This window comes from Phocoena phocoena, chromosome 6 (genome assembly GCF_963924675.1).
Source record: "Phocoena phocoena chromosome 6, mPhoPho1.1, whole genome shotgun sequence".
Classification (NCBI taxonomy): domain Eukaryota; kingdom Metazoa; phylum Chordata; class Mammalia; order Artiodactyla; family Phocoenidae; genus Phocoena; species Phocoena phocoena.
This window is the reverse complement of record NC_089224.1, coordinates 31,501,172-31,645,350: the sequence shown is the minus strand read 5'-3', so window position 1 is coordinate 31,645,350 and position 144,179 is coordinate 31,501,172. Positions and strand designations below refer to the sequence as shown.

At 37.3% G+C, this 144,179-nt stretch overlaps 1 protein-coding gene across 1 annotated transcript; it reads left to right on the top strand.

Moving 5' to 3' along the window:
• Nucleotides 1–55,232: 55,232 nt before the first annotated feature.
• Nucleotides 55,233–142,709, top strand: NAA35 (N-alpha-acetyltransferase 35, NatC auxiliary subunit). The gene is made up of 23 exons (XM_065878767.1): nt 55,233–55,687; nt 56,052–56,180; nt 61,540–61,573; nt 67,130–67,244; nt 68,309–68,383; nt 70,678–70,845; nt 87,765–87,831; nt 87,913–87,956; nt 89,162–89,212; nt 89,876–89,959; nt 90,784–90,898; nt 109,077–109,255; nt 114,944–115,003; nt 118,314–118,420; nt 127,694–127,760; nt 129,139–129,237; nt 129,842–130,020; nt 133,415–133,551; nt 135,318–135,385; nt 137,547–137,687; nt 138,286–138,408; nt 141,398–141,478; nt 142,319–142,709. The coding sequence occupies exons 2-23, from the start codon at nt 56,057–56,059 to the stop codon at nt 142,376–142,378; spliced, it is 2,178 nt and encodes a 725-aa protein (XP_065734839.1). The 5' UTR covers nt 55,233–55,687; nt 56,052–56,056; the 3' UTR covers nt 142,379–142,709.
• Nucleotides 142,710–144,179: the final 1,470 nt, after the last annotated feature.

The following is a 144,179-nucleotide window of genomic DNA, read 5'->3' as shown; positions in this document are numbered from 1 at the left end:
AGGAATACACTTAATGACACATAAACATATTCATGATACATTGTTTTGTAAGTTAGCAGATTACATGCAACATGATTCCATTTTTATAAAAACATATGTCTTTATATGTATAAAAACAAGACTGGAACATTAAAGTTTTAACAACAGTTATCACTTGATAATGGAATTATAGATCATTTAAAATTTATTCTTTTTATTTCTCAATGGTTGTTAAACTTTCTGCAATAAAAATATGATATTTTGGGCTTCCCTGGTGGTGCAGTGTTTGAGAGTCCACCTGCCGATGCAGGGGACACGGGTTCGTTCCCCGGTCCGGGAAGATCCCACATGCCATGGAGCGGCTAGGCCCGTGAACCATGGCCGTTGAGCCTGCACGTCCGGAGCCTGTGCTCCGCAACGGGAGAGGCCACAACAGTGAGAGGCCCGCGTACCGCAAAACAAAACAAAACAAACAAACAGATATGAGATTTTAACAAAAAGGTTACATTATTTAAGTTATCATAACTAATATTGAAAGTTGTTGAGCAAATTAGAAGTTATAGTATATGTAGGCTTCCCTGGTGGTGCAGTGGTTAAGAATCCACCTGTCAATGCAGGGGACATGGCTTCGAGCCCTGGTCGGGTGAGATCCCACATGCGGCAGAGCAACTAAGCCCGTGCACCACAACTACTGAGCCCACGTGCCTGGAACTCGTGCTCCACAACAAGAGAAGCCACCGCAATGAGAAGTTTGCGCACTGCAACAAAGAGTAAGCCCTGCTCGCCGCAACTAGAGAAAGCCCGCATGCAGCAATGAAGACCCAATGCAGCCAAAAATAAATTTTTTAAAAAAACGTATAGTATATGTAAAAGCAGGTTGTAAATCATAAGGTCCCTACAAAGGTTAATTATTGTTTTCCTGGCTTTAAAGTAGCCACGGAACATGGGCACCAATAGACTGCATGAGCCTGAAACCAAAGGCAACCATTGGGAAGTCTCATTTATACATTACTCTCTTCTATCACAATCGACTTTGTGGACAACACCTTTTAAAACAAGAGTTAATGCAAATATGAAAGATTTGGATTTTTTTTAACTACAAAGAGAAGTCATGCAGAATTATCTTCAGCTTCAAAATAAGAAATAATTTTTTATGAATTACTGAAGAAACATTATTTCCTATTTTTAGATATGTGTAATTTGGGCATACCTTTATACTCTTAGGGCTAGACCGGACTTTGATTCCTCTCATCACAATGAGGTGGAAATTCCAGGACAATAATCAATCAAATTTTTTGTTCTCTATCTGTATCAGTCCCCAGGTTTAAGATCCAGATCTTGGAGAGAGCACAGCAGTGACTCACAGAGATGATGGTAAAGTCTCTGTGGTACTGTGCTGGCAGAACTTGCTGGAAATCTGTCCTTCGGAACTTACTAGAACTCCATCATCTAGGATGCTGGGGAAAGCTATTCGTGGGGAGGCATCCCACCGAGACACTCCACTATGAAACTGCCTGAAGGGGTGCTAGCTGCTGGCTACTGGGTGCCATGCATTGGAGAAGTCACCGATTGGGACTTAATGTTGGTCTTCACTGTTTGCAGGTTAGGCACTCAGAAGTAGCGTCAGCTAAGTCAGCCTTAGTAAGCATGAGCCACGTTGCTGAGCCCATGCATAGCCTCTATCCCAAGCACTGCAGCCACTTTGCTCAGGGGTCCACTGAGCAAACACTGCAGTGGCTGGGAAAAGTGACTGACAGCTCAGAGAGCATCATTTTGTCCATCTGGTAATTAACCTTCCCTGCAGTAGATGCCCTTAGGTGGGCTTCCATGTGGAGCACAAATATTTTCACGGTTTGTGCCCATTCAGAGAGGTCCATCCACATAACCTCCTTTGCAAACTTCCTTGTCACCAATCTCTCAATCCCATTTCTTCCAAGTCCCTAACTCACCAGCCCAACAATTGGCAACTGCCCAAGAAGCAGCGTAGATCCATACCTATTGATCAAAATTCTGCCCATTGGAAGGATTTTCCTTCACTGTTGTCCTTCAGGGTCACCCCTGTGTGAGCTGTAATGCTGCAGCCGTCTACTTTTGTATGGTGCCAGCATATTTACAGACCCATCAGTAAACCAAGTTTGATTTTTTTCTTCCTCAGACAGCTGGTCATATATACAGTGTCCCCCCAAATATCTAGGCATTATCTGTAGTGCTTTCAGTCTTCCTTCTAGGTGGGAATCTTTGATTTGCCAAAGGACTCTAGACCTGTGATTCCTCCCTGAGAAACCGAGACTTAATGAGCTTTAATTCTGGGACACTGGTTAAAATACTTTTACAACTTCCTTTTGCATTCTTTAAAATTCAAAGTGACAGGCTTATGCCTTAACTATTTATAAACAAATGCGTGTCAAAAAAGTAAGAAAACAGGATTCATAAATAAGAGGGATTTTAACCAAAGGATTAGTGGATATTGCTCAAAGAGACTTGAAAATATCAAACAGGGAAAGACTCAGTGGCTCTGGCCTGCATTGCTTATGAATGATGGTCACGATATGCTAGTATATTGTTCTATGAGAAATGAAAAATTGCTACTTGGCTAGAGCCAGCCATTTCAGGCTCCATTTGGGGATTTTTCCAAGAATCTTGCACAACACAGAACAGCATAGAAGGAATGCTTTATTTTTCTGGAAATTCATTTCTCTTGATCCCTGTAGAAGGCAGAATCATGCCCCCTCCCCAAAGATACCCACATCCTAATCCCCAGAACCTGAATATATTACTTTACATGGCAAAGAGACTCTTCTCTTTTTAAAATCTCCTTGATTTTATTAAATCAAGGACCTTAAAATAGGAAGATTATTCTGGATTATCTGGATTATTCTGAATTATCTGGGCCCAATCTAATCACATGAGACCTTAAAAGCAGAGAGTCTTTCCTGGCTGTGGTCAGAGGAAGATGTGACTATAGAGGACAGATCAGACAGGTGCAACATTGCTGGCTTTGAAGGTAGAGAGAGGAGGCCATAAGCCAAGAAATGTAGTGGCCTCCAGAAGCTGGAAAAGGAAAGGAAAGGGAATCTCCCCAGACTCTAGAAAGGAATGCACCCCGTCAAAATTTTAATTTTAGCCCAGTAAGACCTCTATTGGACTTCTAATCTATAGAACTGTAATATAATTCATGTGTGTTATTCTAAGTCACTGTGATTATGGTAATTTGTTACAGCAGCAATAGAAAATTAATACCACCTCCATGTTGATTATCCATAAGTAATGGGAACTATTCTGTCTACTTCTTAAACACACATAACCTACTCAATTCTAAATGTGATTATGCTGGGGTTTTTTTCTTTTGAACTTTCCAGACAGAAAATGTAGATATGTTTCTTACTTCTGTATTGGAGGAAGACTCATTATTATGCAATTATCATCTTACCAACCCCCAACCTTCACCCCCAAAGTCAGGATAGTTCATTCTCTAAATGAAGGTATTCTTACAGTAACCTGCATACATCGGGACTTAATTCATGTTTGCTGATGATTATGACAATAGTAATGACCATAGATGAGAAGCTTTCTCTAGCCATAAAGGAAAATAATGCATAAAAACAAAACAACAACGAAAGACTTCTTAAGAATATTTTAATAGAAGGAAAATGTTTGAGCTCTATTTCCATATATAAACCAAACATCTTCTCTTTAAATTAGCTGTTACACTTTATACATATGCTTGCATAGGCTCAGGGTGTCTCTGAAAAACAAACAAGGAACTGATAACAGTGGTTGCCTCTGGGGAGAGCTGGTAGACTGTGGCAGAGATACTTACGTTTATTGAACACCATATTATGCTTTTAGATTATACTGTAGGCATGTAGTATCTAGTAAAATACCTACTTGATTTTTTTTTAATTTGAAGCTTTTACATTACCTTTTACTTAGAATTTTATATAGAGAAAAGGCCTTTCGTGTAGAGATCAACCTGTACCCAGGTATTACAGATACAGAAACTGTGATGAGAACCAGTCAAATGTCATTACATTGCAAACTCAAACTTTAGAACCTCCTCTTAAAAAAAAAAGTCATGTGGAAGAAAAAAAGAGTCATGTGTATGTGGATGAACATGTGTGTTTGTATAAATGGCTAGACTATACGCCAGAAGTAATAGTGACTGTCTTTGGGTGGTGGATAAAGTGATTTCCATTTTCTTCTTTTTGCTTTTCTAGTTTTCTAAAAATTTTTTTTTTTTTTTTTGCAGTACGCGGGCCTCATCACTGTTGTGGCCTCTCCCGTTGCGGAGCACAGGCTCTGGACACGCAGGCTCAGCAGCCACGGCTCACGGGCCCAGCCGCCCTGCGGCATGTGGGATCTTCCCGGACCAGGGCACGAACCCGCGTTCCCTGCATCGGCAGGCGGACTCTCAACCACTGCGCCACCAGGGAAGCCCTAATTTTCTAAAAATTTTAAGGGACATCAGGTCACTTTTGTAATTAAAAGAAGAACCATTTTAATAGAAACGTCCCATGACTTGAGCTCAGCTCACCTGACTGACTACATTTTCCAGTTTCCTTGTAGCAAAGAGAAAGTTTCCCAGTTGCTCCACGTAAGAGAGAGCTATCAGAGAGGAAAGTGTACTGACCACCCTGATCGAAATCTCAGAAGGGCAGTTCCTCACTGATGGGTCTAGTCTTCAACATGGGAAGTCAAGATATTTGAATTTTCGGTCGGTGCATCGCAACTTTATCAGTTAATAGGAAGCTGATTGAAGTTAACTAAACTCACAAGTGGCCAAATTATACCCAGAAAAATAAACTGTTAACTTTAATAAGGGATGTGCTTTTCTGGCAAACAAAATCTCTGGCCTACTATTTTTGAAAGTTTTTTTTTAGCAGTGGTATGCTTTCTCCAAGCAACTGTTTTGTTTTGGGTTGTGTGTGTGTGTGTGTGTGTGTGTGTGTGACCAATATGTAAAACAGAGAAAATGAAGCTGCTCCCGTTGAAGACAGAGGAAAGGGCTGCTCAGCCTGGTGTGATCTTCTCCTCTTTCCCCAGATGTCCTCCAGAACAGTTCCTTAGAAGCCCCAGGGCTTCAAGGAATACCATCTGACACCAATTCATCTACTGGTACCAAATAAATAAGCAGAAGGTTGCTTAGTTGAGCACAGACCTGAAGGAAGGAGACTTGGAGGAATACTCCATCTAGGTTCTGGGAAATGTCTGGTGAGTTTTCCCAGTTCCACACAACACATGCCTCTCTGAGAGATGGGAATGTACATTTTCCTGACAGATAGGCTCTCTTTGCTTCTAGCAGTGCTGGACAGTGGTGGACTGGTAAACCAACTCTCTGAAAACTAAAAAAAACTAGCAAACAAAAATCCATGGTCTATAGCAACTGCCAATTACTATGGTATAAACATTCCCACTGTGGTTGATTTCAAGGGACCAACAGAATTTACCTGAATATTTAACAATCAATTCTGTAAAACCCGTACTGCCAACTCCAGTGGAGCACTGCTATATGTGTGCTCCATGCAAAACACAGTTTAGTAGGCTATAGCTTTCTTTGCTAATATTCCTTGTCTTGATGATTTATGTAGGTCAGCTATATAAAATTTAGAGGTTTCCTGAATCTCTAATAGTCACACATCTACAAACCATCTCTGGATTGTTTCTGCCAAAGGTAAATCTACTTGTCATGTGTTCATTCTTTCTGGTTTTATTCAGAGGGCAACCAAATTCTGAAAGTTTCACTGTTTATTGGCAGCAGTGATTCTGACAAACTGTAGCCACCTCTTTGGCCTGGTGATGATTTCATACCTTACAGGCCTTTTCCTCCCTTATGAATCATGCTTCTGTTTATTCCTGGAAGTGAAATGGACAAGTTTTAATAAATGCTGTGTTCATACAGCCACATAATAATTGGACCTGAACAAATAATTGAGTTAGTCTCTCTTACTAGTTATTATCCATATGTTCTGGTTTCTTACTGAGGGCCTGCATGACCAGTTCTGCTTTCCAGGATAAGGTCGCTCCTGATTTAGTTTCCTGCAGATTACCATCTTGCACAGAACCATAAACGCTGTAAATATTTCTATTCACCTCCTAGGCAATGTTAGCTAGTGTCGACTGAAAAAAAAAAAAGCACAACCTAAAAATTGAGAGTTATGTTTTATTCGACAGACATTCGACTTAAACCTGGGAGACAGGACTCTCAGATCTCTCTGATGGACTGCTCTGAAGAGGCAAGGGGGGATGCCAGGATGTATAGGAGCTTTTGTAACAAAGACCAGGTAGTGGGAACATCAAAAGATTACTGTTAATTAAAGAAAACCAGATATCTCAAGTTAAGGACTTTAGTGCTTTTCTATGTACAGGAAGATGCAAGGGTCTGGGCTCAATGAAATCATTCCTTTGATATGCACCTCAGCTATCTGAGGTCAGTGTTCTGCTTTTCTCCATCCTGAATCACCTCAGGGTGCACAGTTGGGGGTGACTGCAGTGGCTCAGGGCTTGGCAGTGGGCAGCCGGTTTGTCTCCATCCTGAGTTCCCACAGAGCTCACAGTCAGGGGGGCTGTAATGCGATGGCTTGACGGCTGCAACATCCTTTGTTTACTGATATGGCAGGGAACATTTGTCATTCACACTAACCTGGCTGATGTGAAATAAAGAAAACTTAAAATAAATGCCTACCCCAAATATTTCCGACTACAGGTTCATCAAGTTCCCTGAAATTCTCAGTCTGGGAGTCACTCCTTTGAGGCAAATTCTAATTCTCCAAAGGAACTTAGAGCTATGAAATATTTAATTTAGGAAGGAGATGCCTTAGCAGTTAGAAATATAATTTTTAGATATTTATGAGTTTAATGAAAAGAACATAGGCCACGAAAGACAGATTACCATGAAGGAATGGGAGAAAGGTTCAGAGCTTGGAAGAATGCTATGTGTGGGCTCTGGGCAGAGCAAAACACAGCGAGCTTTGAAAGTGAGTAGAAGTCCACAGTGATGGGAGGTGAATTACTCGAAGACGGACTATAATTCTGTGACTTTTCTTGTCCTCTCTTGCTGGCTTTGATTCCAGCACATACATGATTCTGGAAAACAAAATGCAGTATTCCCTTTCCTAATGGAAGTACCTTCAGTTTCCTTGGCATTGCATCTGAAATTGAAAAGTGGATAAGAACACTATGAAGATGTACCAGCCGGTACAGAGCTCTTCCCTCTATGAATTAGCAGCAATCATGAGTATTAGTTAACAGAGTATGCCTGGAAGGCCCCCAGAGTGTAATGGGATCAGGTATCACTAATGACTACAGGAAGATGAAAGCAGACAGTAGCTAAAGGAGGAATTTGAGCTGAGGCAGGCAGCCTGAAGCAACTGGAAAGCCAAGTCATTACATGTGCAAAATCAATCCTTCTGTTCAGTTTTTGGGAGACTCCCCTATTGCCAAGAAGGGTTTAATTCAATTAGCGAAGAGCTGTGGGGAAAAGGCTTGTGCAACCTTGAGCCTGGCTGGATATCTTTAGCTCTAAAGCAAAGTTATTTTGGGAGATCATCATAATTCGCTTGCTTCAGCACTAAACGCATCCAGGATACGCTCCCTGAAACTCAAAGCAATGCTCTGTCTCACATCCTGTGTTTCTGCATGTAGCTTTCCTTGAACTTTACTACTGCTCCCTACACCCATCTCTCCCCGGCTTCCCACCGTAAGCTCCCTTCTCCCTAAATTGGATAAGAGCATTGTGAAGGGACCTTAAGTTGCGGAAGAGGAGCCATCTCTAAATGGAGCTATGAGGAGAAACTCCAATTCACTGTGTGCCCTTGGGTAAGCCATGCCACCTCTCTGGGCCTTGGTTCCCTCTTTTCTAAAACTGAAGTTCTGGAAAGCACACGAACTGCAGGGCTGGACTAAACAATCTCTAAGGTATTATTCCAAACAAGTGTGCCAGCTAACATAAATGTGGCCGGAACAGCTTACGGGCAAGCTGACAGTCATCTGCTTGCCCCTGTCTAGCCACACTAGCATGCAGAGGTATTGAACCCCTTGGCCTTTAGGACAGCTGGAGCCCCTGAGTCTGCCACTTACAGATGCAAACCTCCCAATCCGTTTTGGTATGCAGTATATATATAGATTTCTATGGAAAACACTAGAAAACATTAAGATCCCTTTCAGAGCTAACATTCTGTGAATCTGTAAATGTGGCATTTGCATTTCCCAGAGGGAGAGCTTCCAAAACCCTCAGGAAATATGCCTGGGAGGCCATGAAAAAGATCAGATGAGGGTTTTCTTTGGAGTGTCTCAAAAAGACAGGAAAGATGCTCACAGCAAAGGTAGAGAATTTGCCGGTAGTTGTAAGAAGAGTTGGCCTTTGGAGACACATTAATATTTTTGCACCTGAATAATAAACAATAATAATTAAAAGGCGGTCCTTCATACAGATCTGGTATAAGGTATATGCTCGGTAAAAGATGAATGAATATGTGACCTTTACTAAGAAGCCACAAGGTACAGTACTAGGATTATACCTGTAATCCCATAGCTCCCTTGGTCAGTCTCAAGCTTGCCAGATACGTATATCTGTTGCCTCTACTAGACTCTGAGGGCCCCTTAAGCAAGGACAATTTGTCTTACAGCACTTAGCAAAGTACTTTGGATATGGTATATACTCAATGCAAATTTGCTGAGTTTAATTTAATTTAGAGATACCAGCTTCAAGAAATTCCTGCTTTCAAAATATTTGCAGTACATGGGGGAAACAAAGCTAATCAACTTTAATAATTATACACATTACAAAATTAATTATGCTTATTAATATGGAAATAATTCTAAGAATGCTTCTTAATATAAAACAGTAGAAACAATTCAGTTTTACCTTCATTAAATGCGTGTTCATTTTTATCTTTCATTGCTCTCCCCTGTGGCCTAAAATTCACCTGTTTTTCCTATTTGATGGGGTAGTTCTACTCTCCTTTTCAAAACCACAGTTTTCCCCTTGCTCTCTGCATGGGTAGCTCTGTCCAGCCTTTGGGTCTCCGCTGGGTTTCACTTTGATATCTCCTGGGCAGAGACTGAGATTAGGACTTAGGAAGGGATTCCTTAGAGAGAGAGTGGAGAAGAATGAGACAAGGAAGGAGGAAAATCCAATAAAGGACCCACTTATTGACTGGGTACGGTTATGGACTACTGGGGCTCCCTCCCCCTAGGAGCCCTCTGCTACATCATGTAGAATGTGCGTCAGAATTGTTCTCTAAAATGGTTGGAGTCTGGGGCCTTTATCCACCAACTTCTCTCCGTTTTTGGTTAACGGTTGCCCCTGGTGAATACTTCCAGTTTACCCTGCACCTGGCAGAGCAAGCTCCCAAAGAAATTCTGCCAAGAAAGCCCTGAGGCAGAATTAGTAGTGGGATGCTGTCCACAAGCAGGAGAACTGACCCCTACAGGTGCAGTGCAAATCGAATGCAGGTTAACACCCATGAGGCTTTGCTCATTAGGCTGCCACTAAAGCATTTTGCCTAACAATATTGATCAGCTTTAGTTTAATTATCAGGATATATCATTGTTTATCTTTGTTCATGAGCATCTAATGTTTGGGGAGCTTCTTTCTTCTGGAAACAGTACTGCAGTTTTCCTCTAGGAAAGCCACTTCTCTATTGACAGCTATTAGGCTTCAAAAGTAGAGTCCACTCCTCGTTCTAATAATGGCCAGGAAGCAGTGTGCTCCGCAGTCTAGTGGATGTGTCTCTTGCTTCAATAGTGTTTGGACAGAACAGACCCAGAGACGCCCCTTCTTCCAGCCCCCATCCACCCTCCAACCTATTTATCACTTGCAACCTTTGGACCAACCACTTAGCTCTCCTCGGTCTTGGGGACCAGCCAACATCATTTTCTGAGCTTAGCTCCTTAACGCCAATCAACCATGAGCTCGCAGATTTGTCAAAATTATTCCACGGAGATAGAGGCTGTCATCAACCTCCCGGTCTACGTGCATCTGCGGGCCTCCTACACCTACTGTTACCCGAAAAACTGGGTTTGCCTCTTGGTGGGTGTCGAGTTAAAAGATACAACTGTGGAAGAACGTCACCCGCCGTATCAGTAAACAAAGGATGTTGCAGCCATCAATCCCTCAGTCACTGCAGCTGCCCCGACTGTGAATCTGATTCAGTATGGAGGCCCTAGACGGTTAAGGAATGATTTCAAAGAGCCCAGACTCTTGCATCTTCCCATACATAAAAAAGCACTAAAGTAACCCAAGATGTCTGTTTTTTTTTTTAGACTCTTGCATCTTCCCATACATAAAAAAGCACTAAAGTAACCCAAGATGTCTGTTTTTTTTTTTTTTAATTAACAGTAATCTTTTGATGTTCCAACTACCTGGGTTTTGTTGCAAAAACTCTTTTGTATCCTGGTTCCTCCCTTACCTCTTTGGAGCAGTCCCACAGAGCTATCTGGGAGGCTGTCTTCCGGTCTTAAGTCCTCAGAAAGTCTGCTGAAATTCTCAACTTTTAGATTGTGCCATTTTTTTCAGTTGACACAACCAAACCAAAGATCAAGAAAAGGAAGGATTTATTACTTGCAGCAAGTAAGGAGGACACTGGGGATCTTTCCCAGAGCAGTGTCTCCCTAAACAGTAAAATTGAGGAAGCTAAGGGTACATGCATTTTCATGAAGGGACTTGGGTGGTCAAAAGACTCCAAGCTTTAGTTGATGGAAGTCACAGAGGTCCAGAAAAGGTTAACATCATCCTCCCTTAGGTTCCAGTTGATCTGGTGGTTGAGAGCTTCAGGTTAATCTTTACCATTGAAAGAGAACTGGGAGTTTTTACAACTGGTATATTATCTTTGCTATTGTTACTTCTCTTACTTGACAATAGTCGTTTGTTTCTGCATTCTTTTCCTCTCTTAAGATCATTAATTACTGAAATCTGTTCAAGGGCTAGCATTGTGGCCAGGCTTAGATCACAAAATGGCTTAGGCCAGAAATGGCTTATTTATGTCAAGAAAGCCATGATTGGTTCTTTCTCTGGGGACCCCCTACCCTATCTGCTTATACTAACTCTCTCTGGGCTTCTATTTTGACCTTGGCTACGATGTGTCTCTGCAGGTCGTGGGCCACTTTTCCCACAAATTGGTGGAGGAGAATCCCAAGGGTGCTGAGTGCCTCTTGAAGATGCAACACCAGCAGTGGCCTCACCCTCTTCCAGGACCTGCAGAAGCCATCCCAAGATGAGTGGGGTAAAACCCAGGCAGCTACGGAAGCCACCGTGCTCATGGAGAAAAACCTGACCCAGGCCCTTTTGGATCTACATGTGTTGGGTTCTGCCTGAGTAGACCCCCATCTCTGTGACTTCTTGGAGAGCCACTTCCTACAGGAGCAGGTGAAACTCATCAAGAAGATGGCAACTACCTGACTAACCTCCACAGGCTGGGGGCCCCGAGTCTGGGCTGGACGTGTATCTCTTCGAAAGTTTCACCCTCAAGCATGACTAGGAACCTCTGGAGCCCAGCAGCCTTTGAGGAGCCCCTCTGGTGTCAGGGCTTCTGCCTGAAGCCTCTCTCTCTCTGCAGCCACTAGGCTGCTTTTGAACCACCCTGGAGCCCTAACCCAAGCCCTGGACCAAATGGAAATAATAAAGCTTTTTGCAGCAAATAATAATAATAATAATAATAGTGGCTAGGAGGCTCCTGCTGAGCCAATCAGAGCATCATGTTCCCAATCAGCCAATGAGAAGCAATGAAATATATTCTAGGACTCCCAGTTGTAACACATTTGCTGCACTGAGGGGAGAACTAGTTTAAGGACTGAGCCCACACACAAAAAGCAGAACCAGGGGTGTAAGAGAAACAGCTTTTGGTGACATTGCTTGAGGTCCTAGATAAAACTTCATAGGTAGTGTCAACTGAAAAAATACACAATCTAAAATTTGAGAATTATGTTTTATTCCGTGGACAAAACTGAAGACTTAGGCCCAGGACACAGCATCTCATAGAGACTCTGAGAGACTTCTCCGAAGAGGTAAAGGAGGAGCCAGGATACACAGGAGTTTTTGCAACAAAGACCAGCTAGTCAGAACATCAAAACTTTACTGTTGGGGGACTTCCCTGGTGGTGCAGTGTTTAAGACTTCGCCTGCCAATGCAGGGGGTTCAGGTTTGATCCCTGGTCGGGGAGCTAAGATCCCACATGCCTCACAGCCAAAAAACCAAAACATTAAAAAAAAAAACAAAACCAGAAGCAATATCAAATTCAATAAAGACTTTAAAAATGGTCCACATCAAAATAAATAAATAAATAAAAGATTACTGTTAATTAAAGAAAACCAGACATCTCAAGTTAAGGAATTTCGCGCTTTTCTATGTATGGGGAGATGCAAGAGTCTGGGCTCACTGAAATCATTCCTTTGACATGGACCTCAGTGATCTGGCACCGGTATCCTGTGCTTTCTTTTCCTTTTCCTTTTTCCTTTTTTTTTTTTTTTACTAATGGCCTACTTGAGTTGGTTGGGGTTTTTTTAAATTTTTATTTTATATTGGAGCATAGTTGATTAACAATATTGTGTTATTTCAGGTGTACAGGTAAGAGATTCAGTTATACACGTATCTATTGTTTTTCAAACTCCCTGTGGTTTCTCATCCTGAGTCTCCTCAGGGTGCGCTGTCGGGTGGGGTGGGGGGATGGTGGCAGCGGCTGACTGCTAGATGCCATTCCATTCATATCCTGAGTTCCCTCAGGGCTCACCGTTGGGGCAGCTGTAATGTAATGGCTTGATAGCTGCAACATCCTCTGTTCACTGACACCGCAGGTGATATTTTTTTTTAATTCGCAGTAGCAAGCCCAATTTCTGGATTTTTTTTTTTTAATGAGCCAATAAATTCCCCTTTTTGCATGAGTCAGTTTGGGTTCAGCTTTTCTATCATTTGCAACTTAAAGGATCTTGTATTGTCTAACTCCCCCAGTAGACTGTATGTTCCATGCGGGCGGAGACCTTATCTGTCTCGGTCACCACTGTATAAGCTGATATTGGCACAGTGCCTGGCACATAGTAAGTGCTCAAAAATTATTTGTTGACTTAAATAATTTATTCAGCTCCAACTCTGAGTAGTGTAAATTACACTACCGAAGAAAATTCTAGTGTTGAAAATAGTATGTAACTAAGGTAAGCTGTATTCATTCAGGTACTGGCAGGAAATTAGGTCCAGATATTTTAACTGAGGAGACTTTAATGAAGGGATTATTTAAAGAGTCCCTTCGTGAAAGGACCACGCAAGAGAAATTGGGGGCATCTAGAGCTTGCAACAGTGGGAATCCATTACCATGCCTAGGGCTGAAGGGGATAAGGGAAGGAAATACTGTCATTAAAGCTTAGGGAGAGCAGAACTAGGGAGGAAGGGCTGTGGTACAAGAGCTAGAACTGTGGAGGAAAGTTGCCACTGTCAAAACAACAGTGCCCCAGGAGGGAAGAAATGGTGGAATTAATACCCTGACCTCTACTTCCTCCTTGCAACCCTGGCAAAACCTAACCAGAAGTCAGTCTATAAAGGAGCCTGGGTGACACGATCCCTAGAGGTAGCCTCCAGGAACATGGAGAAAGGCAAGAGAATTGATCTGTATGGTCAAATGGAGAACAACTAGGACAAATATAAGAGAAGATTCTCTTGAGAGAATAAAGAAAATAGACCACAGAAAAGAGGAAGTCAAATATAACAGAAACCTTCAAATCAAGTGTCAGTACTACTGCACTTCCTTCTTATGTTTTTTTCTCCTTGTAATAGGTATATATCCCTCTTCATTTTTCCCAGTTGACACTTATTACTGCCCTCATCTTCCTAATGTTGTCTTTATGTATGAGTATTTTTTATTGAAGTGTAATTGACATACAATATCATATCAGTTTCAAGTGTACATCATAGTGATTTGATACTTACATACATTTTGAAATGGTCAAATCGATGTCTAATTACCATCTGAGACCATACAAACTTAATACAGTGTTATTGAATATATTCCCTGTGCTGTACATTGCGTCTCTGTGATTTAATATTTTTATAACTCAAAGTTTGTACCTCTTAATCCTTTTCACCTGTTTTGGCTGCCCCCCAACACCCTCCCATCTGGCAACCACTGAGCCAGATGTTTGTTCTCTATGAGTCTGGTTTTGTATTGTTTGTTTTGTTTTTTGGATTCCACATATATGTGAAATCATATGGTAATTGTCTTTCTCTATCTGACTTATTTCACTTAGCATCATAAACTCCAGGTCCATCCGTGTTCTTGCAAATGGCAAGGTTTCTTTTCTTATGGCTGAATAACATTCTATTGTATATATACACCAATATCTTCTTTATCTTTTCATCTATCAACAGACAATTAGGTTTCTATATCTTGGCTATTGTAAATAATACTGCAAAGATATGTGCATAGGGTTGTATATATCTTTTCAAGTTAGTGTTTTCCTTTCTTTATTCTTGTTTCACCATTCAACTCATTCCATGAGGCTGGTATAATTTTGATACAAAACCAGGAAGGGAAAATACGAGAAAGGCAAATAACAGGCCAGTTTCACACATGAATACAGGTGCAGAGTATTCCTTAACAGAATATTAACAAAATAAATCGATCAATTTTAAAAAATAACAGTTTTACTCTAAAAGAAAAAAAAAATGAAAATAGACAAATGAGATTACAATAAAATTTTAAAATTCTTCATCAAAGAAAACTATGGTTTATTTGAATTTTATTTATTATTTTATACAGCAGGCCCTTATTAGTCATCCATTTTATACACATCAGTGTATACATGTCAATCCCAATCGCCCAATTCATCCCACCACCACCACCACCACCACCCTGCCGCTTTCCCCCCTTGGTGTCCATACGTTTGTTCTCTATATCTATGTCTCTATTTCTGCCCTGCAAACTGGTTCATCTGTACCATTTTTCTAGATTCCACATATATGCGTTAATATATGATATTTGTTTTTCTCTTTCTGACTTACTTCACTCTGTATGACAGTCTCTAGATCCCTCCACGTCTCAAAAAATGACCCAATTTCGTTCCTTTTTATGGCTGAGTAGTATTCCATTGAATATATGTACCACATCTTCTTTATCCATTCATCTGTCGATGGGCATTTAGGTTGCTTCCATGACCTGGCTATTGTAAATAGTGCTGCAATGAACATTGGGGTGCATGTGTCTTTTTGAATTATGGTTTTCTCTGGGTATATGCCCAGTAGTGGGATTGCTGGGTCATATGGTAGTTCTATTTGTAGTTTTTTAAGGAGCCTCCATACTGTTCTCCACAGTGGCTGTACCAATTCACATTCCCACCAAGAGTGCAAGAGGGTTCCCTTTTCTCCACACCCTCTCCAGCATTTTCTGTTTGTAGATTTTCTGATGAAAGGTCTCAGAACAATAGTACAGTCGTCCCTCAGTATCCCTGAGGGACTGGATTGGTTCCAGGAGCCCCCATGGATGCCAAAATCCACAGATACTTATATCCCTTATATAAAATGACGTAGTGCAATGAATACAGTTTGTCCTCCATAACCGCAGGGTTTGCATCTGCAGATTCAACTAACTGCAGTTGAAGCCACGAATGCAAAACCTGTAGATACTAAGGGCCAACTGGACTAATGTTACCTCTGTCACAGGTTGGGTTTTCTGGAAGCAGATACTGAGATGGAGTTTAGGATACAACATGAGAAAGGAAGGGGGAGGAAACAGAATTGGTCAGAAGCCAGATCAATGTGACATGATGTGATCAAGTCCCTCCAAACCTTGGCTAATCCACAGGAAATACGGGATGGATAATGCCCATCACATATGTCTCATACTGGACTGAACTTGCCAGAACTTTATATTCCTGTCCTGCTTGGTCACCAGATGTGGACTGCACCAGGAAGGGCATGCACCAGGCAGGGCGGCTCTGAACTTGAGGTTAACCCCGAAGGAGTTGATAGCCCAAGGCTGGCCACTGACCATATTCCCTGCTCTCAAGGGGAATCTGGGCAGCACTTCTGCATGTCTACAACAACCTCCAACAATATGACTATTGAAAACAGTTTAGGATTATGTTAATAGTTCTTTTTGTCCCTAGGGTATATACTTTAGGTATGTGCAATCAAATTACTGTATTTTAAAGACATTTGGATTAATGTCTCTGTCTGTAGTTAATACTAATAACTGGATCTCTTTTTTAGTTTATTTGTTTCTATTTTAATTTTTACACTTAATTTTATATTATGATTGTGTGGAAACATTTACATTGTTCCAAAATCAAATATATGAACAAAATGTATTTGAAAAAATCTAACTTTTTTCTCTGACCTCAGCTCACAGGTAAACTATTTTTTTAATTTAATGATTTGTCCTGCCATTTCATTGTTACTTCTAAATCACTTCACTAAGCAATTTTAAATAAATCATTTCATTGGGTAATTAGAGTAATTTTGTTAATTACATTTGCCTTGAACTTCAGTTTACAGAAGTCTTCTTTGATCCATGATTGCATGTGTAAAGGGCTTCCAGAAGACAATGTACCATTAAGTCTCTTTATGGACCTACTCTCTAGTGCGATGTGCTCCTAAAAGACACACATTCTCCTCTCCTGAAAATTATAAAGACTTAGGCAATTTGTACTTTTTGGATCCAAGTCATCACATAGAGGTATGCATGCCAGCATATCAGAATGAGCCCTCTGAAAAATGATGTACCGTAGGTTAACAAACCTTTTTTCCAAGTGTTATTTGACTCAGGCCCCTCTCTTGGTTCCATCCAACAGCTATATCAAATGAATAACAAATTGTAATTCACTTCCACAATGCAGCACATACAATTTGGAAGGTGGTCGCTAGGTACAGTGGAGATACAACCAAAAAGACAAGGAAGGCCCAGTGCCTGACTCCAGAAGCTAGGAATCAAGTGGATTTTTTTAAAATTTAACTTTATTTATGTTTGGCTGCGTTAGGTCTTTGTTGCTGCGCCCCAGCTTTCTCTAGTTGCGGCAAGTGGGGGCTACTCTTGGCTGCGGTGTGTGGCTTCTCTTGTTGTGGAGCACGGGCTCTAGGCACGTGGGCTCAGCAGTTGTGGCTCGCGTGCTTTAGAGCACAGGCTCAGTACTTGTGGTGCACAGGCTTAGTCACTCCGCAGCATGTGGGATCTTCCCGGACCAGGGCTTGAACACGTGTCCCCTGCCTTGGCAAGCAGATTCTTAACCACTGCGCCACCAGGGAAGTCCCTCAAGTGGATTTTAAAAAGCAATTCCAACAACCTCCCAGAATTTTTGTTCATTGAAAGCAGTCCTGCTTCACATAGAATTTATTTTCTAGGAAGCTTCATCAAATGTAAGACTTTGAACCAGAGTTTGGGAATATTTTTAAATGCCACTACTTCTTTATTTTTCTCCAGATTGATTGTGGAAAAACCACTTTGTGACTTTAGGATCATGCCCATGGTTCTGTAAAAGCATACGTATGGGTTTTCAACATTTCTGTGCAGGGTATTAGCAATAAGGTAACACAGTGGCTCCCTCCAACTCAGAATGTTCCCACTGTGAACTTAGGAAAAAACAAACTAACCATGCTATCGAAAAGACTTACATAACATTTCCACATAGCAGCAGCTGTTTTCTCTCTGTGGTTTTAGACCACAGTCTCCAGAGAAACTTCTCTAAAACAAAGCTGAGGAACTTCCCTGGTGGTGCAGTGGTTAAAAATCCGCCTGCCAATGCAGGGGACACAGGTTCGAGCCCTGGTCCAGGAAGATCCCACATGCCGCGGAGCAACTAAGCCTGTGCGCCACAACTACTGAGCCTGCGCTCTAGAGCCCGTGCTCTGCAACGAGAGGCCACCTCAGTGAGAAGCACGCGCACCGCCACGAAGAGTAGCCCCCGCTCGCCACAACTAGAGAAAGCCTGAGCAGCAACGAAGACCCAGTGCAGCCAAAAATAAATAAACTAATAAATTCATTAATTTTTTTTAAAAAAATCTCAGTTAAAACAAAGTTGGTTGAAACAGTTTCATGAAGGATGTAGTTAAAAAGTGAACTCACTAAATAATTTTTTACTTCATGTCTTATTCCCCAAACCTCATAATTAGGACAGAAACCAAAGAAAAGGCAAAATAATTTTTTCTTATTTTCCATGTTGTCAACCCTTCAGAAAGTTAAGGGTGCAAAGGTGTGTCATTGCGAGATTTAGGGTCTGTAGATAGGAAGGTATTGTTTTGGTGTTTTTAAAAAGGTCAATGTGAATATACAATTGAAATTATCAATCTAGATTGCATGATTTTATAAACATTCACTTTTAGTGAATACTAACCTTGTACTAGACCAGGAATCAACAAGCTATGGCCTGTAGGCTAAGTCCAGATCACTGTCTGGATTTAGAATCTTAAAAAATACTATCCTCATTACTATTTCAGTTTCTCCATAATCTGTTCAGTTCTTTTTCTTCTGTGGCAGTTTAAAGAGCTTAAGTTTCTGGCTAGCTGACTTTGATGTGTAGAAGTAGACATGCACGGGGTCTGGAGTGAGCTTCAGATCCTGCCTAAGAATGGCTATATATTTTGAAATGATTGGGGAAAAGAATCAAGGGAAGAGTAACATTTTGTGGCACATGAAAACTATATATGAAATTTAAATCTCAGCATCCATAAATAAAGTTTAATTGGAACTTTACCACACCCATTCATTTACATATTGCCTAAGTCTGCTTATATGCTGCAACAGCAGAGTTAAGTTACTGCAGCAGAGACGCTATAGGTCTCAAAGCTTAAGATGTTTTCTACCTGGATCTTTACAGAAAGCTTAACCAAGCCCTGTACCAGGCAGAATAAGGGTGAAGGATACACTGATGTGTCATAAAAGAGAAGATCCCTTGCCTCATGGACTTTACCACCAAGATACTATCTTACTATCTCATTTAAACCTCACAACAATTCTAGGGGAAAAGGTACAATATTATTATTACCTCCATGAAATTACGAGACATGTTGTTATTATGCCCACAAGGCAACTAAAGTGAAACTCATCACATCTTCAAAGATCACTGAGGGAGGTGGGATCTGCACCTCACTCCAGAACCCACCTACAGGTATAATACTTCTGCTCATTGGGGTGGGCTGCTTAGGAAGCTCAGCTCTTTACACTGTAAAACAGAAACAAAACAAATCTGACTCTGAAGATAGTAAAATAGCTCTGGCGATATTATTATTATCAACAGGCTTTATTTTGGGACAGTTTTAGATTTACAGAAAAAATTGAGCATATAGTATGAAGAGTACCAATATATTACCCCTGACCTCTGCACACACGACTTCTATTTAGTGACATTTTACATTGGTGTGGTACATTTGTGACAATTAGTGAGCCAATATTGATGCATTATTATTAACGTAAGCCCATATTCTATTCAGATTTCTTTAGTTTTTCCCTAACGTTCATTTTCTGTTCCAGGATCTCATCTAAGACACTACGTCTAATTGTCATGCCTCCTTAGGCGCCTCCTGGCTGTGACAGCTTCTCAGACTTTCCTTGTTTTCGAAGACCTCAACGTTTTGAGGAGTACTGGTGAAGTGTTTTGTAGAACGTCCCTCAATTTGAATTTGCCTGATGTTTTTATCATGATAACGAGGGTTCTGGGTTCTGGGAAGAAAACTACAGAGGGGAAGTGTCATTTTCATCACATCATCTCAGCAGTATGGATGATCATCGTGAGTTGTAATCATTGGTGCTGGCCTCACCACCTAGTCGAAGCAGTATTTGTCAGGTTTCTCCAGCGTAGAACAACCCTCTTTTTCCCCTTTTCCATACTGCTACTGCACTCTTTGGAAAGAAGTCACTCTGCACAGCCCGCACTTACGGGATGAGTCGTCACATTCTCCTCCTTTAGGGTGTAGTATCTACACAAATTATTTGGAATTTTTCTTCATAGGAGATTTGTCCCTGCTTATTAATTTACTCGATCGTTTATTTATATCAATATGAACTCATGGATAGTTATTTTATACTTTGGGTTATAATTCAATATTACTTTATTTTCTTGCTCAAATTTTTCCAGCTTTGGCCATCGAGAACTCTTTCAGTTGTCTCCTTTGCCACTTTTAAATACTCCCATAAATGTCTTGTTGTTGTTGTTTTCAAGAACCTCCTTACTTTCTGGTGCTACAATATGTCCCAGGCTTTTATATATCCTAACCCAGTCCTAGAATCAGCCATGGTTCCAAAGAGCCCGTTAATTCTACTGGATAAGGGTATTGGAAACCGAAGTTTGGGCGATGAATATACTTGTTGCTACCAGGTGTTGTTTGCTTAGGCCCTCTCAGCTGACAGAGACAAGAAATATTATATGTGTGTAAATACTAATCTGTGTGTGGTAGGCCAAAAATGCTCCCCCTTCCCATAAAAAGATATTTGCCTTAAATCCCTTGAACCTGTGAATGTACATTATTTGGGGAAATGATCTTTGCAATTGTGATTAAGGGTCTTGTGATGTGGAGATAATCCTGGATTATCTGCGTGGGCCCTAAATGTCATCACGTGTATCCTTATGTAAGAGACACAGAGAGGAGAGACATACAAAGAGGAGGAGGCGATGTGATCATGGAGGTGAGATTGGACTGATGCAGCCACAAGCCAAGGAACACGGGAAGCCACCAGAAGCTGGAAGAGGCAAGGAACAGACTCTCCCCTAGAGCCTCCAGAAAGAGGGCAGCCCTGCTGACACGTTGATTTTAGACTTCTGGAGCCCAGAATTTTGCTTGCTTTAAGCAACCCGGTTGTGGTCATTGTTACACAGCCACAGCAGACTAAAACACCTATGTATATACATAGGTGTATATTTCTATCACCTGCATCTACATTAAGCTAAACATGAGTTCTTACTGATGTCTCCAACTCTAATCCATTACATGGGTCATTCTAGCCTCCTACCCCTGCTGATTTGTAAATTCCCACTTCAATGGTAAGAAACCTGGCTCCCTCATCTGTCATCAACTCATTAAACTGTTCAAGTCCAGTATACACGTAGAACAGTATCACAATTCTGATTCTCCCAAAGGGAACAGCTTTATCAACCAGAATACGGTACCATGTGCAGTTCCTCTTGTCCTTCATCTTACAGACTGCATTCATTTCCAAAGTTCTTTAAGTCAGCAACTTTCCCCCCAATTCCTTCAGTGAGGTTGTTTCATACATTTGTAATACAGTTAGATTCTCTTGAACCTGCATTAGTCTGCATTTTTTCATGATATACCCTGACCTCCCAAATTAAAAAAAAAAAGTGCATATATCACAGTTCATTCTTGGTGTTGCAAGGTTCTGTAGGTTTTGATAAATACACGATGTCATGTATGCACCATTACAGTATTATGAGAATAGTTTCATTGCTCTAAAAATCCCCTCCCTCCCCAAACCCCTGGAAACCACTGATTTTTTTTACTGCTATCTCTATAGTTTTGCCTTTTCCAGGATGTCATATAGTTGGAATCCTACAGTATATAATCTTTTCAAATTGGCTTCTTTCACTTAGCAATATGCATTTAAGATTCCTCCATGTCTTGTTGTGGCTAAGTAATTCATATCTTTTTGTTGCCAAATAATATTTTATCGTATGGATGTAGCATAGTTGTTTTTGTGTGCTCATAGGTCTTCAACACAAGTAGGTAAATATCTACTAGTGTCATTGCAGGATCATATAGTAAGATTATATTTAGTTTGAGGATATTATTTTTATGGATATTCTTATTCTAGAAAAGAAAAGCACTTCATTGATAGCCTTACTCTTTTAAGTAAGAGAATTCAGGTGCTGTTTTAGCATCTGATTGTCTTCTCTATGCCTTCTTATTCTCCATGTCATTTTACTGCATAAGCAATAAAAGCTTGCCCATTTGCAAGACCCAATTTGAAATAAGAAAAACTCTGAATAAGGTATTTCAAATAGTTTCATTACTTTCACATATGTAGAGTTATGAAATTAATGGTCAAGTTTGTACTGACTAATACAGTTCTCATTGACTAATAAAGGAATTGCTTTTCACTAATAGATATGAATTATCAAACATAGTACAATATGTGTAATTTGAAAACTGTATGAAAGCAATATTCTTACTAATATATGCCTAACATTCTTTGCATTAGGATAACAAGTTTGCCTCTATTTCTCTCCCCGACCACTGATGGGTTAAAATATGGCCTACAGCCTGCTCCCATTATTTCCCTTATGCATAATTAATGTTATATATCTCCTCCTAATTTCCTTGAAGTGGGGACTATAATCTTTTCAATCCTAATTCTTAGTCCAATCTGACATATTGGTTACTCAATAAATGTTCATTAGGAGGATGGATGGACGATCTTGATGTTAGAAAGAACTTTATGAGTAAGGGCATCTTTCAGATAAATAATCATCATCCCAAACCTTTCCTGGACTATCATGTATTCTAAATCAGTAGAGTCTGAATCAATAAAGAAACTTGAAGAATTTGTGACTCTACACTCAGCACCTTCTACATTTTACTTCTACTCAGTATTTATTGTCTGTTATGAACTCAGCAATGTATAGTCAAACACAACCTGTACAGCATACCCCCCAACCACAAGAAAGCCACTGCACCTGTGGTAATTGACTACCTGAACATCAGATGCCTGGGCTAATGGGATTCCACAAAGATCACGCTAGCCAGAAAGACTCTTGGAAAATGGAGGAATTTTCCAAAAGCCGGAGAAATGTGAGATCAGTAGAAAGAGAGGATGTAGAAGATCCTTAAAGGCCTTGCCACTAGGGCAAGGGAAAACCATGAGAGAAGAGGAAAGTTAGGCCAGAGCTCAGATGGAGATCAGCTTTCATCTCAACTGAGGTTGACCACAATGGGGGGGCTCAACCATCTGAGGAGGCAGGCTGGTTGGCTGCCTACAGAACATTCAGCAGCTGACTCTGACAACGCACATAATAGGAAGGGAGAGACAAACACTGTATTTCAGGATTTCTCAAATTTTAATGTGCATACAAATCACCTGAGAATCTTGTTAAACTGCTGATTCTGATTTAGGGACTACTGATAAAATCTTGATTCTGATTCAGAAGATCTGGGGTTGGGGCCAAGAGTCTGCATTTCCCACAGAAAGAAAAGTCCATGGACTATACCTTGACAAGCTGTGTTTGACTGAATTGCAATGGAAATTCATAAGAACTCTCTACATTTGTCTGAGTTTATCTGGAAGTGTCTAGATTAAATTTTCTGAAATCAGGCAGAAAGGGGGGGCTTGAGATAAAAGTTCAGTTTTGGGGGAAAAAACGTTCCATTTTTATACACCAGATTTTATGACTTGAGAAATCCACACTCACTTTTACTCTTTACTGTCCGATTCAAATACGCCCTCCTCCCCAAAGTCTTTCCACATATTTCCATGGCTGGGATTAACTATTCTTGAAAACTCATCTCTCATATGTTAGGGACTGAATGTTTGTGTCCCCCCCCAAATCAATATGTTGAAATCTAACCCCCAATGTGATGGTATTTGGAGGTAATTAAGTTATGAGGGTGAGGCCCACATGAATGGGATTAGTGTCCTTATAAGAAGAGGCCAGAGAACGCAGCTTGCCCCTTTTTCAGCCATGTAAGGATACAATGAGAAGTCAGCCATCTGCAACCCAGAAGAGGATCCTCACCAGAACTTGACCAAGCTGGCACCATAATCTGGGGCTTCCAACCTCAAGTACTATGAGAAACAAATTTCTATTGTTGAAACATCATCGAATTGATGGTATTTTGTTATAGCAGCCCAAGCTGACTAAGACATCATGTTTCTTGTAAAACTCATTTTAGTATATATTCCACACATTTCATGCATCAGTGTTAGGGAGGAAGAATTTTCCTCTACCCCTCTAGGTTCTTCTGGCTGGTCTAAGAATTAAATTGACATGAGACAGATTAATACAATCAAACAATCATTTAATAACATATATACAAGGGAGGGACCCAGGGAAACTGAAGTAACTCTTCCAACCGGCTGAAACCCTCACTTTAAATACCATCTTCAGCTAAAAACAAAAGAGGATGTTGCAGGTAGTGGTTTGGGACTTCAAGGGGAGGAAGGCAATTCATGTGGAAATGAAAAAGCAAATGTTTGGTAAACAAATGTTTGCTGGGCAATGCAGAGACAATGGGACACAGAAAGGAATTTTAACAAACAGACTCTGTGTGCTAGGTTCCTCCTTGTCTACACACCTAATTCACACTGTAGTTATATCTATGGTGATACCACCCTTCTGGTCCCGTATTTACATTCTTCTAGGCAGTTAAGGGGAAGGTCAAAGGTTCTTTTGGACCTTGACTGTTTTCAGTTTGAAATGATTAATTGTTATTAATATTAATTAATGACAATTAATTATTATTAATTGTTGTAGGGCAACAACAAATTTTGTTCCCCTGCAACAGTTATTTAGTATAATGCCAGAGATGGGGTTATCTCCTCTCTTTTTCCCCAAGCAAAGTGATTCACAGAAAATTAGTTGGTGATTGCTCCTTGAATTGAAAATATTGGTTTAAAATATACTAGCGATAGAATGAGAATAGTATCTCAAAAATTAAGTACTGTATCATGAAATCAAGCATTAATCAAAAAACATTTGAAAAGACAAAAATGAAAACAGTGACTGTTGGCTGGAAATTTCTCTAAGCAACAAAAGAAAATGTTCTCACAGTTTGGGGAAAAAGGATGATTCATCTGAAATAAGTCCATAGTTGTTTAGGGAATAAGTATTTAACCTTTAAGACAGCTAAAAGACTTTATTTTCAGTAAATCTAAAATTATCTTGTAAAGACTGTAAAGCTAACGACAGTTATCACATGCAAACTTAAAAATATATATATTATCCAAGTTAGTTTATACCTTACAGAAAGCTGTCAAGCTTCAGTTTTCTTTCAGCAATCGTATTTCAAAAAATTAGGTATAGTAGAATTGTTCCATACATGAAAGTTAAGTTCTAATATACAAGACCAAAACTGAGGTTAATCCAAATTCCTCTTTAAAATCCTTTAAGACATCAGTAAGATATATTATATGTATATAGTTGTAATCAATTTTCTTATTTTGTCAAGTACATGTAGTTGAATTCATATAATTTAGATTCACACAGTAAGCTAGATCTCCACTGTATAGCATTGGGAAAATAAGAATGTTAAAAATGTATCTCATTAATATCTATTTATAATCTGTTCTGTTTTTGTTTAGAACAGCAAAGAGCTGTTAGTCATTTGGCAAGTAAATCTAGCATGGACAACAAAGAAGAAAAGCTCTTCTTGGTTAGAAAAAAATATTCCTCCATTCCCTGACATTAAGATTATGTGCATTGGGGCATGAATTAGGTAGGCCTCAAAGGATCTGAGCAATAAATTGTATACAAATTCATGTGCTCACATAGGATGGGAAGACATGAGCTATGAAATGATCATTGAAAATCTAGAACCTGTTTTGTTGACCATGAAATCCTGCTATAATGATCACAGTCCTTATAAAAAAGATAAAATATTCATTTAAATGGTTTACTAGCCTTACCAAAGTCAAGAGTGAAATTTAACTCTGCTTTTAGGATTTCCTGCTGTCCACCAGGGAGCTTTTCTGAAATTGTTACTGAACAGCTGCACCTACTAGACCATAATCTAATAGCTGGAGAGAGCCATCCATGGTTAGCCCTGACGGTTAGTAAAACCAGTTTGTTTAGTTTTTTTCCCCTGGACTTTTATTTTTTTTGATCTATTTTCTAATTCTTGTGACAATATCAGTGTCTTAATTGCAGTAGAAATAGCAGTATCATCATAGCTGATAGAGCAAGTCCTTCCTACCTATTCTTCTAGTGCCTTTGCGATATTGGGATCTTTTATTTCTATGTAAATTTTTTAAAATTTAAAAATGTTAATACCATTTTAAGGGTTATTTTCCATTAACAGTTATTACAAAATATTGGCTCTATTCCCTATGTTGTACAATACATCCTTGAGCCTATCTTACATCTAATAGTTTGTACCTCCCACTCTTCCACCCCCTATATTGTCCCCCCCAACCACTAATTTGTTCTCTATATCTGTGAGTCTGCTTCTGTTTTGTTTTATTCGCTAGCTTGTTGTATTTTTTAGGTTCCACATATAAGTAATATCATACACTATTTGTCTTTAACCAGTTTCAACTCACTTTCAAGTGCACGCAGGAGTATGACTGACAAAGTGTAGTCAAAGCGATACCTCTGAGAACTGGAAGGTGTTGAAATGAGAAACTTGGTGAGAAGGAGCGACCTCTGGGGCTCCGGATCCACGGGTCTCCTCATTCACAAAGCCCCCTAGAAGCAATCCCAGGGGGCCCCAAGGCCTTGGCCGCTCAGACAAGAAAGGCTTCCCGGGCTCATATCGAAACCTTGGTCGTTTGTTCTCCGGGCCCTGGAGCCCTGCTGGCAGAAGGGGAGCGACTGGGAGTCTCCACAGCCCCGCCGCCCTCCCGCAGCATGAAAACCCTGCAGACACAGCGGCTAGAAGTACTGAGCGTCTACCAGTACGTGCTCACTTTCCTTTTCATGGGCCCTTTCTTTCCGCTTCTCCTCCTCTTCCTCCTCTTCACGCCGCTCTGGTGTTTCTCTGTTCTCTACTTGGTATGGTTATTCCTGGACCGGGACACACCCCACCAAGGTGGAAGGCGTTCCGAGTGGATATGGAACCGGACTGTTTGAAAACACCTAAGGGATTATTATCCCATTAGGCTGGTGAAAACAGTACAGGTGGCCCCCGACCCGAACTACGGGCTGGTCTCTCACCACGTGGGATCAAGATCATCGGAACCTTTTGTAACTTCTCCACTGAGAGCACCGGCTTCTCCCGGCAGTTCCATGGGCTTCGGCCCTCGACAACCGCCCTCTTCTAGCTCCCAGTCTATCGAGACTGCGCTCAGTGTCTGTAACCAGATAGTGGAAGTAGGAAAAGGGGACAGAAGGCATACATACACTTGTTTCTGTAGAGTTAATTCCACTCCTAAGCCACCAGCTAAATTCAGTCACGTAATCACATCTAGCCCGAGGCAGGCTGGGAAATGTAGTCCAACCGTGCTATTTAGGAGGGGAAATGCGTTCTCTCTGAATACCTAGTAGTTCCATCACGTCAGACAACCACGCACAGTTACAGTGATTTGGGAGACTATTTTCTAGGTTTGAGAATTATTCAGATTAGGATTTAGGTGAGCCTTTTACTTTGTAAGATTTGAGTCTGGGACTGTGAGTTTGCTTCCACTGCTGGAACTAGGATGCATACCATGGAGAGACACGCAGACAGACGCAAAACCGGAGCTAACAAGATTGCCATTCTTTGGTAAGAGGGACTGCTGCCACCTGGAGGATGAACACCAGAGTGAAAATCCAATTCCTGGGAAGCTCAGACAGCTGTGTGAATGCATGCTCTTACGTTTTAAAATTTCAGGTGAAATGGTGCATAGGCACAAAGCCTTTTCCTTCCTAAACTCTACCCAAGCAACCAGGATTAAAACGGAAATATAATAATGAGCCAAGTCAAACTGTGAGGGAAGAGCTTTGAGTGCCAGCTCCAAGGCTTTGCTGTGGGGCTTTGAAATCTTCACATTAGGACCTGGCTCTCCCACTATCTAATTGGTCAAATTCATCTTCTTTTTTTAAATGCATAATGAAATAGAGAGCAATAAGTTCCATTATAAACTGCTCATTTAAGAATTCCCTGAGTCAGAGACCTGTACCAGGCAAGGATCCAGCTCTGATGTGCAGCTGTTGTATGCTGGTTTGGCATGTACCTGAATGTTCAGGCATCTGCCATTTACATGGTCAAACATTTTTAATATCACCCTTGCTAAGATCCCCACTCAAGGATCATTCTCCCAGACTTAGGGGAAGAGACTCCTGGCCTCAAAGGAAGGCCTCCTTAAAGTCAGAGTTTGATAGGATGCCTCTGCTATGTAAATGATTTTCCCCACCTTGGTAAGGAATCTGTTCCTCCAGGGGTGGAAGGGCTTTGTCACACTTTTGGTAAAGGAAATTTGTTTCCCTTGAAAGCTATCTTTGAATAAGATAGGACGGCCCACCTTAACAGAGAATTAGCAAGTAAAGTTGTATAGTCTCAAATTCAGTGGAGCTCTTATTTTGATTGGTTCTAGACACTACCAAGTACACACTAAATCTAAAATAAGAGGTGTCAAAGACTCCCAGAAAACAAAAGTAAATAAAACAAATGAAGCCAAAATATGTATGCTTTATATGAGCGTAAGTTTGAGAAAAACTTTTCAGGATGATAGAAATAAAAGTGTGGACTTCATGAAACAACCAAGCAATAAATTATATGCTATAACCTGCCCAAATACTTTGTAATAGATTAAAGAGATGGGTCTTTAGAGACCTAAATTTTATAATTGTTTTATACTTGGAGTATATTCCTTTTCTTTTCCAAGTGAAAATCAATTACCCAGTTGAGTTATGAAACCTTTGCTTAAAGGTAAATATTATCTTTACCAAATAAAAATGTAACTTTGGTTTATTAAAGTATTCCTCAGTACCCCTGCTACAGAGTTATAAGATTAGGACCAAAGAGATACAAATTGGCACCCTTGGCATTGGACAATCAGTAGCTGTAAAAATTCTTTAAAGAACTTTTCCTTGTACTAGGATCCTGTACTATAATTTACAGGGTTTTAATACTAGACCATAAAATTAGTTTGAAGAATTTTGTTTTAAGCATTAGTGAAATTTACTTATATCTTCTAATACTGAAAAGCTCCTAAACAAATTTATTTTTATGAATTTGAGTAAAAGGATGGATAGACATCTTCACCCTGACTTTTATCACAGTGCAAAAATGAAATGCAAACATGACATTGTAGTTTATGCAAAGTTTGAAATTGTTTTTGGCAAAAGGCTAATTAACTGTAACTTCCTAAATTTGTTACATTTATTCTTTACACCATTATTTAAAAGTACTATATAAAAGAAAACATGGATTCAATTAAACCGAATTTTAAAAACCATTGTTATACAATTGGCTCTGGTAAATTTCCAACACTGCTGAATTATGTGGACCTACAGAGATTTTCCATTTACACTATCCGGGTGATGTTTTAAGGTGTTTTATTTTTCTGATATGTTCTTAATATTAGCAGTGATTAAATGATTTAATGTCAACTTAGATTATAGGTTCTAACTGGCTTTGAGATCTTGGAATAACAGTAAATTGAAGTAAATAGTGAGGATTCTTAGGTTGCCAGGAAATTTTCTGAAGGTAACATTTTAAGGGACAGAGAAGATAAATTATGTCTGTCGTGTGTGTTTTAATGAACTTTTTTAGATAACTGTAGATTCACATGCAGCTGTAGGAAAAAATAGAGGTCTCATGCACTCTTTACCCTAATGGAAACATCTTGCAAATATCAATGCAATATCTCAATTGGGATATTGACATTGAGGTAGTCAAGATACAGAACAGTTCCAGCACCGTGTTGCACTTTGACAGTCACAGCCACTTCCCTCCAGCCCTCACCCCATTCTCAACCCTGGGCAACCACTACTCTGTCCTCCCTTCCTATAATTTTGTCATTTCAAAAATGTTATATAGGGCTTCCCTGGTGGCTTAGTGGTTGGGAGTCTGCCTGCCAAAGCAGGGGACACGGGTTCAAGCCCTGATCTAGGAAGATCCCACATGCCTTTGAGCAACTGAGCCTGTGCACCGCAGCTGCTGAGCCTGTGCTCTAAGCCCACGCGCCATGACTACTGAAGCCCGTGCGCGTGCCTAGAGCCCTTGCTCTGCTGCAGGAGAGGCCACCGCAATGAGAGACCTGTGCACTGCAACGAAGAGTGGTCCCTGCTCACCACAACTAGGGAAAGCCCACACGCAGCAACGAAGACCCAACGCAGCCAAAAATAAAAAATAAATAAATAAAATAAATTTAAAATTTTATATAAATGGAGTCATATGGTATGTAACTATTTTGGCTTATTTCCATTCAACACAATTCTCTGGAGGTTCGTCCACATTGTTGCATGTATCAATAGTTCATTTCTTTTTATTGCTGAGTTGTATTCTGCAGTACAGATGTTTCACAGTTTGTTTATTCACCTCTTGAAGGACAACTGGATTGTTTCCAGTTTGCAACTATTATGGATAAACTACTATAAATATTTATGTACAGGATTATGTGCGACACATAGGTTTTCATATCTCTGGAATAAATGCCCAGAAGTGCACATACTAAATTGAAGGTTAGTTGCTAAATTGAAGGCTAGTTGCATTTTAAGAAACTTCCAGTTTCCCAGAGTGACTGTACCATTTTACTTTCCCACCAGCCATGTCGGGTAATCTAGTTTCTCTGCATCTCCAACAGCATTTTTTATTTTAGCCATTCTGTTTAGGTGTGTGGTGATTTCTCATTGTGGTTTTTATTTTCATTTCCCTAGTGGGTAATGATGTTGAACACTTTTCAAGTACTTGTTTACCATCTGTATATGTTCTTCAGTGAAATGTCTCTATATGTCTTTTGCCCATGTTTTTATTGTATTGTTTGCTTTTTGTACTGTTGAATATGGAGAGTTCTTTATACATTCGAAATAGTATTTTTTTGTCAGATTTGTGGCTTGCAATTGTTTTCTCCTAATGTTTTTGCATCCTTTTATCAGGGTCTCTCACAGAACAAAAGTTTTTAATTTTGATGGCGCACAATTTATCAATTTTTCCTTTTTTGGATCAAGTCTGAGAACTCCTTGCCTGGTCCTAAATCCCCAAAATTTTCTGCTATGCTTTTTTTCTAAAAGCTTTATAATTCTATATTTAAGTCTGTAATCCACTTAAATTCACTTTTATACAAGGTGTGAGTCTGAAGTTGAGGTTCTTTTTTTTTTTTTTTTTTGCGGTATGCGGGCTTCTCACTGCTGTGGCTTCTCCCGTTGCGGAGCACAGGCTCCGGACGCGCAAGCTCAGCGGCCATGGCTCACTTGCGCAGCCGCTCCGCGGCATGTGGGATCTTCCCGGACCGGGGCACGAACCCATGTCCTCTATCGGAAGGTGGACTCTCAACCACTGCGCCACCAGGGAAGCCCAAGGTTCATTTGTTTTTGCCTGTGGGTGTCTAATTGCTCCAGCATCATTTGTCGAAGAAGCTATCATTCCTCCATTGAATTGCTCTTGTACTTTTGTCAAAAGTCAGTTGACATATCTGTGTGACTCTATTTTTAGTTTCTCTGTTCTGTTCCATTCATCCATGTGTCTGTCCCTTCTCAATATCACACCATTTTTATTACTGTAGCTATATAATGTCTCGAAAACAAGTAGACTGAATCCTCCCATTTTACTCTTCTTTTTCAAAATTGTTTTAGCTAGTCTAGTTTCTTTGCTTTTTCATATACATTTTAGTATAATTTGTCTATATCCACCAAAAAAATTTGTGAGGTTTGGATAGAAATTATGTTAAACCTGTATATCAGTTTGGGAATAATTGACACATTTACTACGTGGACTCTTCCAATCCATGAACACAATATGTCTCTCAATTTGTTTAGATCCTCTTTGATTTCTCTTATCAGCACTGTGTAGTTTCCAGCATATGAGTTCTGTACATTTTTGCTGAATTTACACCTAAACATTTCCCTTTTTTGAGCAATTGTAAATGGTATCATATTTTTAATTTTGGTGTCTAGATGTTCACTGCTAGTATATAAAAATACAATTGATTTTTGTACATTTATCTTGTAATCTGAACTTGCCAAACTTACTTATTAGCTCTAGGAGTATTTTGATCAACTTTCTAAGGAGATGATCATGTCATCTGCATTAAGACAGTCTTATTTTTTTCTTTCCAAACTATGTAACTTTTATTTCCTTTTATTGCCTTAATTGCATTGGACTTACTACTTAGAAATTCCAGTACTATGCTGAATAAGAGTGATGAAAACAGACATTCTTGCCTTATTTCCCAGTCTTAGGGGAGAAAGTATTCCTTTTGATATCTGCAGGGTTTATAGTGATAGTCTCTGCTTCCTTCTTAATATTGGTAATTTATCAACTTTGTTGATCTTTTCAAAGAACCAGCTCTTCGTTTCTTTTATTTTCTTGTTTTTCTATTTTAAAATTTCATTGATTTCTGCCCTTATCTTTATTATTCCATTCCTTGTGCTTTCTTTGATTTGTTTTACTCTACTTCTTCTATATTCTTGAGGAGGGGGCTTAGGTTATTGATTTGAGACTTCCTCTTTTCTAACGTATGCATTTAGTGCTATACATTTCCCTCTCACAGCTTTAGCTATGTTTCACAAATTTGGATATTGTCATTTTCATTCAGTTCACTGCATTTTAAAATTGCTTTTGAAAACTCCTCTTTGACTCATAGACTATTTAGAAATGTGTTTAGTTTCCAAGTGTTTGGAGATTTTCCTGTTATCTATCTGGTATTCATCTCTAACTTGATTCCACTCTGGTCAGGGAATACACTCTGTGTGGATTTTTTGTATGATTCCAACTCTTTTAAATTTGTTGATTTATGTTCCATGGACACTTGAAAAGAGGAATATATGTATTCTGCTGTTGTTTGGTGGAGTATTCTGTAAATGTTATTTAAATCCTGCTGGTTGATATGTCTTGGTGTGGACTTCTGTAGGTTTATCCTGTTTGGGGTTCACTCAGATCTTGAATCTGTAGGTTGATATGTCTTGTCAAATTTGGGAAGTTTTCAGCCCTTTTTTCTTTCAGTACTTTTTCAGCCCCATCTTCTTTCTCCCCTCCCTCCAGGACTCCAATGACACAAATGTTAGATCTTTTGTCATAGTCTCACAAGTCCCTGAGATGCTGCCAACTTTGTTTCAGCCTATTTTCTCTCTGTTGTTCAGATTGAGTAACTTCTATTTTTCTATCTCCCAGTTCACTCATTCTCTCCTCTGTCCCCTCCACTCTGCTGTTCAGCACCTGTACCAAGCTTTTTACTTGGTTACTGTGTTTTCCAGTTCCAACATTTTCTTTTAGTTCTTTATATCTTTATTTGCTGAGATTTTCAATATCTTTGCTGAAGCTTTCAATCTTTTCATTTGTTTCAAATGTGTGCATAATTGCTTATTGAAGCATTTTTATCATGGCTGCTTTAAAATCTTTGTCAGATAATTCTAACATCTCTGTCACATCGTGTTGGCATGTATTGATTGTCCTTTTTCATTCAGTTGAGATCTTGGTTCTTAGTATAATAAGTCATTTTTTGAAAACGGAATGTTCTCCTATTATGCATTAAAACTCTGGATGTAAATTAACCCCTCTGTTTTGGGAGGCTTTCTTTGCCACCACTTCAGCAGGAGAAGGGGAAGATGCTGTCTTATTACTGCTGGGTAGAAGTAGATGTCCAGATTCCCCAGTTGGCCTCCATTGACACCTGAGGCGGGGCTACCTCAGTACTACTGGGCAGGTGGGAGTTACCTCTCCTCACATGATCTCCACTGACAGTCTCCCCAGTGAGGAGGGGGAAGGGTGCCTTGTTACTGCCGGATGTGAGTAGAAGTCCAGACTCCTTCTGTGGTCTCCACAGGAGTTTGGTTGCTGGAATGAAATTTCCAGCTCCCTACTCAGCTTTCTCTGCTACCACCCCTGCAGGGGGTTTAGGACCCTAGTCTAGGCTTTCTCCTCAGATTTTACTGGTGTGGGTGAGGGTGAGGCCACAGTATTTTTCTATGGTATTTGGCTGGAATAGAGCGGTTATTGTCTAAAAGTTTTCTGCTTTGCCTAGCTGCCCTTTCCCTTATCCTTTGGCTAGAAAGAGCAGCCTCTGGTTGGGGCTATTTTTGTTTGTGCACATTGATGTTTCCAAGTTGCTGACTTCTTTAGCTCCAAGTCTGAGATATATGAGGCCAAAAGGAAACCCAAAGAACTTACTGCCATGTTGTTCCTTGGACCCTGTGGCTCCTAGCTGGTCTGCCTTCTTCTCTCCACATATCAGAGTCTTCTTATGTTTATTTTATGTATAATTTTCAGCGTTTTTATTCGTACTTAGTGAGAGGGATCAAGAAAAGTATGCCTACTCCATCATCCCAGAAACACAAGCCTCTAGTCTGTGTTTTTCTCTTTTTAACTATGTATTTTTGGACAGATATAAATTTATTTCTTCTTCATAACACTTAAATTATGATGGTACAATCATTGCATTTTAATCATTATCTTATATATGCTTGGAAAGATCTATTATATTTTTTGAAAACTAAAGTTTTAAAGCTTTTAACTGTCATTTAAACATTGCTTGATATGACTATATACATGTTATTTATAAATACATATCAGGACACATAAAAATTAATGAATAAACTCAAACGTAATGCAGAAGAGACGACTGGGAGTTCAGAGGATTGCATCACTGAGTTTGCAGTCTGTTTCAACATGATTTAGTGAAAAATTCATTTTGCCTTTTGTGCAATCTTCCCAGGTGGCAGAACTTACTGTTAGACCCATATGTATAATCTCACTTTTCAAAAATCTGTTAATATTTGTACTGACTCTAGTTATGCTACTGGGTCCTTTGCCTTCATGTCCATATACAGTTGCCAAAAATAAAGCAAAGAAACAAAACCAAAAAAACCTCTAAAGATTCCTTACTTTTGGACAAGATAAAAATTCCTAATAGCATGTCACATTCTGCTGTGGTTGTTATAAAATGTTGTTACTCTCATCAATAATCCAGTCACAGCTCTAGCCATTCTTTGTCCTTAAACATGTTAGCTATTCTCCAAAATCAGAAAACCGACAGACTGTCCTTGCACCCAGATTGTCTTTGGTGCACACCGATGGCCACTTGGTAACACAAAGGTGTACTCCCTTCCTTGCTCAGAATCCAAGAGGGAAATGCTAGAAATAATTAGGTAAGATTGGTAGGCTCCCATCCCCAGTTTTTGTTTCTGTTTTTTGTAATTGCTCTACAGTATTGTCAAAGCTGTCCCACTTGTCCATGAACTGGGACCAGATGTCACAAAAATTTCTGAGGTAGCCTGATTTACTGCTAAACATTTTTTGGTCAGAAACTGATTAGTATTCATTTTCATTAGTCCTTACTGGGAAACTATTTTTTTTTTTTTTGCGGTACGCGGGCCTCTCACTGTTGTGGCCTCTCCCGTTGCGGAGCACAGGCTCCAGATGTGCAGGCCTAGCGGCCATGGCTCACGGGCCCAGCCGCTCCGCGGCATGTGGGATCTTCCCGGACCAGGGCACGAACCCGTGTCCCCTGCATCGGCAGGCGGACTCTCAACCACTATGCCACCAAGGAAGCCCATGGGGAACTTTTACACAATGCCAAGACTGAACAAGTTTATTAATCCTCTCTTTTGTATTGACAAAGATTGGAACAAAGATCATTACTGGAATTAAAAGTGTGTTTCAGTAATCCAGTACCTTGATACTTGATCAATACTAAGCAGCATTCTACCTGGACTTTAAGTTGCAATTTTAAGATGAACAGGGTTCTCTGTCAAGAAAAGAGTAAAATTGACCTTCACTAAAAATGATGGGCCCAAACTGGTAACTGTGACTGTTTGCATGATTTGGTAGCCTAAGAATGCAATAATAATACATTTTTTGATTGTCATATCAGTGTACAAAAAAATGTAAGCCTCTCTAATTTCTGTACCTGTTGTTACACATCATTCATCACTGTGTGAAGGATCACTGAGATGTTTTGTCTTTCACCTGGGATGATATAGATGTGATGACTGAGCAGATGAAGGCAAACACGTAGCTGAATATTGAGCTGGGTATGGCAGAGTTCTAACTTTGCAGACTGGCACTTCTCTGTTTTATCCCACTGAGAATATACTGGGTTCCTATATTGTTGCAAAATTGTTGCACAGACCCTAGACTGTGCTAAAAATATGACCCTTGCATATTTCCACATTGTTCCTGCCATAAAACTTGCAGTTTCCCCACTTGTTTGTTTTTGCTTTTGTTGCCTGTGCTTTGGGTGTCAATTCCAAAAAATCATTGCCAAGATCAATGTCAAGTAGCTTTTCCCCTGTGGTTTCTTCTAGGAGTTTTATGGTTTTCATTTTACATTTAAGTCTTTAATTCATTTTGAGTTGACTTTTGTGTATGGATAATGGTTCAGTTTGATTCTTTTGCATGTTGATATCCAGTTTTCCCAACACCATTTATTACAGACTCTCCTTTCCCATTTAATATTCTTGGGACCTTTGTTGAAAATTAGTTAACCATATATGTGTAAGTTTATTTCAGGTTCTCTATTCTGTTGGTCAATGTGTCTCTTTTGATGGCAGTATCACCTTTGTAATACAGTTTAAAGTCAGGGAGCATGATGCTTCCAGCTTTGTTCTTCTTGCTCAAGATTGCTTTAGCTATTTGGGGTCTTTTATGGTTCCATAGAAATTTTAGGATTGTTTTTTCTATTTCTGTGAAAAATGCCATTGGGATTTTGATAGGAATTTCAACTTAAAGAAAAAAAATTACAACTCATAAAGGTACCTATTTTGTATGTGGAACCTATGCTTTCCCATACTTGCCATGCATTTGGTCCATTTCTTGCCTTACAGGTTTAAGTTTGCACAGTACCATCCCAGTTTATGCCTAATATTTCGGTATAATTATTAATAGCACCCCTTTTACTCTCAGAAGCATCCCAGTTTGGATGAGAAATTATATGTTCACCTTATACATACATGTTGTAATACCTCCAACATGAATTATCTCCCAACTCTCCATATTGAAAAGGTTCACAGCTTCCATGACATAAATAAAGCACTACAGTTTGATAGAATAAAATAGTACAATTTATACCATATGGAGTTTTACACTTTATTCAAAGATTGAGGACTAAGCTGGCCTTTTTGGAACAGGGCAGCAATCCTTGGCTACATCTAAAATCTGCTCACTACTGCTATGGTGTCCTCTGGAATTTCATGACTCCAGATTTCACCTTTGTCAACAAAGGATGAGTATGTGCTGTTATTTGGCAAGAAATATGAAGTCAATATTCTTGTTAATTAGAATTTGTTTAGGATTATCATGTCCTCACATAGAAAAAAAGAAGCTGCTACATTGCAACAGTCTGAGAGTTGGGACCTAGTTACATAGACAGGTTGACTTTTGGGGAAATTTAAGGGTAAAAATTGAATATTAGCAATATTGTGAACTATGGTAAGCCTGTATATAGTGATAATAGTGAGAAAATGTTGCATATATTGTAGTCTTGAAAGAATGCATCAAAAGCTTTCTTTTAAGGATTGAAAAGCGCCCATTTTGTATTTAAGAGAAAGCAAATCTGAAGCTCAAATGTTAAGAGATCTCATGCAGATTTAAATCTGATTAAAAAAGAACAAAACTGGGCTTCCCTGGTGGCGCAGTGGTTGAGAGTCCGCCTGCCGATGCAGAGGACACGGGTTCGTGCCCCGATCCTGAAAGATCCCACATGCCGCGGAGTGGCTGGGCCCGTGAGCCATGGCCGCTGAGCCTGCGCTCCGCGATGGCAGAGGCCACAACAGTGAGAGGCCCGCGTACCGAAAAAAAAAAAAAAAAAAAAAAAAACAAAACTGAGAGACTGGCAAATAAAAATGCCATAAGCTCCTTATTTCGTTGTTTTGTAGGTAATATCTTATTCATCCTTTCTCTATATCTGGAAGTAAACTCAAAAAATAGGCTTTTTAAAAACATGCTAATTAATTTAAATCCTCATAATTAACTAAAAGTCTATTTAAAAAATAAAAGTGATGTACCATCTCCTCTGCAGCTATAAAGAGAGAGAGAATTTTATTTTGCATCATAAGTCAAATTCAAAGGATCTTATTTAATAAGATGTTAAGTTGAAACTTTCACAAAAATACCCATCTTGTTCTCCTTGTGAAATATGGAGACTTGTGTGAATTTGCATTAACATTATTTAGGTTTTGTCCTCTATGAATGTAAAGTCTTCCAGGAAATATTATTTGACCAGAGTCCTTTTGAAAAACCCACTAGAAATTATTGTCATATCCTTTGAAAATAACCTCCAAAATATTCTATATTTTAAATTATTCTTCATACTTGATAAATTGTAGCTCTGAGTGTCATGTTGACTTGAAGATGCAATGTGGCCACTTTTTTAGGAACATCTCTGTATTCCTAAAGTATAAAAATACTTGTCAGATTTCTTTATCAATGCACAAAAAGATCATTGCCAGCTTGATTCTGTTGGCACATAATTGAGAATCTGTTTTTCAATTAATTTAGCATGAGACTGGTGATTTTGAGAGACTTTTCATTGGTAACCTACATGCATTTTATTCAATAAAGTTTTATTTAGATTTTTGTGTTATTTTTAAAATACCATTTTAGAGAATAAACTAAATAGTATAAGGCAATAGCTCCAAAACACCAATCTGTATACCTCTGTTTCCAGATAATCAAATTTTCACTGATTCTTGATGAAAGGAGAAAAATAACACAAATTACTGAACTTTACATAATACTGATTTATGCAATGTAAAGGATCTTCCTTTATGAGATTATGTCCTTACTGATTTTTTGTATCAGAATTCTTTCATCTATGAAATAAGGATGATGGTTAACATTAATTTTTATTATTTTTTAATGTACTTGGTAAAATAAAATTTTCCAATTTTATGTTTATTATTAAGATAGAATTTTTATGTTCTGAGAAATTAAGAAGTTCAAGTCCTCTGTTATCATCAAAAGTCACACATTACTACCAATTTACTGTTCATAAAGTGTTTAAAATAACATACATACAGCAAAAATACCTGCACCAAGTTAAATTTACTAATCAGAAATACTGATTTTAGTCCAGAAGTGAAGATGCTCAGTGTACCTGTAGGCTAGGCTTCTCTTCTACTTGACTAATACTGCCATTGATGATCATAAAAGCTGGACAAAATATAGAAAACATCTGCTTGAAAGCACCAGAAAGATAACGTAGTAAAGAATTGCTGGGCCAAAGAATTGCTTCCAAGAGAAGACAGGAATCTTGACAGTTGGAATCATTTCCTTCTGGGACATTTGTCACTTGAAAGTCTGACTAGTGCTTTTGAAAGCTTTCATGTAAAAGAGGGACAAAGATTTTCACCAAGGGAAAAGTCTGATTAAATCCCCCACTTTGGGCCAATACCGTAAAAGATGGTACCATAAGAGTAATGGTGAATCAAAAGCATAACACCCCTTACTCAGAGTAGCTCCCAGTTATTTAGGTGGCCCATAAAAATCTTAGTGTCTGAAACTGGATTAAGTAATCCAAGATGGCAGTGGTCATACGCACCTGCTCAAAACAAATGAAAATCTTTTCTGGGGAAAGATAACATCCTAGGGCTCATTCAAATAAAATGTTCAGCACATACTCATAGAGAACCAGGCACATAAAGAGACAAGGCAACATGAATGAAGACCAGTAATAATCATAAGCAACGAAACTAGATCCATAGGGATTCTGGATATTGGAACTAACCATGCTTACTATATGTAAGTAATCAAAACATAAGATGGAAAATTCAGCCCCCAAAACCCCACAAAACCCTGAAAACTGTACCAAAATGACATAGAAGACTTTTTGAAAGAAGTATCCAGAAATTTTAGAACTGAAAAAGTATAGTAACTGAAATTAAGAATTCAATGGGTGGGTTTAACATCCAATTTGACATAGCTGAATAGAGAATTACTACAAGATAAGACAGAAGAAAAAGAAAATAACCAGAGTGAAGCATAGAGAGAAAAATAGATAAAAATTACGGAAGAGAGAATAAGAAACCCAGAGGAGATGGTGAAAAAACAAATCTAACGTGCATTCCACTGGAGTTCCAGAAGAAAAGGAAAGAGGATGGGTCAGAAGAAGGGAATATAGTTGAGAATTTTCCAAGCCGATTGAAGACATTGTTATTACCCAGATAGCCTAGGAAATCAGAGTGTGAAGCAAATGCTTATTTGTTTTAACACTTTATTGGAGAGTGTTATCCCACAGGAGCAGGAAGGAGGTAAAAGTGGTGTGAGACAAAGAAGGAAATAGTACAAATATTAAGGACTGTGTTTTTACCAACGTGGCCATAAACTCACAACAAGCTTATTATTTAGTCTCACAGGGCATCTTCAGAGAGGGTACATGAGCAACTATTATTACAACAGTCTGGTTGGGAGGAAGAAGGAAGAGAAGGTTATCCACCAGTTCTCCTCTTGCATTGGGTAGAGTCCACCACAGGGGTGATAACTCATAAACTTCAGGATTGTGTGTGTATGAGTGCCCAGTGGGTACAATGTTATCTCTCACCTCAGCCACACTGGGAAAGCCCCAGGGCAGGATATGAAAGTGCATGGTGCATGCATGATGTGAGACAACTGCAGATTGCGCCCAAGTGTGACAAGGGATGGGAGTAGCCACTACAGACGGCAGGGGTGGGGGTGGAACTGGGGGCTTTGACCTGAATCTGTGACAGAAAGGCTAGCGCATGGATCCAGGGTGACACACAAAGTAACTCTTGTACAGATATCAGTCCAATCAATTCAAGAAGTCCTACAAACCTGAAGCAGGATAAGAAAAACATTGGAGTAAAACTACCAAAACCCAGGAAAAAGAGAAAATCTTAAAAGAAGCCAGAGGGAAAAAAAGGCAGATCATCTTAAAAATGAACAACTAAAATGATAGTTTACTTCTCAGTAGAAATAATGGAAGTCAGATGACAATGAAATGGCCTCTTCCACTGGCTGAAAGAAAATAACTGCCACAAGCCAGAAACTGCATGTTGTAATCTCTACGACAGCCGCAAAAGAAGAGTAAAATGTGTCTAACTTCCTAGCAAATAGAGAATAAAAGTAAAATTTTTTTAAAAAGCAATCAATCCAGAAGAGGTAAGAATGGAGAGAAAATAAAACATAGAGCAGATAGAAGAAATATAAATCATGTGGTAATTACACAAATATATAATCACAAAATCAAATATATCGATAATTACAATAAATGTAAAGCGATTAAAAGCTCCAATTAAAGCACAAAGAATGACAGGCTAACTTAAAAAATAAACCCCAAGGAAGAGAGTTTAGAGTTCATCTCCTCCCAAGTTATCTATAAAGTATCTATCCATCTATCTATCTATCTATCTATCTATCTATCTATCTATCTACCTAGCTATCTATACATACATACAACCACTTGGCTATGGTTTGAACTTGTAAACTATAGGAATCTCACTATATCACTATGTCCTGATGCAGATAATTTTTTCTAATTCAGCTCCTTTGCCTCCAAACGTTAGAGCCCTTTCATTAATGAGCCAAAAAATTCATTCTAGTTTTACTTTATGGAATTCCATGACAGTCCTTCAAATATATAAATATTGGCTACCTATTTTTTCCTTTTACATATCCCAAATTCTTTTCAACAGCTTTTACATGATCTTCACCATCTTTTTATACTGTTTATGAAAACAGCCTCCTCTATGTTTGGCTCGCTGATTCAGCTTGCTGAGTTATTTTTGGATTCTGCTTGAGTTGCCCATCATATTGGCACTTTCTTTAGTTTCATGTCATTGGGAAATGATACGAAGCCCTGCTTTCTGTGTTTTCATCTTATTCAATGAGAAAAATATTGAATAGAACATATCTGATGACAGTGCTTTAAAGCAGGGATTGGAGAGCTTTCTTTAAGTTGACGTTCATCCATTAATCAGCATTCTGAAAGTCTCAGCATTTAAATATTAATATCAAATATGAATCAATAATAGCAATAACAAATGTAAATCAACAAGCAGCTCACTTTTCTCCAATTTTTCTACAAAGTCAGCACAAAAGGCTCTGTTAGACATCTTGCTGAAATTCAGATACCCTAGGTCTACTTACCAGACTAGAGCTAACAATTTCAGTTGTGATGGTAAATCTCATTACCATTTGTTTATGGAGACAGATAGGCAACTATAAAATGCAACCTGCAGGTTTAGATTATTTTGGTACAATAATCCGGCCCCTCATGCATCTAGAAGCACTGAAACTGCTGGATATTACTTTTCTAAGAAGAAGCCACATTGGAATGTACTGGATCTTTGAACCCCTGGAGAAATTCAACTGGTCTCAAAGCATGAATAATCAATAAGTAAAACCAGTCATAGCTTTCAGAGACCCCAGGGACCACTGCAAAGGAAGTCAAGCTAGACTAAGGTCTCCTACAGTCCAGAAATTACAAAGAGGTTTATCTGAGGCTCAGAGGGCACTGGTCTCAGAATCTAGGTGAAGATGCTCCATGGAGCATTTGATTTATGTGGTACCAGAACTCTGAGGTCCTTCTTAGTGAATTGGAACCATGGCAATGGACTCTTTTCCTAGGGGACCTGTATGCATTAGAATGCTTTATGCTGTGTGTAACAAAACCCTGACTCAAACTGGCTTCAACAATAGAGAAATTCAGGGACTTCCCTGGTAGCACAGTGGTTAAGAATCTACCTGCCAATGCAGTGGACACTGGTTCGAGCCCGGGTCAGAGAAGATCCCACATGCCGCGGAGCAAATAAGCCTGTGTGCCACAACTACTGAGCCTGTGCTCTAGAGTCCATGCTTCACAACAAAGAGAAGACACCGCAATGAGAAACCCGCGCACCGCAACAAAGAGTAGCCCCTGCTCGCTGCAACTAGAGAGAAAGACTGTGCACAGCAACGAAGACCCAACACAGCCAAAAATAAATAAATTAATTTTTTAAAAAAAACCAGTGAAGACATTCATTATTCCAACTGTTAACAGCAACCCAAGAAACTTTTCATCACTCCACTTTGGAAGAGAAATAGAACTACTGCAACTGACTTCCAACTATTTATCTGAGATTGAATGGAGGTGGATGAATCAACCAGTGCCCACGACGGTGGTTTTTGAACCCTGAATGTAGAATAGAACTCCTAGTTCTAACCCAGGGTTTCTTTCCTAACTTTTAAGATAGAGCAATAAAATTGAAGTTAAGGGTGTAAACTGGCTGGCCTGAGAACATCTAATAGGCTGTAACTTTACCCCCACCTACCTACCTATGTACAGTCCTATGGAGACTCTCCAACACGGCGCTGACATAGTTCTTAAATTCTAAACAGAGGCCTGGGGTGAGGTGTCGTGGGAGAGCACGAGTTCCAAAGATATGATGCTTGAGAAGAAACCTATTTTTTCTTTTGGAAGCTTGTGGCAGAAAATCTACCAGAGGGGAAAGACACCTAGCCTAATTTTCATCAACCTAGCCTAATTTTAACAAATAATAAAACATAAGCTGATGGATGATTCTGTATTTCACTGGCTATTCAATAATGGACTTAGTGAAAAGAAACTGGAACTAATGAATAAGCTAAGAAATGGGCATTGACTTCATTAGTATATGCTAACCTTACCTTTGATCAAGAATATATGAGCTAGCTAGCTATATAATATGGGCAACAATACTTTTCTTTTTTCTTTTTTTGGCCATGCCATGTGGCTTGTGGGATTTGGGATTTTAGTTCCGTGACCAGGAATTGAATCCGGGCCCTTGGCGGTGAGAGCATGGAGTCCTAACCACTGGAATTCCCAGCAATATTTTTCTTAATTTATTTCTTACTTATTGAGGTGTTTTGAAAAACAGGGAAGTATTTTTGACAACCCAATTTATTACATGTACTAAAATTTACAATGTATACTAAAAAGAGAAACTATTAGATGAATTACTGAAAATGAAACATTGATTTTACCATAGAATGATTTCAGTGTTCTTGGACATGTACGTTTGTCTCAGTCATGGGGATTGCTCTTTCAAAGAAAAGAGGATTGAAAGGAAGAGAATTTCATTTCTAGAGGAAAATGAGTGAGTAACTTCTGTTGATTAAGAATAAAAATTGCCTGAAATTGAAGCAACTCTCATTCAAGCCACATACTTTCTGTCTGGTCTCTCTACCTTTGGAGAGACTCAGCATATAAATTTCTAAGAAATAGACAGGGAGAATGTTGGATTTGCATACAAATGTTGGTGCTTTTGCCAAATGTAGCTATGCAATGTAGGAAAGCCATCTCAGGAACTGACAACACATATTTGGATAATGGCATCTTGGGATTAGAAAAGACCATGTATTTCTATCTGATGCCTGCACTGCATTCTACAAATAATTACAAGTTAATTATTTTTGGAATTTAATATTTTAAAGCAAATATTTCAATGAAACTTTGAGACTCACTCAACCTCCTATGTATAGATAATTAATTTAGCTGACTATCCTTTTGACACTTCATAATTTATTAATTTGCTCAACAAATTTGATATCTGCCAGACAGGCACTGCTCCAAGCACTGGGGACAGAGCAGAGAACAGAATGGGTACAATCCTTGTGCTTGGGGAGATTACATTCTTGCGGGGAGGCAGGATAAATAACTAAGCAAATGAAAACAGGGTAATTTCAAATAGTGATTAGGCAATGGGACAGGATGACAGGATAGAGAGTGATATAGGAAAGCAATACAAATTGGTCAGAGAAGGCCTTTGAGGAGGGGATCATTGAGCTGAGACAGAAATGATGCAAGGGAGGCAGCTATGTGCAAAAAATCTTCTTTCACATCAACTGTCCAGATCTTTTGTCTATCTTTAAACTGAATCATTTGTCTTTTTATTATTGAGTTGTAGTAGTTCTTTTTTTGTTTGTTTGTTTGTTTGTTTTGTTATTTTCGGTACGCGGGGCTCTCACTGCTGTGGCCTCTCTCGCTGCGAAGCAACAGGATCCGGACGCGCAGGCTCAGCAGCCATGGCTCACGGGTCCAGCCACCCCGCAGCACGTGGGATCTTCCCGGACCGGGGCACGAACCCACGTCCCCTGCATCGACAGGCGGACTCGCAACCACTGCGCCACCAGGGAAGCCCTGTAGTAGTTCTTTATATACTCTATATACAAGTCCCACATTGGATATATAACTTACAAAAATTTTCTTCCATTATTTGAGGTCTTTTTACTTTCTTCAAAGCTTCTACCACTGTTGTGGCACTCTCCTTCATTCTGGCTCACGGTTGTACTTAGTTGTTAACATGCAACTCTCTTCCTTGAAATCAGAAGCTAGTTGAGGGTCATGCCTTTATTTTGGCACACCCTCAGAAACCTAGATAATTCTTTGCCCACATTTGGGATTTGAGGACTAAATTCTAGGTCCTGTTATCTGAACTATTTCAAATAATATCACTAAAGCCAGAGATTGTTTTTCAAGCAAAGATGACCCAACTGCATTGTATCTGGATGAAATAAATAGATGAACACAGTTGATTCTATCCATTGACAATTATTCCCTTTAACAAGGAAAAATAACATTGCTATGTCAGTGAACACTTTATAAATAAGTCACGTTCCAAAAATTCATTTGTATGGCAGTTATTTGTAATGCTGAACATATTTTCACCTAGTACCAATTTGATAACAATGGTTTAGTTTATGATTCTGGTGCTCGAAGCCAATTAAATTTTTGAAGAAGCATAATGCCAAGAGTGCACTAAGTACATCATAGGCAAAAAACAAACAAACAACAACAACAAAAGAAAAAAACATAATCCTCATGATCTGGACTGGTCTAGGAATTGAAGATTATTCATCATGTTATTTCTATGGGAAAGTGTGTCATAGCATTGGTCAATAGCATAAATACAGGTCTCCTTTCTGTGTGAGTCTGTTATAGACCCAGTGACCTCTGATCAACAAGTCTGAAGTTAAAAGATCATTTGGAGCTATAAGGAGCATTTCTCACAAACTCCAGGGTAGACCAGTTATTCCTAAGGATGGGATATGTGAACCTGAGGTATTACCCAATTGCCCGTGCCAAGAAATAATAAACATGTGAGCTTTATAGACTATCAAAATGATGGCCATGAGAATTATGCAGTTACATGGACACATATTCACAAGTGCAAAAATGTAGGACCTAGTATGTTAAACAACACCTCTCTCTCCCCGCAGCCATTCACCCAAAAGGGAAAACAACGACAAATTCTGGCAGAAGAAAAAAATATAGAAACAAAGAGATAAAAATGCTAACAATAATTGTGTTTGACATGAATTAGTGTTTCCTGCTTTTCTTTCTTCTCAGTTACCTCTAATTTGCTAAACTTGCTTTATAATAAAACACCAGAATAATTTAGCTTCATAAATTATAACTTCTGTGAGAGCAGGGATCTTATTTGTCTTACATACAGAGATATCACCACTGCATATAAGAGAACATGGTACAAAAAAAAGACACTTAATGAGTATTTGTGTTACATAAAGTAATCAAAAAGTTACAGAACTGAAAAAATAAGAGTTTGTAATGCAGTGATGGTAAAAGAGGTAATTTTTCTTCTTTGTACTTTTCTCATATGGAGTAAAGAGAGACCAGCACCATGTGAAGATGCAAAGAATCATATAGGTCTGTGTTGTGGAGAAAGAGTCTACAACATGAATGCAATCTGCTCTTAGCAGAACAAAAAGGATGTGCAGAAGTGAAAACTGTATACAAAAATCCTAAGAAATAGACATGTCCTATCTTGCTCAGTCTACTTTAATTTCCAGGAAGGATGAGCAAATAAGGAAAGAAGAGGAGTGCTTGCAGACATTTTTAAATTGTATCTGTTTGGTTGTAATATATGTGTGTAGAACGGTGTCTCTCATACCTTAGATTCTTGAAGAACCTTGAATTTGTGATGCTCCTTTGAATCTTTTAGTACAACTCCAGGTATTCTACCACTCGTGTGTTGACATTATAATGATAACCCTAAATTTCATATATTGCCATTATCTAGCTCTTAAATGTCCCTAAGGACATTCCTAGTTCTTGAAGACCTCTAAGGAGAAAAAGAATAGAACAGTACTGCAAAATTGCCAATCTTAGTTTGTAACAGATCTTTTTTTTCCTACACCCTTACCAGTATATTTTATCTGGATTATTTTCAAATAATTTTGTAAAAATTTTGTAAGAAAGATTGCTAGAGTAGATTTCATTTTGCATTCTTTTTGGCTACTTTACCTTCCAGTTTTGAATGAATCATATTATTAACTTCTTGTTTTATATTCCTACTTAATATTACCAATGAATAGAAATCTCTTTTGTTTGTGCTAAAGTATACTTTAAAGATTATCTGGCACACAAAGATGGAAATATTGCTATTCTATAAATAACAACATTCTTCTCATGATTTTCTACATTTGGGTCACCCAAACATGTTTTTTTACCTTTGACAGAATTCTCCAAGGACTTCAGATGTCTAGGGACAGTGCAGGTTAAAGTACTATTTCATACTTCTTTTCTAAAAGGTAAACATGACCATTTATAGCTCTTAAAAAGTCATGTCTAGGGACTTCGCTGGTGGCGCAGTGCTTAAGAATCCACGTGCCACTGCAGGGGATACGGGTTCAAGCCCTGGTCCAGGAAGATCCCACATGCTGCAGAGCAACTAAGCCCAGGTGCCACAACTACTGAGCCTGTGTTCTAGAGCCCACGAGCCACAACTACTAAGCCCGAGCGCCGCAACTGCTGAAGCCCACGCGCCTAGAGCCCGTGCTCGGCAACAAAAGAAGCCACTGCAATGAGAAGTCCCTGCGCTGCAATGAGGAGTAGCCCCCGCTCGCCACAACTAGAGAAAGCCCGCACGGAGCAACGAAGACCCAATGCAGCCAAAAATAAATACATAAATAAATAATTTAAAAAAATAAATATATAAAAAAAGAAAAGTCATGTCTAAAGGATAGGGAGAAATTTATATGTCTCACGTAAGCATCTACATTTTTGGTTCAATTTAGTTTAGAATAAAGGTGGTTTTACATTTTATGTCAGGGCTGATAATCATAAGAGGCTTAATATAAATCTTCAAGCTTCTGAATGGCTGCATTTTAGGCAACTAAAAAGTACTTCTGCAAAGTGCTGAAACTGAAGCATGAGTGCCTTTATAGTTTTATAAACTCAAGTCACTGAAATGGTTTTTTTTTAATTAATTTATTTTATTTAATTTTGGCTGCATTGGGTCTTCTTTGCTGTGCACGGGCTTTCTGTAGTTGAGGCGAGCAGTGGCTAGTCTTTGTCACTGTGCACCGGCTTCTCCTTGCGGTGGCTTCTCTTGTTGTGGAGCACAGGCTGTAGGCGCACGGGTTCTAGGCGCGCGGGCTTCAGTAGTTGTGGCACACAGGCTCAGTAGTTGTGGTTCACGGGCTTAGTTGCTCGATGACATGTGGGATCTTCCCAGACCAGGGCTCGAAACCATGTCCCCTGCCTTTTCAGGCAGATTCTTAACCACTGCGCCACCGGGGAAGCCCTGAAATGGATTTTTGAACAGATGAGCGTATAAAATAAAGGTCCTTTTCCTCAAAGATGTTTAAAAATGGAATAAGCAGACATGAATCTGGGTGTGACAAAAGTGAAGTCCTGGAACTTTATTTTCAGTACTAGATAAATAACTTTCTAGACCATGTAGTCAAGTAGCACTAGAGAACTGAGATATCAGAGGAATGAGAAAAAGGATTACATTATGTAATTTTACAGTTCTCTAAACTTTGATTCTCACAACTCTGTAAGCAATGTAAAGTCATTGCTTTACGAATGAGGACACTGGAATTTAGCATGTTCAAGAAACTTGCTCCAGATCCCTTCCTCAGACTTCCTGTTAAATATGGAGGACTGGAAACAGGTATAAACCTCCACAAAATGAAGATGAAAAGGCGCACACTCACAAGGACAAAAGAAATGGATGAAGAAAAGACAATGCCTTTGATGATATGAAGCAGATGGATGAGGGCACTTACATAGTGGACCCAAGAGAGTTAGATCATGAGCCAGTGATGGGGAAACCCAAGAAACCACCCATTTTGTACCACAGAAACACCTAGAATTTCCAGGAACAGATGGAACCAGCTACCTCCCAAGGTGGAGGTTAGGATGAGGCTAAAAGAAGGGGAATATGTTTCAGAAGTACCAGGACCTGACATCACCTCCCTAATGGGGAGGCTGTGACAGCCCCTCCTCAATCCCTATGGAAGACTGGAAAAGGTAAAGGAATCTCTGGCAAAGGGGGTGCTTATGAAAAAGGGAGATTAAGTGAAAATATTATAATGGATATTGATTCTCCCTCCCTCATCTCCCAGTCTTCTTCCTCCACTCCAAATGGCTACTCAGCTAGTAGATTTTTGGAGCAAAACTGCTAAGTTGCACAGCTCTGGGGGAGCCTTACGTACACACAATTTATGTGAAAGACACCCCTGGTGTGCAGTGCCCAGGCTTGCACAGCCACACCTGAAGGCCCTGGATCAGAAGCACCTTTGAGAAACGAGACCAGCCTAAGACACAAGACACAAAGTTGATGCTGTCAAAGATTCACCAACTGAATGGCCCAGCCAGGTCTTCTCATAGTGAAGACAACGTTTGACAAGCCCTTCCTGGAAGCACAAACCCTGAGAGCTACTCTCTGAAACACCATGCTTCAATATGAACTTCTAGCCAACAATCACCAGACTGAAGAAATTTCTCATATGAAAGACAGAGACTGAAAAAATTAGAAAAAAATAAGGTATGGAGGGAGAAGAGAAAGTTATTATTTATGTTGTCAGAAGATAATGCATATGTGGAAGATAGTATTATAAGAAACATTTAGGGAACCGAAAGGACCTCTTGGAAAAGCATCTGACATTTTCTCATTATCAAATACAAAGAATGAAAATTAAAGGAACCAACTACTCATCTTATTTTTAAAATTTATTTTATTGAAGTACAGTTGCTATTGAAGTTCAATGTTGTGTTAGTTTCTGCTGTACAGCAAGGTGATTCAGTTATACATATACATATAATTTTTCATATTACTTTCCATTATGGTTTATCACAGGATATTGAACATAGTTCCCTGTGCTATATAGTAGGACCTTGTTTTTTATCCATTCCATATATAATAGTTTTCATCTGCTAATCCTACAATTCCAATCCATCCCTCCCCACCCCCCTCCCCCTTGGTAACCACAAGTCTGTTCTCTATGTCTGTGAGTCTGTTTCTGTTTTGTGGATAAGTTCTTTTGTGTCATATTTTAGATTCCATATATAAGTGATATCATATGATATTTGTCTTCGACTTGCTTAGTATGATAATCTCTAGGTCCATCTATGTTGTTACAAATGGCATTATTTCATTCTTTTTTTATGGCTGAGTAATAGTCCATTGTGTGTATATACCACATCTCCTTTATCCATTCATCTGTCGATGGATATTTAGGTTGCTTCCATGTCTTGGCTATTGTAAATAGTGCTGCTATGAAACTTATCTTATGAAACTAGAAGAGGACTACCAACAGAGCCTGAGATGGCATTAATGAGGAAAAATAAGAAATTAATTAGTTAGAAAACATACAAAAAGGACAAAACTTTAAAAGCTGGTTTTTGGGGGAAAAACCTACAAACAGAAAAATTATATGAGTTAAACTTCTTACTAACCTGAAAAGGAAAAAAAATGTTCAAGATCAGAAAATCACAAAGGAGAAATAACACAGATATGAGTAAGATTTAAAAGAATCCTATGAGGGGAAAAAATACTTGTGTGTCTGAATGTTCCACAATACTTTTTATTAATGTGAAAGAAATAGCTCATTTGGAAGTTAAATAGAATACAAAGCAATATGTACAATGAGAATCCACTTTTAATAAATAAAACAAAATAAAAGCATATATATGCCTGAAAAATGAATGAACAGTATAAACAAAGGTCATCTTTCAGTCTCGGATTATGGGCGATTTTTATATGCTAGCTTACATGCATGAGTAATTTTTTATATTGGTTTTATAACAAGAAAAATACCCAATGGTTATGGTAGTAAAATTTTAAAAAACATTAAAGAATTTAGGTCACTGAACAGTAACTCTTTAGTGTAACATTTAAGGGAAGACAATTTTAAATTTCCCAATTTACTTTGCAGTTTCCACACCAACATGTTTTATTTTGTAGCAACATACTTGTTGCAATGTTTCATGTTACTCATATTGCTAGGACTATGGTAATACAGAAGAATAAAAACCATTTTGTCCTTCAATGAGATAAAGCTGTTAGGGACAGATACTTGGCTACTAATTTCTTTCTTCAAGAAAACTTTTATTATGAAAAAACTAAACATACACAAAAGTAGAGAGAACAGTATAATGAACTGTTATGTCCATCAATATCTTCCATAATTATCAACAAATCTTATTCCCTCTATCCATTTACCTCCAAACCCACTGGATGATTTTGAAGCAAATACAAGGCATCAAATATTTTCACTTATAAATATTTCAGTATGCATCTCTTAAAAATATTAAGACTGATGTTTTTAAAAGATTACTACAATACCATTATACTACCTAAATTTTTAAAAATGTAATATCAAATATCCAGTCAGTCATCAGATTTGCTCAATAGTCAAATTATTTACAATATTTCAATTAGCATCTAAAGTTTATCTAATTCATACTTTTTCACTATTTCTTCTCTCATTTTCTCTTCTAATTCATTAATTTCATATTCTATCTGCAACTGGTTGATATGTCTTCTATGCTCATTTCCCATTTTGATAGAAGTTTAAGTTTCAATATTTATGCATTAGACAACTATTGATGGCCTTGTAAGTAATCTACCTATGTAGTTAATCTTTTTTTTTGTAAAAAATTGACTTGATAGGTCCCAGGAAACTGCTTGAAAATCATCCATAAAAAGGAATTTTGAAAAGATTTTCTTATAAAGAAAGCAGTGTTATAAGTTATGTATGCGTGTTGTTATTAAAGGGATAATTCGGCGTTAACATCTCTTTCAGATTCAGTGAACCACTCTCCTGGTTTTTCTCCTGCTTCAGCCTTTGTTCTCAGAGTCCTGGATCCTCTTCCTCTACTTGATCTCTAAATGTTGAGGTTCCTCAGACTCAACTTTGAGCCCACTTCCCTCTTAATAGCATCTTCTTATGTGATCTCAATAATTCCCATGTTCTAAATGACATCTTTATTAATAACTTTGACTAAAAAATATTTTCAAATAGCAAATAAAAAAATAAACCAAAACAAAAACTAAACAACCAAAAACAAAGTAAAAAGACAAATGACACATTGGTTTAAAAAATTTCAACTTAAATAAAAAGTGAATATATAGAGCATCTTAAAAGAAAAAGAAAATAATCAATCCCATAGACAAATGGGCTAGAGATGAGGACAGACAGATCACAGAGAAAGGTGCAAATTGTCCTTAAAAAGATAAAAAGATTTTCTACCTCACTCATGATACGAGAATACAAATTAAAACTATACTGAGATAGCATTTTTATCACTTAGCAGTTTGGAAAAATTTCAAAAGTTTGGCCACATACTGTATTGATGAGGTTATGGAAAAGGGAACACTCTCATACGTTGCTAATTGTGGGGAGGGGACACTTAATGGAGGGAATTTGGCGATAGCAAAATTACATGTGCACGTATTCTTAGACCCCAAATGCTGCTTATGGGAATTTATCCCAAAGATACACTGGCAATATTATGAAAAGGCATACGTACACTGCTATTCATGGTAGCACTATTTATAATGGAAAACCCTGCAAACAACCTAAATGTCCATCAACAGAGAACTGGTTGAATACATTATGGTGTATTCACTCAGTGAAGTGGGGTGACTATCTTTTTACATTGTCAATCCAGGACACAGCCACATAGGAAAAAAGATGTATAATAAATATACACATATGTCTTAAACATAAATTTATGAAAAATAGATATTTGAAATTATATATTCCGTATTTAATTTTCTGTTACTTAAATGCTGTTTTTAAAACAAAACAATAGGACTGATTAACAGTGGTGATCAGTAGTAATTGGTAGTAGGAACAACTATTTAATGTGTGAGAAAAATATAACTAGAAACATCATACAGAGGATACTTATACATTATCCCTTAACACAGAAGTTTATTTTAACTTTTTTATAACTCTTTATTGGATTACTGTATCTTTCCCTTCTCAGGGAAAATGGTTTCTAAAGCAGAGAGATAATTAGAAGTTGTGAAAAGAAATTTGAATTTCAAATAAATTATGGTTTTAGTAAAGAAATTAAGAAAATCCTGTTTCACTTGGCTACTCTGTTCTGATGATTTTTCTTTTTCTTTTCTTTCTAACTTTTATTTTTCAGTTACTTTGGATGCAGTCTTATTTCAAAAATTTGGTGTTTTGCTTTGTTTGTTTTTTTGTGTGCTGTATTGGTTTTTGTCACAATCTACACATAATACTGAATAACTCAGATGCAGTCAGTTCATCCTTTTCTAGATTTCTTACGGCCTCTGAAAAGATCATCAAATGCTTTCGGAGAAACAATATAAATTTCTGTTTTACTGTCATTCTTTTCTATATTCTTATCTTCAGTGTATTTAGTGAGTACCTACTATAGGCCAACCACTGCTTTTTATGGTAGGGATACAACTTTGATCAAAATAGTTAAAGCTCCTGCCCTTAGGAAACATTATTCTATATGAGACATGAAGATGTATATTTTTCTGTTTTTAAAATCAACTTTACTGAGGTTTGATTTGCACACAGTAAAATCCACACGTTGTGTGTACTTCAATGAACTTTTACAAATGAATTCGGCCATATAACCACCACCATAATCAAGATACAGAACGTCTCCATCCCCTCAAATCACCTAGCCCTATTCCAATTAATCCTTCCTTGACACCCACCTCGTCTCCTGGCAGTCACTGTTCTGTTTTGTCATGAGAGATTAGTCTTTTTTAGAATTTCATATAAATGGAATCATAATCTTTTGCTCATACTCTGATTTCCTTTGCTCAGAATAATGCTTTATGAGATTCATATTTTTGCATGTGAAGAAGTCATCCCTGTTTGTCGAAAATTACTATTCATTATATGAATAATTACATATCATTGTATGGATATGCCACCAGATGATGAAGATTATGGTTGTTTCCAGTTTTTGATCATTAAAAATAAAGCTATAAAGAGGCAAAAACCAGAGCCGATCAGTGGAAAGTTAACTATGTGGAAACATCTGCTAAAACACGAGCTAATGTTGACAAGGTATTTTTTGATTTAATGAGGGAAATTCGAGCCAGAAAGATGGAAGACAGCAAAGAAAAGAATGGAAAAAAGAAAAGTTTAGCCAAGAGAATCAGAGAAAGACGTTGCATTTTATAATCAAAGCCCAAACTCCTTTCTTATCTTGACCATACTAATAAATATAATTTATAAGCTTTGCCATTGAAGGCTCAATTGACTGAAATTACTTTAACATTTTGGAGATCATGTATGTCTAAAAGCATGAATTGGAACTGCACTGAAAGTCAAATTCACTTAAAAAAGAAATTAATGTGGCTTCACCAAGAGAAAAAAAAAAGCTTTTGTGTGTGCACATTTTCATTCCTAAGTAAATACCTAGGAGTGTGATTGCTGGATCATGTAAATGCATGATTAATTTTACAGTAAAAGACAAACTGTTTACCAAAGTGGTTGGACCATTTTGGATTCCCATCAGGAACATACGAGATGTCCAGCTGCTCCATGTTGTCAACATTTGATCCCGTCTTTTAAATTCAGGCTATCTTAATGGCTATGTAGTGATAAGCATGCGTTTCGTTTCCTACCCATACTAGTCTACTTATGTAACCCCACTTTAAAACTGATCATTAATTTCAGGAAAAATCTAAACCATGTAAAGGGTCTAAAAGAAAACAACTGGCTTGATTCTGCTTATATTTTGTTTCAATTTTTCCGCATGAAATCCCCAGTCTCTCTAGGAAACATAAAACCGGTGTCAGGCAGCACCAGCTCGATGGAGCTCTCGTAACTGGGCTTTTCATGCAAGGCCCCAACAACTAACCCCTGCGCGTACTTCCACCGCTTCCTCGCGCCTTCCCGGCACCTTTCTAAGAATTTCCCAGAGAACCGCGCGACGCGAAGCGGGACAGGCTCTGGGCCCTCAGGCTCCGCCCCTTACCGGCACTCACCCACTACCCAGGACAAGGCCGCAGGCTGGAGAAGGAAGGTAGCTTCCGGTCTCGCGATTGGCTCTAATCCCGCGAGAAGAGAAGATAGCCGCCCCGACCTAAGGCTGTCGGTAGCGAGGAAGGGGGTGTGGCCGGGGAGCGCGAAGTCCCAAGGCGTGAGGGAGAGGAGGCGGGGTCGCGCGCACCGGGCGTACGCATGCGCGCACGCGGCCGGTCGGGCTGGGCTGAGAGGGGAGGGGTTGGCTGCGGCGGCCCAGGCGGCGTCGTTATTTCCGCGAGCTGGGCGGTGCGTGGCAGCGCGGGTGGCCACGGGAGAAGTAGATAGGGACCGCTGTTCGGAGCCATTGAGACTTCTTCCCTCCCGTGTCAGAGAGCCGCAGCACCTCGCGCGCGTGGCGGACCCTGGGGACGCCAGGTCACCCTGCGGCCCCTGCCCTCCCGCCGCGCTTCAGGTAGGAGCTGCGGGCTTCCCCGTGCCCACTGCCGGCCGGGGCCCTGGCCTTACTCGGTGTTATCGGGGCGACGACCTGGCACCGGGCGTGCCAGTTCTCCCGCGCGACGACAGCCCTGTCCTTGCCTCCGTGCCCGTGGGGCTGGGGCCGGGCCGGGCTGACCCGGGTGGGGCGGTCCCCTCCTCAGGTGCGCCCCCGCCCTGGGCCCGGCGACTGGGGCCCGGCGGTGCGCTCCCTCACGCTATGCCCCCCGGACAGGCTGTGTAGGGGTCCGGCCGGGCCGGGAGAGGTTGGCGGGGCCGGGAGAGGTTGGCCCGGCGAGCTTCGGGCAGGTGAAGGACCACCTTGACTTGTGTAGTTGCTGGTGTCTTGGGCTTCGAGAGGGGACCCTGAAGAGTGCCTTGGTTATTTGTGGCCAGTGTTGAAAGTAGGAAGCTCTGGAGTTGGTTCTTTTTGGGCCAGCTGTGGGATGGTTTGTGATTTTTTCTTCCTAAATAGGCAAAGCAGCAGCAGTGTTAATTGACGTGGGATTTAATTGCAGTAAGGTAGGTTTTTACAGTGCGGTCCTCAAACTCAGAAGAGCTGTGCTTAAAGAGTTTAGTAAGACTTTCATCCAATACTTAAACGCACATGGTTTGCAAATACTCTTGCCCTGAAAGCTACATTCTCTCTTTTACACCAATATTAATTTTATAGGAATAATGGTTATGAAAGCTTCTGTAGACGATGATGATTCAGGATGGGAGCTCAGTATACCAGAAAAGATGGAAAAAAGCAACACAAACTGGGTGGACATAACTCAAGATTTTGAAGAAGCTTGTCGAGGTGAGTTTGAATTTTTGAATTAGAAGTTCAAAATTTTGGAAATGGTGCAATAAAAATGTGGATTGTGATTTCTAAACTATCTCAATAAATGGAAAAAATCAACATGTGTGGTTTATCGAGTTTGTTAACCACACTTATTCATTCTCTATCCTCTGATTTTAACTTTCATTTAAAGCCAGTTTATGTAGGTTATAGCATTAAATACAGATGTTCAGGCAGTTTCTTGGGTTAAAATTTTCTAACTTTTAAATAACAGGTTAGAGAGCACATAGCAGTCATTTCAAACTGTGGAAATACGAATTCTGTTGCCCTAAAGACGGGAGTATTATTGTATATTTGAGGTTTGAAAATAATCGGATCATGTCATTCCCTGCTTAAGATCCTCCAGTGGCTTCCTGTTACATGTAGAATAAAATTCAAACTTCTTCCCTTTGGCCTATGTGATCTAGTGTCTGCCTCAGACTTTTTTTGTACCACTGCTTCACTAGACTCATTATGTTCGGTCATGAGATCCTTATCTCATTAAACACACTAAGGTTGTGTCCCCAGGTCTTTACATAGCTGGCTCCTTCCTGACCACTTAAATGTTACCGTTCCAGGGACTTCTCTGGTGGTCCAGAGAAGACTCCGTGCTCCCAATGCAGGGGGCCCAGGTTCCATCCCTAGTGAGGGAACTAGATCCCGCATGCCGCAACTAAGACCTGGTACAGCCAAATAAATCAATAAATATTTAAAAAAAAAATGTTACCGTCCCACTGAGGTCTCAACAGCCAATCTAAACAGATTTATCCCCTCATTCTCTTCTGTACAGCTCCACCTCAGTTGAATCACCCTGCTTTATTTTCTTCATAGCACTTATCTACTGTGAGAAACCATCATTTTCAATTATCTTTTATTGTTAGCCTCACCCACTGAAATATAAGCTCTGTGAGTGCAGAAATCCTGTCGATAACGCAAAACGGGAGAGGCCACGGTGGTGGGAGGCCCACATACCGCAAAAAAAAAAAAAAAAAGTTATTCATAGGCCACCCAATTTATGGTATTTTAGTTATAGCTGCCTGAGTGGACTAAGATTCTCAATTTAATTTTTCTTTTCTGCTGTAATGTGTTTTTTTTTTTTTTTTTTTTTTTTTTTGCGGTATGCGGGCCTCTCACTGTTGTGGCCTCTCCCGTTGCGGAGCACAGGCTCCAGACGCACAGGCTCAGCGGCCATGGCTCACGGGCCCAGCCGCTCCGCAGCATGTGGGATCCTCCCGGACCGGGGCACGAACCCGTGTCCCCTGCATCGGCAGGCGGACTCTCAACCACTGTGCCACCAGGGAAGCCCCTGCTGTAATGTTTTTAATTTCTAAGATTTTTTTCCCTTTGAATGTTTCTTTTTTTTAATAAAAGTAGAGTGTTTTTGTTTCAGGGTTGCACTATTTTTTCTAAGAATAATAATAGTTCTTTTGAAATTTTGTTTCCCAACTTAGCGTCTTTCCTCCAACTTGCCTTTTTTAGTTTGTTTTCTTTGGTTTCTATCTTTCGTGTTAGGGGATTACTTCAGATATCTAAGAATCCTTTGTTGCCTGTTGAAGGTGGGGGGAGGCTGCCAAAAAGCCAGCTGGAAGCTCGGAATTTTTGAGCAGGACTCCTCTGCTATGAACGCCAGTATCAGGTGATCTGACTTGGCTTTTGTGTTGGAGAGCCTCTGGTGTCAGTTATTTAGCTCCTTCCTCTTGGAAAGATTATATTCTGTAGAGAAAAATTTATCTAATCTCCTGCTTGAGGTTGAAGATTTGACTGTTTGCCTGTGATTTAACAGTTAAGTGGGGGAAGAGGTCTGGAATTTTTACATATTCACTTAATGCCCCCTCTTTCCAGTACTGAATCCTACCCTTCAAATAACCTTCTGTCCCTGGAGATTTTTTGGTTTGCCCTTTTCAAAGAAAGCCTTCAGTATTATCCAGGGTGAGGGAGGGGTAGTTATCTTGTTCTGTAAATTAGGGCAGGGCTCTGGGCTGTCTAATGGCTCAGTTCTCTATATTTTAGCCCATCTTTATATCCTCACTTTCAGAGGTAAGTGGTAAATCGGGTTGGTTTTGGCTTTCTCCACTGCTGGATTTATTTTTCTTGGGTTTGCTAGGAAACGTCTTTCTGTTTCCAAGTTTCCCTAATTTTGTTGTATTATTTCTGCACCAATTTTTCCCCTTCCTTTAGGTTCATAGCTTTCTTTAAAAAAAAAAAAATTTTTTTTTCCTTTAATTGTTTAAATGAGATTTCAGGAGGGAGTTAAAGGTTGTTGCATGTGTTCAGTTGGCCACCTTTACCCAGGGGTAAACTTTAATTCATCTGTTTAATTATCACTGTACAACGGTACTGGATTCCAGCTATATTATAGATTCAGTAGGGTCTTCATAGCGACCCTAGCAGTGAACTTAACCATGATTTACAATGTTATGTGTAGAAATATATTCAAAGATCTGTAACACCAGTTTTCAAATTATCTTCTCATTTATAAGAGGGTAAAATGTATTTGCGTTGTCAAATAGTTACATGTTTTTCTCATCCCGTTAGATTACTTTTCTTCAGGGGAATGATCGTATGCTTCAAGTGCTTAGCACTGCTGCAAACCCAAACTCCAGCTACAAGTTATAGTTCATTGTTCATTTCCAAGGCAAAAGGGAGGATGTCCTAAGGAACTTTAACAGAATCATCTAGTACAGGCCTTCATTTTACAGATGATAAAATCTGGGCCCAGAGTGATCGACTTGCTTCTAGGTCTGTGGAGTGTTAAGTGAAGCTATTTGATACCCAAATCTACCCTAAGTATATGGTAAATTATTACAGCAGTTCTCAACTTTTTGGTATTAGAACCCCATTATACTCTTAAAAATACCCTCTTATGCTTTTAAAAAGTATTGTTTATGTGTATTATATGTATATTGATGTTTACGGTATTAGAATTTAAAACAAATTTTAAAAATACTTGTTCATTTGAAAATGGTAATAAACCCATTGCATGTCAACATAACATTTTTAAAATGAAAAATGTATTTTCCAAAACAAAGAACAACTTTGAAGAGTGGCATTGTTTTATACTTTTGAAAATCTCTTTGATGTCGGCATAATAGAGGACACCTGAATTCCCTATCTGCTTCTGTGTTCAGTCTGTTGCCACATGTCGTTTTGGTAGAAGTATAGGAAGTATATCAGGCCTCACCAAATGTGTAGTTAAAAGATGGTGGAACCTTTTCAGGTAATTGTGGATATTCTTTGCTACTATACCAAAACTTGGAAGGTGGTAATTTCTTAAAGATTAAGATTGCAGTGTGGAATCTGAAAGCATATCAGTGGACCTTTCATGCTGTGTTACATAAAGTATATTGGTCTGTCTAGAACATTGAAGGGATCTTTTATCCATGCCTAATTTTGTAACATGCATTGCTATTTGCAAAATATTGGTTTAGTGAGTTAAGCACATTTTCCAAGTGTTGACACACTTCATTATTCAGTATTAAAAAGCACATTTGTTAATATCACGACAGTATCCTCAGGAAAGCCTTTTTAAGTATTGGGACACTGTCAAGTTCACAGTGGCAGCTAACATGCTTTCCAAAATTCCGATTTTTCCTTGAAAGCTCAAATTTTATCACTGGCAATAAACCTTGTCAGTTATTTTCCTAAAGTGACAAACTCATTTATTTTCAAGAAAATGCCATATTGTCAAGTCTGAATAACTATAATTTGTCACTGTTCTTTCAAGTAAAAGTGGCGTTTCATGATAGTTGTGCAAGAGCTTTTCCTTGAGACGGTCTCTTACTTTGGTAAGCAGAGGAAGTGTTTATGTACACTTCCATTTGTCAAATAGAATATTAAAAAGATGTATTCAAAGATTGAAATTTAATTAGGTATATCAGGACCAGCCCTAGGATGAAGTGAGTGAGGCAATTAGGGTACAAAATTTAAGAAGGCACTACTTGAAAGTGCCTTCTTAAATTTTGCAACCTACATGCCTTACTTGCACTCTGGTCCTGGCCCTGAGATTAATAATTTTTACTGTTCCATCAAGGACTTCTTAAGTGAAAGCGCATGGAAGTGAAGAATACACTGTTTAGCTTGGGGCCACTGTCTTGATTTGTGCTGAAGATAGAGTTTTGCCCTTTTCCTCTTTACACCATTGCTTTTGCATCATCATTGTAAATGTCAACACAATGAGAAAAAGTTTAGTATTATTTACAAAATGTATTAGTATTATTTTAGTATTATAACAAAATGACTTTAACATCACAGGCTCCTGGGTTCTCAAACCATCTTTGAGAACCACTGTATGTTCTATTATGCTTCATTACAGTATTTTGATAAATGCTTCTCATTGATTTATCTGTTTTGGTACATGGAACTTTAAAAAATGAATGTCATTTAACTTATTAGCTAGGGAGATTAGTAATATTCTGAGAACTGCTTCTTTATATCTTCCACAGGAGTTGACCATCAACATTTAAGCTACTTTACTTGCACATTGAAATCATCTGGAGTACTTTAAAACCACTCTGGGTCCCACTCCTAGAATTTGATTGGTTTGGGGTGCTGATTGGACATTGGGTTTTCAAAAGCTCCCCAATTGATACTGATACGCAGCCAAGGTTGAGAACTGCTGCTTTATGGAGGATTAACACTCTTTTGATCAGCTGTTTATGCAAGTGTTTTCTACATTATTTAAATAAAATGTAATAAAAAAATAGTTTCAACACTGTTCCTGGGACAAAAGGAGATTAGATTATGATGCCAAGTAGTTTAAAAACAACTTGAGAGGGCTTCCCTGGTGGCGCAGTGGTTGAGAGTCCACCTGCTGATGCAGGGGACACGGGTTCGTGCCCCGGTCCGGGAAGATCCCACATGCCGTGCAGAGGCTGGGCCTGTGAGCCACGGCCGCTGAGCCTGCGCATCCGGAGCCTGTGCTCTGCAATGGGAGAGGCCACAACAGTGAGAGGCCCGCGTACCACAAAAAAAAAAAAAAAAAAAAAAAAACTTGAGAAATAGCATACAGTTCTGTGAAAAAGTTTACTTAGGGAGAAATGTATTAGTGGTTTTTTAAAAATGGGCCTGATAATTCTGGTTGTATTATTGTAGCCTGTGATGGGTCACTTGTTAATTCTCAGAAGTTCAATTTATAGTTAGTGTTTAAATATTCACTGTGTAGAAGACATTATATTAGTAATTGAGTAGAAATAATATGACCATTTCTTAGAAAATGAAGTTTAAAGGACTGCAAGCACATTTTTCAGGTGCTAATATTTTGTTTCATTTTTTTCTTAGAATTAACAGTTAAATATAAATATGGTATTATTCAAAAGATTTTTCTCTTTGTTTCTTTTAGAATTAAAGTTGGGAGAACTGCTTCATGATAAGCTGTAAGTATTTGTGTCCTTTGAAATAGTGCAGTGTAATATTTCCATCTATTTTGTCTCCTGTGCAGTAGTATTCCTTGAAGTCTGAGTAATTTTACATTTCAAAGCTGTAAGAATAACACTGACTATATATTTTTAACCTTGGTCAGCTGTTTTGGGGCAGCTGACCTTAGTCGTGATAGGAAGTGGTTGTACCTAGTGAAACTGTGACTTATGGTCATTCCTTGAAGGTAGGTATACAGGATGTGGAATTTCTTGAGAAAAGGTATTGGTTGCATGTTGTATGTGATATGCTGGTTGATGACCAGAGGTAGGTGATTAAATGCCTAGATGAAAGTAGATTGAGAATCCCTAGAAAGGTAAATGAAAGGAAATTCTTGATTATATTTATATTCCCATAGATAGCCTCAGTTCCTATACTGCTGTGGCCAGACTCAATTTTCAAGGTTGGGAGTATGAAATTTTAAATTAGTAAGTAGACAAGATTGGACGTTTGTTAGGGGAAGTAGAAACTTGAAATTTAGTTCTTCTCAGACTTTAGTGACATCAGAATCATCAGAAGGGGTTTAAAACACAGATTTCTGGAACCCACCCCCAGAGTTCCTTATTTAGTAGGTCTAGTGTGGGGTCACAGAAGTTGAATTTCTCAAGTTCTCAGGTGAGATTGATGCTGCTGATCTAGGGACCACACTTTGAGAACCACTGTAGGTCATCATTTTGATGTCACAGGCAATGATAGGAAGGGTATAATGAAATCAAACCATAAGCTAATGCAGGAAAGAATGTGGCTCCTGACTATGGAATAACATTTGAGAGAGGGCCGCTAGAGGGACATAGCCCTCTTCATTTCCCCAAGGTTTTAGACACTGAGTCCAGGGATCATGATTGCCAGCAGCCTACACTGGCCATCTATTAAATTTGTATCCTTTTAATCCATATCTTCTTTAACTGTCATTTTTTTTCCCCCTAGCATGTACGATGTTCTAGCCTTCTGTGTCATTTACTTATCTTTATTGTTTGTTTCCTTCCACTAGAACGTAAGCCCCATGAGACAGGCAAATTTGTTTTGCTCACTCATGTATCTCAAGTGCCTAGAACAGTGCCTAGCACATAAGCAGGCACTCAGTATTTGTTGAATGCGTGGAATAGCTAACTTACTGCTACTCTGGTTTCTATAGCAATTTTACTAGTGAAGCAAATACCTTATTTTTAAAAAAAATTTTTTATTGGAGTATAACTGCTTTACATTGTTGTGTTAGTTTCTGCTGTACAGTGAAGTACAATGTATCAGCTATATGTATACTTATATCCCCTCCCTCTTGAGCCTCTCTCCCACCCCCCACCCCACCTTTCCAGGTCATCACAGAGTACTGAGCTGAGCTTCCTGTGCTTTATAGCATGTTCCTGCTAGCTATTTTATGCATGGTAGTGTATATATGTCAATCCTAATCTCCCAATTTGTCCCACCCTTCTCTTCCCTGCCGCCTATGTCCACGTGTCCGTTCTGTACATATGTGTCTCTGTTCCTGCCTTGCAAATAGGTTCACCTGTACCATTTTTCTAGATTCCACATATATGCGTTAATATACGGTATTTGTTTTTCTCTTTCTGCCTTACTTCACTCTGTATGACAGACTCTAGGTCCATCCACATCTCTACAAATGACCCAATTTCGTTCCTTTTTATGACTGAGTAATATTCCATTGTATATATGTACCACATCTTCTTTATCCATTCATCTGTTGTTGGACATTTAGGTTGTTTCCACATCCTGGCTATTGTAAATAATGCTGCAGTGAACATTGGGGTACATGTGTCCTTTTGAATGGTTTTCTCAGGGTATATGCTGAGTAGTGGGATTGCTGGGTCATATGGTAGACTTTATTGATCTAGGGTTTTAATTGTGCCATTAACAACTTTTCTTTAGTTGTTTTCATATAAGTAATAAACGGATACTTTGTTTTTAACAAATTTAAACATTAGGGATGAAGCAGAACTTCTCATGACACCATCTCTGCAACACAATCTCTGTTCTTTGCTTGGAGATAGTCATTGTTATAAGTCATCAGATTGTTACATGTCCTTGACCTATAAAAATATATATTCTTATATACGTGAATGAAATCTGTAAAACTAGTTAACTGTAAGTGGGGATATATAGTACAGTATTCAGCTTTGCCATTCTTTATGTAAGGGACTTGAGCATCTGTGGAGGCTCCTGGAGCTAACCCCCTGTGGATAGCGAGGGTTGACTGTGTGTATTCTGCAAATTCCCCACCCCCCACTTTCAGTATATCTTGGAGATCTTTCCATGTTAACTCCACCTTGTTCATTTTAACTGCTGCTTTTTATTTTATAAAATGACTGTACCATAATTTGTTCTATGGTATCCCTATTGATGGACATTCAGATGGCAACATATTTTGGTAACGTGGGAAAATTGAAAACATTTAATTTATACAAGCCTCTTTATACATATACATGTGCAAATGAATTTTAGAAGCCTAGAAATCAAATGATTGGATTTTAGATTCAGCCAAATTTTTTCCCTCACAAAAGTCTTTATCAGTTTACACTAACACCAACAGCATATGAGAGTACAAATTAAAAAAAAAGGGCTTCCCTGGTGGTGCAGTGGTTGAGAGTCCGCCTGCCGATGCAGGGGACACGGGTTCGTGCCCTGGTCCGGGAAGATCCTACATGCCGCGGAGCGGCTAGGCCCGTGAGCCATGGCCGCTGAGCCTGCGCGTCGGGAGAGGCCACAACAGTGAGAGGCCCGCGTACCGCAAAAAACAAGAAAAACCAAACCAAAACAAAACAAAAGTTTCCTTACTCCCCCCAACCCCTGCCAAAAACCAGCATCATTTTGTTTTGCATTACTTGATTACATTAGAATTTGAATAGCTTTTTACTTTTTTATTAATAGTTTATATTTTCTCTTCTGTTAATTATCCATTCATGTCCTTTGCCTACTTTTCTTTGGATTATTTGCCTTTTCCTATTTGTATGAGTTAGTTATATATTCTGGATATTAACTTTTCAAAATTACCTATATTAAAAATATTTCCCCTAGATAATTGTCAGTGTTTTAACTGACTGGTTTATTGCTACATATAAATTTTTAATATTTTACACAGTTGGAGTTATTGAATTTTTGGTTTGTGGCTTTGTAAATTATTAAAAGAATTTGCTTATTTTAGGTTTAGAACTTAGATCTGCCTGGGGTTTGTTTTATTAAATTGCGTAAATCAAAGATTTCACTTTTTCAGGATGGTTAGCCATTTGTCTTAATAGTATTTATTGACTAATACACGGTTTTTCCACTAATTTGAAATTCCACCTTTATCTTATGTACTTCCTACAAAAACATGGCTTTGGATTGTTTTTTCTTCATCTGTGTGTGCTAGAATGCTTTTAATTATTACAGGTTTATAGTATCTTTGATATTTGGTGAATCCCTGTTCTTTTATTGCAAAGGTTCTTTTCCATTTTTGCATATTTTCTCTTTCGGCTTGACAAGCTCTTTGAAAAATACCATTTGGGTTTTGATTCACAACATTGCATCAGATTTATAGATGAGAGTTTTCTTCAGTATGCTCATATTGTCAGAGTATCTTAAATTGAAGCATTAAGAGGTTTGATGGATTTCAGGGAGTGTCTCCTTAAAGCTCTTCTTTTTTTTTTTTAATTGAATTATAGTTGATTTACAATGTCGTGTTAATTTCTGCTGTACAGCAAAATGATTGTTATACATATGTATATATATTTTTTATGTCTCCTTTTCCATTATGTTCATCATAGGACATCGAATATAGTTCTCTGTGCTATACAGTAGGACCTTGTTGTTTATTCTCTATATAATAGTTTATATCTGCTAACCCCAACCTCCCACTGCATCCTTCCCCCAACCCCCTCCCCCTTGACAACCACAAGTGTGTTCTCTATGTCCATGAGTCTGTTTCTGTTTCGTAGATAGGTTCATTTGTGTCATACTTTGGATTCCACATATAAGTGATATCATACGGTTTTTGTCTTTTTCTGTCTGACTTCACTTAGTATAGTAATGTCTAGGTCCATCCATGTTGCTGCAAATGGCATTATTTCATTCTTTTTTTATGGATGAGTAGTATTCCATTTTATTTATGTACCACACCTTCTTTACCCATTCATCTGTCAGTGGACTTTTAGGCTGTTTCCGTGTCTTGGCTGTTGTGTAATAGTGCTGCTGTGAACATAGGGGTACGTGTATCTTTTTGAATTAAAGTTTTGTCTGTATATGCCCAGGAGTGGGATTGTTGGATCATGTGGTAATTCTATTTTTAGTTTTCTCAGGAACCTCCATACTCTTTTCCATAGTGGTTGTACCAACTTACATTCCCACCAACAGTGCAGGAGGGTTCCGTTCTCTCCACATTGTCTCTGGCATTTGTTATTTGTAGAGTTTTTAATGATGGGCATTCTGAGCAGTGTGAGGTGGTACCTCATTGTGGTTTTGATTTGCATTTCTTTAATAATTAGAGATGTTGAGCATCTTTTCATGTGCCTGCTGGCCATTTGTATTTCTTCTTTGGAGAAACGTCTGTGTAGATCTTCTGCCCATTTTTCAATTGGGTTGTTTTTTGTTGCTTTTGTTGAGTTGTATGAGCTGTTTATGTATTTTGGAAATTAAGCCCTTGTTGGTTGCATCATTTACAAATATTTTCTCCCATTCTATAGGTTGTCTTTTCATTTTGTTTATGGTTTCTTTTGCTGTGCAAAAGCTTCTAAGTTTGATTAGGTCCGATTTGTTTATTTTTCTTGACGTCTTACTGCTGCTGCTTTTCTGAGAGAAATGATTTAATGTAACAAGGTAGATGCCTTTTTTTTCCTGGTAATCTAATGGCTTAGACTAAGCAAAATAGGAAGTCAGTAGCTTGATGGACAGTCACTTTCTTTTAGGCTTTTCTTTTCTCATATCTCAAAGATATACTAACTAATCAGTCCACACTACATCACAACTATCTGCTTCTGTGGCTAATAAGCCACAAACACCAGACCATCAGAATTTCTGGATTTTATTTTTTTCTTATGTAATTGCCAAAACTTTGGGCATTATAGATGGTAACATGCCAGGTTTTTAGACTTTCAAGATGTAAAGAAAATGAAAAAAATCTACAAGTTACATTTGATAATGATTATTCCAAACATAACTTTCTAAGTGTTAAATAGTTAGAGAAAATTATTTAAAGAAGGCAAAATGAAATCCATTGTAGATCAGTTGATCTCTTTTTTTTCAAAAACTTCTAACTTTTTGAAGGAAGAACTAAAACAACTTTGGTTTTAATTCTTTTCTTGCCTCATAGTACATGTAAAATAATTTGAGTGACAAGTACATGGAAGAATTTTTATGTTAAAGGAAGATTATCTAATTGAAGTAGAAGTGATAGCAAGTTGGAAAGACCAAATACATAAAATAGGGTAGTTATTTAAAGTACTGTAATAACTTTTGTACCATTGTAGGAATCTGGGTAAGCTTATTAGTTCATAAACAATTTGTAGAGTCAATTTTTTTATTTGCAGATTTGGTCTTTTTGAAGCTATGTCTGCCATTGAAATGATGGATCCCAAGATGGATGCTGGCATGATTGGAAACCAAGTTAATCGAAAAGTTCTCAATTTTGAACAAGCTATCAAGGTAGTCACCATTGTGCCGTTTGTGTTTTCTTTTATTGTCTGTTATTCATATGTTAAAACATTTTGATTAATAATGGAAATTAAACTTAGTATGTTAAAGTGTAATTTTCTTAAATGTCTCTCAGGTATGTAAACAAGCGTTGGTTATCTTTCTCTTTCCATTGAAATTTTTATTGTTTAATGTCTCCATTAAAAGCTTGCTCTAAATTTGTGTCTGTGCGCACTTTTTAAGTTAATTTTTGAAAGGATTTGAGTATGTATTCACATACCTGGGTAATTGGCTTAGGGATTAAATTTTATGTATTAATATATTAAGTAAAATGCTTGTGGTAGTGAACTAGATGTTTAACTCAATGAGAATTGATTTAGAAGTTCATTCATAGTTGCCTCAGTTTAATTTTTGCATATTTTGTGAAGAAAGATTTGCTAAGTAAGTGGATAGTGTTAAAAAAAATTATGAGTAGTATAGTTAGTTTAAGGGAAATGTTTAAAACTTTTTTTTTCTTTGTAAGTAGTTTTATTTTCTTTGTGAGTAGTTTCAGTTTATTAAAATGCTTCATACTTACTAATGTTTAAAACTAATTTGAACTGTGCTTTTAAAATGCTTGTTGGTTTGACTCTATTTTTTTTTTTTTCTGGCGGTACGTGGGCCTCTCACTGTTGTGGCCTCTCCCGTTGAGGAGCACAGGCTCCAGACGCGCAGGCCCAGCGGCCATGGCTCACAGGCCCAGCCGCTCTGTGGCATGTGGGATCTTCCCGGACCGGGGCACGAACCCATGTCCCCTGCATCAGCAGGCAGACTCTCAACCACTGAGCCACCAGGGAAGCCCTGACTCTCTTTTTTTATAAAGGCCTTTATTCTGTTTCAAATTCGAGAGGCTTTGATTTTTCATATTGAAGACCCATTAAGATACATTATTTTTAAGAATACAGAGTTTATTTGGCACCTTAGTTTTATCAGATGATGAGATAGTTTCCTTAGAATTGATATTTTAAAATATTTATTGTACGTAGTAGCCAGACATATTTTTAAAACTTATATGTCATATTTCTCCTTCTTTTTAGGATGGCACCATTAAAATTAAAGACCTCACCTTGCCTGAATTGATAGGGATAATGGATACATGTTTTTGCTGTTTGGTAAGAGTTAAGATAACATGTTGGTTAATTTAAAAACTGTGACTTACTTGAATTTCAGTTTGAAAGTATATACAACAACATTGAATATGAAATATATGTAATGCTTGGTCTAGTAAGATGTACATAAGATTAGCAGGCCAAGTTATGCTGTAGGAAATAGCATTTTATCTTTTCATCTGGGTGGTTTTAGGTTCTCATTTTCTGGAAGGATATTTTCTTTCCAAGGAAGATAATAATATATAGGCATTATCCAGAGTACCCTTTTTATTCTCAAGCTACCCAGGGAAACAAATCTGAAATTGGGAGATTCCATTAATAAGCATGAAATTAAACCAAAGAGAATTTTGGATTGGCTTTGGATAAGTTTTTTTCCTAATCTAAGGTATATTGAAGTAAACTGACCATTTTCTACTATGAAGAAAATTTTTTAGTGATTTATATATATATGCTGAATAGGTTGTCTTCCCTGGATCATGTGGTTTAATTGTGGGAAAATTCTCATTTGTACAGCCCTTTTTTCTGCCCCCTTCTTTCTGACTGTCCCTTTCTTTTTTAAACTTGATATTAAATCATTGTCCTTAGAAATAATATAAAATTTCTTCATTTGTGCATCTAATGAAATACTCATTGATTGCCAGTGTGTATGAAATACTTCTGTTATATATTTTTTGTGTGTATTTTTCACTTAGGTCTTTTTTTAAAAAAATAAATTTATTTATTTATTTTTGGCTGCATTGGGTCTTCGTTACTACGTGCGGGCTTTCTCTGGTTACAGCGAGCAGGGGCTATTCTTCATTGTAGTGCGTGGTCTTCTCATCGTAGTGGCTTCTCTTGTTGCGGAGGACGGGCTCTAGGCGTGTGGGCGTCAGTAGTTGTGGCATGTGTGCTCAGTAGTTGTGGCTCGCAGGCTCTAGAGGGCAGGCTCAGTAGTTGTGGCTCACGGGCTCTAGAGGGCAGGCTCAGTAGTTGTGACGCATGGGCTTAGTTGCTCCACAGCATGTGGGATCTTCCCGGACCAGGGCTTGAACCCGTGTCCCCTGCATTGGCAGGCGAATTCTTAACCACTGTGCCACCAGGGAAGTCCCTCACTTAGGTCTTACATCAGCTCTGCGAGCTATCTGGTACCACTCTTATCTATTTGCCTAGGGTTACTTTGCTAGTAGGGGGCATAACCAGAATCCTGATCCTGATTCTTCTTCCTCCAAAGCTGTCTGTTTCTCTCAGAGATGTTTTTATTACTCTTTAGCCATTTACTGTCCTAGTGGAATAGGATAAAAGGAGGCAAGGAGGAGAATTTTTGTCAAAGTTGAGGAACAATTCTATGAGACTCGGGGCTGTATCTAAGTTTGAACTTGAATAGGCAGATGGTTTTCAGTCTGGAAAGTCTTCTGCACACTAGTAACGCAAAATACATATCTTAATTAGAGCAGTTTTCATGTGCTTTTCTCAATTTGTAATGTGGCATTTTTTTTTTTTGCTGTATTGCAGAATTCTTGGACTTAGTGTAAGTTATAACTAAATAAACTTGGACAAATTATTTACACTCTCTGACTATTTCTTTATATGTAAGATGAGAAAAATACCGCCTTCCTCAGAGTGTTAGGAAAAAATGAGATAAGATATATGAAAATACCTAGCATAGTACTTAGATGTCATGATTACTCAGTTTTGGCTGCTGTTCTTCTAGCTTCTAGCACATGGTACTTGCCTCATGGTAGTCACTCAAAATAGTGTTGCCTGATTATTTTTGTGTTTTACAAAGATCCCTCTGAGTGGGGGTACTGAAGTAGAGGTGGGAGGAAGGGAAACAGTTGCATAGTTTCTTGTAGTAATCTAGGTGAGATGTGATGCACTTGACTGGGTTAGTAATAGTTGGGATGAAAAAGAAGAGTCGAATGAGTGGCTAAGAACTGGGTTAGCTATAAAGTTGTGAATTCCTTAATTTCATAGGTTTTTATTGACTGCTTTGTAGAACTGATAGCTTTTGGATGTGATGTAAGGAGGCCCTGTAATTTCATTAATCTCCGAATATTTGCAAACAATTATATAAAAGAATGCTTCCTATATCTATTACTTTAAGGTAATCATGTTTTTAATTCTTGAAAGACTTTAGTTAGTGAAAGTGAATTCTAACTGTACTTTGTCTTTTCTGACCTTCCTTTTAATCATCTTTTAAATCTTGTGATTAATCATATTTATTTGGGCCTGTGGCACTCTGGCCTTTGACTGTTGGATCAGACTTTTCAGACCCTGTGTATCACCTTAAACATGTGTGTTCCTTTATTTCTTTATAGATAACATGGTTAGAAGGCCATTCCTTGGCACAGACAGTATTTACGTGCCTTTACATTCATAATCCAGACTTTATAGAAGATCCTGCCATGAAAGCTTTTGCTCTGGGTATCTTGAAAATCTGTGACATTGCAAGGGAAAAAGTAAATAAAGCTGCTGTTTTTGAAGAGGTAAGATTTTGTAATACAAGAATTCCTGAAGCTCATTGACTACCTTATTCACTGTGAAGTATTTAAATGGTTGTGTGATATGTATTTTTTTGTCAACATTTATAGTTAAAAATAGTTTTTTAAAGTAATATGCTGTTGATGTTTACAAATATATTGGCTAAAGCAATCCAGTTTTCTCCAAGAAAGGACCTTCATCTTAATGTGTGTTCCTTTTGTCAGTACCATTCATTGAATATCCGTAATGTACAGACATACTTTATTTTGGATGTTGTGGGGATTCACAAAGAAAATAGAAGAGATAGCCTCATCCCTCAGGTCTCTTATAAATTATAACACAACACAGTCTTTGGATAAGAGGGAGCTAAGGAAAACAAAGTTATGAAGAATAATTTAGAATATAAACGTTTTCTTCCACTTAGTAGTAAGTACCTCAGCCTGAGGAAGTGTTGTGCATTTTAGACATAGAAAGATTTTTTTCTCCTTATCATAAAAAAAAGATTTCAGATACTGATATTTTAAGGGGAGATGTGATAGCATTTGAAACTATTGATAAGTAATTATTTTTGTCTAATTCTTTCCTTTGTTGAAACTGGTTTTGTTTTTCACACTGTTACTGATACAGAATAAATATCTTAGGCTTCAGCAATCATTCAGTGTAAAGCTTTTCTAAATTTATATTATGTATATGAGAATAATGAAATATATGCCTAATGAGATTTTCACATTTGAATGTGTAGCTTATGAGTTGTTTTTGAAATACTGTGCCCTTCTTATACACTCATTGGTTATTTAGCTACATATTTGAATTGATATGGATATCATTATGGAAAGTCTTATCCATTTGGATGGAATTTTTTAAAAGATTAGTTTGAGTTAAAAAGTGAGAAGAGTCATACAAATTATTTTAAGTACATTCTCAAGGTATACCCAAAAAGACATAAAAAATCAGTGGGACAGAAAAAGGATTTTTTTTACCAAATAGTACTGGAACAATTAGTTAGTACCCTTGAAAATTACTTCATCAGCATTTTACATCTGCCTTAGTCCATTTAGGCTGCCATAACAGCATACCATAGACTGGGTAGCTTATAAACAATAATTTATTTCCCATAGTCTGGAAGCTAAGAAGTATAAGATCAAGGCAACAGCAGATTTGGTGCCTGGTGAGGGCCTGCTTCCTGGTTCATCTTTGCACTGTGGCCTCACTTGGCAGAAGGAGGGGTGGGGAGCTCTCTGGAGTCTCTTTTATAAGGACACTAATCCCATGTATGAGGGCCCCAGCCTCATGACCTGATCACCTCCTAAAGGCTCTATCTCCCAGTACCATCACATTGAAGGTTAGGTTTCAACATATAAAATCTGATGGGACACATTCAGTCTGTTTATTGCAGTTGATTGATATGTCTGAAGTCTCGATCTATAAGTTCCCCCTCTTTTTTATTTTTTTTTTAAGCCTTGTGACTTTTTGTTAAACAACTCTGTGGGTTCCTCCCAAAGGCCTCACCTCCAAATAACTATCACATTGGGCATTAGAATTTCACATATGAATTTGGGAGTGGGGGGGAGACACAAACATTCAGTTTATAACAACATCAAAGTAAATTGTAGCTAGAAAAAATATTTCAGGTGTAAAAAGTTATTTAAAAATCGGAAGACAGTTTACGGAAATAAAATGACCATTAAACATAAGATGCTTAACCTCACTTTAGAAATGCAAATTAAAACTGTGAGATACCATGTTCTACCTGTAACAGGCACTCACATGCTCTGTGTGTGTGTGTGTGTGTGTGTGTGTGTGTGTGTGTGTGTGTGTGTGTGTGTAGGATATGAATAGTCATTGTTTCCCTCTTTTTAATCTTTAAAAAAAAGTTCATTTGGAAATATTTTCCAAATAATAGCAGTTACAGTAACTGCACAAAGAACACCCAGATTCACCTGCTATTAACCTATTATCTCATTTGTTTTTTCAGTTTTTCTCTCATGCATGTATGTATATATGTATTTTTTTCTGAATCATTGCAGAGTAAGTTGTATACATTATGATCTTCTTCCCTGAGACACATCAGTATGCACCTTGTAAGGAAAACGGCACTCTCATACACAACTACAGCACAATTATCAACCTCAGTAAATCTATAATACCAGTCCATTACCCATGTTCCATTTCTATCAGTTGACTCAGTAATGTCCTTCTTATCTTTCCCTACGGTATGGGATCCAGTCTAGGATCATGTCCTTCATTTAGCTGCATATCTCTTTAGTGTCCTTTAATCTACAACAGTTCCTTATCCTTTTGTCTCTAATGACAGTGATATTTTTGGAAAATGCAGCCCTCTCCTACTTTCCCTTTTTTAATAGAATGTTCCTCACTTGGGGTTTGTCTGCTCTTTCTTCATGATTAGATTTGTATTATGCAGTCCTGGCTGGCATATGATGTGAGTGATGTTGTGTCCTTCTTATGGTATCACATCTGAGGCATACAGTGTCCATCTGCCCCTCAATGGTGATGTGATTTTATCACCCCATCAAGGTGTTTTCTGATTGCTATATGGTTACTTTAAAAAAATTTTTATTTTACTGAAGTATAGTTGATTTACATTGTTTTTGTTTTTGTTTTGCGGTACGCGGGCCTCTCACTGTTGTGGCCTCTCCTGTTGCGGAGCACAGGCTCCGGACACGCAGGCCCAGCGGCCATGGCCCACAGGCCCAGCTGCTCCGCGGCACGTGGGATCCTCCCGGACCGGGGCACGAACCTGTGTCCCCTGCATTGGCAGGTGGACTCTCAACCACTGCGCCACCAGGGAAGCCCGCAACTCTAGTTTTTTGAGGAACCTCCATGCTGTTTTCCATAGTGGCGGTACCAGTTTACATTCCCATATGGTTACTATATCTAACCTTGCATACATAATAAGCAATCTGTAGGGAAACACTTTAAGATCATATAAATATCCTGCTCATTAAAGTCTCTCCCTGTATATTTAGTATCCATTCATGGTACTTGCTTGGACTAATCTTGACTGTGTTGGCTGCAAAATGATGATTTTGAACTCTAGCACTTCCTCCACATTTATTAGTTAGGACAGGATTCCATTATAAGCAAGATCTGTACATTTTTTGATGGGAGTATAAATTCATACAACTTTTTAAAAGAGCAGTTTAGTAATATCTGTGACTTAAAATGCATGTCTTGTTTTCAGCAGTTTCACTTTTAGGAATTTAGCCTATAAATATATTTGTGCTTATCCCCAAAGGTCTACGTACAAGGACATTAATTGTACTAACTAAAGTCCATCAGTAGGAGACTCATTAAATGACACTACATTCATGCAGCCAAGTAAGTGCTGTGTAACCTTTACAAAGGAGGACGTAGGCTTACTTACACAGATGAGATTAGATCTCCAAATTAATGTAAAATAAGTCAGGTGTAGAAAAGCATGTGTAGCTTGCTACTGTTTTTGTTTTCTTTTTTCTAAAGAGATAGGTAGTTAAATCTTCATACACAAGATAACTAGGGTATTTGAGGGTCAGGGTATATACTTGTTTTTACTATTGGAATTTTTATTATATGCGTGTATTACTTTCTTTTTAAATAAACTAAAAAAATTTTTTTATGATAGAAGTAATCATCAAATTTCTATATAGTCTCTGGATGAAGGACTTACTAAGAGATGGGAGAAATCCTAAAGGAAAGGACTAATAGGAAGAAAACTGATAGAAAAAAGTCTTAGGAAAAATATAGACAACAAAATAATCAATTTTTATGTATTAAGGTCCCATTCAAATAAAGCATAACACTAAAACCCGAATGAATAAATGCACAATAAAATAAATAGCCCATTTATAGAGGAAGGTTATCAAATGGCCATAATATTTTAAAAATTTAGGTTCAGTGTAATCCAAGAAAAACAAAATAATAATCAGTTCACTTTTCATCTACAAAGTTTTTAAAATGAGAATATTCAATGTTGGTAAGGATGCAATATGTTGGCACATTTTTTTTTTTTTTTAATAGTGGGGGGTATGCATTAGCATAGCTGTTTTGGAAAACAGTTTAGCAGTGTATATATCAAGAGTCTTAAACATATTGACACCATTTAAACTACTTAGTTAACCTCTAGAACTCAGCCTTAAAGAAATTATTAGAAATGTGGACACTTTATGCCCAAATACATTAATCATTGTTTTTAATAGTGAAAATTGGTACATGTAATGAATATATAGTGATGACAAAGTAATATCATGGAAAAAGGCATACTTTAAAAGATTGAGAAGGCAGCACACAATGTAATCAATTATGTAAAAATAAAGAAAACTGAAAAGAAACATAAACAAAAGTTAGCTCCTAGGCTGGAAAGATATTTTTCCTGTTTTGCTAAACTTTTCAGATTTTCCAGATAAATTTGTCTCAGTTTTAATAATTAAAAAAAAAATTGATCTAGTAAAATCCTTAAGAGGCCTGGTGATGAATCAATAAGAGCAACTTAAATAATTTGCTTGTTTGAAATGGATGCTTCAGAAGTTCCTAAATGATTATGTATTTTGTCTCTGCTTTGTTTTTACTCCTGAACTGGAGACGTTTTCAGTTGCCTAAAGATGTTTCTTTCTCGATATCTTGCTCACGTGCAAATGGGAGCCACAGTTCCCCCATCAGGTGGCTTTTCCTCTTGGATTCTGTATCTTGTAAAATGGTGTCTTTAGTGTTATCTTTGATTACTTTTTTTAACCTCCAACATCCAGATCCTTTCACCTTGCAAGTGTCTTGAATCTGGGCACTGTTTTTTCTTCCCTCTCATTGTTCCTGCTTTAGTTCATGCCTCTGTCAGCTTTAGGTTAGGCTCCTGTGAGAGTTTCTGAACTCTACTTTCTGGCCTAGTCTTTTCCCTCTAGTCCATTCTCCACTTGACCATCAGTTATCTTCTTAAAGATATCTTCTTAAAGATATCTGGTCATGTTCAGTTTTGCTATTTGAAAGTTTTCACTAGGGTGTGTATTTTAATAAAAGTAATAATACTTGTACATAGTATACAAAATCGAATAGCCCACAAGACTTACAATGAAAAAATTATAGTGCTCTGCTCTTTCCTTATCCATTCATAATAATATTCAATTCTTTTACCTTTTTCTACTATCTACTTCTGTGTTTCTGTATAATAGGCTTATATTCTAGTTTCTGGGTTTAAGGGTTTATCAGTTTTTAGCTATAGTATAGCAGCACATTTTTTTTTTTTTTTTTTTTTTTTTTTTTTGCTGTACGCGGGCCTCTCTCTGTTGTGGCCTCTCCCGTTGCGGAGCACAGGCTCCGGACGCGCAGGCTCAGCGGCCATGACTCACGGAGCCAGCAGCTCCGCGGCATGTGGGATCTTCACGGACCGGGGCACGAACTCGCGTCCCCTGCATCGGCAGGCGGACTCTCAACCACTGCGCCACCAGGGAAGCCCCGAGCAGCACATTTTTAGCATATGTTTAGCATTCATACATTACCTCCTCCTCACTTCAAATAGTAATTCACTTTGTGGTTAAATCATTCAATTCTAACATTATTGTGATTGTATATATATTAATGACAGGTGAGCCAGAGTAGTGTATGCTTTTTTTCCCTCATACAAATTTTTTTTTTCTTGAAGGTAATAACTACCACTTCTTTTCGGTTTGCTTAGTTTTATGTGTACTTTTCCTTAATTCTTCCTTTCCCATTATTATTAAACATCAGGTAATCCATATATTTCATCGTGTATATAAACATCTATATCTATATATATATATATCAGGTAATTTATAATTTTTGTTTTGAAATGCTCTTGAAGTTCTTTGTTCTCTAGCTTCAGGCTGGGTCAGTTGCTTTCTAGGCCCACTGCACAGCTGTCATCCCAGGTTTCTCTGCACCATTCTCCTGGGAATTCCATTTCCCTCTCTTTTTGTTAGATCCCTAGTTACCTGCATCTCGTGCCTTTATTGTTCTTAGTTTATTACTTTGTGCAGTGTCTTCAGTTTCTTCGGGGAGACAGGGAGGGAATTTTTCTTTGAGACCTTGCATGTCTGAAAATGTCTTCCCTGCCCTCACACCTGATTGATAGTTTGGCTGTAATGGATTTCTAGGCTGGAAAATAAGCATTTTGAAGGCATTGTTCCACTGATTTGTAATCCCAGTGTTACCATCCTGATTCTTGATATGCGACTCATGTTTTCTCTTTAGAAGCATTTAGGATTTCTCTTTTTAATGACCATACCTTAGATTAGTCTTTGAAACCCCTTAATGATCTTTGAAGTTTAAAGCATCCCGTTCTTAGACCACCACCTCTGTTTCTAAATTACTTGTGTTCTGATTCCTAGAGTTCTTCACTCCTATTTGGACTTCACTTTATTTATATCATTGCTTCATTGTTATTAACCTCTTGACCCTCTTTTCCAAATTTAAGTATCATCATCCTTTATTACAGTCATTCCCTTGCATATACTTTCAGCTCCCTTCCTCTCTTGCCTTGTTATACCTCAATTCTAGTTGAATCTAACCCTTTGCCTACCTGCACATCTCAGTGTGACTGGAAAAAAATGCATTTCCACTGATTGGTCCTACTACCATTTCATCACCAGTAACTGCATGTAGGCCCTCAGTGCTCCCTAGCAATCATTACATCTCCCTAGTTCATTCACTCCACTCCCCTCAAACTTCTAACACTTTGGCCATCCTCACTTGAAGCAAATGACCTGCCTTTCTATTGCACTGAATAAACGGAAGCAGTCTTCCCACCTACCTGCATATGTGACCTCTTTTCTGCTGCCCTTCTGTTACGTAGATGAACTTTCTCTGCTCCTAAGAGTGATCCCTTCTGCTTGCGCCTTAGATTCCATACTCAGTCTTATATTCAAAGACATTGGTCTACCAATTCTCACCTTTATCCCTTGCGTAATGAATTTGCTGCTCTACTGGATCATTCCTATCAGCATACAAACATGCTTTATTCATGTTACTCAATCTCAGAAATACCGTTTCATGGCATAGTCTTGTCCTTCAGCTTCTGCCCATATCTCAGTTCTTCTTTTCAGCCAGTATCCTTAAGAGGTGTTCATACCCACTGTCTCTGGTTCTCTCCTCTTCTCTGTTGAATCCACTCCAGTCAGGCTTTGAACATGTGTTCCACCAAAATTGTGACATTATGGTCATCAGAGACCTCAGTGTTGCTAAACCCAGTGGTTAATGTTTGGTCTTAAACTCGACCTATCAGAAGATTTTGACATAGTTGATCACTCCATCTTTGAAACAAATTATTTTCTGGTTTCTCATCTCACTGGTTGTTCTTGTTTGTCATCTCATTCTCTAAACCAGCAATATCCAATAGGAATATGATGCAAGCCACATACATAATTTAAAATGTTCTAGTAACCATGGGTAAAGTTAATTTTAATAGCATTTTATTTACTTAGCCCTATATATCTAAAATAATACTTCAATATATAATCAGTTTAAAAATATTAATGACCCTAGCTGCATAGGGTATCCTGTGTGGAGGATACCAATCCATAGTACTATCACATCTGTTTTTTATTTAGTATTACTACCCACTTCTATGGAAAGCTGGGCAAGACACTAATTGTAGGGTATTATCTGCCTGCCACTGGACCTTAGAAGTGGGGGAAGAGACAATTTACAAAACAGGAAATGCATATGGCTTACAAAATTGTGGGAAAAGAATTTTTTTAAACAACTCACTAATGATCCAAAAATGCATGTTAAAACTAGATATCATTTTTTTGGCCTGTGAAATAAATGGGTGTAAATTTGAGACAACCTGAAGCTTGCAACCGAGCAATAAAATGGACAGTTCTTTTTTTAATCTTTATTTATTTATTTGGCTGTGCCGGGTCTTAGTTGTGGCATGCAGGATCTTTTAGTTGTGGCATGCGGGATCTAGTTCCCTGACCAGGGATCAAACCCGGGCCCCCTGCATTGGGAGCACGGAGTCTTAGCCACTGGACCACCAGGGAAGTCCCTAAAATGGATACTTCTTTTCACTGTTGGAGAGAGAATAAATTGGTCCAGATATTTTGGGGAAAAAATATTAATGAAATATTTTGAATTCTTTTTTTTCTACTGAATATTCTCAATCTGGTATGTATTTTACACATACAGCATATCCCAGTTTGAACTAGTCTCATTTCAAGTGCTAGGTAGTTATGTGGCACACAGCTCTAAACATTGGTGTGACTCAGGCTTAGTCTTTACACTTCTTTATCTATACTCTTGATGATCTCATGCAGTTTCATATTTTTAAATTCTGTCTCTGCTAATGAGGCCAAATTTATATTCTTAACCTAGGCTTGTTCCCTAAATGTCATATTCATATATGCTGCTGCCTATTCCTACATTCTCACTAGGATGTCATACATAACATTTCCAAAATGAAGCTGCTGGTTTTCGCCTTGCTTCCAACTTCTTTCTTCTGTAGTCTTCTCAATCTTAGCAAATGGAACTCCATTCTTCTAGTTGCGCAGACCAAAAACCTGGGCATCATCCTTAACTCTTCTCTTTCTCCTGTACCCTGCATCTAAACCCTCAGAAAGTCCTTGGCAAACTACAGCCTGCAGACCAGCCCTGCTGCCTGTGTCTTTTATGGTCCTTGAGCTAAGAATATTTTCTTTCCTTTTAAATGGTTACATTTATATAGTTATATAAGTGCCTACTCAGTATTCTCTGTTTTGCCACTTGGTCTGCAAAGCATAAAATATATATAACCTGGCCCTTTAAGAAAAAATTTGCCTATCCTTAGTCTGTACTATCTGTTTATTGATTTCATTAGCATATGCTGGACATTGTGGCAAGTGCTGGGAATAAAATGATAGGCATATCACTTTGCTGTGCACAGTGAGGATGGGAGTCTAAGAGCTCCTTTCTTAGACATCCAGCTTCTTATTCCTCTAGCCCTACATCTTTTTCTTTTTTTTTTCTAATTTATTTTATATTTGGCTGTGTCGGGTCTTTTCTGCTGCGCGCAGGCTTTCTCTAGTTGCAGCGAGCAGGGACTACTTTTCAGTTGCTGTGTGCAGGCTTCTCATTGCAGTGGCTTCTCTTGTTGTCCAATTACTTGGTATCTTCCAAAAATTGCCTTATGTGTCTTAAATGTTGTCTTCCATTCTGTCTTCTTTGTTCTTTGGAATTCAAAATTTTCATTCCTTTACTGATGATTTCAAGAGGTGTAGTGGAAATACCACATTTAACCAAAAGTCCATTGTTTCTACTGCCTACATGATAAAATTCAAAACCCTTAGAGTATCTCTTTTTATCATCTGGCCCCAATTTTATTACTCATTTTTATTACTTCTTAATTTTTTATTGAGTTATATGGCATACGACGTTGTATAAGTTTAAGCAGTATGGCATATTGATTTGATTCATTTATATTGCAAAATGATTGCCATAGTAGCCTTAGCTAACACCTCTATTGTGTTACATAATTGTCATTTCTTCTAGTGTTGGGAACAATTAAAATGGAGTCTCTTAGCAAGTTTAATGTTTATAATAGTTTTGTTGTCTGTAATCACTGTACTGTATATTAGGTTTCTAGGACTTACTAATCGACTAGTTGCAAGTCTGTACCCTTAAACAACATCTTCCCAATTCCCCCACCCCTAGCCCCTGGTAAACACCATTTTACTCTTTGCTTTTACGATTTTGGTTTTTTTAGATTCCACATATGAGAGAGATCATACAGTGTTTGTCTTTCTCTGTCTGACTTAGCATAATGTCCTCAGGGTCCATTAATGTTGCTGCAAATGGCAGAATTTCCTTTTTTTCTTACGGCTGCATATTATTCATTGTATAAATATACATATTCTTTATCCATTCATTCATTGATGGACACTTAGGTTGTTTCCATACCTTGGCTTTTGTGAATAATGCTGCAATAAACATTAGAGTGCATGTCTCTTTGGTTACCTGTTTTCATTTCCTTTGGATATACATATACCCATTAATGGGATTGCTGGATTGGATGGTAGTTCTAATTTTAATTTTTTGGGTAACCTCCATACTGTTCTCTGCAGTGATTGAACCAGTTTACAGTCCCACTAACTGTGCACAAGGGTTACTTTTTCTCCACATCCTAGCCAGCATTTGTTATCCCTTGCCTTTTTGATGATCACCATTCTTATGGGTGTGAGGTGATACTTCATTGTGGTATTTATTACAGGCGTACCTTGGAGATATTGTAGGTATGGTTCCAGGCCACCACAATAAAGCAAATATTGTGATAAAACGAGTCACACGAATTTTTTGGTTTCCCAGTGCATGTTAAAGTTATATTTACTATAGTGTAGTCTATTAAGTGAAACAGCATTATGTCTAAAAAAACAATGTACATACCTTAATTAAAAAATACCTTATTGCTAAAAAATGCTAACTATCATCTGACAATGCAGGGTTGCTACAAACCTTCAATTTGTTTTTTAAAAAATGCAGTATCTGCAAAGTGAAATAAAGTAAAATATAGTAAAATAAGGTATGCCTGTATACCTTTTTCTTCTCCCCTGGCATTTTATTCTTCAGCTGGTCCTATATGTTATTCTCTTTCATTATCCCATGCTTGTGCACAGGATGTTGCTTCTGACCCCTTGGCCTTTTCTCTTCTCCTTACCCTTTTAGGGCAGAGTCTTACTTATCTTTAAACTTGTATCCCAATCTCCTGACTTCCCCAGACTTCAGTTTTGTTCTCTGTTGTTCTTTAGCATGTTCTTCCGTCATGGCTAGTGTCTGTACATGCTGGTTTGCATAGAGCAGTCCTGCCTGACACCTTTTGTCCTGGTGTAATTATTATAGCATTCCCTCTTACTCTTAGTATACCGCTTGAATATGGATGTGATGTTTGGAGGTACTGCTTTATTTTGTGAACATGAAGTGACAGATGTAAAAATCTAAAAGCTTAGGATAGTGGAGCCGAAAGAAAGATTACTTTCTAATATTCTAATGTTCATGTTATTTGGCATGCTGTAAATCTGTATCACTTAAGTCAATGTAGTTGGATTTTTCTCTTACTGGCAGCTGAGCATATTTCTAATACAACAGTAAATAAATGAAACTATAAAAGTTCTTGGCTTGTCTGGCAAAGAGTAAACACTATTATCCATTTGATGTATATCTTTCCAAGTGTTTTTTATGTATGTACCCATGTGTATTTTACTTAACATGGTGGAATTATGTAGACTGTTTGCAACTTGCATTTTCCCACAGAGTATAGAGAATAGATTTCTGCACATACCAGCACATGTAGGTAGATCTACCTCATTGTTTTTATTTGCATTGCATCGTGTTGAGAATACAGATTTTGAAGAACTATTTCTGGCATGAATCATCAAAGGATGCTCAAACTAGTAGACAAAAGTGTAATGAGACACAGGATTTGTACCTAGCCTCAATGTATCATCCCACAAGACATTTATTAATTACAAAAGGGAAAATGATAAGTTTACAGTGTAGACACTTAGTATCTTAGCCAAGTGGCCAGAATTAACCACCAGTAATGGGATAAGTCAACACCATGTGTCTCCAGATTCAGTGATCTAAGAAGGACACAACATCACTTCTGTGGTATTCCGGTCAAATATCCTATCAAATATTAAATTGATTTGAATTTCGGAAAAACATAAGAGAAACCCATATTGAGGGACATACACAAAATAACTTTGGCTTGTACTGTTCTAAAATGCCAGGGCATGAAAGACAAGGACAAAAGAAATGTTCCAGGTTAAAGAGACGTCAGTTTCCTGATTTGATAATTGTATTGTGGTTTTGTAAGAGAATGATTTTTGTTTTTATAAAATCACACTGACATTTACAGATAAAGGGATATCATAGTCTGCAACCTAGTCTCAAAGGTTTCAGGGAAGAAAAATAGAGAATTATAATGTAAATGTGGTTTAATGTTATCATTTGGGTGAAGGCAACATGGGACTTCTCTTTACTATTTTTGTGATCTGAATTTTTTTCAGAATAAAAATTAGAAAAGCCTCTGGGGAGTGAGACCACATAAGTTTGTGTTCTTACTCTGTCGCTTACTAGCTCTGTGGTTTTTCAGAATTTAAACTTCCCATGCCTCAGTTTCCTCATTTATAAAATGTAGTTTATAAAAGTACCCACCTTAGAGCATTATTGTGAGGATTAACAAATTAACAAGTAAAATGTTTAGAACAATGCCTGGCACCTGATAAGCACTTAATAACATTAGCTGCTATTAGTAGTTGTAGGAGCAGCAGCAGCAGTAGTATTCCACTGTATGTACAATAAATTACAAGCCACTTACTAATGGACATTTAAATTGTTTCAAGTCCTAATCTGAATTATCTGTGCTCATGTTTTACCCTTACTTGTACCCTTACTAGGTTACCCAGTATCTGGTCTGTGGTAGGTACTCAAATTTTAGTTGAATGAATCAGATTATTTTAGGAGCCCTTGAAATATTTATGCGAAGTATTTTATCTGTGAAATGAATGTTTAAAGCAGTAATAAATCACAACTAATACATTGTGACTATTAAGTTTTAGAAGCGATTGAAACAGTTTTACTTAATTAGAATATTAGTACAATCAAGATTACTGCTTTGGTGAAATCACATTCAATTCTGATATTGGGTGTTCTGTTACAGTTATGATTGTAAATATTTACTATTCTAAATTTCTTTGCAAGGCTGCATTGTTTTAAATGCTGTGTTTTATAGAATGCTAAATATCCCTTATAATTTTCTGCAGTTATATCTTGGTAGTATTGTAAAGATATTGTAGAGTACAAGTGAAGAACATGGGCTTTATCTGTCAAGACATCTTACTTCTGTCCCTGGATAATAAGCTCTATAATTGCAGTGATAGTATTTTACCGTTGTATCCCTGGTGTGTAGCCTATACCAGCCATCATAGGGTGCTCAGAAAATGATTTGTCCATTGCTCAGAAATGGACAAAATTTTTTCCCTACTAATTACTCACCTCTAAAATCTTGATATCAAGCTGTCAGACTATATCAAAGGATATCAAACTATCCTTTGATCCATACCACTTACTTGGATTCCCCTATTCCTTCTGTCCTTTAGTGCCATAGAGACCTCCAGTTCATAGGTGCTGTCGCTTTAGTTTTCTCTGTTACTTTCCTCACGTTCTCATTTCCATGGCCCAGTTAGTGCTAAAATTGCTTTCTTGCACCCAAACAACAGAAGGCAGCTGGGGAAAATTCACATCTGTGTGTCTGTTCTCACTTTAATTTTAGGACTGCAAGTCTCAGATGGGCACTCAACACTAGAGACAATCCTATCCTACAACACTTCTGTAGCAAACTTGCTTTTCTAGTCTCTAAGGTAACTTTTCCCCATCTGTTACTTCTCAGACCTCCAGTGCCAACTCTCACTGTCAGCTTGCTTTCTACCATAATGGGATATTAGATACAGTCAGATGTAATTAGAAGTATCCCATCTTCTCATTATCACAAATGCTAACCTGTTATGGTATCCACACTGTTGTTGTTAAAACGAAAGTATCCCTGTGACATTCTAAGCTCTCAGCCCCTCCACTGTGTTCTAGATTCCCTCCCCTCTAGCCTACTGCAGTTAGTATCCCTTTCTTTGTATTGTGTTACTGCTGTATCCTTCTCTACTAGATTATTCTTACTGGCATATAAACATGTTTTTACATGACTCAATTTAAAACCAAAACACCGCAGTTCCCTTGATGCCATGGCTCCTTATATCTACAGTCTCATTTCTCTGCTACCCTATATGTACCAAAAACTCCTTGAATGAGCTGTTAATATTGTTTTACTTTCTCTTTCATTCTCTTCTCACCCACACCAATTGGACATTCTTCTACCACTACAGAAACTGGTTTTAGCAAGCTCCTTAATGATATCCGTCTTGCTAAATCCAGTGTTCTCACTCCTCCCTCTTCAGCCTGTCGGCTTCACTAGACTCAACTGACCACTTTTTGAAATACTTTCTTCTTATCTTCCTATTATGACAATCTGTTGGATTTCTTTCTTTCTCACTGGTTAGTCCATTTCCTGTGCTTGCTCCTGTAGATCTCCAGTTCTCTTGGACTCTCCCTGGGTTGATTTCCTCTAGTTCTGTGGCTTTTAATACCAACTATAAGCTGATGAAGTCCAAATTGATATCTCTAATCCTGATTTCCTCCTCTGACTTTCAGACTCAAGCAAGTGCCTTCCTGAAATCTTCCCTTGGATGACCAAAGGAAATACAAACTTAATGTAGTTAAAATTGTGTTCCATTTCTGCCCTTAAACCTGCTCCTCCCAAACTGCCCCATCTGAGTAAATGGCATCATAATTTACCAGTTGCTCAGACCGAAAACCCTTGATTGTACTACAGTTTACCTCATATTCAGTTCTTCAGCACATCATGTTGGCTTTACCTTTTAAATATATCCTGATTTCAACAACTTCTCATCATTTCTGGTTATGGTATCAGTCCCGTTCACCATCAGCTCCTGCTTGGAGTGTTGGGTGGTATCCAGTATCTGGTCTCTCTGGGTTTACTTTGATTTTTGTCCTCAAGTCCACAGAGTTTCAGTAGTGATATTTTAATGGCAGCATCTGTTGACATAACTCTTCTGCTTCAGACCTCCAATGACTTAGATTAAGTTCTTGTTACTGAGGTTTGTATTTATTACACAGACCTGTGATAGTCTCCCAGATGAATGCTTTTCCTTAGACTCTTCTTGGCAAACTTAAGGGTCCACAGATAGGGCTTACAGGTTGCTTTTTTTCCCCCGTTTTGTTTTTTCTACACAGTGTTGGGCTACTTAATTTTTTAAAACTTGGTAACATTAAAAAGTCTGATGATTTTACATTAAATTAGGTTTTTGTTCTGAAAACCTAGGAGACCGTACCAAACTAGTGCTGTATTCATTTCATGACCATAAGAGGGTAAGCAGCAGCCTACTTCCTTTAGATGACATGTATGTTCTCTCATTTGCTACAGTCTCCACCACTCCTCAATGTAACTTGTAACCAGCCTGATGTTCTTAGTAAGGTTAACGGCCAAATGGCCCCTGCCCTGAAGTAGCTCATCATTCCTTCAACAAATATGTTTGAATAGTACTCTGTGCCAAGCACTATTCTAAGCCCTAGAGATAAAGCATGAATACAACAAAGCCCTGAGCTCAGAGATTATGCATTCCTTGGGACAAATAGTCAGTGTGTAAGTAAACAAATTACATATATAATGTCAGGTGCTGACAAGTTCTGTGAAGAAAAGTAAAGTAGGGAAAGGGGATATAAAGTGGTGGAGGGTGCTATTTTAGAGAGAATGCACAAGGTAAACCCTCGTATGAGAAATTGACATTGAAACAGGTTGGAATATAGTAAGGGATGGAGCTTTGTAAATCTTTTGAAGAAAATCAGTTTGGGGAGGGGGTTTCAGTGGGTACAGAGGTCCTGAGAAGAGTATGTGTTTGATATGCTTGAAGACAACAAGAAGGCCTGTGTGATTGCAGTGCAGTGAACATGGAGATGAGTGGTAGGTAGGAAATGGGGTTGGAGAGGGAGACCAGGGCCACATGATGGAGGGCCTTAGAGGCCATGGGGGAATTTGGGATTTTACTGTGAGGAAGAAAATTCCTGAAAAGTTTTGAGTAGAAAGTGACATGAAATGGCCTATCTTAAAACAATCCCTTTGGCCTTTGGTGGTGAATAAATTATATAGCAGACAGTTGTGGAAGGTGGGGGACCTGTCTGGAGACAGTTATAGAAGTGAAAGATGGTGGATCCTTGAACTGGAGATAGCTGTGAAAGGAGTCAGACTTGGTGATTAGAATTTGAAGATAGATCCTACAGTGTTTTCTGATGGATCTGATATGGGTTTCAGGAAAACAAGATGACTTGAAATACAGGTTTTCAGCCTGAGTAATGGGATGGGGGTGCCTTTTAGCAATGTGGTAAACACTAGGAGAGTTCCTATTTAGACATGTATAATTTGAGAATCCTGTTTGATATCCAAGTAGAGATAGAGTATAAACTTCATCTGGAGCATAAGTTTATAGCTGTGTAATACAGCCTGAGACTTTTGAAAGACCCAGTCCTGTGAAGCATACAATTCTCCTGAGTTCTTTCAGACTAGAGACATTGTTTGTACTTCTGTTTGTCAGATATAGTACCTGACATGAATTGCATGCTTACTGAATGTTTTTGTTAAGAGTCCAGAAATCTCACTATAGTTCTGGCCACTGCTGTGAATATTTGTTATTTCATTATATTAGGCTTTTATATACATTTTTATAAGAATTGTAATATGGCAGAAACACTCCTTTAATAGAACTTCTAACTTCTTAGCTGAAATCAGCCAGATATTATTAAACTCTTCATAGTGAATCCAGCAAACCACTTAATTTGCTAGTATCCCAGCAGTGTTTTAAATGATTTTGGGAGTGGGAATCCATGTATGAATCATTTGTTTTCTTTACAATGGGCAGAAGCGGGAATGTGGTTTTGCTGTCACTGAGTAATTCTGTTTGAGAAGACTTAACCTTTTAGCCTAACAGTGTGTAAAATGACATATAATAAGTTTTGAAGAGTCTTGTTTAAATTTTGCAAATAGTAATTATTACATATTTATTGTTCACCTGTGAATGTGAGAATTCTTTGTAAGTGGGAATTATTTGTGATATTATCATAAGCATTATTTTGCAAATGAACATATTAAATGCAAGTATGTTTAAATAGCCTAAGGACAGCAATTGAAATTAAGGGGACAGAGACAACATTAGAATGTGGTGTTTTAATGGTATGCCTATAAAGATAGCTTGGATGTATGATAGCAATATTTAGGGTGACATTCCATTACTGTTTTCTTATTAGCAAATAGTGATTTTGTAAGAGAAATATAATGAAAGGTTTTGCTACTGTTCAAGGGCCTAATTATTGCTTTTCTGTATAGGAAGATTTTCAGTCAATGACTTATGGATTTAAAATGGCCAACAGTGTGACAGATCTTCGAGTTACAGGTAAAAAACCATTTATAAATATAATTCACAAATTTTACATTTGGATTTGTTTCCTTTTAAAATCATTGTCTCTCTTTCTAGGCATGCTAAAAGATGTGGAGGATGACATGCAAAGAAGAGTAAAGGTATATATTTTTTTCTTTTTTTTTGGTATAGGATATTTATATTCTTCTAAATGGCAGGTTAACTTTAGCTAATTACAGATAGCTAGTGTAGGTAGGACCACCAACTTTCTTTATATATGCTGTACCGTTTTTTGGTAATGAATTAGAACACTGCTAGAGGGGTTTCTGGTGAAGTAGTGTTACTTTCAAGTGTTGAAAATTTAACCCTTTCAAAGTTTTTCAATTTTTTGCCAGTGTTTTAAAATTTTAGTATGCTATTTTAAGAATAGCATAAGATTCTAAAATTTTAAATTCCTCAAAGGTAAGGACTACCTTCTTCACCTTTGTATCATTAATAGTTAGGGCAGTGTCTAGAACATAGCAGAAGAGCTCAGTAAATGGAAGCTCCTCAAATCTGATTAAAAGCCTTCTATGGATGACATCCTTTGACCAGATGATCCTGATGATTTTGTTCTCATAGAAATTAAAAATGAAAAAATGTTACATTTCTTCTGTATTTTTATACCTGTATAACACAGCATGGTTGTCAAAACAATTTTGCATTATTGTCTTATCAGATATTTACAGTTATTCAGTGCATTAGGCAATAAAATTTACTTTTAGATGAAGAAAATACAGCTGAAAAGAGTTAAGTAACCTGTCTTGAGTCTTATTAAGGGCATGCCATTAGTAAGTGGCAGCTCCAGGGCTAGAACCCCGATCTACCAGATCTTCCTGTGGGTACTGCCTTGGAATTTTGTCAGAATAGTCAACCATATGTAACACATGTATTAACAAGATGTTTTGCATTTTAGTATAGAACTGATCAGTATTTACCATGTGACTTTATGATGTGATTTTGTATAGGTTACTTTTTTTTCTAACAGGGTTAGTTTGGAGAGCATCAGGAATTTCAGTTAATAGATTTTTTAAAAGCAGGAAGTACTATGTACCATGTGCTTCTGCTTTTCATTGTTTTGCTTTTGCTGTTTTTAATACCTTATTCTTTTGTGTGATCTTTATAATTTATATCAAAATGAACTTTCTGTACATAGTATTAATAAGAAAATAAATAATTGATACAGCTTTTTTCTTCCAAACATTTTTCTTCAAATAGATTCTTGCATATATTCAATAAATTAATTTATTGCTTTACCTTGTATAATTGTAATCTAATGCTTTTACAGGTTTGTGTGTGTTTTAATGTACCTTTTTTAAAATTTTAGAGTACTCGAAGTCGACAGGGAGAAGAAAGAGATCCAGAAGTTGAACTAGAAGTAATTGAACTTATTTTCTGGTAGATAATATCAGAGAAGTTAATGTTGTAGTTTTATGAACTACGTTATAATTTATGGAAGCCCTTTTTAAGGTATTTCTTTACAAATTGGACATTGCAAGGGAGTTTATTTCCCTTGTATTTATTTTGATAGAATTATAATACAGCTCTTTCAAATACGTGATTTCAAAGCTCTTCAATATTCCTGTGAGGTAGGAAGAAAAAAATGATTTTTTTTTTAACAGATGATCCACCAAAAGTTGGCAGAATTCAAGAACTTACACAGTATCAAAAGTTGTCAAACCTTTGTTAAGATCCTAAATTTTCTGACTCTGCTTAAAGCACCTTTTTATCAGTCCTTTTAAAAATGCTAATTAAATCAGTTTTGAAATAATAGTGTAACTCCTGACTTAGGGAAAAATCAGTGCTCTTGACACATAAGCTTTATTATGTATTTCTATTTCAATAAAATAGGCTTTGTTTTATTATGTTTTCTGCAGCTCATTTTTCAGACATTTAAAAGACTATAAGTGAAGGTGTTTGTAATGTATTCAATAGTAAGTTATTACCACTGAGATTTAGGACTTAAAATACTATATTTTAAAATGAGATTTCTTTGACAGACTTTGCATCTTTTAACTTTTAGTCCTGTCTTGTTTTTTAGCACCAACAGTGTTTAGCAGTATTCAGCAGAGTGAAATTTACTCGAGTGTTACTGACAGTGCTTATAGCTTTTACTAAGAAAGAGGTAAGGGTATTTACTATAATCTAAATTTTAGTGTTTTTTTTTTCGATGGAATGCTTTATTTTGGTAGTTCTGAGACTTTTCCATTGAAATGTATATGCACACATATACAGCACTCAGCATTTGGTGTGTTTACATCAGAGTGTCCCTGATTTTCTCCAAAAGTCACATGAATTTTACATTCTGCTCCATAACATGTCCATGTCTGTTGTTGATATAAAAATAACATATTACGTATTAGTTGGTAAAATAACAGAAGCTGAAATTGCTTCTGGGTAGTTATTGTGAATTGGAGAAATTAAAAATGAGAATTTTAGGTAGGCCTCTTTCATTCAGTTAAATAATTAACTTAGATTTGTGTGGAATAAATGGTGAATATTTTTGTGTGTATATTGCATTAACTCTAAGTAAATTATAGACTAATTTGTGAATAGTTAATAAGTGGTAAGTAGAGATCCAACCTTTACTAACTTCTGTAATTCTGTTCTTTTTTTGAAATTTCACCTTGATGAATGATTTAGTAGGAATGTTGCAATTTCCCATTTTCTAGTTGATTGCATCTCTTTTTTTTTTTAAACATGAGATTAGTAGAATAAACCAGAAATGTTTCCTATTCTTTAATGGCTCCTACAATGTATAGATATGGGTAAAAAAATTATTTCTATCCTAACAGGATCTGGGCATCCTATATTAAGTGAATAGTTTGTGAAAACCAATGTCATTACAGCAAGCATTTAATTTCATTATTGTTTATAGGATTTTCCTATTTAATGTATATCTTTCAGTGAAAGAATATGTAAGAATGTTTTTGGTGATTTATTTGCTAGACCAGTGCTGTTGCAGAAGCTCAAAAATTGATGGTTCAAGCAGCAGATCTTCTTTCTGCCATTCATAATTCATTGCATCATGGCATCCAGGCCCAGAATGATACTACAAAAGGAGGTAATTGTCTCTTTTGCTCCTACTCTTTTTTTGTTCTTTCCCATCCAGCATATACAGTGTTTGGTTTGTTCTAAAATATCCGTTAAGTCAGTCTATGCAGACTTTGGAATGTTTTGCTCCATAGACTTATATAGAGTGTTTATGGTACCTTCTTTTTAAATTTTTTCTAGACCAGTTTGCCATCTCCTGTATCTTACTGTTTGGGTTCTGAATCTTTACCCTGTCTCGTGATCAGGCTGTGATGTCAGCAGTAAATCGTTCTTTTTTAATCGCGTCTTCCCTTTTACTCCTTGGAGAGATCATCAGCTCCGTTACACAGTCTTCCCTGACTCCACCAGGCAGGCCTAGGTATTCCCTCTGTGGCCTCATTGCATTCATACATGCCTTTGTTACATTTTTTTAGTATATCATATTATAGTTTACCTTTTGTCTTTCCATGAGATTTTTAGTACTATTAGGCCAAAGTCTCTTCTTTGCGTGTCTCTACAGTGCTTGGTACATTGTTGACAGGCAGTAGATTTTATTTATGAATTAGGCCTTAAAAATAAAAGGAATAGTGTACCTTTATTGTAAAAGCTCCAACTGAGTTAGCATTTTAGTAATGTGTAGCAATTTTGGTTATCCTTAAAACCATTAAAATGAGATGATATTTGTATTTTAAAATTAGTTTTCACAGTTGTTAGTCCTCTGACCAGGAAGTCCAGTTTTATTGATTCACACTCTTTTCCTTTTTCATCCTTTCCCCTCCTTTTAGAGACAGAAGTTGTGGTATTCCCCTTCCCATGAATTTTTTTTCTTAATCAAAGGTTAGGTAGTGGAGCAGTCCAAAAGGTAATTTAGTTTAGGAAATCAGTATTATCTTTATGGATAATAATTATACTGAACTTACAAATTCATTATTAATTCATTACCATTTTCTCCAGGAGAGGGGAAGATAAGTGACTATTAGATGATTGACTAGGTGACATTCTATAACCATGGGACCTTAAAAAGAAAAAGGTTTTTATGCATAGCAAGCTATCTAGTACATGTTTACAGAGAGGTAAACATATCTACAACTCTTCAATACTTTGAAATCTAGTGCAAGAATACTTTATGAAAACCACTGTAAAATACATTGCTTCCAAATAATTTGGTTGGTTGGTTGGTTATGTATCAGTAGGGTATTGTGATGCAAAACAAGAGTCTTTCAAATGACTATTCTGATGCTCCTTTTGCCATATCCTGACTACTGTGGGCTGTTCTGGTCTATAACTGAGAATAATAATTGCCATGGGAGCATTAGTTGCCCATGTGGTCTGTGGCTTCCCTGTAGTTCAGATCAGTCAGCACTTAAAAACAAGCAAACAAACAAACAAACCTGTGTGTATATTCTCAACTGTTTCTCTGGTTTTATGGGCTGTTCATGAGTAAGCTTTAGGAAGATGGCTTGCATAAAGTTGGTTTGAATAAACTAAGCAAGTGAAGTTTTAAATTTAGGGAGTATTCACTCTGTGCTTAGTTAAACACTGTTTAAGCTCACTTAATTTAACTTTGTAATTATCCAACTGAAGCGTGAAGCTAAACAGTTCTGTAATAAAAAAAAAGTGAATGCCTTCCCAGCAATGTTTATTCTAAGAAAATGGTGATAAAGCCATAGTGTAGATTAGTTTTTGTCTCAGGTTATTCATTTTGCCTTCTTAATATTTTTTTTTAATTTATTTTATTTATTTGTTTATGTCTGCGTTGGGTCTTCTTTGCTGCGCGTGGGCTTTCTCTAGTTGCGGCGAGTGGGGGCTACTCTTGGTTACAGTGCACAGGCTTCTCATTGCGGTGGCTCCTCTCCTTGCGGAGCACGGGTTCTAGGCTCACGGGCTTCAGTAGTTGTGGCACACGGGCTTAGTTGCTCCACGGCATGTGGGATCTTCCCGCACCAGGGCTTGAACCCGTGTCCCCTGCATTGGCAGGTGGATTCTTAACCACTGCGCCACCAGGGCAGCCCTGCCTTCTTAATATTAGTACAACTCCAGCTAGTGACAAAATGACTGTGTAAAGCTTGAAATTGCTGAACATTAATTTTAGCTTCTCATTGAAAAGCTACTTAATCAGTGGGAACTTGGAAACAGCAGTGTAAAGGGAGAAAGTAGGAAGAATCAAACTTGATTCAAGGATTACTTGCTGGTGGGTTTACTCAGTGGATGTGATGTGTTGAAGATGAAGGAGGCAGAAATGGTTTGGGAACAAGAGATGCTTAAGGAAGGCAGCTCAGGTATGACGAATGGGAGTTTTTGACGCGGTGACATGGAACAGTCCACCGGCAAAGTAAATATTTTGCTCTGGAAAATGGATGGAAGAGCAGGTTTTGGAGTTATTTTCATGTTAAGTGCTAATTAAAGTTGAAGGAGTGGATATGGTTCTTCAGGGCTTGCTGAGTTCAGGACCTTGAGTTAGAACTTTGTTGAAAAAATAAGAAGAGGATCCAGTGAAGCACATGTTGCTCCTTGTATTTGTTTATGCTGTTGTATAGCTTGTGAATTCTGTACTTCTTTTTATATGTCTGTGGAATTCTTCAAAATAATGTTCAGATAATTTCTTCCAATGAGATTTTCCATGTTCTACTTGTCAAAATTTATTTCTCTTTCCCATATTCTTTTATAGTTATCTGTGGTTTAGGCTTGGTTTACTCTTTAGAATGCAAGCATCTTTAACATTTGCTAATGGAAATGAAAAATTTAATTAAACTTATGTTGCCTGAAATTGGTAGGTACTTTTGAAGTGTATCTCCAAATCTGACGTTCAGTTTCAAGAGGCCTTGGAGAATTCCCTGGTAGTCCAGTGGTTAGGACTCTGTGCTTTCACTGCTTCAAGGCACGGGTTCAGTCCCTGGTTGGGGACCTAAGATCCCACAAGCTGAGTGGCACGGACAAAACAACAAAAACAAAAAGAGGCCTGTCATTCTTTTGAAAAAAATTAAAAGGCGTCTGATTCAAGTGGTAGATTAAAGACATGCATTTACCTTCTGAAACCTTAATGAAACAATGGTAAGTGTTTGGATGTTTTTAAAAAATAGGTATAATCAATAACGAGGAAAAGGAAAAGAAGACAATAGCAACAGAATTTTAGAAGCTGGAAAACAGAAGGACATTGAGCTGTCTGTCCACAAGTAACTGAGTTCTTAGCCACTGATAGGGAGAGTCAAGATACAGTCCAGTTTATACTGCAGACCTCTGAAGGGCCTCATTTTTAGTATACCACGTACCTCTAAAAATGAGGATGAGAATTAATGGTGATGAGAACTGGTTGAAAACTGTTTAGAAACAGAGATTTCCTCCCCATTTTCTCCATGGTAACATTCCTGAGCCTCAGAATACTAAAAGTTTATTCTCTGGAATAGGGGAGCAGAGAGATTCTGAACTGAGAAGATACCAGACACTGTTGAATGGTACACATTATGGGGAGCTAAGTGGTAATTTAAAAACTTATTGTAACACCTGTTCTCCCCTTTCCTGCACACCACGTGAAGCTCTAGTTGTTTTTCCTGCCTACTCAGCTTCCAAAACAGTGCAGCCTGGCTATTGCACTTCACCTAAGAATTTGGAAGACCCTTAGGGAAATCTGGCAAACCCAAGAGATGGAGAAAAACATCAGCAAAATCTAAATTTATTGGTATTAGCAGTTCTCCTGATAAAATGGTTTGGTAGAAAAGCCTAACCTAATTCATAGAGCTCTTAATGAGGTTTTGGTCCTTTAGTTTCAAGCCCGAGTATATAGTCATGGGTGGAAATGTCTAGGCTATAAAAAAGGCCAAAACAGGCAAGCAAACAAAAACCTTTAAAAAAAAATGAAAAAAAAATAATGCATATATAAAACAAAAATAAGATGTTATAAAAAAAGGGAAAAAAGAGTATATTTGAGGTTCACAATATAAGAGCAGAAATCATTCAAAAATAGAAAATATAGAACATAAAGTTGAGGAAATCTTAGAGAAAGTAGAATAAAAATGAACAGGTTGAAAATAAGGAGGAAAAAAGTAAAAGTACTATAGGATCAGTCCAGAAGGTCCATTGTCTAATAAAGGTAAATAATAAATAAACAAGATAAATGAAGGATAAATTGATAAAAGTTTTTCCGGAAATAGAGATCAGAAAATAGAAGCAAAAAAAAATATCACTTGATCATTTAAGAAGATTTCCTGGAAGGAAATGAAGCAAATAACCAGGTTAAGAGGGCCAGTTAAGAGTTACCCAGCACAATTAGGATGAAAGTAGACCTCTATCAAGGCATATCATCATGAAATTTTAGAATAGTGGGGAAAAGTAGAAGATCCTAAGAGATTTGAAAGGGAAAAGCAAGTTGCACACACAGAATCAAGACAATGTAATCAAACTTCGACAACAGGAATGGAAGCTAGAAGTTAGTGGAGCAGAGAACAAAGTTGAAGTAGTCACACTTCTTGATTTTAAAACTTACTGCAGTGCTACATTAATCAAGAGAGTTTGGAACTAGCATAAAGATAGACATAGATTAGTGGACTAAAATTGGAAATCCAAAAATGATCCCTCATGTTTGTGGTCAGATGATATTTGACATGAGTGCCAAGACAATTCAATGGGGAAAGAAAAGTATTTTCAACAAATGACACTGGGACAATTGGATAACCACATGCAAAAGAATAAAGTTTGGTACCCTCCCCAACCCCCTTTTCACATCATAAACAAAAATTAACTCAAAATGGATCAGTGACATAAATGTAAGAACTAAAAATATGAAACTCTAAAACCTAGACATAAACCTTAAGAATCAATAAAAAGAAAAATTAAGTCAATGAAAAAATAGGCAAGGGATCTATATAAATTAGACATTTCTCTGAATAAGATTTACAGATGGCCAATAAGCATGTGAAAAAATAGATGTGCCATGGGAAATGCAAATCAAAACGAAAAGATACCACTTCCCAACCACTAGATGGCTGTAATCAAAAAGACAGGTAGTAACAAGTGTTGGTGAGGTTATGGAGAAACTGGAACCTTCATACACTGCTGGTGGAAGTATAAAATAATGCAACTGCTTTGGAAAACAGTCTTGCAGTGTCTCAAAACGTATAATGTAGATTTATCACATGACCCAGCCATTCTAATATTAGGAGTATATATACACCCAAGAGAAATGGAAATATATGTCTATACAAAGAGTTGTACATTAATGCTCACAACACTATTATTCATGATAGCCAAAAGGTGGAAACAACCCAGATGTCCATCAACAGATGAGCAGATAAATGCTGTGCATCCATGCAATGGAGTAGCATTTGGCAATTAAATGAAGTACTAATATCTGCTACAACATGGAGGGACCTTGAAAACATGCTAAGTAGAAAAAGCCACTCACAAAAGATCGTATATGATTTTCATTTTTATAAAACATCCAGAGTAGGCAAATCCAGGGAGACAGAAAGTAGATCAGTGGTTGCCTAGGGCTGGAGGAGGGTGGGAAGAAGGAGGACTGCTAATGTATATGGAGTTTTTTCTTAGGGTGATGAAAATGTTCTGTTTTTCATGGTGGTGGTGGTTTTATAACTCTGAATATACTAAAAAACTATTGTACACTTTTAATAGATGAATTATATGGTATGTTAATTATATCTCAGTAGAATTGTGATTAAAAGGAAAGCAGTGGACCGGTGTTTTCAGAATTTGGGGGGGAAATGGTTTCTAATCATTGAATCCTTTTCCAAAATTATCATTTAATTGTGAAGAAAGATAATTTCAGGTATTTAAAATCTTACAAAATTAATCTCCCCAAAAGTTTTTCAAGGCTACTGGAATGTGCTCCATTAAAACAAGGGAGTAAATCAAGGTAAAGGAAAGTATGGAGTTTAAGGAATATAAGAATCCAGCATAAGAGAATAATGAAGGAAATCATAGGGTGATAGTGCAGCAAGATCATAAGATACTATATATCAGAGCATAATACATGGAGGACAAGTCCAGACTGAACAAAGTCACAAGGCTTGAGGGTAGATGGCGCAAAGTAGATACAAGATCTGTTGTCACCAATGAAATTGATACAATAGCTGTTCTCTTTAATGTAGAAAAAAGAGATTTAGAGAATTGGCAAAGGATTTGGGGTCGAATTAAAGTGTTAAGTACAGGGCTTCCCTGGTGGTGCAGTGGTTGGGAGTCCGCCTGCCAGTGCAGGGGGCACGGGTTCATGCCCTGGTCCGGGAGGATACCACATGCCGCGGAGTGGCTGGGCCTGTGAGCCGTGGCCGCTGGGCCTGCGCGTCCGGAGCCTGTGCTCCGCGGCGGGAGGGGCCGCAGCAGTGAGAGGCCCGCGTACCGCAAAAAAAAAAAAAAAAAAAAAAGTGTTAAGTACATACAAACAAAGCAAACAAAAAGTAAGAAGTGATTAACTTCAGAATATATGTGAAAGTAAAACTTATTTCCATGTTTGCGAAAGTTATCCATGGCCCAAATATGAATGTAATTTACTTAATCATAATGGTGCTGAACATTGATTATAATCAAAATTTTGATCTGTGTTGGAGGTGAGAGGACAGAAGTGTATATATGCGTATAATTTATATGTGCTTATAGCTGCTACTTCATATCTTTTTCATTATCTCTTTTTTACACATATCATCTCCTTTTGAAGCTGGAGTAAGTCAGATAACGTGTAAAACTGAAAAAATATGAAGTAAGTAGCACTATAAATTTGGTGATATGGAGGTAAATACCAAAAGAGCTAAGAAGAAGTGGAAGACATTGCCTCTGGGAAGAGAGGAAATAATGGAATTGGCAGGAGAGGGTGGACAGAAGATTGTTAGTTTTAATAAAAACCTTGTTGAGCTCTTTGATTCTTAAATGGTATGCATTTATGACTGAGTAAAAGAAACTAAATTAAAAGTTAATGTGAATTAAAAGTAGATTAAAATATAGTTTAGAATTATGATGGTTTATTGTCTGGTAGACAATAGGGTTAAATAACAAAAGGGTTAAATAACCCTTTAACCTCCTAAGGGCTGTACTTGGTGCTAAAGCAGAAATTATGCTGCCTCAACCCAGTCAACTTCATATGCTGGTTTGACAGTGCACAGGAGAGGTGGGAACTGACTTCTTTTTAAAATCACCACCCATTAGAGAGGCCTATGTCATGAGGTACTAGTGCCAGGAACTTGAGATGGTTTTACTCTTTTAAAACATTTTCTTTTTACAAAAAATAAACATACATCCTCACACATGTGAGGGATATGTGTAATCTAGAGGACTTCTGGTTTTTGGAGTTAAAGATATTTCTGCTGCTTGCTTCTCTTGTCTACAACCAATTGAAAACTATAGGAATATGAGAAACAGAATCCTCTCAACTTCTTAAAAAATAGGAAACCTTTATAACCTTAAAAAAAAAGAAAAAAACAAACAGCCAAACACTGTAACAGTAGGACCCAGATGAGGGAGAACAAAACCCCACCCCTGACATAGCACCACACAATTGGGAGAGGACCCCCAATACTCAGGTTCTATCTAAGGAGTGAAGCATTTGGAGCCTACATCTAGCACCCCAACTTTGACTCCTTCCTGAGGGATAGGCTCCCAAAACACTTAGCTCTGAAAGCCAGTGGGGCTTGTGTCCATGAGACCTATAAGACTATGCCAACCAGAGGAGCAGTTCCTATTGGGAATGCAGTCACTTGCTATGACTGTCCCCACAGGGATCAGCTCGGAGGAAGCAGGCAAAATTGCCCATCTCCTAGTCTTTCCTTGAAAGAGGTTTATCTGTATACATTAAAAGCTGCTGTCTGAGGGCCAAGCATCTAATTTAGCAGACACTAGGGGCCAGCTGCCTGGCTTCTGCCTCCAGCCCACTCCAAGTCACCGGAATCTGCCTGGAAAAGTTTGTACATACATTTGCACCCCAGCTTTTGTGGCTTCTGCCTGAAGCATGGGACCCAGATCTGGCGGTGATAGCCAAAGAGGCTTCCACTCATGAGTTCCAGAAGACTATAGCAAAGAAGCATTTTTAAACTGACTCTACACCCCAAGGTTCAGCACAGAGAGCAAACGAAATAACCCGTCTTCCAGTCTTTCCCTGAAATAGGTTTAACTCTGTACTTTAAAAGCCGCTGCCTGCATGCTGGGCTTCTAATTTAGCGGGCATCTAAGGGCTACCTGAAATCTTCCCCAGAGACAGGGGAAGCCAGCAGGCATCTCTCCCACCTTCTCCCCATTAGCCTGCTCCAATAATAAAACCCACTTGACAGCGTCTCCCAAAAAAAAGCTTGTACACACATCTGGTGCCCAAGCTTTTGCAGCTGCCATCTGAGGGATGAGCCCCCAGGTCATCTGGCTCTAATGGCCAATGGGGTTTGTATTCAAGAGTCTTACAGGGCTTTATCAAACAAATAGTTGTTAATGAGTGTAGGAGAACCCTTCCCCATGGCCATGTACGAAGGTCCAGCAAAGAAGGATTAGGCAAAAACAACCTTCTCCCACTTTCTCCCTGGAAGAAGTTTAACTACATACTTATCCAGCTGCTCCCTGAGGGTCCAGCTTCTAAGCAGCATGCATCTAGGTTCTGATTGTGATCCTTCCCATTTGGACACTGATGGGTCTTGGCACACCCTCAACTACTGGGAGCCACTAAGAGCAAAGGAGGCGGCTTGGATGGTCACAAAACTTTGAGAGAAAACTAAGGCCTTGGTCTGGGCTGATTGACGAGGTCCATCTCTTATATGACAATATTCGTCTCCTACATGAGACCACTCCGTCAAGACTGGAAGATATGACTGTTTTATCTAATGCACGGAAACCAACAGAGAGTCAAGAAAAATGAAGAAACAGTGGAATATATTCCAAACAAAGGAATAAGGTAAATATCCAGAAACAGATCTTAATGACATGGAGATAAGTGGTTTACCTGATTGAGAGTTTAAAACAAAAGTTATAAAGATGCTCACCAAGGTTAGGAAGTAATGCATGAACAAAATAAGAGTTTCAACAAGGAGATAGTAAATATTAAAAAGTACACAAGAGAAATCACAGAGCCAAAGAATTCAAAAAATGAACTGAAAAATCGAGAGGTTCAACAGCAGACTAGATCAAGTGGAAGAAAGAGTCAGCAAACTTGACAGGGCAGTGGAATTCATTCAAACAGAGTAGGAAAAAAAGAGATAGATTATGGGATTTGTGGGACAACATCAAGAAGACCAATATGTGCATGATAGGGGTTCCAGAAGGAGAAGAGAGAGGAACAGGGCAAAAAGCATATTCAAAGAAATAATGGCTGAAAACTTCCCTAACCTGGGGAAAGAAACAGATATCCAGATCCAGGATGCTCAGAGAGTTCGAAAGAAGTTGAATCCTAAGAGACCCACACTCAAACACATTATAATTAGTCAAAAGTTAGAGACAAAAGCTTTTGACAATTGTCAAAAGTTAGAATCTTAAGAGCAGCAAAAGAAAAGCAACTGGTTGTGTGCAAGGGAACCCCCCATAAGACTATCAGTAGCTGTTTCTGCAAAAACCTTGCAGACCGGAAGGGAGAGGGATGATATACTCAAAGTACTGAGGGAAAACAAAACAAAAAAGCTGCTAACCAAGAATATTCAGCAGTTGTCCTTAAGAATTAAGGAAGAGAGAAAAAATTTCCAGACAAACTAAAGGAGTTCATCACCACTAGACTGACCTCACAAGAAGTGTTAAAGAAAGTTCTTCATTTGAAACAAAAGGACAGTAGTTAGTAACAGGAAAACATGCAAGTATAAAACTCATTGGTAAAGGTAAATTTATAGTTAAATTCAAAATAATTCTAATATTGTAATGGTGGCAGGTAGACCGTTTATATCTCTGGTATGAATGTTGAAAGACAAGTATTTAAAAAACTATAACTGCAGTCATTTGTTATTGGATACACAGCATAAAAAGATGCAAATGGTGAAGTCAAAACCATAAAATGTGGGGGGAGGGAGCTTTTGTATGCATTTGAAGTTATTATCAACTTCAGATAGACTGTTATAAATATGTTTTATGCAAGGCTCATGGCAACCACAAAGCAGAAGCCTATAGTAGATATGCAAAAGGTAAAAGGGAAAGGAAGCATACCAGTACAGAAAATCATCAAATAATAAAGGAAGAGAGCAAGAGAAGGAAAAATGGAACAAAAGAATTGCAAAACAACCAGAAAACAATTAACAGACAGGAAATGGTAAATCCATACCTATCAATATTTATGTTAATTGTAAATGGGCTAAATTCTCCAATCAAAAGACATAAAGTGTAGATAAAGGTTTGTCAGTTTTATCTTTTCAAAAAATTAGCTCTTAGTTTTGTTGCTCTTCTATTCTTTTTCTTTCTCATTTATTTCTACTCTGATCTTTTATTTCCTTCCTTCTGCTAACTTGAGCTTAATTTGTTCTTTTTCTAGTTCATTGAGGTGTAAAGTTAGGTTGTTATTTGAGATCTAATTTCTTAATATATGCATTTATCACTATAAACTTGCCTCTCAGAACCGCACTTGTAGTATCCTATAGCTTTTTGTATGTTGTTTTTTTTTAATTTTTAATTTCTTTCAAGATTTAAGAAAAATTTCTCCTTTGTTTTCTTCTTTGACCCATTGGTTGTTCAGGATTGTGTTGTTTAGTTTCCACATATTTGTAGATATTCCAGCTTTCCTCTTCTTGTGTTCTAGTTTCATACTATTGTGGCCAGAAGGGATAGTTGGTGTGCTTTCAGTCTTAAATTTGTTAAGAGTTGTTTTGTGTCATATCGTATGTTCTATCATGGAGAATGTTCAATGTGCCTTTTTTTTTTAAATATTCTTTGGCTGCGTTGGGTCTTCGTTGCTGCGCATGGGCTTTCTCTAGTTGCGGTGAGCGGGGGCTACTCTTCATTGTGGTGCATGGGCTTCTTATTGCAGTGGTTTCTCTTGTTGCAGAGCATGGGCTCTAGCGTGCAGGCTCCAGTACTTGTGGCTCATGGGCTCTAGAGTGCAGGCTCAGTAGTTGTGGCACATGGGCTTAGTTGCTCCACGGTGTGTGGGATCTTCCTGGACCAGGGCTTGAACCCGTGCCCCCCTGCATTGGCAGGCGGATTCTTCACCACTGTGCCACCAGGGAAGTCCCTCAGTGTGCCTTTGAGAAGAATGTGTATTCTATTGCTTTTGGATGAAACATTTCATATATGTCTGTTAGCTCCATCTGGTATAATGTGTAGTTTAATTCCAATGGTTTGTTTTTTTTTTTTTACTGATTTTCTGTCTGGGTGATCTATCCATTGTTGAAAATGGGATATTGAAGTCTCCTGGTATTATTATTTCCCTTTTTAGAGCTCTGAATATTGGCTTTATTTTTGTGCTCCTGTGTTGGATGTATAAATATTTACGTTTGTTATATCCTCTTGATGAATTGACTGCTTTATTATGTAATAACTTTCTTTGTCTTTTGTCTGTTTGTCTTAAATTTGTCTACTTTGTCTTAAAGTCTATTTAATCTGGTATAAGTTTAGCTACTTCTATGCTTCTTTTGGTTTCCATTAGCATGCTTTTTCAATTAATGCTTTTTCTAGCTTTATTCACTATAGCTAAGGTACGGAAACAACCTAAGTGTCTATTGATGGATGAATGGATAACAAAAATACAATATATATACAATGGAATATTAATCAGCCTTAAAACAGAGGGAAATCCTCTTGTTTGTGACAACATGGATGAACCTGGAGGGCATTGTGCTAAGTGAAATAAGCCAGACAGAGGAAAACAAATACTGCATGGTATCACTTATATGTGGAATTTAAAAGAGATAAAGTTTAACTCATAGAAGCAGTAGAAACATGGTTGCCAGAGGCTGAGGGAAATAAGGAGAGGTTGGTAAAAGGGTACAGACCTTCAGTTAGAAGGTGAATAAGGTCTGATGATATGATGTATGAAATGGTGACTATAATTGATAACACTGAACTGTATAATTGAAATTTGCTCAAAGAGTAAAACTTAACTGTTCTCATCAAAGGAAAAAAATAAATATATGAGGTGATGGATGTGTTAAATTAACTCAGTGGAGGGAATCCTTTCAGAATTATACATATATCAAATCATCACATTGTACACTTTAAATATCTTACAATTTTATGGTCAATTATACCTCAATAAAACTGGAAAAAAATATAAAAAATAAAAGGAACTAGTACATCTTGGAGGAATGGGTGATTCCAGGGCTAGGACAGGGAAAGAACAAGATGAGCCTGGAATGTCTTATTAGCTGGAAGTGAGTAAATGTTCAGAGAATGATGGGACAGGTCAATTAAACACAGAAAACAGCTTGAATGGGCATTCACACAGTCCAAGTTGGGGACAACTTGAGCATCAAAATAAATAATTCTGATAGATCATAACCAATTGAATAAAAGAAGAAGCCATGGTTCCATACTGATATAAATAAATGAATTAATGAGTAGATAGTTTGATGATAATGAGCATACTTAGGTGTCCTTCCCCTGCACCCTAAATATTTATTAACTAAAAAGGGAAAAGGTAACAATAGTGAAGAAATCTGGCAGACACCAACTTAAGTGATCAAAGTTAACACCACTAGTAGTTAGTTAAAATCTCCACTTTGCTGATGGGTTGCAATAAGAACAATATAATGTCACTTCTTTTATAATCCAAAGGTTAACAATTTGAATCTAATCACAAGGAAACAGGAAAACCACATTGAAGGGCAGTATACAAAATTATTGGCGTGTTATTCTTCAAAGTTGTCAAAGTTATCCATAGAAGCCAAGCAGAAGAACTGCTCCAGATTGAAGGAGACTAAGAGACAATGAAAATAAATACAACTTGTGATTCTGATGTCGATTTGAAGCATATTATTGGTACAGTGTGCAAAACTTGAATGAGGTCTGAGCATTAGATGGTAGTAATTGTTCATTGTTAGTTCCCTAATTCTGATTGTTGAATCGTGAATATATAAGGGTATGTTTTTATAGGAATAACACTGCCATTGTATTTGAGAGTGATTTGGTATTGACTGCACTTGCAACTTTACTATAAGTTTGAAATTGTTTCAAAAGAAAAATCCATCTTAAAAAATAATGCAGAAAAGCAGATTAGCGCGTATAAAATGTTGATGTTTTGTTTACAAAAGTAACGTTGTTTGAATGGGCAAACAGTGGTATATCCATACAATGAAATGGTTTTCAGCAGTAGAAAAGATTGAATGTTGATGCACACAACATAATGGATAAATCATTGAAACATTATGCTGAAAGGAGTTAGATATAAAAGAGTACAGATTGTGTGACTCTTTTTGTATCAAAGTAGGAACAACTGATTTATTCATGGAGGAAACAGTGCCATGGTTGCTGGGCATGGGAGTGACTGGCTCCCTTTTGGGGAGATGAAAGGGGACCTTCTGGGGAGATGAAAATGTTGTATACGTTGATTGGGGTGGTAGTTACATAGTTGTATATATTTTTCAAAACAATGAACTATAAGCTTAATATTTGTATTGTATACCTCAATAAAGTTGAAAAAAAATATATATATATAAATAACCACACATGAAAGAAGCTTGTAGTAGTGGTTAGTTCTCAAGAGATTAACTAGTCACAAGTGAGCAGGAGATTTGCTTTTCTTTGTACCTCCTTTTGTTGCATTTGCAACTTTTTAAATCTGTTGCATGGATACCTATTCAAAAATACACACCAAAGAAACTCCAAACTTTATAGATGTGTCTGTAATATCATTTATATGCATATTTTATTGCTTATATAACTTACTGTGACCAGTGATTAGGATACAATATTCATTGAGACTATGCTTTTTGAGGTTAACAGTTGTGGTTAAATACCTTTTTATAACGTGTGTGTGTTGAAATATTTATAACATGAAATTTGCCATTTTAACCATTTTTAAATGTAGAATTCAGTGGCATCAAGTACATTTACATTGTTGTGAAACTGTCACCACTGTCCGTATCCAGAAATTTTCATCTTACCAAACTGAAACTCTGTACTCACTAAATAATAACTCCCCATTTCCCCCTCCTCCAGTCCCAGACAACCAACGTTCTACTTTCTGTCTCTATGAGTTTGACTACTCTAGGTACCTCATATAAGCAGGATCATACAATATTTGTCCTTTTGTGTCTGGCTTCTTTCACGTAGCATAACTTTATAACATTTTATAAAGGGAAATCAAGTAGCCAAGAAGTGTAGTATAATATAACAAAACCTCAGCAGCTTCTGCATTGTTTTCTAGAATTCCTTCCAACTTCAGGGCATCTAAAACTTATTTCAATAAGTCTAACTGTAAATTGCCTAACTTGGGAGAGATGTATTATCCAAAAACGATATAATGTCTCTATCTCTTTTGACTTACACACTTCCAAATCTTTAATTTTGGCATCTAATTAATTTTAGAATAACTTACTTTGTTAAGTTAAATCAAAGCACATTGTTACTATAAATCTTTTATCCAAGGACCTTGTGCTGTTTGTAATACTTTTCTGCTATTGATAATGAAGGTCAGTTATCTAGCAAGAACTTTAGTAACTAAAACACTCTAAACCAATGTGCCATAATATTTTGAATATAGTAATTATATGTTATTATTGTATACTTAAAAGAGTGCTAGTGTGAAGGGAAAATCATTTTATTTGGCATTGAAGAATTTTATGTATTTTTAACTGGAAAACCAAGACAATTTTTGTACACCTATAGACTTGTAAAGTCAGAAGAGAGTCTAGAAGTTGTCTGATCTGTATCCAGTTTAATTCAGGAAATCTTTACTGAGCGTAGCACACAATGGGTAGAAAGTGATGTGAATTAGCATCTTTTCTAGGCTCATTTAGTAAGGACTATTCAGGTTATTTTAATATAAGACAGTCTTGAGATAAATTGTGTGATAGAGATATATGAAATTTAGTGGGAATATGTTAGACTGGTTTATTCTGGGAGGGCTTGTGTGGTAAAGCTGTCTTTAACTTTTTGTAGTTTGTGTTGCCATGAAATCAGATGCAAACTCCTGCCTGGCTTTTATCCCCACTCCTCCTTAACTCTTCTATATCCTGAATAACGGCTTTGATCTCTTATTATATTTCAGTTCTTATGCTCTTTTCTAGTTAGGCAAGTTACTATGTCTTGTATAGGATGGTTACAGAGTCCTTAGGCATGAGATTCAAGAACAGCTGAGACTTAAAAATAGCTACTAGGATGAGACTTAAAAATAGCTACTAGGAACCACTTTAGCACTTAACCATTTACAAAGACTATGTCCAGAAAAATGTAGGGGGGAAATTTAAATGTGTGTAGAAAATAGAGAGAAACATGTAGATGACTTCTAACTGTTGTGCCTAGGGATTTTGTCCTCACTCTATTTATATGCATCTATTTTTTTTTTTTTTTTTTTTTTTTGCGTTATGCGGGTCTCTCACTGTTGTGGCCTCTCCCATTGCAGAGCACAGGCTCCGGACGCGCAGGCTCAGCGGCCATGGCTCACGGGCCCAGCCGCTCCGCGGCATGTGGGATCTTCCTGGACCAGGGCATGAACCCGTGTCCCCTGCATCAGCAGGCGGACTCTCAACCACTGCGCCACCAGGGAAGCCCTATATGCATCTATTTTTACTTTTGAGTTCAGAGAAATTATGACTTGGAAAATTGCAGCTCCCTAAGGGAAAAAGAAAAACAGCCATATTATCTGTCTTCCAGGCCTTTGATATGCTTGGAATACTTTGTCCTGACTAATATTTTATCCTTTAACTAAGTTATCATTTAGGTCTTTTTTAAAAAATTTTATTTATTATTTTTGGCTGCATTGGGTCTTTGTTGCTGTGTGCTGGCTTTCTCTAGTTGCGGCGAGCAGGGGCTACTCTTCATTACAGTGTGTGGCCTTCTCATTGCAGTGGCTTCTCCTGTTGCAGAGCATGGGCTCTAGGCACACGGGTTTCAGTAGTTGCAGGCACATGGGCTCAGTAGTTGTGGCACACGGGCTGTAGGGCACATGGGCTTCAGTAGTTGTGGCGCACAGCCTCAGTAGTTGTGGCACACGGGTTTAGCTGCTCCGAGGCATGTGGGATCTTCCAGGACCAGGGATTGAACCTCTGTCCCCTGCATTGGCAGGTAGATTCTTAACCACTGTGCCATCAGGGGAGTCCCCATTTAGGTCTTTTCTTAGACTTCACTTCTTTGAAGTCTTTCATCTAATTTTTACATGGATAAGACGCTCCTCTGACATCCTGAGCTTATCCTCACTGAATTATACTTGCATCTTGTGTTCATCTAGACCAGTGTTTCTCAACTGGGGCTTCCCAGGGACATCGGGCAATGTCTGGATCCATTTTACAGTTAGGAGGTTGCTACTGGTATGTAGTGGGTCGAGGTCAAGGTTGTTGCTAAACATCAGCTGTGCAGAACAGCTGAGTTTCAAAAGTTAATGTTGTTTTATATTGCACTTTTTTGTTTGTATAAAATTGAAGTCAGAATATATTGTGTTTGTTATCCATTTCCCATTAATATTTACTTCTTTCCATGGTAATATAAATTTTCATGAGTGTATTATTATGTATTTATCTTCTACTTGTGGTTTAAAGCCTAAAAATAGATTTATTAAGAGTAAATGCATATTCCTGGGTAATAATTTTCCATGCATATTAGAATACTTTCAGAGAAAATCAGTGTAATGGACTATTTAAGTATCTGGATTCTGTGAGTTTATCATTAAAGTCTGAAATGTATTCATGTTAATATGGTAAAGAAGCTTCTTACAGCATCGTTACTACTACTTTTACCTTAGTTCTAAATGAAGTATTATAGATCAGAAATTCAAATTATTATAGTGGTGGCAGTCTTTCATTTTATTTTGAGCATGCATATCTTGTCATTCAGCAAACAAGTATCCAGTACATGTTATGAGCCAGGAATTTGGTGTTTGGGATCCAACCCTGTTCTTGCTTTCAGAAGAACTCAGAGAGAGAGACAAATGATGTAATCCCACACAGACAGTATAGTAGTATATATACAAAGAACATTGTATATACATCATTGGGAGGAACAATGATGAGAGAGAATTCAAGCTATATCAAGTTCAGGCTAAGAACAAGGGTGTAGGTTTTACAGGTAGAGAGAATAGTTTGTATAAGCAAAGAGGCATAAAAGGACATGATACTTGTAAGTCACTGTGCTTGCTTATATCTTATAGTACTTAGGGAATAGGAAGTATTAGATGATTTTCAGACAAAGGTAAAACCATGACTCTTATACAGATATAAAAGTGAACATGTGTTAAGAAACTCATTCAGTGACACAACCAGACATGAAAAGTTGTAAAACACACATTTATATGGAGTAGTGGAATATTGAAATAAATTATAAATGGAAGCAAAACATTTTTCTATAGAGTATAGAAGAAGTCGGTTGAATCTCTACCAGACAGAACAGAATTTCATGTTTATCAGTTACCTACAATTTCTAGATTTGTAAAATAGGTCCCATAGAGTCAGTCTGACAATGCATACTCCATTGGAGTACAGAATTTTTTTCTATAAAAGTGGCAGGAAATTTCAAGTTGAGAAAGACTTAGTTTGGAGCTTTCTACTATTGTGAAAAGTGAGATCACCAGAGGACAAAGAATGGAAGAGAGGAACTCACCCTCAGGTCTCTTGTGATATGTCATTTTCATTGTGAATTTCTGGAATTACATCTCAGTGCAAAATGCATTCCAAACTAATGGGATTGGGATGAGGACTGTTTTCCTCTGCCGCTTTACATTACTGTGTAGTTGAGTGTGAGTTGATTCTGCAGTTCAGAAAATGAAGGGAAGACAAGCCTATGTTTGTGTTCCCGTTTGAAACATTTCTTCACAGTCTCATGGTTAATACAGCATTGCCCTTTTATTTATTCTGAGAGAATATGTTAACTCTGTTTTATCCCATTCTTGACTTGGAGTTAATTTTGAGGTAGAAACCTCTCTCTGTCACCACTACCACCACCATGTCGGGAGGAAGTACGATTTTAGGTTATTAAATCTGCTTATCTCATTTTTAAAATGTGTGTGTGTAGATACATTAATTGTAAATTATAAAATCCATTTAGAGAATATTGTGATTAGAATTCAGAGATGCTTTTGAAACTGGCCTTTTTCTTTTTATATTTAGTAGTATTTGAGGTTTAAAATTCAGAGAAATGTTGAAAATGTTACCTTTGTTTCTTTTTAGATCATCCCATTATGATGGGTTTTGAGCCTCTTGTTAACCAGAGACTACTTCCACCCACCTTCCCTCGATACGCAAAAATAATAAAGAGGGAAGAAATGGTCAACTATTTTGCAAGATTAATAGATAGAATAAAAACTGTCTGTGAGGTGGTCAATTTAACAAATTTACATTGTATCCTGGTAAGTACAAATCTCTATTCTGGAATGTAACTTTGATTTAACAACAGAATAGTTTATTACTTTTTGGAGACTGACCATCCCAAGGGTAAATAATGCTGCTCACCTCTTATCTGTGATATCTGGAGAGTTAAGTCGTGTGTGTGTGTGTGTGTGTGTGTGTGTGTGTGTGTGTGTGTACTTTTTGTATTTAATCCTCATAAGGATTTTATACTATCCATTCTAGAGATTAAGAACCTAAAGTGTGGAAGAAGTTAGATAATTCACCCAAGTTTTAAGAATGGGGCTTTGAATCGTCAATTCTGTGTTCAGAACCTTTTATATAAATAAATGTCTGTGTTTATGCATGCAGGTATACATATACACGTACATATATATGTGCATATGTATAAATATTTTTTCATATAAAAATTGGATCATGGTATTTGGTAACTTGCTTTTTTTCATCACTAGTCTATACCACGAACATCTTTTCGTGTCAACAAATATACATATTTCTGCATTATTTTAATGGCTACATGGTATTGCATTGTAAGTATATACCACAGATTTTTTTAGTCCATTCACGTTGAATTACATTTAGGTCATTTTCAGTGTTTTACACTTATAAACAATACTAAGATGAACATCTTTGTAGGTAAATCTTTATATCATGTGCTTCCTTACCCCTTAAGATAAATTGCTAAACAGTGAAGTTATTGGGTAAAAGAGTATGTACACTTTTAAGCTAGCATATTTTGGATTAATCTTTTTTATGGGTTAAAATATAGAAACACAAGATTTATTTGGGGAATGTTAAAACATTCAGAGATGGAGTTTTATTAATTGGTAAGGCTATAATGACATATACTTCAATTAGGAAGGTAAAAAACGGGCAAAAAAAATAGTGTTATTTAGACATTAGTACACTAATTAATTTTGCATGACTATACATATATATGCATTTGACTGTTGCTCCCCCTCAGTGTTGAGGTACATAATTTCTAGCCCCATGTCATTTCCTCTGTGAAGTCTTCCCTTTTGGTTTCAGGTTGCTTCTGTACCTGTGTTACTTGAGATGACAGATTATCTAGTTTATATTCCTAGAATTTAGCAGCAGCCTCGGGGGTATAATTGATAAATGGTCAATAAAGATTTGTGCTTCTGTTACACTCTTTCTTATAGTAACTTTTCCTTCTTAAAAAATTTTTTTTTCTTTTCTTTTTTACATTTATTTATTTTTTATTCATTTATTTTTGGCTGTGTTGGGTCTTTTGCTGCATGTGGGCTTTCTCTAGTTGTGGTGAGCAGGGGATACTCTTCATTGCAGTGTGCGGCTTTCTCATTGCTGTGGCTTCTCTTGTTGTGGAGCACGGGGTCTAGGCGCACAGGCTTGAATAGTTGTGGCACGTGGGCTTCAGTAGTTGTGGCTTAAGGGCTCTAGAGTGCAGGCTCAGTAGTTGTGGCGCATGGGCTTAGTTGCTCCGCAGCATGTGGGATCTTCGTGAACCAGGGCTCGAACCCGTGTCCGCTGCATTGGCAGGCGGATTCTTAACCACTGCGCCACCAGGGAAGCCCTCCACTAATTATCATTAAAGCCCAGCTTAAGTCTTTGTTCCTTAGTGAAACTTTCACTGATTATGCCTCTATTCCCTCCTTTTGTGTTTCCTTTCTTTTTAGTAGTTTTTCCTTATTCTGTCATAAGAATCATAGAGTCTTAAGAGTAAAAAAGATTATATGCACAAGCCAGTTCATTTTGCAGTTTATTGTGCAGCTAAACACACTAAGGTTTACAGGGCTTTATAACCAAATTAGATGGTTAGTTAGTGTTATAAGAGAATTAGAATAGAGATTTTATTGTTCTTCTCCATTTGCTTTTCTAATCCTTAATTGATACATGAATATATATTTGTGTTCACTAGATTAATTGTAGGATTTTAGAAAAGGAGATCAATGTGAATTGGAATAAGAAAGTATAATGCAACGGTTGGAACTTGATATTCTGGCAAAAGATTATGGATTGCCTTGTCAGGGGCGGGGTGAATGCATAATGACACGTCATAATAGAGGGGAGCTGGCGGAGCCAGGCCTGGACTGCTGTCACTGGACATGAAGAAGGCATAGTAATGGAAGAATTTGGATCTCTGAAAGACTTGAGACAGAGTGGTAGTGGGGGGAGTGCAGGAGGGGCCACGAGTAGAGAAAAAGATTAAAGTTATGGAAGATAAGGGACCAAATAGTCTGGTGGATCTGCATAGGAAACCTGTTATTATTAGGATAAAGTGCCAGGTTCTAGAGAGCGCTTCTACATATCAGTAAGATAAAAATAAGCATCCCAATGAAAAATTGGGAAAGGACACGAGCATACATATTTAAAAAGAAATAAACATGAAAGATGCTTAACCTTACTAGTAATTAAAGAAATGCGATTTGTAACAGCTAGATTGAAAAGTATAATAATATATAATGTTGGTAAAGGGAAGTACTCATTCTCTTATACTCCAGTGGCTGTCTCTCTCAAAAGTCTTAAAAATGTGTATACTTGGCCCAGAAACTCTCCTTCTAGACATTTAGAATAAGAAAAAAGGTGTTTGTTGCATCATCCTTTGCAATGTTCAAAAACTAGTAACAGTTTAAATACTGAATGGTGTCAATATCCATTCTGTGGTATGTTTACAATGTATGTCACAGAGCCATTAAAAAATATGTTATAGAAAACTATTGACATGGGAAGTATTGACATTGGGAAATGTTTGTGAATGTCAAGTTATGTTTAATGTTCTTTTTTAAAATATACATTTATTTATTTATTTATGTGTCTTCATTGCTGCACGCGGGCTTTCTCTAGTTGTGGCGAGCAGGGGCTACTCTTTGCTACAGTGCATAGCCTTCTCATTGCTGTGGCTTCTCTTGTGTGGAGCACAGGCTCTAGGTGTGCAGGCTTCAGTAGTTGTGGCATGCGGGCTCAGTAGTTGTGGCTCATGGGCTCGAGAGCTCAGACTCAATAGTTGTGGCGCATGGGCTTAGTTGCTCTGCGGCATGTGGGATCTTCCCGGACCAAGGCTTGAACCCATGTCCCCTGCATTGGCAGGCGGATTCTTAACCACTGTGCCACCAGGGAAGTCCCTGTTGAAAGTTTTAAAATATATTTTTTATATATGTTGTTGCACACAGAAAAGATATTCAGAGACAAAGTCAAATTCAACCAAATTCTTTCTCAAAAGATTAGAATAAAAAATACCAAAATATTAATTATGACTGTTTATAGATAGTGGAATGCTATATGATAGTTTTGTTTTTTGCATTTTTCTGCATTTTCAAAGTTTTTGGTATTTTGCATATAGGGCAAAAACCAGTGGTAAGGGGGAGGATAGTGACACTAGTAAAGGGAAACTCATAGTTTAGGAACCCATAAGATGATACTTTTGACAGCTGTGGATTAAGAAGATATACATAGTTTAAATGAGGTAAATAGTGGACTTTATAGACTGTATCCTGTTAGGGATGTATACTAGCAATAAGAAATTGAGTACAGATGAACTGTGATAGCAAGTACAGTATATGTACATTCATCAGTTCAACCAACATGCTTGTTTTGTGCTAGGTGCTGTGCTATGGCTGGTATACAGTGATGAGCAAAAGCATATCATCCATCCTGTCATAAGGCTTACAGTGTAGTATGAGATAGAAATTGATCAAATAATCATAAAAATGATTATAGAATTACAAACCAGTGTAGGGAGTATGAAGCAAAGGAACTAGAACATATAGCGTATAATGAAGGAACTGACCTAAATGATCAGAGAAGTCTTTCTTAAAGAAATGAAGGTAAAGCTAAGATCTAACAGTTAGGTGAACATCATTTGGGACAGTAGGGGGACAGTTCCAGGTGCAGGAAGCTGAATGCTCCTCCATGTGATGGGAAAGAACATGATACATTTGAGAAACTAAAAGAAAAGTAGCAGAATGGAGCATTGAGTGATGGGGATGGCGGATTTGGTGAGGCTAGAGAGGTAGGCAGACCAGACAAGGCCATTTAAGCAACATTAAGGATTTCTATCTTTTCACAGAGCAAAGGAAAACCATTAGTTTTATCAAGAAAGATCAGTGTGTGTGGGGGGGACAGTGACATAATAGGATCAAGAATGTGCAAAGATGTGGCTGCATTGTAGAGAAAGGATTGGAAGGGACTAGAGTAAACACAGTGTGATAAATTAGGAAACCAGTACTGCAGTCCAAGGGAGGAGAAGATGGTAACTTGGACTAAAAGGATGGCAGGGAGATGGTGAGGTTGTCAGTGTTAGAGCTATGTGTAAGCTAAAATTGATAGAATATTGGTGATGTATTAAATATGGGGCATGAGAGAGCTCTGAGGAAGGTCTCTAGGCTTCTGTCTTGTAAGTCTACATACACGTTTGGTGCTGTACACTCAAAGGGGGATATTCTCAAAGGACCTTTCAGGGTCTTAGTGAAGTAAAGTTTGAGGTACCTTTAATATATTTAAGTAGAGATACTGGATAGTATTGGCTATATGGATAGAGTTTAGAGGTCTGTGCTTAGAGTTAAAATTTTAGAATTATTACAGTATAGATAGTAATCGAAGCATGAGTGTTTATGCTTCAAAATTTACGAGGAAAAAATATATAGGTTAAGAAAAGAAGGTTTTCTGGAACTAAACTTTGAACCTACAGAACAAACTGAGAAGTAGCCAGAGGAAGAAACATATGAAAGTCATTTAAAAGGTTTTTCAAGAAGGAAGTCACACTGCTGAGAGGTCAAGTGAAAGAGATGAATAAGGTCCAAAATCAATGTCCATTGGATTTAGTAATGGGGAACAAGTGGTGACTAGAGCAAAGAGCCAGGTTACATGTGTTGAAGGTGGATGAGAGTTGAGTTGAGTGAGTAGAGACAGTGGGTGCAGCCAACTTCTTCAGAAAGTTTGGCTGAGAAGGCAGCAGTTGAGAGGAAAATGTGACATCATGTGATGACCTTCTTTTCTTTTTAAAGTTGAGAGAAACTTGACTGTTTAAATGAAAATGGGAACGATCTGGTAGAGAGGACGAATTTTAATATCTAGGAGAGCAAAGTATGGATAATTGAAAGTGTGTAATGTTTGTGAAAAAGCCAGAAGGAATGGAGTCTTTAATACATCTGTTGTTAAAGTAGGCAAGGAAAGGATCTGTGTACAGATGGGGATACAACTAGAGGTTTAGAGGCTGAAATTGAGGGATTTTCTGTGGGGTAAATTGTTTTAATTTTCTTTGTAATGTGGAATAGTAGAATCTCTCTCTGGTGGAGAATATTCACTTTGAGGAGTGTGTGCAAGGTGTAAAAATTAATTATGAAAAAAGAGAATGTGAATTCAGTTAGCCTGGTTACTTGGTATTTATTTCTGTGAAGTAAATCTCTGTCATTAGTTAGTAAATTATTATTGATACTGTTATTTTCATGATGTACAAATTTAATATCGGTATCCACATAATACTGTTACTGGTAAGTTTGTTAAAAATAAATTTTAGGCTCCAGAATTATCCATTTTTCCATTCATACAATTAGACAATTCTTACAGAAATGATCTTTAGCTATCTTTCTTATTTTAACTTTGGTAGTGTATCATTCCCAGAAGGTCTAGTAAAAATTATACTCTGTATACAAACATTTTCAGCTTTTATTTAATCTATTAATGACACTTTTTTTCTGTGTATCTATTAGGATTTTTTCTGTGAATTTAGTGAACAATCACCTTGTGTTCTTTCAAGATCTCTATTACAAGTAAGTTCCACTTAGTATCAAAATATGTCTTTAAACATCAAATACTGTGTATTGACATCGTTTTATTGATGGATGGAACAAAAGGTAGATGCTTTTAAAGGCTATTCCACAGTTAGAGGTATATTTTTGTAACAGAAGTATTGACTTACAGTGTTAGACATTCATCAAGACCATATTCTGGGCCATAAAATAAACCTTAATAATTAAAAAAAAAATTGAAATCATACAAACTATGCTCTCTATTTTGGAATTAAATTAGGAATCAGTAACAGAAGTATCTGGAAAATTCTCCAGATATTTGGAAATTAACACACTTCTAAAGAACCCATGGGTTCTTTATTAACACACTTCTAAAGAACCCATGGTCAAAGAGGAAGTATTGAGGGTAATTGGAAAATATTTTGAACTGAATGAAAATGAAAATATCAGAATTTGTGGGATACAATTTAAGCAGTGTTTAGAGAGAAATTTATAGTACTAAATGTTCATATGAAAAAAAGGAAGAAAGGTCTGAAATTATAATTTAAGCTTCTATTTTAAAAAAATAGAAAAAGAAGAGCAAATCAAACTAGAAGGAAGCAGAAGGAAATAACAAAGATAAAAGCAAAAATGAGTAAAATAGGAAAGAGACAAACAATAGAGAAAATCATTGCAGCCAAAAGCAGGTTCTAAAATTGATGAACCTCTAACTAGATGGAACAAGAAAAAAAGAAGATACAGATGAATAATATCAGGAATTGCTACAGACCCTAAACAAATTAAAATGGTAATATGGGAATATTCTAAACAACTGTATGTCCATAAATGCAAAAACTTAAATGAGATGGACCAATTCCGTGAGGGACACTACCAAAACTCACTCAAAAAGAAATAGAAAATTTGAATAATCCTGTATCTATCAAAGAAATTGTGTTCATAGTTAAAAGCCTTCCAACAAAACTCCAGGACAATTCTATACACAGTCTCTTTCAGAAAATAGAAGAGACAAGGGCACTCATCATATGAAGACTGCATTACCTCTGTACCAAAACCAAACAAAGACATTTCAAGCTTAGAAAACTATAGACCTATATTCCTTATGAACATAGACATAAAAATCTTAAAGTATTATCAGATCAAATCCAGCAATATGTAAAGAAAGAATACATCATGACCAAGTGGGTTTTATCCCAGGAATGCAAGGTTGGTTCAGTGTTTAAAGTGTAATTTACCATATAATCTAAAGTCTCAATAGATTGAGGAAAACCATTTGACAAAACCAACGTCCATTCATGATAAAAACTCTCAGCAAAACAAGGAATAGAAGGTAACTTCCTTAATCTGATAAAGGGCATGTGCCAAACACCTATAGCTAATATCATACTTGATGACAAAAGATTAAATTCTTTCTTCCTGCTGGGAGGAAAGCAAGGATGTCCACTCTCGTCACTCCACTTTCACTCAACATAGTACTGGAAATCTTAGCCAGTGGAAAAAGGCAGGAAAAGAAATAAAAGGCATACAGTTGAGAAACTGAGAAATAATGTTTCTTTACAGACAACATGATTATCTATGTAGAGTACCAAGGAATCTGCAAAGAAGTTCCTAGACCTGGTGGATGAGTTTAACAGTATCACAGAATATGAGGCCAATTTACAAAAAGCAATTGTATTTCTATGTATTTGCAATGAACAATGCAAATCAAAAAATTTAAAACAGTACCATTTACAATAACATCAAGAATGGAATATGTAGGTATAAATCTAACACCTGTTTGGAGAACCTGTGTACTGAAAAACTACAAAGTACTGATGAAAGACATCAAAGGAGACTTAAATAAATGGAGAGATACATCTTGTTTGTGGATTGGAAGAATTGATATTTTTTTAAGATGTCAGTTCTCCCCAGAATTGATCTACAGATTCAGAGCAATCCCAAAATCATAGCAGAAATTTTTGTAGATGTCAACAAGCTGCTTCTAAAATTTATATGGAAAGGAATAGAAACTAGTACAGCCAAAAACAAATTTGTAAAAAAAAATAAAATTGGGGAACTCAGTACTACCTGACTATGAGACAGGTGTGCTGTTGGCAAAATGATGGACATGTGATCAACGGAACCAAGGGGAAAGTCCAGAGAAGTTCTGATCCTTAATTAGTCCTTTATTATGTAGTACTGTATGTGAAACCATAAAACTGTTAGAAGAAAGGATAGGAGAAAATTTTCGTGACTTTGGGAAAGGTAGAGAATTCTTAGGTATGACATCAAAAGCACAGTCCATTTAAAAAAAATGGCAAGTTGATAAATTTGAAACTTTAATTCTGTGGAAGACACTTAAGAAAATGAAAAGAGACTCTACAGAGTAGGAGAAAATATTTGCAGATCATGTCTGACAAGGGACTTGTATCGAGAACATAAAAAGAATTCTATAAATGTAACAGTAAGAAAACAGGGAAATGCAAATTAACACCACAATGGAATACCACTATCCACCTATCAGAATATCTTTAAAATAAAGCAAGAAGAAAGAACAAAACTGAAAATATCAAGCACTGGAGAGGATGCATTACTGATAGGAATATGAAGTGCTATAGCCACTTTGGAAAATGATGGCAGATTGTTACAAAAACAAATATGCAAATTTTACTCTTGCTTATTTACCCAAGAGAAGTGGAATCTGACATTCTCCTAGAAACCTGTATGCATGCCTGTGTTTAAAGCTGTTTGGTTCGTGATCACCAAAAACTGGAAACAACTCAGATGTGTTAGGAAATCAAGTAAGGTATAGTATAGTAAATATTCAGATACATTGAGATTGTTAAGGGCAGAAAATTAAATGTAAATTATTATTAAATAGTGTATTTCAATTTAATAATTTATTATTTTAACTATATTTTTCCAATTTCAGAAAGTTTGTATGTATTCCAAGGTGTTTATTAGAGATAAGGTTATAGACTGACTTGATATTTGTAACCATTAAATATTTCATAATTTATGAAACCCTTTCTTGTATATTAGCTCATTTGACATATTCAGACCCATCAGTTCACGTTTCACTAGTTCAATATTACTACTCTTGACCTGAGAGATTTTTTTCTGCACATTTTTTGTTCTCCTGCATCAGAATACACCTTAAATAGGGATTAATAAGTAGTACCCATTGTGGAGGCATTGTGGAAAAAGAAATTTTCCACCAACTTTTTACATTTTAATCTCTTTTGTATTCTGTGGCATTTATAAGAAGTATGTTCATGTCACAGTAATGACAACTACATGTACAATATGTCAAGATTGTGACAGCATTACTAATATATATAACATTTGTTTTAAGACCACTTTCCTGGTGGATAACAAAAAGGTCTTTGGAACCCATCTCATGCAAGACATGGTGAAAGATGCACTTCGGTCTTTTGTCAGTCCTCCGGTGCTCTCCCCAAAGTAAGTGTCATAAGACATTGTATAGCATGTGTGTTTCTTAAAAGCCCAAGTTCTCTGTGCTCCTTTATAGCAAAGACATAAAAACCGTTGGAATCAAGTCTCCACATGAAAAAATAACTCAATCATGTTAAAATTAATTGATTTCTGCCACATATTATTTAGATTTTTTAAAAATTTTATTTAAATTTATTTATTTTTGGCTGCGTTGGGTCTTCGTTGCTGTGCGCAGGCTTTCTCTAGTTATGGTGAGCGGGGGCAACTCTTTGTTGCGGTGCGCGGGCTTCTCACTGTGGTGGCTTCTTCTGTCGTGGGGCACTGGCTCTAGGTGGCGGGCTTCAGTAGTTGTGGCTTGCGGGCTCTAGAGCACAAGCTTAGTAGTAGTTGTGGTGCATGGGCTTAGCTGCTCCGCTGCATGTGGGATCTTCCTGGACCAGGGCTTGAACCCGTGTCCCCTGCACTGGCAGGTGGATTCTTAACCACCGTGCCACCAGGAAAGTCCCAATTTAGATTTAAATTGAGGTTTTTGTGAAGTTGATATTGGGTCCAGTACGAGAAGAAAAGCTTACAAGGAGTGATCAGAAATTCAGCAAGTTGTATTCACCCTTACTGTGTGCAAAGCACTGTGCTAAGTAGGCACTTCGGGGAAATAATTATGAAATGATAAGATTTCTTCTCAATAATCTGATCTAGATAGAAATAGAAAATGCAGATAATCGATCCTTAAATTATATTCTGGTAGAGTCACCTCCCCAAAAACATGCTGCCATAAAATGCTGGAAAGGATCGTTCGAGTTGGCATTTTGGAAAACAGTGCCAACTTTATTGGCATTTGCCTCAGGAAAGGAAGAAAGGAGATGTTATTTCTTAGGAAAGAAACCAGGATGTGTGAAGACATGGTGTTTGAAATTATATATTTTAAGAAAAGTTAGTGGTTCCGCTTTCAATTTGTTGAATAAATCGTGCCACATTTCACATAAAACTCTGGTAGCTTCCTGTCTTAGGTTGGTTCTCCAGAAGCTGACCCTGATACAAAGATTCATGTAAATGTAATTTAGAAAGTAATTCCAGGAAAACTTGCAGGGTTGCAGGCAGGTGGGACATAAAAAGGAAGAAAGCCACTTGAAGGTGTGCTTTACAGTTGGTAACTTTGGTTTGGTCCTGTCAGGGAGCCCTGGAGACTTGTGTGGATTATACCTCACAGTTGTCCTGTCAGGGACAAGGGAACCTGAGAATTTACATATCTGTCAGTTAATAACTGCCGCTGGGAGGCATCCTCAGTGTTGGTTACATTTCCAGTTTCATTGACAGTAAAGGCCAAAGTCCTTATTGTTGAACCCATGAGGCCCCATGTGCTCTGGGTTAGACCCCTGTCTTGGTGCCTCTCTGACCTCATCTCTTACCATTGTCCCCTCACCTTCTTTGCTTCAGCCACACTGGCCTCCTTGCTATTCTTGTAACTTAACTGTCCCTCTCTCACCTTACAGCGTTCACATACAATCTGGGGTAGAGGGTATTTTCCTCAAAACTCCCCAGGTTGACTCTCTCACTGCCTTAAGTCTATTCAGTGTCACCTCAGTGAGGGCTGCCCTGGTCAGTCAATTTAAAAAGTATAAACCTTCCCCATTCTCCCAACCTGCCCAGCACTCCATTTCTCTCTCTTGTAACAATTATCCTCTTACATACTATATGTAGAGGGGTTCCCAGACCCAAGCCCAGTGTGCGTGCATGCGTGCTTGTGTGTGTGTGTGTGTGTGTGTGTGTGTGTGTGTAGGCTTCCCTACAACAAGTAATTCTCAGATGCCAGCAGGGTGCCCAAGAATTCAACTCAATTCTGACACTTGTCTACCTGGAGATAGAATCAGATTCCATAGGTAAAGGGCTTGGTCCCATAAGACCACCCTCTACTTCCCAGGTTGTTACTTGTGCTTCTGACTGACCGACTGGCTACAAATTAGTGGTTCTGACCAACCCCTCCTCTGGTACAGTTAATTTGCTAAAATGACTCAGCTCAGGAAAAGCCATTTGCTCACTAGATTACCAATTTATTATAAAAAGATGTTAAAGGATACAGATGAAGAGATGCATAGAGTCTGAATGGTGGCACATGGAAGCATGTTCCCCAATGTGGAAGCTCTTGGAAAAGGGCCCCAAAGCTTTCCTTTTCTGGTTTTTATGGAGGTTTCATTAGATAGGCATGATTACTAAATCATTGCTGAGTGGTGATTGATTGAACCTCAAGCCCCTCTCCCTTTCCAGAAATCAGGGAGTGGGACCAAAAGTTCCAAGCCTCTAATCACAAGGTTCTGGTAACCAGCCCCCATTCTTAGGTGCACTCCAATCACCTCATTAACATAAGGAAAGACACCTTTATCACTCTCAACCCTTAGGAAATTCCAAGAGTTTCAGTAGCTGTGAGCCAGGAACTGTGATGAAGACCCAAATATATCTGAGAAATATATATCTGAATGACAAAATACATATTTATTATAAATCATATTGCACTATATAATTTGCTTGTTCATTATGATTACTTCTATAAGAGCCTGTATAATTCTTCATTATGTTTGTTTATTTCCACCCCCCATATATATAGAACTATATAAATTCCACAAGGTCAGCGCCTATAGTTTTGGCTGTTTGTTCACTGTTGTGTAGTAGGTGCTGGAACAGTGTCTGTCACACAGTAAGCACACTTTGTTGAATGAATGAATAAACAAAGAAATAAAAGTTGAACGGTTAGGATAGTTTGGGGTTAGAGTCCAGAAAGTTTTGAATCGTTTGGTAAAGTTTGGTCTTTATTTTATGGTCAGTGAAGAACTGATTGAGTTTTTAGGAGGGAATTGGCATAGTAAAATATGTATTTTTTAATTGGAGGCAAATTGGTAGTAATTAATGGAGGCAAAATGTTTAGCTAGGCTAATTCCGTTGTACAGGTGAGAGATGAGGAAGGATTAAACTCTGGGAATATAAAGGAGGAGACAGGTTTGAGAAACATTTCAGTAGTAAAATTTAACAGGAAGCTGATTTAATAGGGGAAGGAAAGCAGGGGGAAAGTAAGTTGATTTAAAACAAGAAACAGAAGCTGATTATATAAATAATACATGGCCACACTTGAAAATTTAAACATGGTAGAAAAGTATGTAGAAAACAGTAAAAATCAGCCAAAATCTTAACTCTGAGATAACTACATTTCGATGACCATCACCGTGGATATCTTTGTGTATAAAGACACACACATCTGTGACTTTATATATATTTGGGATCACATTAAACAGTTTGTTTTTATCAGGAACTTTTAAATTACTTTTTATGGATTGCTTTTTTAAATAAATTTTAAAATAAAAACTTTTAATCTTTTTTCCATTCAGAAATACATCATGATTTTATGTTTCGGAGTACCAATTAATTCTTTTTAACGGATGCCAAATGTTTCATAATATGAATGTATTTTATAGGGTGGGGTTACTGCGTGGGAGGACATGTGTAGTTTTAATTTTAATATAAGCAGATTGTATTCTGAAAGATTTCAACAATTTATATTTCTATTAACAGTATAAGAGAGTACACTTTCCCTGCATCCTGACCAGCAGTAGGGGTTATCATTCTTTAATTTTTTCCAGTATGTTGAGTGAGAAGTGATATCTCATTGTTAGTTTAATTTTAGCACTTAATATGATATTTATTGGACATTTAGAATTGTTCTATAAATTGCTTGTTTATATCCTTTGCCCATTGACTTTTTTTTTTGAGGGAATAGTATAGTATTATAGAACATTTTAAATAGAAGATCTAATGAACATAGTCTTTTTCTCTTCTGTTTACAAAAAGTTTTCCAGTTTTAAAGTATTCTTGTTTTTGAAATAAGAAAGTATAAATGGAAGACCTCTTCCCTTTGCTTGATAAACTACCACTTCAAGTATTTCAAGACGCAACTTGTTTCCCTTTCCCCTGACTTCCCCCTCTCCTACTCCTGTAGGATTTTTTTTTTACACACATACACACACACACACACACACACACTGTATTTTATTTTTACAAGAGATAAACTGACACCAAGCATTGCAAATGGATGACCACAACAAAAGCAACAATGATTGCAATTAGCAAACACGAAACACACTCATACTATGTCATAATATTGACAATCAGTCCAGTAACCTTCCACTGTAACAGCTCCTTTACTTTGCAGTGAAAATTGACTTGTGTATTTTTTGCCTCTGAGTCCTTGTGGGATTTTTTTTTTTAATTCAAACAGAAAGTCACAAAAATTATAATCATCCTCATCAGTTCACTCAGTCCCATGTAATTAATTTTTTTTTTCATCTTGATCTTCTGTTAGCACTTTTGTGAATTCATCAGTTTTCCATTAGGGTTCTGAAAATGCATATTCATTCAGTTCAGCAGTATAGTCAGTTACCAGAAACCTGTACTTGTCAGAGTCATTTCCGTGAATTCCTTGCAGATAAAACCCTTTTAGAGGAACATTTTTGCAAAAGCATCAGAGTACACCCAGAACTGTCTGTAAATGACAAAAGACTTAAAAATGACCACAGTTAGGGCTTCCCTGGTGGCGCAGTGGTTGAGAGTCGGCCTGCCAATGCAGGGGACCTGGGTTCCTGGCCTGGTCTGGGAGGATCCCACATGCCGCGGAGCGGCTGGGCCCGTGAGCCATGGCCGCTGAGCCTGCGCATCCGGAGCCTGTGCTCCGCAACAGGAGAGGCCACAACAGTGAGAGGCCCGCGTACCGCAAAAAAAAAAAATGGCCACAGTTAAAGCTTTGATGAAAGTTCATAATAATGCAATTGACAAGGAAATTTAGTTATTTCTGAGATATTCATTTTAAAGTAATAACTAGATTTATGACTTATAACATTATACCAGAACATATAAGATTTTTAGAAATTTCATGTAATGTCTGAAACATTTATATTAACATATTTCCATACAAATAACCCAAAGAAAGTTTAGTATTAGTTGTTTTTTTGTTTTTTTATACTGCAGGTTCTTATTAGTCATCAATTTCATACACATCAGTGTATACATGTCAATCCCAATCACCCAATTCAGCACACCACCATCCCCACCCCACTGCGGTTCCCCCTTTGGTGTCCACACGTTTGTTCTCTACATCTGTGTCTGAACTTCTGCCCTGCAAACTGGTTCATCTGTACCATTTTTCTAGGTTCCACATACATGCGTTAATATACGATATTTGTTTTTCTCCTTCTGACTTCACTCTGTATGACAGTCTCTAGGTCCATCCACATCTCAACAAATGACTCAAATTTCGTTCCTTTTTATGGTCGAGTAATATTCCATTGTATATATGTACCACAACTTCTTTATCCATTCGTCTGTGCCCATTGGCTTTTATTAAGTGGTTTACTTTTTTCAGAAAATTTGTGGTAACTCTTTGTATATTATGAGAGGTTAATCCTTTATCTGTGATAGGCATTGCAGATTTATTTTTTTCCCTAATCTTTTGTCACATCAAAATGTGAAAAATGCTATTTGAATTTTGATATGGATTACACTGAATCTGTAGATCACTTTAAGTAGTATGGACATTTTAACAATATTAATTCTTCCAATCCATGTGCCTGGAATATCTTTCCATTTATTTGTATCTTCTTCAGTGTCTTTCATTAATGTTTTACAATTTTCAGTGTACAGACCTTTCACCTCCTTGGTTAAATTTATTCCTAGGTATTTTACTCTGTTTGATGCTATTGTAATTGGGATTGTTTTCTTAGTTTCTCTTTCTAATAGTTCAGTGTGACAGTTTTTTATATTGAGTTTGTATCCTACAACTTTACTGAATTCATTTATTAGTTCTAACAGTTTTGGCGGAACCTTTAGGGTTTTCAATATATAATACCGTGTAATCTGCAAATAGAGATCATTAAAAATTAGTTTTAAATTTCTTTGATTAAATATATCATATATTCAGATGTATGAACTGACAGACACCTGTACTGCCATCCATTTTAAGCAAAGTTTTTATTTTGCTTTTATAAATTCCATTACTGGTAAGGAAATTGATAAAATTTTATAAATACTAAATATATTGTTAATATGAATTAATAAATTTTATTCCCTTATTTAATAAATATAATAAATTAGTATCTACTATTGCCAGATACCTTTCTGGGTTCTGGAGAAAAGACACTCCTGCTGACAAGGAGCTTGCCTTACAGTGAGAGAGACTAAACAGTAGACAAATATATAATGTCAGGTCATAGTAATGTATAGAAAGATAAGGTAAGATAAGATGGTTCTCTTAGATGGGAGGCCTCTTGGAAGTGGTGATACATGTAAATAAACAGAGAGTGAGCTATGCAAAATCAGGGGATGGAGCTTCCTGACAGTAAGTAATAACTGAAAGGTCTCAAGAGTAGGGCTGAGCTTAGGTATCAAGGAGTGGGCTAATTTTAATGAATTCATTCTTGAAAGATATTAAAGACCCAAATAGCTTTTGTTTATATGGGTCCTGTTTATTGATACCTACTATTTTAGAAATTAAAACAATACTTTAAAAATATTTATTCTTTTTGAAAAACAGTAAATCTATTACATGTTAATATACATACATAACATTCATAAATTGCATATTAACAAAATTTTTATGGAAAATAACTTTTTAAGAAAAATTAGTAAGAAAAGTGGAATTGTTTTACCTTTTTGCAGATCTCTTTCATGTCTGTTTTAGTAGAAGATAGCTGGATTATTTTAACCTGCATCTACTTTCAATCTGTTGTAATATTACACACCATGTAGCCTCTGGAAAAGCCAACTGTACACTTGTGAGAGAATGAGAGCAAAAGGCAAATAACATCTTAATGTTATTATGAAAATAGTTTTGACCTTGTGTTCTCCCCAAAAGCATCTCAAGGGCCATCCCTACCATCACCACCAGGTGAACCTAGGGCACATTTTGAGAACTGCTGACTATAATTTCAAATCCTCCTCCCTCACCTCATCCTTTTCTCTTACTTTAGTCCTAGAGGTAACCGCTACGTTACAGTTTATGTGTTTCACTTTTATGAATGCTTGTATACTTTACCCAAATATATGTGTCCATAAATAATATCAGTTTATGTTTTTAAACTTTGCATAAATTTTGTCACACTATATATACATCCTTTTGTCACATGATTTTTCCCTTCAACATTAGCATTTTGAAATTGGCCAAGTTTATCCAGCAAATTTATTTTATTTGTTAAAATCTGTCCTTCAACTGTACTGCAGTTTATTTTGCTTTTCTCTACAATTGGATAATTTACCTTGTTTCTAATTTATCACTGTTAAAATCAGTGCTGTAGTGAACATCTTTGAATTATGTCTCCTTTTGCACGTAGACTATATACTTTAAAATACAATTAATTGCCAATCATAGGCATGTGCATCTTCAGCTTTACTAGTTTTGCCAAATTGCTTTCCAAAATAATTGAACCAATTGGTATGCCAGCCAACAGTGTATAAGGATTCCAGTTTCCCCATAGTCTAGGCATTATCAGACTCTTCAGTTTTTGACAATATGACGTATATGAAATAGTGTCTACATCCTCTTAATTTGCATTTTGTCTTTTCTATTTAACAGTCTTTAACACTTAGATTCCACATTGTCACACTTATCATTACCCATTTGGATTTAACTACAGTTTGATCCTCATTACTTGCAGATTCTGTATTTGTTAATTTGCCTACTTGCTAAAATGTATTTGTTAACCCTCAAACCAATATTCACTCTGCTCCTGCTGTATTCATGGACATGTGCAGAGTGGCAAAATATTCAAGTCGCCCAACGCTGAGGTCAAACAAGGCAACTCTGTCTTCTTGTGCCTTATACTGTAAACTCTATTAGATACCCCTGTTTTTGTGCTTTTTGTTGGTGATTTTGTAGTTTAATGGCCTCCAAATGTAGTGATGTGCTGTCTAGTGTTCCTGGCACAAGAAGGCTGTGGTGTGCCTTACAGAGAGATTATATGTGTGTTAGATAAGGTTTGCTCAGGCGTGAGTTCATTGCTAATCAATTAACAATGTACATTACGTATAGTGTCTTTAAAAAGAAATACAGGTAAACCAAGGTTATACATTGATCAGTTGATTAAAATGTTGGGACCAGAGGCTGGCAGGAACCTAACCCTGTATTTTACCCTAGCAGCAGTGTTTCAGTATTCTCTGTTCAGGGTCCACAGCAAGTTTATAGACCATAACTATCACAAATACCAAGAATCGACTGTGCATGGTAGCCTATTGATGTTATCCTGCTGTTTTAAAAATTCCAATGTTACAGATGTTACAATGTTTTTTTTCCTTTGTGAGTGACTTGACACTTTCTTCTGGAGGACTGTAGATTTCTCTTTATTTTAGGAGTTGAAGAGTTTTACCAGAATGTTCATGTGTGATTTTCAACTATTCCTATCTGGAAATCAGTCATTAAAGCCTCAAGTCTTCAAATCAGATCATTTTTCCTATTTTATTATTTATTTAATTATTGCCTCACCTTCATCTGTTTCTTTTTCTTTTTTTTTTTTTAAAGAGCTCCTTATATACTCTATCTTGTAGATTTTCCCCCCTGTATTCCTCATGACATTTATCTCTTACTTCTGTTGTGTTGTAAAAAAGTTGTTCCCTAGATCTTCAAGGCTACTATGAGCATCTTTCACCTACTAAATTTTTTAATTTGAAAATCCTAATTTTCAGATCCAGAAAGTCTTTTTTTTAAGGGCTTTATTTTTGTCATCTTAAGTAATTTTCTTACTTTGGGCCTTCAAGCCCAAAGTAAGTAGCCTTCCACTTCTGTTTTGCTGCCACCTGTTCCAGGTGTCCTGCCGTTTCTTTCTCCTGGCTGCTGCATGCTTTATCATTATCTGTTGCATGAACATGACTGTTTATCTTTGAGGTTCTGGTCACATTGCTCAGTTATGGCAAACACTTAGGAGTAGCAAGTTGTCAGCTCCTTTCAGTGCACCAGGAAAAGTGTTTACTTTTTCCCATCTCCTTAGGTGCAAAGGCTACAGTCAGTCCCACCTCAGGGAAAGAAAAAAAAATCTTTCCAACTATTCAGCCCTGTATTTCCTCCAGGGCCAGGCAGGTAGCAGATCCTCCCAGACTGTAATGTTAGCAGTCTTCAACTTAGTAATGTATTTGGTTCCATTTTCTCATTTTCCCACTTTCCCTATGTATTGGTAGCACCTACAATAATCACCACTTCTATTTGTAGGCCAAACAGTTTAATTTTAATAACAAGAATATTATATTATCTTACAGGTGCTGCCTATATAATAATCACCAGGCTAAGGACTGTATTGATTCCTTTGTTACTCACTGTGTTCGGGTAAGAACTACAATTTGGATCATTATGGTGGACACTTAAAAATCGTGGTGTGCAGTATCTTCAGTAGCATTAATTTGTGCTATTTTTTCATCTGACATTTCTTATTCATCTTCCCTGAAATTCGTAGGAAATTTCTGTCTCTTCTTACACTCAAGTGGATAGCTTCATAACCTGTAGTCTTCCTGGAACGTTGTTAGATACTGAGGGCACCTTTTGATGCCCTTTCACTGTATCCTTTGGGGACCACAGAAACAGAATAAGCTATGACCTCTGTCTGGGAAGAAAGGAGTTCAGTTTTTTTTTTTAAATGGACACAAAAACTTTATTTATTTTTGACCTTATAAACAAAGAATATGGGTAACATCCCCAAGCACTTATCTTTGTACTGACTTAATGAGAACAGGATTATAGTAAAATTAAAATTATCCCTTTTAGATGAGAGCATGAACTTTTTTCAAATCTCAAATAATTTGGAAAAATAAAAACCTTGTAGGTGATTAATTATAAATCATTCTTATTTAATTATAAGCTCTTTATAGACAGCTCTTTCTTGCCTAATTCCAGTTACTAAATATATATATGTGTGTGTGTGTGTGTATATATGTATATGTATATAATCTGTATAGATATAAAGGCAGCATGGTTTGATGAAAGGAAAACCAATAAAAGACCAGATTTTATTTTTATTACTAACATTTTATTGTTATTAGGCAGATCACTTTACTTTTCTGTAAACTTCTCAATCTTTAAAAAGTGAAACGTTAATACTGCCTCTATACCTCTTATCGGCTATTTATCAATTAAATGAGATAATATCTGTCAAAGTATGCAAATGTAAAACATTATTATCCTTAAAGAATCTTAAAATGCATACTTCTTAAATCAGAACAAACTTCTGATCCTGTCTGTTGTCTGATTCATGAAATGTTACAATATTTTATATGAGAATACTGTGTAGGTAAGAATAGGAATAAAGAACCTTAGGGTTTGTAGGTATTAGCCATTATCTAATTATTAGGCATTCTGGTATATTTAAAGCAGCAGAGAAGTGTCAGCCTTGAACATTGACTTTTGGCTTGACATAAGCAAAAAAGAAACTGTCCCTTTTAATTTGTGGGAAAATATCTAAAGATTGAAGGAAGATATTTTTGCCATATGAAAACAAGTTTCATAAACAGCCATTCCTCTAGCTATTGGTAAATTCCAGTATTGTTTCTTAAAAAGAAACACCTATGTAGAAAGTATGCATAGCATGATTCTTATAGACATTTTTTTCCCTTAAACAAGATTTTGAAAACTTGTTAACTTTTGAATGTTAATTTTCTTTAGTATAAGCATATTTCATATTGACGGTTAACAAACTGTTTGTGTATTGTAGCCATTCTGTAGTCTCATTCAGATCCATGGACATAACAGGGCTCGACAGAGAGATAAGCTTGGTCATATTCTTGAGGAATTTGCCACCTTGCAGGATGAGGTAAGAGCCAACAAGTTGCCCTCCCTTCCAAAATTAAGCAATTCATATACCTTGACCAGATTTTCAAAAACAATTCTTTGGAACAGTAATTTGGCTATTTAATTTTTCAATATGGTGAATTGACTTAAAATGTAACAGTTATGTATGCCAAAGAAAGGGTTTACAGAACAAAAGAAAACAATAATCCAAACCTTGAAACATCTTAAATTATTTTTTTTGATAATCGGGATGAATGGTAAAATATGCGTAGAGCTGTAGTTATAATTAGAGCAAGTTTACATTATAATAAAAATGTATTAATCTTCAAGTAAATTTGTGAGCAGAACCATATTAATAATATAACTAGAGTTATGATGTCAGTTATTTTTATTTTTGTACTATAAAATGGATATCTTTTTAATTTAGGAAATGTTTAGATAAATGTTATGCTTTGAGAAATGAGAAGTTTGAATGTAGACCTAACCAAAGGTGCATTTGAAAGTATGAATTCTTGAGGTGGTGAGATGTACATTTTCTGCTCATGTGCTGTTTTTAGCTGTATGTTTTTGTTATTCTCTCATTACGTTAAAAAGAAAGTTAATGTTATGATGTTTTGTTGTGATAGGCAGAGAAGGTTGATGCAGCCCTTCACACTATGCTGTTGAAACAGGAGCCCCAAAGGCAACATTTGGCCTGTTTAGGTACCTGGGTCCTTTACCATAACCTTCGAATTATGATACAGTATCTTCTAAGTGGCTTTGAATTGGAACTCTACAGCATGCACGAGTACTATTACATATATTGGTAAGAGAGCAGTTGGAGTTAAAATTGGTGGTGGGTGGGATACGTAACATCTGAGAGAGTATCTGTAAAGTAGAGTGTTAACTTTAAGGTACTTTTTTATTTACTGTATTTGAAATTTAGTTGTGGGACAATTGAAAAATATCTGTTGAAAATTAGAGCTAGATCATCTTAAACATCTTAAGTGTCATAAAAATGTACAAATATATTTTTTCTAGCCATTGTAATATTTATTTAAAATTCACTAATAAAAGTGGCTTCAAAGTAAATGGATTAAGTGACGAGCTTTTGTTGTTTCCAAAGAGAAAAATTAACATACATTTTGCACTGACTTCAGTGATGCTATGTACTAGCTGTGGAATGTACTTAACTGAATTAAAGTTTCAAAATTTGAACCAGATCTTTCTTCTGAGAAGAAATTATGGCTAAGATTATCATTGGGAGTATAACTTGGCAAACTGTGGCCCTGAGGATTTGTCTCAGGAGCTTTGAAGGAGTTGATAATAGGTGATCTTCAGCAGAGTAGTTCTTTGCTTTCAGTTGGAGATGAGATAAACGTAGTAAGAGGATGCTTGAGAATATTTTAGGTGTGAAATAGCTGTCACAGAAATAAAATAAGAAAATTGAGAGCTAATGAATTCAGTTATCTTGCATCTTTTTCTTAGTCTAGTAAAGTATGGTAATTTAGTTGTGGTAATTTTAAAATAGTAATGACCTATTATTGCCAATCACAAACAGCTAAGTTTAATATATTAGATCTTAATATATCTAAGATATACCTAATATAACTAATTAGATCTTAGTTCATCTTTTTAATTCATATTTAAATTATTTAAGTTGGTATTTAAGATATTGTATATTCCCTGGAGTCACTGCTGGTGGAGGCAGGAAAGTCATTATATTCTACGCTGTTAACATGGTTTTGTGGTCATGGCTGCTAGGGCTCTTAACAGGTAATTCTTGGTTATGAAAAACAGATAACAACTCTTACCAACAGGTGTTGTTATAGCTACTTGGGATTTTTTTATTATTAATTCATACTAGACACCTCTATTCAAACGAGGCATTTTATAGGGGAACATGCTCAAGTATTGTGGTTTGAGGCAGCTAATTGGAAGCTTTTGTGCTCTTGATTTCTCAAGACACAATTTTTATATGTTTTTTTGCACAATGGATTGGCATATGATATTCAGATAAATACTCCATTAGAAATTTACCTGAATACTTGAGCAGATTCATTTCTTCTCTTGTTAAAAAAAGAAATTTTAGTTCTGCTTGTAAGTACCCTTCTGGTCTACTTTCATGTTAGTTTTAACTGCTTTTTAGTTTCAAAATTACAGATTGGGCTCCAGTATTTTCACAAGGTATATATACACTGTTGTTCTTCTTCATGAATGTGATTCCTAAAGCATGTGGACCCTTCTAAAATCAGTAGAAAACAGTGATTCTTAAATTTAGCGTGCATCATAATTACTTGGAAAGCAACTTGCTGGGGCTCTGTTCCTAGAGTTCCTGGTTTACTAGGTCTAGGGTAGGACCCACCGAATCATTTGCATTTCTAACTGCTTTCCTGGTTAAGACTGCTGCTGGTCCTGAGATCACAACTGAGAATTGGTATAGAATATTAGCACACTGACTCTCCTTAGATATAATTAGATATAATTATAACTCTCCTTAGATATAATTGTGTATTAATTTTGATAAAGCACTTTAATAAAAGCTCATTGAAATATCTGATATTTGAAAGGAAAGTCCTGAATTGTGCCAGCTATCCCCTTTACTCGTCTGTCCTTCTGTTAGATAGTTAAAAGGTAAAAGGTATCATTAGTTCCCTATAGAAATCTTCTCAGGACTTCCCTGGTGGTCCAGTGGTTAAGACTCTGCGCTTCCATTGCAGGGGGCAGTGCCTTCGATCCCTGGTCAGGGAACCAAGGTCCCACATGCTGCATGGCACGGCAGAAAAAAATAAAAGAAGAAAAAAAGTCTTCTTATTGAGTTAAGAGAGGTTACAAACCCTCATTTTGTAGTGTGATGGGGGAAAAAATTCATTTGTATCCTATAAAAGTATACTACATTGAATGCTTTTCTTAAATTCATTGCCAGGAATGATTTTCTCTCCATGTGAAATTATATACTTTAAAAAATATATATATATATATATATATATATATATATATATATATATATATATATATATATATATATATATATATACTGGTTTGCTTTAACTGCCAGGAAGTGTAGTGCTCAGTTTAGCTTTAAGATACAGTATCTGAGTCATTCCAGGTGTATCATTTCATTTGTTTTCGTTTTTGTTTTTTTCCCGTGCCACATGACTTGCAGATCTTAGTCCCTGACCAGGGATTGAACCTGGGCCACTGCAGTGAATGCGCCAGGTCCTAACCACTGGACTGCCAGGGAATTCCCTTGTTTTGCTTTAAAATGTTCTTTTTTTTAATGTGTTTTAATATTATAACCTGCCTTATAACTGTTTGAAAAATTGGGGGAATAGGTGTCATACACTCAAACTTGATCATAATAAAATTTCTTATAAATCTTTGATTTTCATTAATGTAGTAGTGGTCCTTAATTTTATTTAAAGAATATATATTCATATCCTAGATTTAAACTGCTTTTCTGGCTTAAGAGAAAGTATTGTTCGTTAGTTTAAACTTATGAAAATTTAGTATCTGGTGGAATAATCTGTGTCACATTTCCTTATTGAATAAACTCAAGTAAATTGTATGCTAGCATGTTTATAATTTTTTATTTTTTCTGTATTTGTTTCCTTTTGTAATTAATAACAAAATAAGACATTTACTTAATAGGTCTTGGAGAAATGTGACCTATGTTGATATAGTAAAAACAATTGAATGGCCATTCATTTGATTTACATATATATACATAATTATCAAGAAGTCTCTTTTTAATTGAAGTATAGTTGATTTACAATATCGTGTTTCTGGTGTACAGCAAAATGATTCAGTACTTTTGCAGATTCTGTTCCATTATAGGTTATTAAAAGATAATGAGTATAATTCCCTGTGCTATGTAGTAAATCCTTGTTGCTTATCTTACTTTATATATAGTAGTTTGTATCTGTTAATCCCATACCACTAATTTGTCCCTCCCCACCAGAAATCTTTAGAAAAGTTGTAAAACTCATATCATTGTAGGAAATTAAAATTTTCTGCATTGTGTGGCAACAAGGGAGAGTTAATCATTTGTAATGCCCATTTCTTGTAAGATCTGTCAATTATCTAATTGAATAATTTTGTTTTTGAAAAAAACTTATAAAGCATTATAAAAAATATCTCTTTATTAATACTAGTACTTGTGTTGACCAAGCTATCTCATTTAGACATCTGCCATTAACTAACATTTTCTTTCCATTAAGGTATCTCTCTGAATTCCTTTATGCATGGTTGATGTCAACATTAAGTCGTGCCGATGGCTCTCAGATGGCAGAGGAAAGGATAATGGAAGAGCAGCAGAAAGGCCGTAGTAGTAAAAAAACAAAAAAAAAGAAGAAAGGTAAAAAAAAAAAAAAGAAAGGTGCTGTGAATTTTCTTTGAATTTTATTTATTTTTATACAGCAGCAGGTCCTTATTAGTTATCTATTTTATACATATTGGTGTATATATGTCAATCCCAATCTCCCAGTTCATCCTACCCACCCCACCCCCCCGTTTCTCCCCTTGGTGTCCATATGTTTGTTCTCTACATCTGTGTCTATGTTTCTGCCTTGCAAACCGGTTCATCTGTACCATTTTTCTAGATTCCATAAATATGTGTTAATATACGGTATTTGTTTTTCTCTTTCTGACTTACTTCACTCTGTATGACAGTCTCTAGGTCCATCCACTTCTCTGCAAATGACCCAGTTTTGTTCCTTTTTATGGCCGAGTAGTATTCCATTGAATATATGTACCACATCTTCTTTATCCATTCATCTGTCGATGGGCATTTAGGTTGCTTCCATGACCTGGCTATTGTAAATAGTGCTGCAATGAACATTGGGGTGCATATGTCTTTTTGAATTATGGTTTTCTCTGGGTATATGCCCAGTAGTGGGATTGCTGGGTCATATGGTAATTCTATTTTTAGTTTTTTAAGGAACCTGCATACTGTTCTACATAGTGGCTGTATCAATTTACATTCCCACCAAGAGTGCAAGAGGGTTCCCTTTTCTCCACACCCTCTCCAGCATTTGTTGTTTGTAGATTTGCTTATGATGCCCATTCTAACTGGTGTGAGGTGATACCTCATTGTAGTTTTGACTTGCATTTTTCTAATAATTAGTGATGTTGAGCAGCTTTTCATGTGCCTCTTGGCCATCTGTATGTCTTCTTTGGAGAAATGTCTATTTAGGTCTTCTGCCCATTTTTTGATTGGGTTGTTTCTTTTTTTTAATATTGAGCTGCATGAGACTGAATTATTTTTAAACTTAAGAAATAAGTATAAAAAAAATAAAAATTAAAAAAAAAGAAATAAGTAACATTGGAGTGAGCTACCTGTGCATTTTAATGGGTGAATTAGTCATTATATTTTAATTCTCACCCATCTTCTCTTAAGAAGGTATAAGGGTAGAAACTGAGTCACAATATTGGTACAAACCTTTTGGTTCCTTTTCTTGCTTTTCTTTTACTGCTTTGCTATTTCATGTGTCAAAGGACCTTAGGACGAGAAGAAGTAGCCACATGGAATAAGATAGGTTAAGGAACAAGACAGCAGGAGACTTTTGATACTCTTTTGACAGAAGGCTGACAGCTCAGGAAGGAAGGAAATCGAGTTGTGCTGTTACAGTCAGCACAGAAGGATGATCACAGAGCACTTCAGCATACTGCCCAAGGACCATGAGGAGAAAGAAATGTTTCAGAGGGACTCCCCTGTTAATCACTCATGGGAGGGTACAGATAGGCTACAATTGTTACAAAATAGTGCTTTGTGTTCCCTTCAGATTTCAACACTTTGGGTGGGTCATTAAATGACTTGTATGCATGGCTTTCCTATAAAAGAAGTCCCTGTATTGTGACCTGAGAAGAAATTACAATTAATTCATACTAAAATCTTGTGGTATTAACTATTTGGGAACACAGTTATTGTTTAAACTTTCTGCTATATTTTATTGTTTGTAGATTTGGGCCATAAAATAAAATTTAGCCTGTAGGAACAAACTGTTTGAAATTTTAATTTAGTAAACAAGGTAGAAGGAAGGTTTTTTTTAAAATTTAGATTTCTCCTGCAGTAATGCAAGAGGAAGGGGGAAAGAGTTTGGATGATTTTCTTTCTAATTACAGTTCGCCCATTGAGCCGAGAGATCACAATGAGCCAGGCATATCAGAACATGTGTGCTGGAATGTTTAAAGTAAGTTGCTACATTGCTATTACATTGTTTAATTCTTGGGTTGGCCAAAAAGTTCGTTCCGTTTTTTTCTGTAAGATGGCTCTGGTAGCACTTAGTTGTCTTTAACTTCATTCGAAACAATTTTGTTAGATTGTATGTGACAGCTGTCATATTCAGTGTGCATTTAAAAAAAGACATCAAAATTGGTGAATTTTTGTGTAGCCATTTTAATATTGAAATGGAAGAAAAGCAACATTTTTGGTATATTATGCTTTATTATTTCAAGAAAGGTAAAAACACAATCGAAACGCAAAAAAAGATTTGTGCAGTGTATGGAGAAGGTGCTGTGACTGATCGAACATGTCAAAAGTGGTTTGCGAAGTTTTGTGCTGGAGATTTCTCGCTGAACGATGCTCCATGGTTGGGTAGACCAGTTGGAGTTGATAGCGATCAAATTGAGACATTAATTGAGAACAATCAACGTTATACCATGCGGGAGATAGACAACATACTCAAAATAGCCAAATCAAGCGCTGAAAATCATTTGCAGCAGCTTGGTTATATGAATCGCTTTGATGTTTGGGTTCCATACAAATTTAGCGAAAAAAAACCTTCTTGACCGTATTTGTGCATGGGATTCTCTGTTAAACGTAATGAAAACGTTCCGTTTTTAAAACAAATGGTGACGGACAGTGAGGAGTGGATACTTACTGTACAATAATGTGGAACGGAAGAGATTGTGGGGCAAGTGAAATGAACCATCACCAACCACACCAAAGGCTGGTCTTCATCCAAAGAAGGTGATGTTGTGTATTTGGTGGGATTGGAAGGGAGTCCTCTATTATGAGCTCCTTCGGGAAAACCAAACGATTAATTTCAACAAGTACTGCTCCCAGTTAGACCAACTGAAAGCAGCACTCGACAAAATGCATCCAGAATTAGTCAACAGAAAACGCATCATCTTCCATCAGGATAACGCAAGACTGCCTGTTTCTTTGATGATCAGGCAAAAACTGTTACAGCTTGGTTGGGAAGTTCTGATTCATCCACCGTATTCACCAGACATTGCACCTTCGGATTTCTATTTATTTCGGTCTTTACAAAATTCTATTAATGGAAAAAATTTCAATTCCCTGGAAGACTATGAAAGGCACCTGGAACAGTTCTTTGCTCAAAAAGATAAAAAGTTTTGGGAAGATGGAATTATGAAGTTGCCTGAAAAATGCAGAAGGTAGTGGAACAGAAAGGGTGAATATGTTGTTCAATGTAGTTCTTGGTGAAAATGAAAAATGTGTCTTTTATTTTTTCTTGAAAACCGAAGGCACTTTTTGGCCAACCCAATAAAATGAACCCTCTTCTGTGATTCTTTCCAGGTTCTAATTTCACCTTTATTTTTACTATCTGCTTGAAAATTACCTTTTTTCAAAGTCTAGTGGTTTACTAATTTGTTTAACAAATATTGAACCCTTGTCATGTGTCAGATATCTTGTACTGGCTACATTGCAGCATACCAAGTCTAATCAGATGTGATCCTTGTGTCACGTGCCTAGTTAATGACAGGCCAGGTGACATATATGTGGCATAGGTACTAAGAGAAGGAAGAGTTTACTTCTGATTGATGATCAGGAAAGGTTTCTTAGAAGAGATGGGGTCTGGATTTTTTTTAGAAGTGTATTAGGAATGGGGCAAGCTCCGCAGTAAATGGCTTAAGCAAAGCAGCCATTTTCAGGAGTTAGTAACTCTTAAGTTGTGCTTGGCAGTTCAAGAAATTATTTAAGGCAACTTATATTAAAATACATAAAACAATATGGACTTCTGTGTGAAAAACAGGACCAATGCTTTTCTTATAAAAATTATATTCTGCTTTTTCTTCAGGAGCTTTTACTTGAAGGTTTCAAAGCTATTATAAAAGCATTAGGAAGAATAATGTGCATGTGGCATTTCACTAGGAAAATTAGTAATATATTAGACATTGGAACTTGAACATTTTTTGTATAAAAGGTGGCTCAGGATATCAAAATGAATACTAAAGTCAGTTTTTCTCTCCCTGTTTCTGATTTCTGAGCCTTTTTTTGATTAACTATGTGTAAACAGCTGTTTCTTGTTTTCTATTCTGTATTAATGAGGATGTTCACATTTTCATATTAATACCATCTGTTTTTCTCTCTTTTTTTTACTGTAGACCATGGTAGCATTTGACATGGATGGCAAAGTACGAAAACCCAAGTTTGAGCTCGATAGTGAACAAGTTCGATACGAGCACAGATTTGCTCCATTCAACAGTGTAATGACACCACCGCCAGTGCACTATCTGCAGTTCAAGGTGAACCTGCTCCTTAAAATAATTGTAAAATAGTTAGTCTTAGACCTCCTTGGATATGGGCTGTTCGTACCTAGCCATTTTGTTAAAATAGTCAAGTCAAACTAGTATTGGATCAATGGGATAAAGTAATAAAATAGCAGTTTTAAATAGTAGGAAAATTATTTGATTTTGGATATACTCATCACATTAACAGTTATTTAAATATGAGAATAATATGAGGTGTGGTATATGAAGGTTGAAAATTGAATAGGGGGCTTCCCTGTTGGCGCAGTGGTTGAGAGTCCACCTGCCGATGCAGGGGACACGGGTTCGTGCCCCGGTCCGGGAAGATCCCACATGCCGCAGAGCGGCTGGGCCCATGAGCCACAGCCGCTGAGCTTGCGCGTCCAGAGCCTGTGCTCCGCAACGGGAGAGGCCACAACAGTGAGAGGCCCGTGTACCACAAAAAAAAAAAAAAAAAAATAGGGACATGCCAAGTGTTTGCTTTAGTGTCTGTATGTGAATGGATAATAAATGTAGAATTCTTTAATTAAAAAAAGGTATTTTAGAGTTTTTTCATATTAAGCATGTTTTAAATAATAGTATTTCTTTTTTTTAGGAAATGTCTGACCTCAATAAATATAGCCCTCCTCCTCAGTCTCCCGAACTGTATGTGGCAGCTAGTAAGCACTTTCAGCAGGCAAAAATGATATTGGAAAATATCCCAAACCCAGACCATGAGGTAAGACTGCAGTCACAGTAATTCTAGAGGAAAAGCTTGGCAGGAAGTACCTATCTTACTACTGGATGACAGTTTAATTATAAAATGAACCTGACAGTATTAATAAATGAAGCCTGTCAGTGTTCCTGCTAAGGATTTCAAAAAGCTTTGCTAACCTAACCTTGTCAGACTTAAAATTATTTGATGAAAGAAGTGATGTAAATATCTCCTTTGTGTACATTTAGAAATCAATGCAAAGAGAAATGAAGACTTAGAACCATAAAGTAAGCAGAAAGAATAGAAATAAGATCCAGATTGATGCACAGTTCAGTTATGTTAAGATTTAAAATTTTTGATTTATAGTTTACTGTATTAAAATATAATTATATAAATCTTAAGTCTAAAAGGTGATCTGGTCAATTATTACAGGAAGTAAAAATAACTGTATTCCACTTGACCATTTAAAATGAAGACTATTTTGAGTATCATTCTACAGAGTTTAGAACTTGTAAAATATAAAATACTGTTTCAGCCTTTTGTTAGTTTCATAATTTATACCTAATTTTATTGAAATGCATTTATTCTGTAAATGAGAGTTACCTGTAACACAGACCATTTTGTGGAGTATATCTTGGTACAGCCTCCATGGAAGGGTATTTACCAATCTGTCAAAAATCACATGTCCTTAGGCCCAGAAATTCTCCTTCTTGGGATTTATCTTATAGATACATGTGCACATGTGGGAAATGATGAATATACAAGAGTATTTATTACAGCAGGATTTGTAATAGTAAAAAAATGAGGAAACTTTAGTGTCCATCAGAGGGAACTGTTACATGCCTTTTCATCATGCAGTAGAGTACCGTGCAGCCCTAAAAAGGACAAGGAAGATATTTATTTACTGTAATGGAATGTTCTTCAGAATATAAGAAGTTTAAAAAGCAAGCTTAAAATCTGTATGTATAGTATGCTGCCCTTTCAGTCAAGGGGAAGAAAGGAAGACTACATGTATGTGTGGCAATATTATATGAATATAACATATCTCTGGAAAGATACATAAGAATTAATAACAGTGTTTGCTTCTTAGGAGGGTTGCTAAGTGCCTTAGGGAAGAGGGGTAGGAGAGAGATGACTTTTTAAAAAAATCATATATAGTCACATAATGAAAGAAAATAAAAGAGGGGAGTATAAAAATTAGAGGAAGGTGCCTATAATAGATGGAATATTTCTTTTAGTGGACTTCATTTATTTAACTCAACAAATATTGTTGAGTGCCTACTAGGTCCTAAGCACTCTGGTAGGTTCCAGCAGGGAAAAAACACAGAAATCTGGGCCCTCCTGGGGGCAGGGGAGGCAAACAGTAAATAAATAAATGTTATATAGTGTATTAGAAGATCATAAGTACTATGAAGAAAGATCAAGCTGGGAACAGGGATAGTGAATGCTACAAGGAGGCAGGTGGAGGGGATTAGACATTTTTAAATAAGTTGGCCACTGAGCAAGTCCTGGAAGAAGGTGAAGAAGCAAGTCACGTGGCCCTCTGGGGATGGAGCCTTCTAGGCAGAGGGATCCACTATGTGTAAAGGTGCAAAGGTAGGAGTGTGCCCTGTTGTATTTGAAGAACAGCCAAGGGCTTTTTTTTTTTTTGGCGGTACACGGGCCTTTCACTGTTGTGGACCACAGGCTCCGGATGCACAGGCTCAGCGGCCATGGCTCACGGGCCCAGCCGCTCTGCGGCACGTGGGATCTTCCCGGACCGGGGCACGAACCTGTGTCCCCTGCATCGGCAGGCAGACTCTCAACCACTGCGCCACCAGAGAAGCCCGCCAAGGGCTTTGTGTTGGAGTGAGGTGAACAAGGGGGTGAGCTGTTGGAGAGTTTTGAGCGGAGATGTGACCAGATCTCATTTTTGTTCTAAAGGATCACTCTGGCCACTGTGCTGAAAATAGACTGTGGTGGGACCAAGGGTGGAAGCAGGAGAGCCAGTTAGAGGCCATAGCTATGATCCAGTTGAAAGGTGGTGGTGCTAGTGGATCAGAAGTGATTGCGTCCTCTGTGAATTTTAAGGCCTAGTCAATGGGATTGATTGATGGTGATGGATTGGATGTGGGGTAAGAGAAAAAGAGTCAAGGATGGTTTTGAGGTTTTTGGCCTGAGCACCACCAGGGTAGATTGAGTCATTTAGGGAAGACTGCAGGCTGGAGCATGGGGGAGGCAGGGCTGGGAAGGTCTGGAGCTCAGTTTTGGACATGGCTTTTGGATGTCCAAATGGAGTAGTCATGTAGGTAAGTGGATGTGTGATCTGGAGCTGAGGAGAAGCAGTTCCTGAACTCGTGGTGACGTGTCTAGTGAGGTCACTAAGAGGGCAATGGGAACTTGTTTTCCTTCAAGTTGCCCATTACTTCCTCTTAAGAGAAGTGAATATTTCATTCCATTGTTATTCATGTGTTCAGGAGAAGTCTTTTAGACAAATGGTTGTCAGAAGTAACAGTTAACACTTAAAGGACACTTATTACCTGCCAGGTGTGGGTCTCAGCTCATAATATATATTAACTCACTTAATCCTCAGAACAAGTCTTTGTGGGAAAGGTAAATTATTATCCCTATTTTTACAGATGAAGAAACTAAGGAACAGAGAGGTTAGAAAACTTCCAGAGGTTTCATAGCTAGTTAGTGGCAAAGCTGGAATTTGAAAACGGACAGCTTAACTTCAGAGTCCATGCCCCAAACACTACACTGTATTGTCTTTTTAAGACTTTGCAGTGTAATATCTTTCATTTTAATGAAAAAGAGATACAGTAGCCCTTTCAAGTCTTCATGGTTGACTACTAGAGTTCTGTGTTACTAAAAGATGTATGATGGTGTTCATGTTTTTAAATTGCCTTTTAATAAAATATTTTATTTTAATAGCAACACGTACATTGTGCCAATTTCCTCTTATTATCTATAAATAAATACATTTTGACTATGAATTTTATGTTTTGATAGCTTAATGTTGCTCATTGTTTAGGTCAATAGAATTTTAAAGGTTGCCAAACCCAACTTTGTGGTTGTGAAGTTATTGGCAGGAGGACACAAAAAGGAATCTAAGGTAAGTATATTGTAGGGAAAGTAAATGGTCTTAATTTATTGTAAAACTTCATTTTTTTTCAGTAAGATGAATAAATATTACCAAAAAGTCAAAACACTCATAAAAACTATTCTAAAAGAGATTCAGTGGCAGAAAATAGATCAGAGCTTGCTGTTTTTCCTTGAAACTTAAAGATTTTGTTGACTTAAAATATCTAAAGTCTTTGCTTCCATGTAAATTACTGAATGACTTAAGGTAATAAAAGAAAATGTGTGTACACAAATTTATGGGAGAGTTATTTAAAAAGTCATCTGCCTTTAGAAAAGTGAATGCTTCAATAATTAGAGCCTTTAATGGCTCAGGACATGGAAGATTCTGTAAGCTTCCATCGGTAATGCTTTTGTATCATTAGTGCTGTATCAACATTCGGTGCAGAAGAGGCCAACCACCGAGGCATTTTCGGTGGCATTTGCCCATTATATGCATAACGTCTGTTTGTGTACTCCCATTACTTTGCTATGATCTCTTATCTCCTGCTCTGCTTTAGCAGTGATTCATTTCATTGCTCAGGAGTATCAGCGACCCTGGAACTAAAAAAAAAATTGCTGGCCCATGACCGTTTCCTGTAATTTAAGTCCATTTTCCTTTGTTAACTATTCTCTGAAGTTAGAAAACCGCTGCTCAGCATGTTTTCTAATGACCTTCATAAATCCAGAGATAAGCTACATCATTTTCTTTTAAATCTCTTTTGTGCTGCCTTGTCTCTAAAAACATGAGAAACTCTAAAATTATAATAGTCTTTATTTTGTTTACTGTCTGAATATGTATAAGATACATAAATTGACTTTGTTTTCTTTACAGGTTCCTCCTGAGTTTGATTTCTCTGCTCACAAATATTTTCCTGTTGTGAAACTTGTTTGAAAGAGAGACTGAAAAGGTGACCAAAGAGGTGAAGTCTACTTTCAGATTCTACTCTTAGAGGATCTATCCATCAGTCTTACATGAAGTGAAATGGATTTCTTGGGTAACAACCCATTATAAGGAATACTTTTAATTTGACAGCCTTACATGACGTGAATGAAAACTGCTGTTTTAAAGTGGTTTATTATGTTCCATGGGTGAAACTGGTCTTATTGAATGCATTGATGAACATTATATGGTTTTATTACAGATTTACTCAGAAATCATTTTTTATGAATGATTGAGTGAAAATAGTGTTTGTAAAGGTTAATAAATTTCTTGACAAAAAATGCACTACTGGAGATGAAAAACAATAGCACTTCATTGATACAAGAATTGAAGGTGTTTATTACTCTTAATGTTTGAGTAGTTCAAACATTATCCAAAAGAAGTTTCAAATTAAGGGATTTTTTTAAACACATGGGATTTGGGCAAAATACATTTTAAAGGGATTTGGGGGGGCCTCCTAGCTATATAGGGAGACTAAATTACACGGGGATTGTGATTTTATGTGTCATGGATCTTAAATTATATACCTGTCAGAATATAAATTTTTTTTTAATCCTTTAACTGTTACTTTTGGCACTTTTAAAAGATTACACATCATGTTTGCTAGTGACATTATTCAAAAGATAAGACTGTATAGATTTGTTCAGTTTTAGAGTTAGGTTTCAACACGGCATACTCCTTTTTGTTTACTACTTCACAGTTTAACCCATCAGACATTTTCAATCGGGGTCTTTCCAGCATCCTCTGGCTTTGAAAATTGACTTAAATCACCTATACCTACAAATGCCCAGTGCCAGTGGCTTCACCCTTCTTTGCTGCCAGTTCCTCTTCCTGTCTTTGCTCTGCTGTTCTGTGTCAAGCTGCCATGGCCTCTGGGGGCCTTTCCTTCTCCTCCACAGGAAGCAGTACTATTAGCAGAATGAGCTACCTGCGCCTAACTTAAATTGACTTTTGGCTTGGCTTAAGACTAGCAACCATTTTATATTTGCTCTGTGGTTTCTGAGTTTCAAATATCCTAATTCTTATTTGACACCTTTCTTGCAAATGTGATTATTGAAACTTTATTTCTGGAAATATTTGCAAGCAGCTAACCTGAGCAGATCTTGCCGGCTACGGAGTAAGAACTTTCCTGACCCCCTCCTTCGTGGCTGTTGAAGTAGACTGGCGACACGTGTGTCATCCAGGAACAGCCCGTAGGCATCCGGAAATCTCAGAATCCAGAAGTCTTTAAAAATAAAGTAGGCTGTACAGTAGAAACTTGAGCTATGAAGAGATAAAGAATATACTTGTTGTTAGCTATTTGGTTAGTTTTTTGAGAAGAAACACTGTTTCTGGCTGGTAATTTCTGAATACTTCAAACAAAAAAGACAAAGAAATGGTAGAAAAGAGGCAGTAGAAGAAAGAATTAAAAGAAAATGCATGGAGGATAAAAAACAGCAAGATTTTGCAAACCACCAAGAAGAACCTGAGGCAAGCTAGAAGAATGCGGGTCAGGGCCACCAGGGACTGTTGGATTAAGAGGGCACTCTGGCATTTTTTAAATGATGTCTAATTAGGTCAGCTAATGTAAATGAAGGTTACTGAGCAAGTGTTCTGCCTAATTAGCACCTAAGGCTGTTTTTTCAGGAGTGGGTCTTCTTAAGAGCAGAGTGTTCCTACGTGTTAACTGCAGGTTTCTAATCAGAAAAGCTGAAAGTTACATTTTTTAGAACTTTTAAAATATCTGCCATTCGAGGTGCTAAAAAAAATGATG

Excerpts from the sequence above, each read along its gene's own strand:
- NAA35 (XM_065878767.1), top strand. The coding sequence starts at position 56,057 with ATGGTTATGAAAGCTTCTGTAGACGATGATGATTCAGGATGGGAGCTC. Across the intron at positions 89,213-89,875 it reads ATCCAGAAGTTGAACTAGAA|CACCAACAGTGTTTAGCAGT; the intron begins GTAATTGAACTT and ends CTTGTTTTTTAG. Across the intron at positions 118,421-127,693 it reads CCTCCGGTGCTCTCCCCAAA|GTGCTGCCTATATAATAATC; the intron begins GTAAGTGTCATA and ends ATTATCTTACAG.